At 45.6% G+C, this 144,179-nt stretch overlaps 1 protein-coding gene across 2 annotated transcripts; it reads left to right on the top strand.

Moving 5' to 3' along the window:
• The first annotated feature begins 72,854 nt into the window (after positions 1-72,854).
• Positions 72,855-142,225, top strand: LOC147690128 (alpha-1-antitrypsin-like protein CM55-SI). 2 transcript variants are annotated; one of them, XM_086937728.1, is made up of 5 exons: positions 72,855-72,976; positions 104,108-104,941; positions 112,920-113,190; positions 130,600-130,747; positions 141,969-142,225. In XM_086937728.1, exons 2-5 carry the CDS (start codon positions 104,125-104,127, stop codon positions 142,158-142,160), a joined length of 1,428 nt encoding a protein of 475 aa, XP_086793854.1. In that variant the 5' UTR covers positions 72,855-72,976; positions 104,108-104,124; the 3' UTR covers positions 142,161-142,225. The 2 variants fall into 2 exon arrangements, with proteins under 2 accessions (XP_086793854.1, XP_086793855.1); XM_086937729.1 differs by lacking the exon at positions 72,855-72,976 and adding an exon at positions 73,751-73,914.
• The last annotated feature ends 1,954 nt before the right edge of the window (positions 142,226-144,179 follow it).

Here is a 144,179-nt window from a genome sequence, read left to right as displayed (position 1 = left end):
CCTTTGTCTTTGAGGAAGACAGAGAATCTGCTTGCCTTTAGGAAGGATCTCAAAACCTGGCTGTTTGGCCAATGATCTCTTCAAGTTTTTGTGCTCTGTGCCTGCTAGGTCTGATAGCGCCGGGACACTCTGCCTGAGTAGCTGAGCGCTTTATAAAACCCATCATAACATAACATAACATAACACCTTTTCCAGTCGAAAGCAGGAGGAAAACAGGAAACCTCCATGGAAGTAAATAGGATTGAACCCCATAAATTATATTCCTGCTTGTTTTCATTGATTCTGGCCCTGAATACTCATTTTTAATTTTTTTAAATATATCCTTTATTTGGTTCACAGGATAAAGAAAACATGAATTGTACAGTATTTCGCTGCACGAAAACAAAAAAAAATTGCATACATTGATCACGGAGCGAAACGTAAGGTACACTGTTACTTCACAATGAAATACAATGGCGGAATCATCGCTCAATCATGTCTTCCTCGTTATCATGTTGTAATGGAGAGGTTAGGATAATAAAAACAGGGAGATGTGGGGTTACCAAACTTGGAGGTGTATGGCGTGTGGTGTGATGGACATCTGATCACGTAGTGGGGGGGGGTCCGAGGGTGGTGTCGTGGTCGGTTCGTGTCCATCTCAGTAGGACAGAGAGGGCGATGCGGGACCAGCGGTGGGCGTGCTGCGCAAGTGGAGCGGGGGGCGGGGCGCGGGGCAGTGCTCGTCGCAACTATGTGACGGGAGTGCCGGCAACATGGCCAACATCAGCAGTGCCTGGTGTTGTGCACCTGTCTCAGTGTTCTCCGCTTGGGGAGGTATGTCCTGTGGGTTCTTCTAGTGTCTGGAATTCGCTGTGGAAGGAGTGTAGCATTTTGTCCCAAAGCGCCGCAATGGGGAATTTACGCAGCCCTGCTGTCTCCTCATTGTGAAGGGATATACTTTCCGCCTTTGCCCAGTTGTCCAGTGAGGTGCGCCAGTGCTCTGCCCTGGGTGGGTCTGCGCGCTTCCAGTGTTTAGTATTTAGCCTCTTTACTGTAATAAGGCCAAGATCCCAGAAGCGGGAGGGCACCCTGTTGTGTTTGGTTCTGTGGTAGAGGCCCAGTAGGCACGCCTCCCACGTGTGAGGAATCGGCATCGCCGTGCTCTGCTCCAGTAGCGGCAACACCGACTGCCAGTACGTTTTGATCCGTGGACACTGCCACAGCACGTGTAAGAGATCCGCTCCCTCTGTATCGCATCTCGGGCACCCTGCCGTTGAGCCTGGAAAGTATAGATTTATCCTGTCTGGGAAGAGGTATGCTCTGTGTAAGATATGAAACTGGATCTGTTTAAAGCGTGCGTTGCGGGGAATGTTCTTGGGGCCCGCCAGTATCACCGCCCATTCCTTGTCCATGGCCCTGAATACTCATAATGCCCAGTAATGTGAGAATGTCCCCAGTATGCTTCTCTCAAATCACTGGGCTTTCGTGGAATAAGGAACTGTATGGGCTGTTTACTTAACTTTCCCACTTGGAAAAAGTACTCGCACCTTCTTTGCATAGGAGTAACTTTGAGTGGATATAGCCCTTCGAAAACTATCTACAAAAATATATGAGCACATACAAACCTACTAGTGTGTGGACACTTACCTACTTCTTTAGGAATACATGTTTTTAATCCACCTGGACATCATTCCAAACAGGGAACTTAGGATGGTTCTAATCCATCATATTTGACTTTCTTTCAGCATCTGAGGTGGACTTCATGAAAATAAATGTAGACAAATCGTTATTCTGTGACTCCGGATGTGAAACCTAAGATAAAAAATTGCTTTTCTATGCACTCATATATTGCTCAGATTTACAAAGAGATGTGTAAATAGAGTGTCTGTAGCCTAGGCAAGTTACCTACTAATAAATATTAGAACTTTATGCCGGGCAGTGATCTTGGAAAAAGAAAGCTATAAACTCCTAAGCAGGATCAACTAATACACCAGTAAACCAGTAGATATTTAGGATTAGAAATGAATATCAAAGATTTTTCAACCATAAAATAGATAGGTGTTGAAAAACGTCTTTAAAGATTCTGTCTTGGGACATACTTACCTGATCAAAGTTCTGTAGTTGAGGTCTGCTGAAAGTTGACCTGGCATCCAGCTGAGAATTTCCACATATGGAAGCAGAGTAACAGGCTGGTACAGAAGAAGGGTAAGTGAGGTACATAGACAGAAAAATGTGGGATACCGGACAGGAGAACAGCAGGGCAGGCAGACAGCAGAAAAAAGGGGAAACAGGCAGGAGACATATGAGTTCAGGGGTAAAGCCCAAGCAAGGCCAGAGATAGATCAGAGTCTGAAAGTAGAAAGATACAAAAGTTCATCAATCCCAAAAGGTGGCTAAACGAAGGAAGGGATATGAACACAGGAAATGTGATTAGCTGTGGTGGAGGAGGCCGAATGAAAGGCAAGACAAGCCATGGACAAGACAGATCAGTGGATTTAGGGGACAACCACACTGTAAATTTGGCCCCTGAGAGAAAGGTTGTGAGTACCCATGTACTAGACTGAGCACTGCAATGACACTGCATCTATTTTGAAATATGGTACACCAGTCATCCTAGTCAACCAATTCTAGAGATGTGTTGGTGTCAAATTGGGATTTTGTAGCCTGTAAAGAACTGTTTCAAGAATTTGTAGTATTTATAGTATTGAATAATTTCTTAAAAAATATATCTGTCAAATCATGACAATTGAAAGTGAGACCCACCTTAAAAACCAGCCCTCATTGAATTTCCGCCCAATTATACAGTTATCTCCTGGTGTATTGAAACACAATGGGGTGCATTCACTAACTTAATTTCACATGAGTAAACCTACACAGTTAAGATAACTGTTTTACTTTACTACTTTTGGCTATTCACCATTTCGGAGTGTAAAGTTACTGAAAGGTGTACACGGATCTGCCCCACCTCCTGAAACAGTGTGTGGAGTCACTGAAAATGCAAGGTTACTTCGAGTTGTAGATCTCTTTATTCCAAGTGTTTCATGAAATCTGGAAAAGTTAATTAAACTTTAATAAACTATTTAAAATATTTGTAAATTGAATATTATTGTAAATTCATTTTATATGTATTTTAAATTTATATTAATGCTTAAAATGCTTCCTCACTTCAAACTACTTTAAAATTTTAAGGATAGTCAATTAAAATAATTTATTTTTAAAGATTTATATAAAAAAATCCATAAATCTAAAGTAAAAAATTTATGTTGATTTATCATGCATTAAAAGTTACTAAAAGTTATATCAAGAATGAATTAAAAATGAATTTGAATTTGAATTTGAATGAATGATTTTAATGTATTTTGGTTAAGAAAGTTATATTTAGTTTTAAATTCAAAAAGGTTACTAATATTTATATTATGTATGATTATATTTTCAACTTTAAAATATATATAATATATATATATGTAAAACACAGATAAAATATATTACATCATCCTACATCGTGTTTAAAACAAGTAAACATATTCAGAGCATGCTAGACAATGTTTCTCTAACATCATATAGTACTGAATAAAAAGCAAGAGAAAACCATAGTCAAAAACCTATCTCGGTCTGCCATGCCCTATATAGTCTAAATAAGTTCAGCAGACCATAATTTACCATTCTAAAGAGAGTAAAGTTAAGCCAATTCCCGTTCTGAAGGTTCCCATTATGATACTGCCAATCATTATTTAAAAACATATACGTGTGATTTCGGTGGTTTCCATTATTAAAATCATGCAAAGGGGAAATCAATCACTACAAACATTGTCATATAAAAAACAAGGAGAGAGGATGTGGCATAATAGCATCCTCTGATTCTTGGCAAATCACGTAATCTCCCCTGCCTACCAAAAATGAATGTTTCCTTCTGAAACGCAACTCATGCACATGTAAAGCACTCTGATACCTCATTTGTATTACATCTTAAGGGCCTGGAGCCCTCCTAGTAGTGCGTTGTACCCATGTTCTTGCACAATGGCTTAATCCACCTTCTACGTGGCTGGTAGTAGCCTTGGCAAATGAAGAGAAAGTGCTCTGTCGACTCAGGAATCATCAAGCAGAAGGAACAATTATGGAATGGCCATGTACCTTCTGCCTATTCAATTTTAATGTTTAGGGGCCAGATGTAGGTAACAAAATACCGGTCGGTAATGGCCGAAAATACAGAATTTTGGCCGTTACCGAACGGTATTTGGTGTTTGAGATGTAGGGGCGACAAAAACGTATGATTCAGTAAATTTACCGAATCTGTAAATTTACAGATTCAGCAAATTCACCGAATCGGTAAATTTACTGAATCGCTAAATTGACAGATTCGGTAAAATTACCAAATTGGTAAATTTACCGATTTGGTTAATAAGAAATGGTAAACATTACCATTGAGATGTAGGTAACCTCTAAAATACCGAATTTGCATGAAATTCGGTATTTAAGAGTCTGTATTTACCATGGATTCAAATCAGGTGGTAACTAGGTGCAGGCTATAAAAAAGTGCCCAAATGCAACAGTTTGACCAGAATGGCGGCATTCTATGTGATTGCGAGGCAGCTACGGCTACAAGCAGAAGGAGAGAGGGTTTGGAGAAGGGAGGAGCAGGTCTGCAGGCAGAGAATCACCCTATTCCAACTGACTGAGCCAGAGATCATACAAAGGTACAGGCTAGACCCCCAAACCATCCTGGAGCTGATCAGGGACTCCACCCACTTTTGGAGCACCCATCCCAAAGGGCGCACACCATCCCACCCCATGTGCAGGTGCTGTGTAGCCTACACCTGCTTGCCTCTGGGAGTTACCAGAGTGTGGTTGCTGCGGTAGGTGGGGTGTCCCAGAGCTGCCTGTCCCGTTTTTTTAGGAAATTCCTAGAGGCCATGATGCAGGGAATGCATTATTATATCAGCTTCCCTGCAACGCACGCAGAACTGCTCAGGACCAAGACAGACTTTTATCAAATGGTACATTTCCCCAACGTAATTGGCTGTATTGATGGCACCCACATACCAATATGTCCACCTGCTGCCACAGAGTACATTTATAGGAACAGGAAGTCCACCCACACCATAAATGTACAGGTAATCTGTGATGCAAAGTACATCATCACGGACATAGTGGCCAAGTTTCCTGGAAGTACCCATGACTCATACATCTTTCAAAACAGTGGGATCTACACACGCCTGACAGCGGGGGAATTTTGCAAAGGATACCAGCTAGGTAAAACACTGTGTGACACTCCCTTGATACATATTGCTGATGTATGTGTATGTATGGATGAGTAATGTCTTTTTCTGTTACAAATAGGGGATAGTGCATATGGGGTCCGGTCTTTCATCCTTACTCCCTACCTCAACCCTTTAACCCCCAGCCAGAGGAGTAACAACAGGGCACACAAATCTACCAGGAACATTTTTGAGCGCACCTTTAGGCTGTGGAAAAGCAGGTTCCTCTGCCTCCACAAAAGTGGAGGGGCACACCAGTATACACCAGTCACCTGCTGCAAGATGATTACAACCTGTGCAATGTTGCACAACCTTGCCATGAAGAAGGTCACCAAGGTAGAATTATCTGATTATGAGGACCATGATGACGAACAAGCACTCCCTGAACCCAACACTGCTGGAGTTGCGACACAAACAGATGGCAGACACAGACGGGAAGAGATCACACGCAACTACTTTTAAGTAAGTAAAAAGACACAGACAGGTGGAGTATGCACCCAAAGTAGTTCAATATGTGTCACTACGCAGGTGGTCAAAAGCACAAATGTGTAACACAAACGTTATCCAGGCAATAATGTTAGTCCTGGGTCACTTCCCCATTCACTGAACAAGTCATTTACGCACACGCCTACCAGTGCCAGATGTAAGTAGCTGGCTCTCTTCACTGTGCGTTCGGGGTGCTGGCTCACCATGGCACCTGCTGCTCCTCCGTGTCTCCACAACAAGGGGGCTTGTCATGCTGCTTCTACTGGTGCTTTCCTCACTTTCTGGTGCTTCCAGAGCAGCAGTTTGTGCTGTCTGAGAATTAATCAGCACCTCTACAGCACTTGTCAAACCAGCAATGCCACAATTGCTGTTGTGTGTGAGTCCATCCTGCATGTTAATGCATCTTCTGCATAGCAGGGAAGTGGCTGTGGCCAGGCGGTTAATAGCTTTATTTTGCTGCTGCACATGCTGCCTCCCCTTGCGCCTAGCTGCCATGTCCTGGTCCAGTTTGGTGCACAGAAGCTGCACCGATTGTGTCATCTCTTTGTTCACATCTACCAGTTCTCTAATGCCCTTCCCTATTCCTTCCATATGTGTGTTTAGTTTCCTCATCTGGTGTTGCACAGACAGGATGGCCTTCCCATGCATCCTCTGTATTTTGACCATGCTCCCCTCAAGGCCACGGAAGACACTGGGACCCTCAACATGTGCTGGTACAATGCTTTCTCTGTGCCTGAGGCTTCTGGTACCTGTACGGGCAACCTCTGCAGTGGACTGCTGTGTCGCAGGGCTACCCTCACCTGCCATGGTTTGTGTGTCATCCCCCTCCATGTCACCTGCTGATGACTCTATTTGAACTAGCGGGGTAACTACATGCCTCCTGCTCTTTTGTGTCAGAGGCAGTGATGCAGGCAGTTCAGGTGAGGACAGTAGCAGAGGGGATCCTGAACGTTCTGGGGACGCATGCAGTTGTGGAGCCATTTCTGTGTCTTGGGACGGTGGCTGTGTAGTTGGTGCACCTGTGTCCTCTGTGACATTCCCTGCACTTGGTCCTGGATCCTGGCTGTCATCCCTCTCTGGTGTCGTGCCTTCCGTCTCCCTGGTGTGCTTGCGAGATGTCTCGCCTGTGGACATATAAACGAACATTAGCTCAGTGCTACTGCCTCACAACCACTAAAAATAAATTTTTGGCACTTAGACACATGTTGCCTGCGCTTCATTATGTTTGACATTATTTGCCTGACTTTTTGCTTGCTGTGCTGAATGACATGGTCTTTCATTTACTGACTACATGTCCCATGATGCATTGCTCCTGTATACTGCAACCTCTATTGGACTGGGGTTAACTATGCCACATGGGGAAAAGGGAAGGCTGATGGGGTGGGGATGATTGCTGTGCATGCATCTTACTTTTTTTTGCAGCTCTGGCTGAGCTGTCTGCATCTCCCAGTCCACAGACGCTCTCAGGTTGAATGGTGGACCCCACCAGCTCCTCCAGGTCAGTCAGGGGGGTGCACGGTTCTTCCCTCCTCCAGTTTTGTTTGCCATTTGTGGATGTCTGAGAGTTTTTTCTTGGTCAGGCTCCTGAGGTCATACTACCTCTTCTTTAGGTCCTCTATGTCCCTTGAAGTCACTCCAACAGCATTAACCTTTGTTTGAATGTGCAACCAAATCTTTCTCTTGGCAGATTCAGGCACAGTCAGGGACAGCTTGCCAAATAAATTGTGGTGTTCCTTCACCAGCTCCTCCACAAGGACCTGTAGCTCCATGGAACTGAATTTCAGTTTCCTCTTCCTCTCTGGCTGCTCCTTTTCACTGCTGCTTGTCATTTTCACAATTTAAAACTGCAAAACTCTTTCTGTGGCTCCTGCACTCGGCTCAGCTCTAACTGCCTCTCCAGAACCTTCTAATTACTTGCAGCTGCCTGTGTAGCCACTTCCTGGTAGGGAGGGGGAGGGTGGTAGCACCTGATTGGCTGCCTGATTCAGTTTCAGTTTTACTTGCTTTCCGATTCGGTATTAAAAAGGCCCATAGGAATGAATGGGAAATACCGATTCGGTAAATATCGATTCGGTAAATACCGATTCGGTAATTTCCGAATAACAGATACCGAATTTTACAGAATCGGTAAAAAATACTGATTTTTTACCTACATAGCTTTTACCGATTCTAAAATACCGAATCGGTAAAATTCAGTATTTTAGAGTCAGTAAATTACAATTACCTACATCGGGCCCTAGGTTTTTAGCTTTAGAGAGTCTGATCCTATCCAGGTATGGCTCAAACATAGGTCCCCCTTTCCATCATTCTAGAGGCTAACCAATATTCTTTCCCAAAAAGATCCTTTATTTTGGTGGCAGTGGTCTTGCTGATTTAAGTTGGGGAGTGCCGTATACCATCCATTTTGATGGCTATACATAAATGCTTGATCTTCCAGAGCATGGGGTACATAAGGTTTTATCTATGGAAATTAATTTAGCTAATGTGTCCGTATAGTATGCCAGATCCATTGTAGTCCAAAGACATATCCTCTATAGGAGGGGTTTAAGAAGAGCCAACAGATCCACCTTTTTCATTGCCAGTGCAATGCGTAGGGGTAGGAAGGGAGTGCTTGACGGTAGGCCATGTACTGAATGAATAAACATATTTTCAGTTTGCACTAAAGGGGTCATATCGGCGTAACCCAAAATCTCTACTCTGTATATAGCCCCTACTACTGCAGTAGCCCTGTAGGCTTCCGTGGCTGAGGTAATCGCACCACTGTGGATGGCCATGTGTTTCCTTACCACGCAGATCCCCTTTGGTATGGTACAGCTCTGCTTTTTTCTATTTGGGAGGCCCATGACAAATTGTCAGCTAACCTTATGCCCAAATAATCAAATTGGTTCACTTTCTCCAGTGGGATCCCCTCCATCTCCACCCTAGGAGTAGTAAATGCCCGTTGTGAATACCAAAAGTCATATTATTTATTTTAATTATCTATTTAAACTTATAAGGCGCACAGCTACCCGCAATAGGTTTCCCGGCACCAAGGGACAGACTAAAGAAAGAATGAACTACCAAGCAAACTATCAATGAAGACTATAAAGAAGACTGCTCTGATCACTGCTGAAAAAGCCAGGTTTTTAAACCCCTATGGAAGCGAAGAAGATCCGTCTTAAAGTTAAACTTTCATCTCATTTTATCTTTGTGAATCTGGTTCGAATAAATACTTTTTTATTGTTCGTTCGACTTCAAAACTCCCTTGCCTCTACACTGTGCCAGCGGCCTCGGTCATTCGGAAGTGGAGGGGGTGCAAAGATAGAATGTTAGCACTAAGACAGGAATGTCATCAGCTGCACTTGACAAGTTCAGTTACACTGCACCATTCCCTGTCTGAAAATCTAATAATTCTCGGTTTTGTGGCTGCATGACTATGGCGATATCCATAGTTGGAGTCATAGTGCCCCTACTGAAATAGTTACATCACAACCTATCATGGAATGGATACTGAGCTGAGTTCCTGAGTCTAACTTTGGCTTAATTGAGGAATAGGCGCTCCCTCCAATAACTACTTTGCTTTTCAAAATGACACAGAATTTGATAGGTCATGGAATCTGCAAGAAAGAATCGCAGGTCAGGAGGAAAAAGCCACAAGACCTAAAAAAGAGGTCGGCAATTGAAGAGCAGCTAATGGAAAGAATGTCTAAATAAGAAGATCAATAAACTGCAACAGGAAATTTGGGCAATAAAACCATCAAGAGTTAAGTACACAACTGAATTGTGATGCAGAGACCAATGGTCCTGAGTCTCTTTATACACTAATGGCCTTATTCCACCATTGTGGTGGTCCTCCCAGGATATTATGAGTGTGACAGGACCCAAGTGTTTGCCAAGGATCCAGGATCCCGCAGCAGTAGCACAGCGGAAAGGGGCAGCAATACACTGGCAGTGCCGCTGCGACAACGGCAAGCATATTACGAGTTGCCTGTCCACCGCCCCTTTCATGGTGGCGGGCCCGTCATGAAAAGGGTGATGGAGAAACAATGGGCCCCCTGCTGCTCCTGGGCCTAGGTATGTATGTGGGGGGCACATGTTGTGCCGCACCGGCACTGCACCCCAGTTCTTGCATGGTGCGGCGTGCATAAAACACCATGCGGGAACATGCAGTAACCACTGTCACAGCGGCGGTCTGCTGTTAAAGTTCTTCCGTGAGCCTAGCATGGCAGCGTTCATGAGACAGCTGCAGCATTGCTTGCCTTACCTGGATTCAATTCTAAATCCAGTGGGCAGGTGCACCATGGCCTTGGCAGTCCTCCTGTGTACTGAGCAATGGGTGTTCCACAGGAGGACCACAAAAGTCGTAATAGGGCCCTAATTAAACAGGAAATAGGCAACAGGAAGGATCAAACAGGAAGTGTGTTGTAACTTATCCCTCTGTTCCGCCCTCCCCTCTGGTCCCCCTCCATTCCCCTCCCACTTGGTATGGCCCGTGCTGTCATCTGAAGGCAGCAGTAGAATGTTGGTGATTATGATCCTGCCAAGCTGGGGGCACCTTTGTTGTATTGAACCTAATAAACGTTCTGGAAATTAACCACATGTGGACAACTTTACTACATTTTTGGCGACAGAGGAAACGGAGCTGAGCCAGGGTCAGTGGGGTGCCTCTTCCCTGGAATGATTTTGAGCTTGGACGAGGAAGAAAATAAAAAGAGAGGGTGATTTATGACTCACCCGCTTGAAGAGCCGGTCGTTTCCTGAGGTGAAAGGAGGCTGGTCGCGTTTTGAACAGTGTGTAGAATGGTACACCGGAAAACTACCCGCGGGTGGAATTATTGAAATGAAGTGCCAAGGAGTTTGAGAGCTGTAGCAAGAGTGAGTTAAACGTATTCCTTGGACTTTTGGATGTGAGGTGCAGTGAATCTCAACGGAGAAATTATATGAGAAGGAGTTGGTAATTGTCATTACTTGATCTGAGAAAGGATTAAAGGAGACGTAAGTCCGATTTTTTTTCCTTTGGCGCACCTTTGAAATTGCTATAGTGAAGGAAAGCAAGACTCCGGCCGGAGTTCTAGTGGATCTGCACAAGTGATTGAGATGAGCCATTGAAGCTGTCCTAGGGGAAAGGTACGGAGCAGGAATTTAGTCAAAACCCCGACAGCGCATTTGAAACTGACCCGAGGCTGGGCTCCAAGCGACTGAAGCAATTGAAGGAGACGGCATTGGGAAGTGGTGTTTCCAAACACAAAGTTGAATCGGATGGCGAGTAGAGAACAGCCTCTGAGAGTTCAGGCATGTTCGTTGAGGAGTTTGAGATGAAAAGTACCCGAAGGCTGAACACAAGGCGGAAAGCACAGAGTTGGAGCAGGTGCTTGTGAGGAGCCTTTGAAACCGTCGGAGCAAACGGGAGCAGGACTGGGTGTCCGCGTCTGAAACTGATCTTTGGCAGCGTGTGTGAGCTGCGTGAGGAGATTCGAGAAGAACAGGGTGTTCAGCAAACCCCTGGTGCAGCATCTGAAATTGATCTGAGGCATCACGTAGTGAGTGTGATGCGTATCTCCTCAGTGCTTTAACGTAAGGTGGAGAAGGATTTGTGATTATTTTAGCCTCATGAAGTGAGTGAAGAAAAGTAGCAAGTTAATAACCACCATCCGGTGAAAATAAGGAAAAGTGTGAGCTGAGTCGAACGAAAAAAAATAATAATAATAACAGGACCCGTGTTCAGCGCACACGGGTATCGGCGTTAAGCTTCTTTGAGCAAACTCGGTAATCCGAGAAGGGAAGCCGGAGGCGGAACAGGAAACATACGCGTCTCCTCAGAACATAGCCGCTCTGAAAGAGCTAACGTTTTACGTAGCACGTCAAGGGGGCCATCTTGAGTGCAAGACACGTAATGCTGAGACCCTGTCACAGGATTGAAAGGTAAAGATATTTATGACCTTTAAGTGGTAGAGGAAAATAAGAAAAGGAGAGAAATAATAATTACATTAACAGTCAGTATTCGAGACCTTTACCACCAATGTATAGTACGTATAGCACTGCTAAACAAGTTGAAAATTGGTACTCAGTTAATGAGGTAGTGTAGGAACGCTTCTTCGTGGCTCTTCACGCGCAGTGGGGGCACTCGACAACATTCGTCAGAGTATTAATAGCGAGCAGGCCACTAAGACAGTTTCCTTCAAGTTAAATTCGGGGAAGAGTGTAAACTTTGCTGTCAGAGGAACATATTCAAACCTATAGAAGTATTAGATGTTCGTGAATATAAGAGGGAAATTTGTGAGAAACTAACATTTTGTGAAATAACTAAATGCGTAAATGAAACTTAAAAGAAAAACGGGAACATTATTACACAGATCGGGAGCAGGTACAAGGAAAATGAATAATAACAGAGAGAAGAGAGACATGAGAGGAGCAGACAGAAATGTAGGGGAAGAGACTTTGCAGGAATCTAATGAACACTGGCAGCAGGAAGGAAGTGCCAATCTACAAGTGAACAAAATGCACAGAGAAGAGGGAGATAACGTAATGGTGATGAACAAGAGTGAAGCTAAGCAGAGGCATACCATCATGATAGGGGGAGCATGTAAGAGCCTCATCGCTGTCTCAGGGTCACAGAGTACTGTGGTAGACAAGAACTTTAGTAAGAGTGAATTATCTATAACTCTAGGAAATGAATTAGAAGAAGAAGAAACGGGTGAATACAGCATCGTGAGTGGAGGAGGAGAGATAGAGTGGAGTCAACTGAAGAAAAGTAATAAGATTTATAATTTGGAAGAAGAGTTAGCTGTACTTAATGGGGAGGAACGTTGGAAATTAAGAACATTGCAAAATTTCAAAAGTTCTGAACCCAGGAGAGGGTTGGCTGTAAACTACAGGAGTCAATTTACCTTGCTGGAGATTTTGAGAGGGAAAACGCCTCCATCTAAGGTCATTGAAGCAGTGACTAAAGGGGTTTGGAAGTATAAGGGAAAAAAAGAAGCAGCCTTTGTCAAATTTGAGGAAAAACAGAATGCGTTGTTGGGAAACGTTGTGGGAGACAATGTAAGGAAAGAAATAAGGAAAATGATCAGTGAACAGTGTATTCTGGAAGTACCAGAATTAGTCTACGAGGAAATGCATATGGTTGAACAATCCACCATGGCTATGGAGGAGCTTTGTAAGTGTCAAGGTTACAAGCACCCTTACCTGTAGGCCACTTGTAGATGGATTCCGCAGAGACGTTATGGACCAACTTCCCCAAATTCTAGGCAATTCCTAGTGATTTATTATATTACACTGAGGTAATCATATAGAAATCAGGGAGGTAGGCCGGATCGTGGACGCTACCTGCTTCCTTAGTTGTCGACCTGCGAGGCAACAAAGGAAAGTTTTTTGTAATCTCTATTCCTGTATTTCTATTCTTAAATCATCTGCTCCACTGTTTTATAATTGAGTCTCTTTTATTATGTTAAGTGAAAGCCTACCTGCGACTGTTAAGGTTTAGGCGTCACATCCGTGTTGTCGTCGTGAAGGGTGAAGCAGAGTAGGGCGGTGTTGATGTGAATGGGTTGTCAAAGAAACGAAATACCTCTGGAAAATAAACAGTAGAGAATAAATTACTTCCTTTCTTATGTTTGCTTACTCCTTATCACTACTCCTAACTATTTATACTCCACTTACTCTCTGTATTTAGTTGTGCCGTTCTTCTCCTTCACTTCCTAGGTAAAACAATTATAAACAAGATACAATTTGCCAATAACGTTCATTAAAAACTATTGTCCCAAAAGTTTGCCTTGATACTTCTCAAAGCCTTATAAAATCTTCAAGTAATTTCTAAATCAGGAAGTCTCTATACAAGTTCTCTAAATGCGTTTTCAAAATAATGTCCAGGTAAGTTGTTCAAGTTTGAAAACCAATTGCTGCTTGCTTGCGTTGGGCGCCTGTTGATTCAAACAAAGAAGAGAAAGTTTTCACTTAGCTTTTACTTTCTGTGTTCTTTCTTTGCAGGTGCGCGATGCCGGGATGAAGATTTGCAGGTGCGCGATGCCGGGATGAAGACCTTCGGAATCACGAGGGCGTTGGCTGTTGTCTGCAGGCTCCAGGAGTTCCCCAAGACGATCCTCTGCTGGGCGGTGGCAAAAGGCAAAGCCCTGAACTACGTTGGTTGTGGCCTTTTATAGCTGTGCCACACCCAAGGATCTCTGACGCAACGCGCACCGTTCTTCTGCGTGCGCTTTTCTCAGCGTGCGCTAGCGTCCCAAAACACTCTGCCAATCGACTGTTTAAACGTAAAGCATTTACTCGCCAGCAACTGTACAACTTGTATATAAAAACACCCTTCTCTCCAGTTCCATTCTGCGCTTCCCTAATTAACAATAAAAACAGCACTTGACAAAACAACCAAAAGGGATGTAATAGAAGGATACAGTTTTCATTCAAAAGCATTATTCTCATGAAAGTAAAAACACAATTCACACACCTTTTTTCTTGACATTCTGGAGTGCTGGCTGCACGGGACAGGGGTGGGTTTCTTGATTGGGCAAAACTACTCCTGTGGGAGCCAGGTGTGTGTAACGTTAGTGGTTCATGACAGTAAGCCTATCCGAATAAAGGATGAGAAAGCTTGGAGCATAACGGCACTGGTCGAACCCAAATCTAGGCCAAGTGGAAAATATGTTGAGGACATGTACCTGGAAGTAGAGGTTGGCCAGGGCATGATCAAGTCTAAGAATAACAAGCAAGGAGAGTACTGGGATTGGTTATTTAGTGTAGAGTCGGAAATGGAAAGTGAAGATTCACTCAGAGACTTACCAGGTCAGCGCTCCAAAGGCCAGGAAGGAAGGTATAGGATGCTTACAGAAGGCTGGAAAGAATATGTGTTTGAAGACTTTGGGGACACAGCCACTTTCTTAGGTGGAACCTGTTTGAAGAAGTCAGGGGAAAGTCTAGTACCCGAAGAGGCATGTACAGAAGGTGGTACGAGTGGCTCAGGCACTGAGTGTAACAAGAGAAACTTTGCAGGACCCAATACTTTTGAGGTTGAGGAGAAGGAAGCTGGTCGCATAAGCAGGGTTAGAAGCAATGTAACTTGGTTCAGGAAATTTCCAAAAAAAAAAAAAAAAATCCCATGGTGGTTGTCACTCTCCGGGAGGGAGATGAGGTACCAGAGATGGGTGCTAATGGGGGGAGCTAAGCCCCGGTTTCAAAAATCACAAATCGTATATCATTAGTTAGTCCATTCATCCATCTCGAGGAAGAGACTGATTGGCGCCGAGGCCCACATGGTACAACCTACCGGGGTTCACAGCAACACCATGGAAGAAGGAGGAAGAGGTTATAGCCTAACGGATGTGGTTTAGCTAAGCGCAGAAAAAGACTTTGAGGATTGTAATCTTTTCAGTGACACCTTGGCCATTCCTCGAACAGACTTAAGCGACACAGGGGTAGTTACCTCTCACCCATCCTGTCAGGAATACCGGGAGGTCCGACTCTTGAACATTTGGTAGCATGTTTGTTAGACCTGGCACCTTGGCGTGAGTCTCCCTTCCACTTTTTGCTGATGTGCCTCCGATGTTTTGCTGGTTTTCCGATATCAGGGCACTGCGCCACGACTGACCCGTGCCGCAGTGCAAGTGCTCCCTACTGTAAATTGTACGTGCGATTGGTATCCATGATTGGTTCTTGGATCTAATGTTAGTCCCTAGTAACGCGCACTAGAGAGTGCCGGGGCTTGTAGATGCCAATACTGCTGGTGGGCCTGCAGCGCTGGTTGCGCCACCCACCGAAGCAGCCGTAAAGATGTGCCTGGGAACTGCGCCCGCAGAACCCGCGTGCGGTCTCGTACTGTCACGCTAGCTGGGCAAGTGCCCCCACTTGCCAGCCCCCGAACCTTCCCTTGACTACATATTAGTCACCCCTATGGTAGGCCTGCGGGCAGGGTGCGTTGTAGGTGTAAGGTAGGACAAGCCCTGATGTGTGTGGCATGTCCTAGTAGTGACGTACAACCAAAACCGTATTTCACTATTGAAGGCTACCTGCTCCATTAGGCCAGACTGAGCTGCTGGAGTTATTACACCCTATAATCCCAGCAGGCTCAAGGAGCATGGTAGCGAGTCATGTTTAGTATGCCTGAACTCAGGATGATAAAATATCTCTTGTAGTAAAGTTTATTTTAGTATCCTGGGTTTGCAAATGCTACTTTTAGAAAGTTAGCCTTTGCTTGCCTAACCATTTCAGCCCGCCTCTGCTGGTATGTGTATCTGACTGTCTGGGACGTGTGAGTGACAAGGCTGGGAGGATGACAGGTGGTGAATGCGCAGATTACACCTTAGTGGGAGGTAGGAGTGGCTCTTGACTCTGGATCTTGCTGTGCTCTGCCACCACAATGCTGGCTCCACCCTCCTGGGGAGCGTCGGATGACTCAACCGACACCTGGCCCAGGAAGGGCGAAGCCCCATCAACAAGGTACTCTGGCTGCCCCTGTCTGCACAATGCTGGCTCCACCTCCTGTGGGGCGTCTGATGCGCCTGCCCCTCACACTGAAAGCAGAAGCCGGAGTACACCCGCCAGGGTACTCAAGGACTGAGAGTGGCTATGCAAAGGCCCCCCTGGCCTGCGAGAACAAAAGAAATGCCATATAAAAGAAGGAGCCCTGCTCCTTGGAAATTAGATCCTGTTTGGGCTACAGAAGGAACTATGCCCGACGAGAAGGACCGGGAAGGACAAGGAAGAGTGCTGTCTCTTGCCTGTGTCTGGTGCCTTGCTGCCGAAGGAGAGGAAAAAGGAAAGACTACGAAAAGACTTTTGCTTTACAAAACTTTGTGCCGAACTCTGCTAAAAGATCTCCAAGGGCTTGAAACTGAACTTGCCCCCTGACCAGCGCCCCAGGACCAGTGGGCGCTACACCCTGAAGAAAGCAACTGCGTGTGCTGCTCCTCGTGGCAGTACCGACGGAGGAATCTCCTCCAAGGCGACGACATCCACCTGACCACAGTGACCGGGGCCCAGAGCAACAGCGAAAGCAAAGTGAGGACCAGCCGCCGCTGGCCCGAGCACCGTGACCGCAACTGCACCGGGAGCCCGAGAGCAAAGCGAAGGAGGACCCGTCCGGTCCGAGCTCTCGAATTGACTGCGCAGCGAGCAGCCAATCCACTTGCAAAGACGGACAGTCGCCCTGTGAGAGTCCCCTAGGTCGGTACCTTGCCCGACAGCCAGCTGTGAGCGCACAGCTGCACCGGCACTTGGCTGGGTACGTCCTGCACTTGAGGACCGTACTGCCACTTGCCGCCACCACGCAACCGCCGCCTCCAGGGTCGGAGCGGACGACGAGGAAAGGACCCTGCCGCCACAGAACACCGCTGCCCCGGATGACCCGTGAACTGCTCGGCTGAGAGCCGCAACGAACAGCGACCCCGGGAAGGCAACGCGACGTGGGACAGATCCCCTGGGAGCCGCCTGCTCCACAAGAACTTTTGTTGAACTAGGGCAGAAGGCCCGAAAGAACTCTTATTGCTAGAACAATCTGTGGCAACTTGAACTAAGTAATTTGGAACCGCTACTTGAAAGTCTGATAACTGTATTCATAAGCCTGCTTGAAGTCTATATAAAGATATATATATTTTTACAGAATACAGTCTGGTCTCATTGTGTGGGGGGTTGGTTGTGACGGTATACTATTGCAAGTGTTTAACCCTATGTGCCCCAAAGATTAGCCTACGACTGCTTAAGCCACACTACCTAGAGGGTAAGCAGAGGTTGTCTGGAAGGTAACCCTCAGCCCTGACGAGGAAGAGAGAGTCCCTGCTTGTCGCTAGTGTTGCACTGCGCCAACTAGAGCCTCCCCCTTCCTACATTGGACGCAGCGGTGGGGATTTTTCGAATTTACACTTGCAGTATCAATACCTTAGCTTCCGACCATTGCACAGTGATTTCAGTCCAGTTACTTAGCCACAGACTTTGCTTTTCGCTGAAAGAAGATTCCGAGTGTGATAACCATGCCGGGCACGAAGAGCCTGGATGGAGCGGAGTCCACGACCTCTGAGGTGTTGGAGGTGGAGTGGGACGCCGCAAAGCTGGACAAATACTCAAAGACGGAGCTGAAGTTTTTCTGTAAGAAACTCAAAGTTCCGCACGCTGGTTGCAAGAATAAGCCAGAATTCTACAAGGCCCTGAAAGCCTGGATAGAGTCCAGAAAGGCCCCGGAGGATCAAGATGCCCTCGCGGAGCAAGATGCGACTGAAGAGCAGAATGCACCTATGGATCTGGTGGATCTCGAAAGGCAAGACAGCGTGCACAGCTTTGGTAAAGGCCTGTCGCCAGAGGAGCTGGCAGACAGGAAGGAAACAAGGAATCACGAAAGAAAGCTGGCAGAATTGAAAATCCAACTGGAGTTGGAAACAAAAAGAATGGCGCTGGAAGAGCGAAAGCACCAAATGGATTATGAAGTGAAAATGAGGGAGATAAGTCTCAAGGAGAGAGACTTGGATCGTCCTCCCTCTGGTGGCAGCACATCGCCAGTGCAGGTAGAGTCAAGAGTGCACATCCCAAAGGACGTAGTTAAGGAGTTCTTTAAGGGGGATGACATAGGACAGTGGTTTAGGGCATACGAGGTAGCCATGTCCTCCCACCGGGTCCCTGACAAGGATTGGGGAGCGGGGTTGTGGGGAAGGTTCCTTAGCGAAGGGCGAGATACCTTGCTAGATTTGCCCGTTGAGAAACAGAGGTCCTATTCCCACATGAAAGAAGCTTTAATGCGCAGGTACGGGCTTACCCCTGAAATGTATAGACAAAAGTTTAGGGGTTGTACTAAGCGGCCTGGGAATACGTATGTGGAGTATGTGACTTATTTTTGCAGAGCACTGGATGGTTGGGTGAAGGGTAGCAAAGTGAATGATTTTCAAGGTCTCTTTGATTTAATTGCATGGGAGCACTTGTCTGATCACTGTTTTCCTGAGTTACGCCAACACCTGATCGATAGCAAGCTGTCCAACCCGAGGAAGCTTGCTGAGGAGGCGGACCGCTGGCTCAGCACCAGGGTCCACAAGAGTCCCGTGGGAGACTCCGCCAAGAGTGGGCAGGGTCCCCAGCAGAAGAGTGGGGGGGACAAGGGGGGAAAACAGAAAGGGTTCCATAAAGGCCCCCAAAGTAGTTCCCAGGGGAACCAGCAGCAAGGTTCTCAGCCTCCCCCACCCCCAAAGTAGAATGGGGCCCCGACAGGTAAGCCTGTTCCAAAGGGGCCCTTCAATTGTTACAAATGTGGCGAGCCTGGGCACATATCCAGTGACCCCAAGTGTCCCCTGTTTGGAAAACCCGCACCCACTGGTGCTCCACCCCGTCAAGTGACTAGTGTTCACTTAGGAGAAGAAGTGATGGTCCCGGGGGGTGGAGATCCCGTTCAGATGACCCTAGTCTCGCTAGGTGACAGTGAGATGATCCCTACGAACTACCTGCCCTCTAACACTAAGAAATATGGGCAGATGGTGATCATCAATGGCAAGGAAGCTGAGGCTCTTCGAGACACAGGAGCCAGTGTGACTGCAGTGAGGCAGCACCTGGTGTCTCAAGAGCAGGTTGTACCCCATGCCTACTGTAGGGTTATCAACGCTGATAATACTGAGAGTCAGTGTCCAATGGCTCAAGTTCCCTTCGAGTGGGGGGGGGTCTCTGGTACTCTGCAGGTCTGTGTAAGAAAAACCATGCCTGTTGACTGTTTGCTAGGGAATGACTTGGAGCACTCCCCTTGGAAAAAGGTGGAGAAAACGACTCACCTGCGGATGGTGGGTCTGCCTGACTGGGCGTGCGTGACCACCCGGTCAATGACAGCCAGTAGGGGTGATCAAGAGGTCCTGGGGCCTGAAGGAGAGGCCCAGGAACCGGCCTTAGGGAGAGGGCGCAGGGGGCGCGGGAAACCGGCCCCTGAGGTTCCCACGGTCCAGGAGGAAGCAGACCTTGAGGGGGATGCCCTGGAGCCTACAGGGGAACAGATCGCCGAACTGGGGGACCTGCCTGAGCTGACCCATTGGCAGCAAGAAGGAGGACCCTCCAGGGAGGAATTCTGCAAGGAGCAGAAAGAATGCCCCTCTCTCATAGGTATGCGGCAGCAGGCTGCAGACCAGGCCAATGGTGTTCAGGCCAAAACACATTACGTGTACTGGGAGAACGACCTCCTGTATTCAGAGCCTAAGGCTGCTGAACCTGGGTCAGCCCGTGTGCTGGTGGTACCCCAGTAGTTCAGAGCCTTCCTACTGGGTCTGGCTCATGATGTGCCTTTAGCAGGACATTTGGGGATGGACAAGACCTATGACAGGCTTGTCACCCACTTTTTCTGGCCCCAAATGCATAAGAGTTCAGACGCTCATTGCAGAACCTGTCCGACTTGCCAGGCAAGTGGGAAGACCAGAGGGAAGAAGAAGGCTCCCCTCCAACCCTTCCCTGTGGTCGGTACGCCATTCCAGCGAGTGGGTATTGACATTGTTGGGCCTCTGGACCCCAAGACAGCCATGGGCAACAGGTTCATCCTGGTCTTGGTGGACCATGCCACCCGGTACCCTGAAGCCATCCCTCTGAGGACAGTGACGGCCCCCGTGGTGGGACGTGCACTGATGGGAATTTTCTCACGAGTAGGATTCCCTCTAGAGGTGGTGAGCGACAGGGGGACCAATTTCATATCCAAGAATATGAAGTCCCTTTGGCAAGAGTGTGGCGTAACGTATAAGTTCACCACGCCTTACCATCCCCAAGGTAACGGGTTGGTTGAAAGATTCAACCGAACCCTGAAAGGCATGATCATGGGCCTAGAAGGTCCGATGAGGCGTAAGTGGGACGTCCTCTTACCATGCCTACTTTTTGCATATCGCGAGGTGCCACAGAAGTCCCTAGGGTTCAGCCCCTTTGAACTACTGTACGGCCACCCCGTGAGAGGACCACTGAGTTTGGTAAAGGAAGGCTGGGAGCAATCTCCCAGGAAACCTCCCCAGAATGTATATAGCTACATGCTGGCCTTCAGAAACCAGACCAGGCGCTTCAGACAACTTGCCGAGGCAAATCTGGAAGCCAGCCAGGAAGAGATGAAGCGGTGGTACGACCAGAATGCCACTCTGGTCGAGCTTCAGCCTGGACAAGAGGTGTATGTCCTGGCCCCAGTGGAGCCCTGTGCCCTTCAGGATAAGTGGACAGGCCCATTCGAGGTTGTGGAGCGCAAGAGCCCCGTGACATACTTGGTGGACATGAAGACGCCCAGGAACCCTTTGCGGGTCCTACATGTCAACCGCCTCAAGCCCCACTTGCGAAGGTCCGAAGTGGGCATGTTGTTGGCAACTGATGACGGAATGGAGGAGGAGTCGGAGCCTCTTCCTGACCTCTTGGTGGCCTGTGAGAAAGACGGGTCAGTGGATGGAGTTAACCTCTCACCCACCCTGACCGCCGAACAACAGGAAGACTGCCGCCAGTTGCTGGGGCAGTTTCCAGATCTGTTCTCCCTGGTTCCGAGTGTCACAGATTGGTGCGTCCATGATGTGGACACTGGAGACAGCTTACCTGTGAAGCATAAGGCTTACAGATTGACTGACAGGGTCCGGGCCTGCATCAAGGAGGAGGTCTCCAAGATGCTTGCCCTGGGGGTGATTGAGTCTTCCAGCAGTCCTTGGTCCAGCCCCGTGGTTTTGGTTCCGAAGGCTGCTGCGCCGGGAGCCACACCCGAACTCCGGTTCTGTGTGGACTACAGAGGACTCAATTCAGTCACGAAGACTGACGCGCACCCCATCCCCAGAGCTGATGAGCTCATTGATCGGCTAGGGGCTGCCCGGTTCCTCAGCACGTTTGATTTAACGTCTGGGTACTGGCAGATCGCCTTGACCGATGGGGCAAAGGAGAGGTCGGCATTCTCTACACCAGATGGGCATCTCCAGTTCCGGGTTATGCCATTTGGAATGAAGAATGCCCCTGCCACCTTTCAGAGATTGGTCAACCAGGTGTTGGCTGGGCTGGACGAGTTCAGTGCCGCCTACCTGGATGACATTGCGGTGTTCAGTGGCACCTGGCCAGAACACCTGCGACACCTCTGGGAAGTGTTGATGGCTCTGCGCAGAGCAGGCCTCACAATCAAGGCAAGCAAGTGCCAGATTGGGCAGGGTTCGGTGGTGTACTTGGGACACCAAGTTGGGAGTGGCAAGGTAGCACCCTTGCAACCCAAAATTGAGACCATCCTGGCTTGGGAACCCCCCAAGACCCAGACTGCAGTGAGAGCCTTCCTGGGGCTCACTGGGTATTACAGGAGGTTTGTCAAGGGCTATGGCACGATCGTGACCCCCTTGACAGAGCTGACTTCGAAGAAGCAGCCCAGGAATGTGATTTGGACTGACACCTGTCAGAAGGCTTTTGACACCCTGAAGACTGCCATGTGCACGGCGCCCGTGCTCCTGGCTCCTGATTTCTCCAAGGAATTCATAGTGCAAACAGACGCTTCAGAGCATGGTGTAGGGGCCGTTCTTTCACAGATGACTGAGGAGGGCTTTGACCAACCCGTAGCCTTCATAAGTAGGAGGTTACTTCCACGGGAAAGTAGGTGGAGTGCAATAGAGCGTGAAGCATTTGCTGTGGTCTGGGCGCTGAAGAAGCTAAGACCCTACTTGTTTGGGTCTCACTTCCGAGTTCAGACGGACCACAGGCCCCTCAGATGGTTGATGCAAATGAGGGGTGAGAACCCGAAACTGTTGAGGTGGTCCATTTCTCTACAGAGTATGGACTTTACGGTGGAACACCGCCCTGGCACAGATCACGCCAACGCTGACGGCCTGTCCAGATTTTTCCGCCTTAGTGATGTGGAACTCCCTGGGGAAGGGTAGTTCCCCCCACACTTCAGCTGGAGGGGACACATGTTAGACCTGGCACCTTGGCGTGAGTCTCCCTTCCACTTTTTGCTGATGTGCCTCCGATGTTTTGCTGGTTTTCCGATACTCAGGGCACTGCGCCACGACTGACCAGTGCCGCAGTGCAAGTGCTCCCTACTGTAAATTGTACGTGCGATTGGTATCCATGATTGGTTCTTGGATCTACTGTTAGTCCCTAGTAACGCGCACTAGAGAGTGCCGGGGCTTGTAGATGCCAATACTGCTGGTGGGCCTGCAGCGCTGGTTGTGCCACCCACCGAAGCAGCCGTAAAGATGTGCCTGGGAACTGCGCCCGCAGAACCCGCGTGCGGTCTCGTACTGTCACGCTAGCTGGGCAAGTGCCCCCACTTGCCAGCCCCCGAACCTTCCCTTGACTACATATTAGTCGCCCCTATGGTAGGCCTGCGGGCAGGGTGCGTTGTAGGTGTAAGGTAGGACAAGCCCTGATGTGTGTGGCATGTCCTAGTAGTGACTTACAACCAAAACCGTATTTCACTATTGAAGGCTACCTGCTCCATTAGGCCAGACTGAGCTGCTGGAGTTATTACACCCTATAATCCCAGCAGGCTCAAGGAGCATGGTAGCGAGTCATGTTTAGTATGCCTGAACTCAGGATGATAAAATATTTCTTGTAGTAAAGTTTATTTTAGTATCCTGGGTTTGCAAATGCTACTTTTAGAAAGTTAGCCTTTGCTTGCCTAACCATTTCAGCCCGCCTCTGCTGGTGTGTGTATCTGACTGTCTGGGACGTGTGAGTGACAGGGCTGGGAGGATGACAGGTGGTGAATGCGCAGATTACACCTTAGTGGGAGGTAGGAGTGGCTCTTGACTCTGGATCTTGCTGTGCTCTGCCACCACAATGCTGGCTCCACCCTCCTGGGGAGCGTCGGATGACTCAACCGACACCTGGCCCAGGAAGGGCGAAGCCCCATCAACAAGGTACTCTGGCTGCCCCTGTCCGCACAATGCTGGCTCCACCTCCTGTGGGGCGTCTGATGCGCCTGCCCCTCACACTGAAAGCAGAAGCCGGAGTACACCCGCCAGGGTACTCAAGGACTGAGAGTGGCTATGCAAAGGCCCCCCTGGCCTGCGAGAACAAAAGAAATGCCATATAAAAGAAGGAGCCCTGCTCCTTGGAAATTAGATCCTGTTTGGGCTACAGAAGGAACTCTGCCCGACGAGAAGGACCGGGAAGGACAAGGAAGAGTGCTGTCTCTTGCCTGTGTCTGGTGCCTTGCTGCCGAAGGAGAGGAAAAAGGAAAGACTACGAAAAGACTTTTGCTTTACAAAACTTTGTGCCGAGCTCTGCTAAAAGATCTCCAAGGGCTTGAAACTGAACTTGCCCCCTGACCAGCGCCCCAGGACCAGTGGGCGCTACACCCTGAAGAAAGCAACTGCGTGTGCTGCTCCTCGTGGCAGTACCGACGGAGGAATCTCCTCCAAGGCGACGACATCCACCTGACCACCGTGACCGGGGCCCAGAGCAACAGCAAAAGCAAAGTGAGGACCAGCCGCCGCTGGCTCGAGCACCGTGACCGCAACTGCACCGGGAGCCCGAGAGCAAAGCGAAGGAGGACCCGTCCGGTCCGAGCTCTCGAATTGACTGCGCAGCGAGCAGCCAATCCACTTGCAAAGACGGACAGTTGTGGAATTTTAGTTTACGATCTGAACATCATCTGCGCCAGCTTGTCACCTATGCGCTACGTGCATGGCAGCCATTTTAGATATCATGGTCTCCCTGCCCACGATCGATCGCCAGCGCGCCCCTGTGACCCAGCAAGCATCCTCCGCGCACCCTGGCTCCCCCTCCCTCCTCTTTATGAGCATGACCCTTCTGCATGACCCTGTCCTTGGGAGTCACGCCAGCGCCTGACCAACACCTCCTCTCCTCCCATGAATGCCCCTCTGTTGATAAACCTCCCCTCTGCGCTGGATTGTTCATGCGGCATGAATACCACTCCATTGATGACCCCTCACCCCGTGTCCGACTGTCCACACAGGTCCGAGGCCACTGCCTAAGCCGGGAGATATCATTTACTGCCCCTTATTGCACGAGGTCGCTCTCCTTCAAAGGACCCTCTATTGATCCAGGGCTCCCCACCCCCCTGTGACATAATCAGGCGCACACATCCTAAGACTCGACGAAACACTCAGCTGCGTGATGACTCTCTCTCTCTTATCAGCAGGTTGAGGACCTCCATTGTGAATGTATATGGGGGTGGGATTAACATGAGGATTACGGGGATGTCTTTTCCCATGTCTTACAAAGTTGTGATTGTATTAAAGGAAGGTCACATGCCATAAACCAGTGTATAAGAGGCCAGGCAGAGGTCAATGAGTGGCTGTTAGAGCACCTCGAGACGATACCTTGTTGTCTGATCTGATGTGTTCTGCTCCGTCGGAATAAACTTCTGTTTCCTGCCTTCTGGTCTCCGGCGCCTGCCTCATTGCTTGGTAATTTGAATGGTACAAGGGCGGTTAGCGCCGGGCAAATCTTGAGAAAGGTCCTAGCCCTACCTTTTTCCACAATTGGCGCCCAACGTGGGGCCCATCAGCGACACGTGGATCCAGTGGGAGAGGTCCCGATGACAGAGTGAACGACTGCAACGATCGGGAAGAGCTCATGTCCGATAGACCCTCGTCTGACAGCCGATCATCCGACCTTCACTAGTTCTGAACAGACCTCTCTCGAGTGATCTACGGTCCTGACTGGGAACCATCAGGAGTGCCGCGAACATCACGAAGGAGAGAGGACGATCGGGCGCTGGATCCAGAGGACAGGAAACCGTCCATGCGGTCCGGGTAAGGTCGTGTAAACACGACGAATTGAGGAAAATTGTTTTTGTTTGGATAATACTAGTATTACGCTTTGTTGAAACCTCTGGAGATTCGCTGTCTGCAAACGGGGAAAAACAAACAGGCTCTCTCTTTGCAAACAGTGAAGGATAGGTAACGCAGACTTTTGTCCCCATTGTAATCCGTCGTGCCTATCTTCCTCCCCCACTGTTTCCCGAACTGTCGTTCGTGGATTATTGTCTGGAGATTCTTTGTCTGCAAACAGGGAAGAACAAGGTCTCTCTTTGCAGGTAGAGAAAGAGTGGGTAGCGATAACTTTTCGTGCCCACTTATTCTCCCCACTGAATTGTTTGATTGGCCGATTGTTCGGTATTGGTTCGTTTGAGGTATTCACCGCCGCCAAACAACGGAGAATAGAAATATTCTGCCTAGTCTTTGCCCGCTGTGATAAGATAGGTAGTGCAGATTTTTGTCCCCGGTGTAAACCGTCATGCCTATCTTCTCCCCACTGGTTGGTAGCCTGTTTAGCCCGGACCGCTTATTAGAGATGAACCATCCAGCTCCACTGAAGGGCACCCCTAATAAGGACATGTTCACTAAGTATGGACTAGTCGCTATAGCTTACACTAGACTATGGCATAAATACACGAAAAAGAACCCTGAAAGTCAGTGGCCACTGATAGGTTCCTTTAGTGAAAATAAAATAAAAACATTAGAAATAGCGCTCCAGAAAAATAAGACCACGCCCACCATGCTCGACAGTATCGGCATGTGGCGCAAAGAAACGGAACAACGAAAGAAAAGAGAAGAAGCAAAAGTAGGGAAAGAATTACGAAAGGCAGCCCACCTAGCCGCAAAGCAACTAGAAGAGGAAATAAAAGAAAGAAACGAAGCTACACAAAACCAAGAATCGGGGTCAACAGGCCAATGTCCTGTTAGGACCCCCTCTGCGCTCTACCCTGAACTACCCTCCAAACAACGGGCAAATGATGAGTTATTGCTAGGTCCCCCAATCATCTACATGCCCCCTCCATATGCTCCCAGCCAACAAAACCTGCAAGCCCCGAGTGTGAGTGAAAGTGACCCTAGTGCTAGTGCACCGGCCCTCACGGCCTCCGCACCAGCCGCATTAACAACTTCATTAGGCGACCCCGAGGCTAGCAAACAATCATCAGCCAGGTTAAATAGGTTAAGCAAAGATGAGCGGGATGGGATCGACAAAATAGCAAAGACATTGGTAGAACGAAGGGAGAGCGAAGAATACACAATGAGCGTGTATAATTCACATGCCGACAGCCACAGACGGCATTTCATTCTGCGATTCAGCTTCCACACCCTGAACGCGTATGAAGATAGGTATCAGAGTAAGGGTCCCGCTAAACTAACAACACTGTATAGGAAGATTGATGTCGGAGATGGGACTGAACGTGAGGCGACGGAGCTCTTCATGCAAATACTTGAGGTCTTCCGCCACCTCGCAGAACAGAAACCAGAAACCAAGGTTACGGCCCCTGAAACAACCTCGGCAGAGGTAGCCAATACTATGATGCCTATCAGAGAAGCGGCACCTTACTGGATCCCGCCACGGGGCCAGGGAACGAGCGATGATATTAATAATGAACATGCAAAGGGAAGGGTTGTGTACAATTGGGTTTACCAACCATGGGACCGACAAGACATCCTAACCTTCAAGCAAACCTTGCCCGACTTAAGAAAGAACCCGACGGCATTTTATACTGAATTAGGCACAGCCTTGGGTTCGACAATAATGACTTTAGCAGATATTGACTTGTTCTTTGGGTTATGCCTGCCAGCTGATGTGTGGAAGCAAATCCGGAAAGTCGACCACACGGATCTGTTTGGACATACCTGGGACCAACTCGGTAAACTCGATAGACAGCGAGAGCCAGGGAGTAAACCAGTGAAGGACATACTGGAACTCCCAGACAAACTGGTCCAGAAGTTAAAAACCCTGGTCCCGGAAAGAAAAGTAGACTGGTCGATAGTCACGGCCTGTCGACAGAAACCCCAGGAGGATGTGTCAGAGTACTTCTCCCGATTCGAGACAGTGTTCTCCGACTACAGTGGCCAAGACATGACCACCGCAACCGGACAACACCTGTTTGTACAAAATTATGTAAAGGGACTAACGCAAGAAGTCTCCCAAAAACTGCAGACGAGTGAGAGTAGTTGGGGAGCCTCCAAACCCGCAGCCATCCTTCAGATGGCTCAGTATTACGAGCACCAAAAGAATGAGAATGATAGGGCGTCCGAGAAAAAGAAGAAAGATTTGAAGGAAAGGGTAATGATAGCCCAGATACAGGGTATAGCGCTAGGACGGGAACACCAAAGGGGGAACTACCAATCAACCACCCCCAGAGATCTACCTCCTAAAGATCACACCCCAGCACCCCACACTGGACGTAGAGACGTTAGCAATGACCAATGCGCCTTCTGCAAAGGGCTCGGTCATTGGAAATTTCAGTGTCCAGTTCTGACAGAAATGAACAGAAATAGGGAGTCCAGGGATGTGGCGGGTGGTCCGAGGAATAGAATACAGGGACGAGGGAGCCCCAACGACACCAATAATGACAGATCAGGGAGACTGAACACATTTGACCGTCCCCGACAGAACCAATATCAGCTATCCGAAGGTGAACATGCCCCCGACTTTGCATAGGACTGCCAGGGGCAAGGGAGGGATCCAGTCGAGCTCTGTGTTGACCAGCAAGGTCCTTATGTCACCGCTAAGGTCTTGGGTACAGAGTCTCCATTCTTGGTAGACACTGGGGCGACACGTAGTGTGTTATCAAAACGACTGATTCCAAGGGCACCCTTGTCTGGCTCACACATAACGTCGATAGGTTTCGATGGGACGCCCTCCACTAACCCCCTGTCCGTACCTATTACCTTTGACCTGGAAAACAACACTACTGACGCGACATTTCTCCTCTCCTCCAACTCCCCTGACGCCATTATGGGCATTGACTTACTGAAGCATTTTCGAGCTACCATTAGGTGTTCCCCAGATGGAATACGAGTCATCCTGTACGACAACCCAGACATGCCCAGATCCCGTCCCCCACGACACATGTGCTCTATAACTGACGCTGACCTATCCCTGCTTGACACCCTACCTTCGTACCTGTGGGCCAAAAATGACTCTGATGTGGGGCGAATGATGATTGACCCTATTCACATAACTGTACGACAGGACGCTATGCTCCCGAAACTCCCGCAGTATCGGATATCGCCAGAGGGTGAGAAGGCACTGGTAGCGATCATTCAGTCTCTGGTAGACGCAGGAGTGGTTGAAGAAGTGGTTAGCAACGTCTGCAACAGCCCAATCCTACCTATTGTTAAGAAGCAAGGTGAAGGAGATGAGAAAGCGTACCGCTTCATCATCGACTTGCGAGAGATTAACAAAGTGGTTGTACCCCAATATCCTGTGGTCTCTGATATCACCACCATTCTGACCCTCATCCCGTCCACTGCCACCACCTTCACTGTTATCGACCTTAAGAACGCGTTTTTCTCTATCCCCATCCATCCAGACAGCCGTTATCTCTTCGGCTTCACTTTAAAATCCCGTTCGTACCGATTCTGTAGAGCTCCCCAGGGGTACACTGAAAGTCCCAGCATTTACAGCCAGGCCCTCAAAAGACAGCTGGATGCCTTCCAGCTACCAGAGGGAGTGGTGTTGATCCAATATGTCGATGATATCCTTTTGGCGGCTGACACCACCCCGCTTGCAACGACAGCCACCGTTCAACTCCTACACTTTCTTGCAGAAAATGGCCATAAAGTCTCCAAAAAGAAGTTACAGTTCTGCCAGCCACAGGTGACTTACCTAGGCCATCTTCTGTCCAAAGAAGGGAGAAAACTTACACCCGACCGAATCCAAACCATCCTAGATACCCCCATCCCGAAAACACAAAAGCAGGTCCGCTCTTTGGTTGGCCTGACATCTTTTTGCAGACAGTGGTTGCCTAACTACAGCCTCATTGTGAAACCATTACTTGCCCTACTGACCAAGGATGCCCCCTCCCCGTTTCCTTGGACCGCTGAGTGTCAAGCCTCTTTTAAGGAATTACGGGATGCACTCTGCTCAGCGCCCGTCCTCGGAACGCCGGATTACTCCAAACCCTTCTCCCTCTTCACCCACGAAAGGGAGGGATGCGCATTGTCTGTCCTAACTCAATCAATTGGTCCTAAGCAGCGCCCTTGTGCCTACTTCTCCGCCACTCTTGATCCTGTAGCCAGAGCTTTGCCTGCCTGCCTTCGAGCAGTAGCCGCCGCTGCTGTCTCTATCCGTCAGAGCGAGGGAATTGTACTTTCCAACTCCCTCACAGTGCTAGTACCCCATGCAGTCGACACCCTCTTGAATCAGACAAAGACCCAGCACCTGACTAGCGCACGACTGACAGGGTATGAACTGACGCTACTTGCACCCCACATCACCCTAAAAAGATGCACGACTTTGAATCCTGCCACATTGTTACCCCTGCCTGAAAATGACCCTGACATTCCTCCCATCCACGACTGTGTGACCCTCACGGACGAACAAACTAGGAGTAGGATTGACCTCCGAGACACTGCTTTCCCTGACCCCGATGGAGAGCTATGGGTAGACGGCTCTTGCATCAAACTCCCAGATGGCACCACTTCAGCTGCCTATGCAGTAACGACAGCCCGAACAGTAGTTGAGACAGCCTGCATCACACAACGATCTGCCCAAGCAGCAGAGCTGATAGCCCTCACTCGAGCATGCATCATAGCCGCAGGGACCACCACGAACGTATATACGGACAGCCAGTATGCCTTCGGAGTGGTCCACCATTTTGGGCTCCTGTGGAGGGAGAGGGGATTCCTGACGTCCCACGGCACCCCGATCCTCCACGGAGATTTAGTCTCCGCCCTGATTGAAGCAGTTCTCCTCCCCAAATGATTAGCGGTGATAAAATGTCAGGCACACAAAAGGGTGACAGACTTAGTTGGACAAGGGAATGCATTGGCCGACATTACTGCACGAACCACAGCCGAGAATAGGACGGTGACACGCATGTACATGACCAGGTCACAAGCAGAAACATGGAGTGACACAAGGACAATGATCAGAGACATACAATCGGCCAGCACCCCTCACGAGCTGACTAAATGGGCAGGGGTGGGTTTGAAGGATGAGGAAGGTTGTTGGCGAACGAAGGATGCAAGCAAATGGATGCTGCCCGACTCATATCTGATTCCCATACTGACCATGGCCCACTCCCCCGCACACATAGGATCTGCACCCATGATCGAACTCATTTCCAAAGTCTGGCATAATGACAAAATCCCTGACTCGGCCAGACGCCTAGTTCAGCAGTGCCTTATCTGTCTGCAACACAACCCCGGGAAAGGGACTGTAGTGCCCCGGGGAGGGTTTGGGACCCCCAATCACCCCTTTGAGGTCCTTCAGATGGATTATATCCAACTAGAGAGATGCCAAAACCTGAAGTATGTACTAGTCATCGTATGTGCCTTCAGCAAATGGGTAGAAGCCTATCCAACCCGTGACAACACTGCCATGACTACTGCCAAAGTACTACTGAAGGAATTCTTCCCTCGCTATGGCCTTTGCCGAATTTTATGGAGCGACAATGGCCCCCACTTCATAGCTGAGGTTATCCAACTAATCCTGAAGGGGTTGGGGGTGAAGCAACGATTCCATGCGGTCTTCCACCCCCAATCCGCCGGTCTAGTGGAACGCCATAATGCCACACTGAAGCTGAAATTGTCAAAAATCGTGGCCACCACTGGACTTAACTGGCCGGATGCCCTCCCACTGGCTTTGTTATCAATGCGCTCCACTCCCACCAAGCACCATTTGACCCCCTACGAGGTTGTGTTCGGGCGGCCAATGAATCTCTGGACTGCTCCCAAACCGACCTCCATTCATGACGTCCCAGACGTCCTACTGTCTGATTATTTGTGCAAGTTAACTAAAACGTTGTCTGTCATTCATCAACAGGTGCAGCAGGCCATCCCCGATGCTTCCAGGGGCCCCGGCCACGACATCCAACCGGGAGATTTCGTATTGATACGAAATTTCCAGCGAACCAAGAGTCTGGAACCTCGGTGGACGGGCCCCTGGCAAGTGCTGATCACCACCCGAACGGCACTCCGAGTGGAGGGGAAGAAGCACTGGCTGCACGCGCATCATTGCCGGAAGGTCTCTGCAAACCTGGCCACGACAGAAAACGTCAGCACCCAAGAAGAGCTCCTGAGCAAAGACCGACCGATATTGGACTGTTATCCCGATACTGAGGCACTCGAACTTGCAAAATTCTCTGATCCCACTGTGCCATCCAGAGAAGGGTATTTCCTGCGTCGAAAGGAGGGAGCTTCGGCTAAGTAGGCCACGGACTAAGTTAAATCTCAGAACGGTGACCTACACACAATCAAGGGTCGCCGGGAGAGAAGCTAAACGAAGTCTGTGGTTCTGCCCACTACCGAGCCCCTTGAAGGTGATGGAAGCGCCAAATAAGAAGATGATGGAAGCGCCAGATAAGAAGATGATGGAAGCAACGGGAAATACCCAGTATAGAAATCCAAAGACTGACAACCTGCACAAATCAAAGACAATTGCACTCTTCATTGTCTTCCTCTTCTGCCTCCTCCTCATGACCTCCTTCTGGATTCTGGAGGAAAGCACACCGGCTCATGAGACATTGCTACCTACTGCACAGCCAACACCCCTGAAAGAGCATCACCTAATCTCTCTGTCGCCTCAGCTCCGAGAAAGGCGCAGGGAATTCTGGAACAATTCCTTCGTGCAACTGTTGCACCAACATAACCTTGCTGCAAATGCTACAAACTGTTGGATCTGTGGGTTGCTCCCGCATGCCACTGGACACTCCATCCCCTTCATCCCTTCACCCTTCTCAGTTCACGGCTCTTGCCTCGCCTGGTTGATCCTCATGCAAGAGAGCCACCGGGAGAACGCCACCTCCAGCCGGACAGTGTCACACTTCTACTCTGGGTTCTGGCTGAACAAAACAGGAAAGACCCCAGCTGCCCTGTGTCCTGCGCTCGCAGGCGCCACCTTCATCAAAGACATTCCAGCCAAAGAACGAGTCGAAGTACAGGTGCTCCACAATCCAGCCAGAACCACCTTCACTCATCTGCAAAAACAAACTACTGCCACTCTAACTGTGGCCCTGTCCGTTATCAATGTCACAGGTCTCGTGTGTCTCGAAGGCCATGGAACGCAGCTGGTGGGTCACAGCGCCTGCCGAATCACCAGAACATTGGACTCAGCTGACCCCCCTTCCTTTGTTGCTTCTCCGAACATGTACTTTGTGTGTGGCACCAAGGCTTACACCTGGCTCCCGAAAGGCTGGAAGGGCACCTGTTATATTGCCTTCGTTCTTCCACCCACATATGTAGCCCCTGCCAACCACCACCGGCAGAGGCGTGCAGACGACCTTGGGCAAGCCGACTCCACTGGAGCACAGTTCCTGGATGCAGCAAAGGGACTTGTTCCTCTGTGGGGCCCAATGGCAAACAGCCGTGCTATCCGACACCTGACCCAGGCAGTAGAAACAACGATCAACATCACGGCTGGCATCCTCGCCAACAACACTGCGGAGCTTCAGGCGGTCCGCCTCGTGACCCTCCAAAATCGTCTTGTCTTAGACGTGGTCCTGGCCGACCGAGGAGGAGCATGCCGCATCATCGGATCCAGCTGCTGCACCTACGTGCCTGACAACTCGCCTTCAGTCTACAAAGCCATTGAACACCTCCACAGACTGTCCTCAGAGGTTCACCAAGAACAGGAAGGATGGTCGCTTGGGAGCTGGTTTTGGGACACTTTGAAACAGTGGGGTTGGAAGCTGTTTTCCTTCGTGCTGGTACCTGTTGTGATATTATGTGGGTGTTGTCTAGGTATCCAATGTCTGCCACCCTTGTTCGGCCTTGTTTCCCACTGTATGTGCCCAAAGACTTTGGACTTCCGAAATGAGCACATGAGCCCCCTCTATGAAGTAGAGATACGTGGTCTTATGGGGAAAAATCCGAACTGACAAGTTGGCGAGATATGTTAAAAGGGAGGACTGTGGAATTTTAGTTTACGATCTGAACATCATCTGCGCCAGCTTGTCACCTATGCGCTACGTGCATGGCAGCCATTTTAGATATCATGGTCTCCCTGCCCACGATCGATCGCCAGCGCGCCCCTGTGACCCAGCAAGCATCCTCCGCGCACCCTGGCTCCCCCTCCCTCCTCTTTATGAGCATGACCCTTCTGCATGACCCTGTCCTTGGGAGTCACGCCAGCGCCTGACCAACACCTCCTCTCCTCCCATGAATGCCCCTCTGTTGATAAACCTCCCCTCTGCGCTGGATTGTTCATGCGGCATGAATACCACTCCATTGATGACCCCTCACCCCGTGTCCGACTGTCCACACAGGTCCGAGGCCACTGCCTAAGCCGGGAGATATCATTTACTGCCCCTTCTTGCACGAGGTCGCTCTCCTTCAAAGGACCCTCTATTGATCCAGGGCTCCCCACCCCCCTGTGACATAATCAGGCGCACACATCCTAAGACTCGACGAAACACTCAGCTGCGTGATGACTCTCTCTCTCTTATCAGCAGGTTGAGGACCTCCATTGTGAATGTATATGGGGGTGGGATTAACATGAGGATTACGGGGATGTCTTTTCCCATGTCTTACAAAGTTGTGATTGTATTAAAGGAAGGTCACATGCCATAAACCAGTGTATAAGAGGCCAGGCCTCTGAGTGGCTGTTAGAGCACCTCGAGACGATACCTTGTTGTCTGATCTGATGTGTTCTGCTCCGTCGGAATAAACTTCTGTTTCCTGCCTTCTGGTCTCCGGCGCCTGCCTCATTGCTTGGTAATTTGAATGGTACAAGGGCGGTTAGCGCCGGGCAAATCTTGAGAAAGGTCCTAGCCCTACCTTTTTCCACACAGTCGCCCTGTGAGAGTCCCTCAGGTCGGTACCTTGCCCGACAGCCAGCTGTGAGCGTACAGCTGCACCGGCACTTGGCTGGGTACGTCCTGCACTTGAGGACCGTACTGCCACTTGCCGCCACCACGCAACCGCCGCCTCCAGGGTCGGAGCGGACGACGAGGAAAGGACCCTGCCGCCACAGAACACCGCTGCCCCGGATGACCCGTGAACTGCTCGGCTGAGAGCCGCAACGAACAGCGACCCCGGGAAGGCAACGCGACGTGGGACAGATTCCCTGGGAGCCGCCTGCTCCACAAGAACTTTTGTTGAACTAGGGCAGAAGGCCCGAAAGAACTCTTATTGCTAGAACAATCTGTGGCAACTTGAACTAAGTAATTTGGAACCGCTACTTGAAAGTCTGATAACTGTATTCATAAGCCTGCTTGAAGTCTATATAAAGATATATATATTTTTACAGAATACAGTCTGGTCTCATTGTGTGGTGGGTTGGTTGTGACGGTATACTATTGCAAGTGTTTAACCCTATGTGCCCCAATTATTAGCCTACGACTGCTTAAGCCACACTACCTAGAGGGTAAGCAGAGGTTGTCTGGAAGGTAACCCTCAGCCCTGACGAGGAAGAGAGAGTCCCTGCTTGTCGCTAGTGTTGCACTGCGCCAACTAGAGCCTCCCCCTTCCTACAATGTTGTCTAACAGTTCCCTGTAAATAAATTTTAGGGGTTGCCGGGTATGGTCGGGCAGTTGGGGTGTTCAGTCCTGACTTCACCCTTTTGCAATTATATGACCAGGAGGGGGGAAAGGGGCTCTATAGTCTTTTTACGGTTGTTAGGAATTTAGGGGGGGGGGAGTAGGCAGATAAGATATGGCTCCAGGAACCCTCCACCCTACACTGGTTTCTCCCTCCTTGTCCTGGTGTAGATAGTTTGCATGTATCAGGGGGGCTCTCTTCGAGCTTGGGCGGAGGCCTTGAGCGTTTTCCTTCAGGCCGTTCCAGGCGCTGAACCTAGGCTAGGGTCTTCCAGGCAAGACCCAGGGTTGTGCTCCTTAACGCATAGGTTGTTATTTCCCTACCCCTCACGTGTTCACCTGCTTTTCTCTTTCTCACCTCTTTCTTCTCTCCTCCCCGCTCTTCTTTCTCTCCTACCCCCCTCCCACCTTGCTGTCCCCTGCCTTCCACCCCTCCTCCTCATGTTCTCCCTAGGGAGGATGATGTGTTGTAACTTATCCCTCTGTTCCGCCGTCCCCTCTGGTCCCCCTCCGTTCCCCTCCCACTTGGTATGGCCCGTGCTGTCATCTGAAGGCAGCAGTAGAATGTTGGTGATTATGATCCTGCCAAGCTGGGGGCACCTTTGTTGTATTGAACCTAATAAACGTTCTGGAAATTAACCACGTGTGGACAACTTTACTACAAAGTGTTTCTAGGTTGGATTAGGAAAAAGAAACAATGGTGAAGGGTTCCTGTCATCTTGGTTTAGTTCTTAACTCCTTTAATTCTCCTCAAATGTCCACATGCCTCTAATCTGTGAAGCACTGGTTTGGTAATTGCTTTGGCATGATGAGGACGTCTTCAGAATCTAGAGAATGCTCCTGTGCTGCACATGCAAAAGAAACAATTGATGGACGGAATGCTGGATAATGCAAACTTTCCCCCCAGTCAAAAGGATCTGGTTTCAACCCATCATTCTATTCCTCACCACACCACCCCAGTTTGGATCCAGCCACAGGCAAATCAGTCTTGACCCTATTCCCTGGAAGAGAAACAAGCATCCTGGGAACGGTTTCAGGACATCATCCTTCATCAGCCAGGCGAGCTTTAATCCAGTGAGCACGGGACCCACGTCTATGCATACCGTTGACACTTAGGGCCACATATGCAAAAGAAAATATTGATGGACGGAATGCTGGACAATGCAAACATTCACCCCAGTCACAAGGATCTGGGTTTAATCCTTCATTCTTTTGCTCAGCACAATATCCCAGTTTCCATCCAGCCATAGGCAAATCAGTCTTGACCCTGTTCCTTTTGGGAACAGTCCAGCCCGAACTGCCAAGCCAGGTCCTCCCTGGACCTGAAACAAGCATCCTGGCACTGGTTTCTGGGCATCACCCTTCATCAGCCAGGCTAACTTGAATCCAGTGGTGTAGGGAGCACGGAACCCGTGTCTGGGCATAACCTTCCCACTTAGGGCAACATATGCAAAATAAACAATTGATGAACAGAATGCTGGCCAATGCAAACATTCACCACTAGTCGCATGTATCTGGGTTTAATTCATCATTCTTTTGATCACCACACCACCCCAGTTTGGATCCAGCAGTATGCAAATCAGTCTTGACCCTGTTCCTTGTGGGAACATCCAGCCCGAGCTGCCAAGCCAGGTCCTCCCTGGACTGGAAACAAGCATCCTGGGACCTGTTTCAGGGCATCACCCTTCATCAGCCAGGCTAGCTTGAATCCAGCAGATCAAGGTAACTGCCAGACCCTGGGCAGGGAGAGGCACCTGCGACCACACCTTAAACAGAAAGGAGAGGTCGGCAGAGACACCGAGCCAGTGGGCATCTTCTTGAAGGTAGGAGCTTGGCGCATTGAGAAAGCAAGACATGTGTTAAACCTGTGCTCACACTTTGTGCATCTGCTCCAAAGGCCCGCCGTCATCTTATTTGCTAAAAGCATGACAGGTGGCCACACAGACACCATTCAAACAATCAAGTTGTTATCTCCCAAGCCCAACCACAAATTGGATAATAAAAGTGGGTGCAACTGGAAAAACCCTCAGCTGTAAGCGTTCTAATATAAAAGGCATATATAAACGCTATATATACTACATTTAAATTGAATAGTATGTTGCAGCAAGGCCATAAACAATAAAGTCCTCTTTCCAGATGGGGCTGTAGCAAATGTTATTGACTATTTTGCTGCAGACCCGACCTTGTTCTAAATCGAAGTACTGAAAACTCTAAAACCCTTTTCTAGCAACATCTTGTAACCCTTAGTTAGAGCCAAGTATTTTGGAATGGTAAATCCTGCGCTTTTTTACTTTCTAGTTGATTAAAAAAAATATTTTTTCAATGATGTCTTTCAATAAATGTATACATGCACCTTTCATCATTTCAAAAAATTATATTTAAGGTACTGGTTGTAAAGGATATAAACAGTACCTAAATGTTATCATGTTTATCCAGCAAATTCATTTCTTTGTTATACTTTCTTTCCTTCACACTTGTATTTTTCGTTTTATTAATCCACTTATTGAACTGAGAAGCGTCTTTTGCCATCCAATGTTCAGCAATGATAGCGCGTGCAATCATCATAGAAATAAAAAGCCATGGCCTCTGAATTTTCAATGTTATAGAGCAATTTCCAGAACATCCCAGTAGCATTTGCATTGAGTCTGGAGCTATAGCTAATCAAGGCACCTTGTTGATATAGGTTGATATTGAATTCCACAATTGTTGCAGATATTTACATGGTTAAAACATGTGATTCCATGTCCATGTACCAAATGCTCAAATATCTAGGGTAATGATTCCAAATATTTGCATCTGTTTATGTAGGAATTTTCGAATTGTGTAACGTCATCAAGTAAACCATTGATACTAGAAAGATATCTTGCCCCTTGTCCAATACCTGCATATTTTGCTTTTGTTGAAAACAAAATCTCTACAATGCCATGAGATTTCTCAATCTCTTTATTTAGTAGATCGGGTAGCATTGTAATCATTTGTGTATAGGAAAACCTAAACTACTGCCCCTGGGTTCCTAGTATATTGGCTATTTGATCCCATTGGAAGAATATATATATATAACTGCATGTTAGACTTGGCGCTCTTTACAGGGTTACACCCAAACCTTTTTTTTCTGAATTTAATTTTGTTGTTGTTCACTCCCTAACATATGGTAAAATTGAATTACATCTGACTGGCATATTACATTTTCTTATAACTCCCTAGTAAAGTAGTATACTATGTACCTAGGGTGGTAGTCGGCCTGTGGCACTTATTGGGACAACCACTTAATTTGTTAAGTAGCCCCTTAAATCATGTTTCAGGCATGCTACTGCAGCCTGCCAGCAGTTTTAAACTACCAATTCAACTTGGCACTATAACCCCCTTTCCCAAGTACAAAACTCCCTTTTATTACATATAAGTCACCCTTAAGGTAGGCCGCGGGTTCTGAAGAGTGGGCGGGGCCGCGTCAGTCAACGTACGTGCACAGCACTACCGAGGTAGTGCTCGCGACGGCCATTTGCTGACGTGCACACGCAAGGGGTTACCTTTAATATGCCCTGGTAGTGAAAAACTCCCAAATGTGTTTCTCACTGCTGTGAGACCTACCTCTCTATATGATAACATAGGATTAAACTCAATACATTTAATATGTAATAACCTTTTATTGAGAGCCAGAAGGAAAGCCATGTTTGGTATTTGAGGAATTGAAAAATACTCTGTAATGGTGAACTCAGATCTTAAGTCACAATTCTGAAAATAGCACTTTTAGAAAGTTGGCATTTTATTCTCCTAACCATTTGGTGCCTGCAACATGTGCTTTGGTTACATGACTAGGTGTGAATGGCATTTAGACTTTGTATATTCCCCCTATGCAGCCATTCAATAGGGGGATTACGGATACCTGGATGGGCCATCGCAGGCAGGATTAGGCGGAACTGGCACACCCCTACTCATATATCAATAGGCTGAGTGATGCTGTTACAAAGACAACTACACCCTAGCCTTTTCTGCCTTTGGCAAGCCATTGGCCAGCCTTTGGTGGCCAGGATATTTCAGACACATCTGTGGGTGGGAACCTCCAGAAGTGTCTTCCACTTAAAAGAAGGAATCAGGGTTTAAGGGGACCCTCAGAACAACTTACCAGTCCATTCCTGTATCTGTAGAAGGACAACCAGATGACTGCCTACTGCGTTGGCCTGCTGTGTACTTCAGAGAAATGGCTTTTATGCACCAAGAAGCACTGTTCTGTTGCCAGAAGCCTGCTCTGAGCCGCAGAGGTCTGCCCTACTGCTTGAGACTTTCTCTTCTCCTGGATAGCAGCACTTCCAGAAGTGACTCCAAAGGCTACTTGGCTGGCCTCCTGATCAGAGCTACAGGGACAGAAAAGTCTCTAATCCTTTTTGAACTGACACCTGGGACCTACCTGATCGAATCCTCTTTCTCCAAGTGGTGCGTCTCCAGTGCTAGTCTCTTGGAAGTATTGCTAAAGGTGCCCAGATGGCCCAAATCCAAAACCTGGGACTTATCCTATATTTTTTGGCTGTAAAGTGCTCTGAGAACTGAGAGGAGACATGAAGGTGAATTGCCATTAAGTCACCCTAAAGGAAGATTGTGGTTGTTTCTTGAGAAGTGTTCTCACCCTCCTCAGGCAACAACCCATTTTCTCACACTACTTATCTGCATGTAGCGTGTATTCAAGCATTTCAATGTGTGATATTGCACTGGTGTTGAACTAAGGGGTTCATTTTTTTAATATCAGATGTGTAGGTTCTTTTTTCATCTATGGTTGGGACAAAAAGATAATTCTCATTATAACTTCTTTCTAAGAGTTGAGTCAGATGTATTCTAATAATTGCCAGATAATGGTTTCATCAATCCGGAAGTGCTAATCCACCTTATCCTTAGGTCCACATGCAGGCCTAGCTTCCAAATACTCATTATTAACAGTTTTTGTCCCAAAAAAGAGCTAACTAGACTCTATAATTTTGTAGGGAAAAATTGTATAGCATAAAATGTCAACGTTGAGAAGAGAAACAAACATAGAGGTTATATATTCATCTTTTTTACGTCCGTCCTGTGAATTTAATTGGAAGAAGGTGCCATTTTTCTAATAAACCTTCATATTTCTGTTAACCCCTTCGATGCCGGTGACGGAACCATTCCGTCATCAGTCACGGTTGAGCTGTGCTGATGACGGAATGGTTCCGTCACGACCACACCCTGTTCATAAAGAAGCAGCACAGCAGGAAAATTCCTGTAGCAGCGATGTGGTTAATAAAGGCATGTTGTTAATCCCTTTGGCGCTTCGCACATTTTCGCCCACTGCGGGCAATTTAAATAGTGGGCGGGATTCGGACAGCCCCTGGCCGTCCACCGCACACGCCCACCGTGACGCATGATGGCCGGGGGCAGTCATGCACACCGAAGGGGTTAAACTCATAAAGATCTCATACATTTTAGAAATCCATATCACCAAAAATCACTCAGATCTTTATAACAAATACTTTGAAAGTGAATCAGTAATACTTTCTGCTTATCTTAAAACGAAAATACATCAGTTTTGATTTATGTATTTTATTGCCCATTTCCTCAGTAAATTCTTCTATTATATTTAATATAAAAACTGTATGTTATGCTGTTGAGCTTGTAGCGTCAGCAGCATATCATCCGCATATAATTTAATTATAGGTGCAGGATAGATTGACACTAAGTTAGATTATTTTCTGCAGTCAATGGCCAATGGTTCAATAAACATAGCAAAAATAATTGGTTATATGGGACAACCCTGTTGTGTTGCATAAGTAATGGTTATACATTTTACTAATTTATTTTTGACCATTAGACTGGCTGCAGAGTCCTTACATACTGAGATGGGAAATCCCTTCTTGTTAGCACTTTGGGCAAAAATGTGCATCTAACAAGCTTGAAAGCTTTTTCTGCGTTCTAATATGATAGCAGCAGGAATCTGCATCAGTAAACTATATTCAATTGCTTTTGTTTTAAAATGAGTATTGGTAAATACCTATCCGTGGAGGATAACATTATTTTGATCCCTATGAATTAGTATTGGGGCTTGAGCTATAATGTGCTAAGTTTAAGACTTTAGTAAAAATCTCATATTAGCTATTAAATAATGTGATAGGTCAATGGGAATTGGGATCTAGAGAGTTGTTTCACAATGCATATCGGAATGCTCTTATGAAGCGAATCAGGAATCATTCCACCTGCCAAAATATAAATAAACAGCTTGGTTAATGTTTTTTTGAGTTTCTTAATAAAGGTTATATACATCTTTGTGGGTAAATCATCCTCTGTTAAAAATGTACTAGGTGGTATGCTGCTCACTGCTGTCTCCAATTTCTCCTGAGTGAATTGTAGTAGTAACATTTGGTGAATCTTCTTTGATGAGTACTAGAATTCTTAATTTGTGTAAATATGGTCGGGTCTTTGCAGATTGGGTAATATTTAAAGACAAATATATATGTTTCAATGGACTTTTTACGATCTGGCATAGGTAATTGGATTATTATTGGTTCTTGTAATGATAAAATTGTATTTTGGTAAAAAACTGTTTAGTACACAACACCATTATTCTGCCTGCTAACTCTCCTACTACTTGTAGCTTCTAGCCCACTGTTTTAAAATTAGTTATCTATTTTTCTAAAAAATAAACACATAACTCTCTTTTTGCCTTTTTCCATTAGAGAAATTGTGCTCAATTCAATCAGGCAAAGGCAAATTTTCTAAATGTTAATTGTCCTTAATATTTATAAAAAAAATCCAATGTAATCATTGAATTGGATTTTTAGTTAACAATAAAATAGTGGTTTAAATATTTTTCCAGCTTGTCCCATTTCTGTGATAGCAATATCAGTATTTTAATCTATTTTATGGAAGTCTATATTGGACAGCTAGTCCTGCCACATTGAAAAATGCATTTAGGGCTGTGTTATTGTAGAGACAGAGTAACATGATTTTTCTACATGTCTCACTTTTAAATGCTATGCACCCTACCTTGTTATCTACAAGACTTACAGAGGGATGAGTTGCTAATAATTGAAAGTGAGTTTTTTATACCTATTAAAAAATAAGTTGCGCTGAAGGCTTTCTGCTGCAGCAGTTAAGCTACAATGGTAGGCCTGAAGCCATGTTTTCCTTTGTCACACTAGTGATTGGCACAATAAGCACTGCATTAAACAGGTGACATTCAGCTTTTTATTCTGCGGGTGCATTTCCACACACTATATTAAGCCTCAGAGAAAATGTAACTAAGCCAATCTGGGATTAGGCAATTTCGACATGTTTTAAAAGGTCAGAGCACATTGACTGGGAAAAAAAATTGAATGATTCTTTGCTTACTTGATTAACGATTAAGTTATCTTTAAAACCGATTTTGTCCATAGTCCTTTTGTCCGTATGCTCTTTCTTGTATGAACTCTACGCTGACTGATAACATGTCTAGTGTCTAGGGTTTTCTGCTTGCAATGAGTCCTGCCATACTTTGTAGTAATTAAACGGTTCGCTGACATAATATCGAAACCATAAATGTGATGCTACTAAAATTATGTGGCCTATTCCAATGGTGGTCGGTCAGACGACCGACAACCATCGCATTGGGAATGGGACCGTCCAACACGAATTACAATGGCACCGCCAGAACAACAGTCGGAAAACTGCTCAAAAGCAGCGAGGCCCTGGAAAAGGACGCAGGACAAGCCGCAGTGTTATTAAGCACTTTGTGCACATGGATGTGGTGACTGGCAAACGGTGCCTGAATGAGCGTGGGGGCACTATATGTGTCCCGAGGGCCACATTGCAGTGGCCAAGGGGAACTGGGGCCATGATTGGGTCCCACAAAGTCCCTTACCAACAGCCTGTCCATGGCAGTGGGAACGCCAAGAAAAGGCTGTCAGAAAGTGACATCGTAATCCCTTTGGTGGTGCCTGCACAGGCACTGACTTCATTGTAGGGATTACGGTCCGACTGACGCCCGGATGGGCTTCTTGAGCCTAACTACAAATGTTTTAAACTAGTATATGCGAGTACTGGTGTATATAAATGAGTATATGTGAGAGTGAGCAATTGGAAGAGTTCCTGTATAAATTAGTATAAGTTTCTTTAAGTGATTGCTTAAGAGAGTAAGTATGTGTAGGTTTCTGTAGAAGTAAGAGTGGTGGTGTGTGTATATGTGTATAACTGTATATGCAAGTAAATGGATGTTTGATACTTAGGGACCCATTAGGATGGCGGATGGATCGCCCCCGCCAGACCGGTGGTAGCCACTGTTGGCCTGGTGGGGGCGACCTGCCCGCCATCAATCCTGGAATGATCCCCCCCCCCATATTAGTATGGCTGGGGGTCCGCGGTGGACGGAAAGATCGTTTCCGCCCCGGTCGCCTTGCAACCGGGGTGGAAAAGGGTTTCTATGGTGGCGGTGTCTATCAGACACTGCCAGCCATTTCAGGATGGGACATTTTAGATGCATTGCCGCCACGGAAAGGCATGCAGAGTCTGCATTGGGGGCCCGATGCGGGCTCCCCATGGACTCCGGGGGGGGGGGGTGCACATGGAGGGTACCTATGGTAACCCCCAGCAGGTCCATGCACAGCATGGCAGGCACCGCACTGTTGTGCATGGAAGTGCACTGCATGCCTTCCTGCAATTGTGGCGGGCAGTGCTGAGTCCACCGCCCACCACAATGGTAGGAATGCTCGCATCCTAATGCCAGGCACGGGACCCCCGACCTCATGGCGGGCGGTCCCTGGTACTGTGAGGATGGCAGGCGGGCAAAGTCCGCCCGCCATCCTAATGGGGGCCTTTGTTTGCATGTGTAAAAATGTGTGTGAGTAACTCTATGGATGAGTGTTGGTGTGTAGTAGGATGTATAGGGGTATGTGTACATATGATGAGTGAGTACATGTATGAGTGACTATATAGGACTGTTGGTGAATGAGTGGATATGTGTGTAGATTTTGGAATTACTGAATAGGTGTGTTGTAAGCGGTATTGGTATGTTCATTGTTTTGAAAATATTAGTTTCTACTTTTTTGAGTGTGTGTATCAAAGGTTATATTAGGGTGAGAGGAGGTCTGCCACTCTATCACAAGGATGATGCCATCAGTGATGTCATTCGAGATGTCATGAGTGATGTCACTGACCATGCCATGAGTGATGTAATATGTGACGTCATCAGCAGTGCATTGCGGGCGCACGAGTTATAGTTAGGTGAACTAACTATAACAGGGGAATTTCTATGGTTTTGTATGAGTGAAATGTCCAATAACTATAACGCCCCTGAAACCTATGTTTTTTTTTGTGAATTTCAAAGGTTTTTTAAATGCTTGTTTCAAACTATGCCTACAGAGGTAGGACATGTGAAGAAAGAAGAAAACACGCAGAGAAAGAAAAAGAAGAAATGCAGAAAGAAGCAACAGAAGTCCTCAAAGACGAAGAAAAGTGCAGGAAGAAGGAAGGCATGCAGAAAGAACAAACAGAGGAGCACAAAGAGGCCATGTTGAAAAAGCATCCTGTACCCTCAACTTTTTCAGATGGGTCCTGGCGGTAACTGACTCTGACTAACCAGTTCTAGAGCCAGTGCTATGTTAAAAGACACTTAGAATACAGTGAAAACATACACTAGGGAACACTATGTTCTGGGGTACCCCTGTGATTACCATGGCCTCGTCTTCAAGACCCTAGTTCATAATAGGACAGGGGAATTAAAACTACCTCTTAAAACACACCATAGGGCGCATTTGTACACTGGTGTAGTGGCCATTTTAATTTGGGCATAAAGTCCCCTTGAATCCTGATTGTCCCTTGGGTCCAAGTATCCCATCAAGTATCTCCAGTTAGCTCCACAGAGCTGCATTGCAGAGAGGTGTAAAAAGGGGTGCGGCCTGGACCACCTCTCTGCAATGCAGTGCAGTGGCGCTTACTGGAAGCACCTGGTGGGCTAGTTGGCCCCCAGGGGCCCTCAGGATTGAAGGGGAATTATTTCCCCAACTTAAAATGCACCACAGGGCGTGTTTGCGCACGTCACCTCAGGCCCCATCCCCTCCCTTCATCGCTGTGTAAATGTGCCTTGTGGCCGTTTTAAGTTGGGAGATTAAGTTCCCATGAATCCTGAGGGTCCCTAGGGTCCAATTAGCCCACTAGGTACCTCCAGTAAGAGCCACAGAGCTGCGTTGCAGAGAGGTGTTAAAAGGAGCACGGCCTGGACCACCTCTCTGCAACGCAGCAGAGTGGCGCTTCCTGGAAGCACCTTGTGGGCTAGTTAGCCCTCAGGGGCCCTCAGGATTGAAGGGGAATAATGTTTTACCCAACTTAAAACGCGCCACAGGGCGTTGGCACACGTCACCTCAGGTCCCGTCCCCTCCCTTCACAACTTTGTAAAAAGGACCCTGTGGCCGTTTTAAGTTGGGAGATTAAGTCCCCCTGAATCCTGAGTGTCCCTAGGGTCAAACTAGCCCACTAGGTACATCCAGTAAACTCCACAGAGCTGCGTTGAAGAGAGGTGTAAAAAGGGGCGAAGTCTCTGAACACCTGTCTGCAACGCAGCTCCCTGGCACATACTGGAGGTACCTGGTGGGCTAGTTGGCCCTCAGGGACCCTTAGTATTGAAGGGGAATTAATTCCCCAACTTACAACTCGCCAGGGGGCATGTTTGCACAATGGTGAAGGAAGTGGGCGGGGATTGAGGAGACATGTCTGCAAACACGCCTTGTGGCGCTTTTAAGTTGGGGAATTAATTTCTCTTCCATCCTGAGGGTCCCTGGGGGCCAACTAGCGCACCAAGTACTTCCAGTATACGCAGCTCCTTGGTGCACTGGAGGTACCTGGTGGGCTAGTTGCCCCCCACGGTTCCTCAGGATTGAAGAGGAATTAATTCCCCAACTTAAAACGTGCCGCAGGGCGTGTTTGCACACATGTCACCTCGGGCCCTGCTCCCTCCCTTCACCACTGTGTAAACGCGCCCCTTGGCACTTTCTAAGTTGGGGGATTAACTCCCCTTGAATCCTGAGGGTCCCTGGGGTGCAACTAGCCCACCACGTGCCTCTATTAAGCTCCACAGAGCTGCAGTGCAGAGAGGTGTAAAAAGGGGCGTGGCCTCAGATTACCTCTCTGCAAAGCAGCTGTCTGGTGCATACTGGAGTTTCCTGGTGGGCTAGTTAGCCCCCAGTGACCCCCAGTATTCAATGGGAATTAGTTCCCCATCTGCAAATGTATTCAATGGGAATTAGTTCCCCATCTGCAAATGCGCCAGGGGGCGTGCTTGCAGAGTGCTGCAGGGAGGGGCCGAGGCCTCCTGCGCGATGCCGGTCTTTTTTTAATTTTATTTTTTAAGAAGGGAGGGATGTGTGGCCTCCCTTCTTTTCCTAATTTGTTGGCCCTAGGGACCTCATCCCCCAGGGCCTGACCCCAGTTTTATGTTTTAAAAAAATGGAAGGGGGCTGCGTGGCACCCCTCTCAAGGCCATATTCGGCCTGGGACACCATCCCACTGGGCAAGGCCATTTTTTAAATTTGATTTAAATATAGAGGGGCCGCGTGGCCCCCCTCCTCAGGCCATTTATGGACCCGGGGACCCATTCCCCGGGGCCGGTCTTTCCTTTTTTTTTATAATGGGTGAGGGGGCCGTGTGGCCCCCCTCCCGGGCCCCTTTGGCCCCAGGGTCCCCATCCCCCAGTGCCGGCCCTTTTGGTAGGGGACCATGGGTGGTCCCCTATCCCGCCCCACGGTCCTGTCTGCTCACTGCCTCCTGCGGGAGCCGGCATTGCTTTTCCACATGGGAAGCTGCTAAAATGCAGCTCCCCGTGTGGAAAAGTAATCTGCTTTGGTATTTGGAAGAGAGAGCAGGTTTCCTGCTCTCTCTTCCAAATACCAAAGCAGAGTTTGCCATGGCAGGGCGGGAGCCACGAGGCTCCTGCCCTGCCATAGCAAACAGAGGTGTCCTGGGGTGGGCAACCCGGGACACTGCAGGAGTCAACCCTGGGGGGTGGCTGTCTCCAGGGCCATCACAGGCACCAGGAGGGGGGCCGCACAGCCCCCCTCCCCACATTAGCTAAGGTCCAGGGATGTGGTAGTCCCCATGGCATGTGGGGGAGCTCGGGCCACCCACAAAGGTTAGATTTGGTCATTTTGTGGTGGTCCCCGAGGCTGGAGGGCCCCTTTGGGCCCCCCATTACAATATGAAGATTGCCCCCAGGACTTGGACTACCTGGGGGCTAAATATTAACGAAGCGCGGGAGTCCATGCTTCATTTTTTTTTTCACACCCGGATCCGCGGATTGTCCATGCATCCAGCGGATTAAAAAATATATATATATATTTTTGGCCTTGGGGGACCCCCCTGAGCAGACCTAGGGGGTCAGGGTGTTTCTACCCTGCCCCCTTTTCGTGTTTTGCGCGTTTGTTTTTCTCTTTTCTTGTGCACAAGATCGCTGCCAACATTTCCTGGTTTGGAGTGTTGACAGCCAATTAGCATGTAGCTCGTGATCAGGAGGATGCGCGGATCCTGCGTGCCTCTAGATATCGATATTTTTTTCATTTTCCCAGCAACTACTGAAAGGATTGACACCATTTTTTAAAAAAGGTCGCTTTCTGAACCAAGCACTACCTTTTTCCCAAATTTGGTGTAATTCCGTTCAGCAGTTCGGGCTGTAGCCATGTCTAAAGTTTCCTATGGGAAATAGCATGGGGAAAACACGTTTTGGGAACCCCCTTTTTCCTTGGCCCCACCTTGACGAATCACCCCAAAACTTTAAACATAGGAGCAGGCCGGAGCAGGCCACAAGTTTTGAAAATTTTGCAAAGATTCGTCAATTGGTGCCAAAGTTATTGGGAATAGAATGTTGCGATTTTCCTATGGTAACTAGGTCCTAACTGATATAGCAAATATTAAGGTGGCAATTCCAGAGCATCAGTGGATAGAGCACTTCTCCACTCTGTATGATGAGCTATCCTAAGGGTCACATAATAACACAGCTGTTGAGTCGGAGCAAGGCACTTTTTTCGGGGGCCAAGGAAAATTTCGAGTTAAATGAGGTAAATCTGGCCATTGCTGCAAGTACGGTGGGAAGGCAGCAGGGCCTGATGGTGTCCCTGTTGACATCTTTAAAGCCAATGTTTCCTTATAGGGCCCAATGTTGACAGAAGTGTTTAATGCTTGCATTTCAGCCGGCCTCGTCTCGACATGGCATGAGTCTATTCTAATGCCAATATTTTAAAAAGGGCACAGGTCTGAGCCGGCCTGCTATCGACTGATATCGCTGTTGGACTCAACAGTGAAAATTGTGGCTCGGGTCTTATTGAATAGACTCCAGGATTGGGCGGAGGACCGGTCTGTGATAAGTGATTTGCAGTTTGGTATTCGCAAGAAGTTAGGCACAATTGAGCAGGGCCTTAATTTCAATATTTTCTTGCATAAATACATTAAAGTAAAAAAGGGAACCCTGTATTTGGCCTTCGTCGATTTATCTTCGGCGTTTGATTGCATAAGACATAACAAATTATGGTTGATTTTAGAGAAGTTGGGTGTCGAACCAGTTTTATTTCCTTTTTAAGAGAGCTATATTTAGGAGCAAAGGCAAGGGTACGATTCGGGGCGGGTGGGGAATGTACTGGCCACTTTAATGTGAGATGTGGCGTGAGGCAAGGCTGCGTCCTTGCCCCTTTTCTTTTTACCTTATACATAAATGACCTTGTAAAGCAGTGCTTAATTTGTGCTGGTGCTTTGAGGGGCTTAGCACCGGCATTTATTTCTCGGGCCGGGTCTATTGACAAACTTACATGGTGGCAATGTGTGTTTCATGGATCACTGAAATAATATCGAGGGACAAAATATCGACTTGCCAAAATATCGTTGACAAAATATCGACAGTCAAAATATCGAGTTTGTATCTACAAACAGGTAAGTACAAAAATATCGAGTACAAAATATCGTTAACAATAATATAGATGTAAAAAATATCGACTTTATTAAAAACAGTGTTAAATTAAATTAATATTAAATTTTAATTACTAAAATATACTTAAAAATACTTAAATTAAATTATAATAATTAAATAATAAATGAAAATAATAAAAATACATTTTTAAAATCTTATTTGTTGACCCTGAACCCTAAAAATACCCCTTTACCCAAAAACCCAAAACTGACCCTGAACCCTAAAAATACCCCTTTACCCAAAAACCCAAAACTGACCCTGAACCCTAAAAATGCCCCTTTACCCAAAAACTGAAAACTGACCCTGAACCCTAAAAATACCCCTTTACCCAAAAACTGAAAACTGACCCTGAACCCTAAAAATACCCCTTTACCCATGAACTGAAACCTGACCCTGAACCCTAAAAATACCCCTTTACCCATGAACTGAAAACTGACCCTGAACCCTAAAAATACCCCTTTACCCATGAACTGAAAACTGACCCTGAACCCTAAAAATACCCCTTGACCCATGAACTGAAAACTGACCCTGAACCCTAAAAATACCCCTTTACCCATGAACTGAAAACTGACCCTGAACCCTAAAAATACCCCTTTACCCAAAAACTGAAAACTGACCCTGAACCCTAAAAATGCTCCTTTACCCAAAATTTATCAATATTATTTAATTACCAATTAATTATTAATTAACAATAACAATAAAGTAAATATATTAGAACATTAGCTGTAATTATTTTAATAATTAATATTATTTTTTCCAAATTAATTACTTAAAAATAACACAAAATTATATATATTAAAAATTTACTCTAATTAATGTAATTAACTAATTACAATTAATTAATTAACAATTATTTACTAATACAAAATATGTTCAAAATTATATTAATTAATTAACTAATTAATATTAATTAATTATCAATTAATTATTAATTAAAAATATTAACAAACATATATTAATTAATTAATTATTATTAAATTACTTCCCACCCTATTCCCCTATAAACCCACAACCCGCTACAGAATTACATTACGCAATTATTATAAAAACAAAATTCATTTAATAAAATATTTTATAACATTAATACACACTATTCACACATATTATTACATAAAAATACACTATAAAATATTATATATTATTAAAAAATCGATATTTTTGCTATCTATATTTTATACAGTCGATATTACTTCACTTACCTGAAAAACAATATTTTTGTAGTCGATATTATGTCCAGTCGATATTTTGTCCAGTCTATATTTAAAACTCGATATTATGTCCAGTCGATATTTTGGAGTCGATATTTTGTCTCTATACCGTGTTTCATGATGTCAGCACTTCACACTGTCTCCCGGTGAAGAGCCGATGTCACGCAGTAAATCCATGCTTGGGTTCAATCAGTATTGCAGTGTGGGTCACTGATTATTGGACTTGGTTCTGTGTGAGGCAGCGTAATGTTTTTTAAATTCCATGGGGCACGCCTTATCATGCCCGGGCAGTTTCTGGGTGTGTCCCTGTTGCAGCATAAGAGGTACATGAATCAGCGTAGCTCTACCAATGACCAGACAAAATACATTATTATCCCGCCCCGTCCCTCTTTGGCGTGGAATCGTCAAGTGTCCTGAGCCGGACTCGGACCATTGTGAATCAGTCACCTAACTTTTCACCCGCCCCAGCATTCTGTGCAGTCGCAGCACTGCGCTAGTCAGTCAGTTGAAGAAGCAAGCAGCATAACGTGTGGTTGCAGGCCTCTGAATCAGGTAATTAGAAGGCTGTAAATAATGCTGCTTTTATTTGAGCCTGGTATTGTGGTGTGTGGAAGATGGAGCTACGTGGGAGCTGAGCTGCTTTCTTTATAGTTCACTCAGTCTTCACCATTTCAGTTCAGCATGAGTCATAATGTGTGAGGTGACGTAGCGGGTCACACTCACACAGTAACATGAGTAATGGGTATTTGAATCGCTGGTGGTGGAATTTCTGTACAGCTAGTAGGATGGCTCGCGCTTTACTGTGCAGACGTAAACATGAGGAGTGAGCATTTTGTAGTTTTTTCAGCGAATGCTGCACATGGGGGAAGATGGGCATATAAATAACCGTCACGAAGGCTTACATTTTAATGCTTAAAAAGGTGGTTGGTGAGTAAGCTTATAAATGGCTATGTGCCTCTAGCACACACAGTACGGCCTGGTTATTTCCGTGCATTATCGCGAGAGTGTGGTGTTTATGAAAGTGATTTAACACACACAATAAAAAGTTTAAGTACCAAGGCCACGTCATAACATCGCTATCTATGAACGACTCAAGGCTTTTTTTGTGGAAGCGCGACCTCTATTTAATAAAATTAGATGCAGACAGGGAGCTTGAAATCGCTAATACTGACAATTTATATCCCGCAGATCAACACCCTATGTTCCTCTTCCAAGGCCCTGATTAGTTCCTAGTGGCTTGGGGCTTTGTAGGAAGACATTAGGATTTTTCTCAGTTTATTAGCAGTAAAGTTGAGAAAAATCCTAATTTTAAGACTTTCGGTAGTCACAGAAGGCATTTAGGAGTTCTAAAGTTAGGACTCCTAACTTTACTACTACTACTAAATTGAGAAAAATCCTAATTTTAAGATTTTCGGTATTCACAGCAGGCATTTAGGAGTTCTAAAATAAGGAGTTCTTACTTTACTACTACTAAATTAAGAAAAATCCTAACTTTAAGACTTTCGGTATTCACAGAAGGCATTTAGGAGTCCTAAAGTTAGGACTCCTAACTTCTGTGAATACCGAAAGTAGTAAGTGCCTTCTGTGAATACCAAAATGGTAGTAAGTTTAGGATTTTGTCTTAAGTTAGTTCAGTGAATCGGGGCCATTGTGTTGTAACTTATGGTCACCCGGCCGCGCTCAATCCAGGGTTTGGGAAAAGATATAAAGTGTGCATATATGCGACAAATTAGGGGTGCTATTGGCTGCACTATCGGCGGGATTGTAAATAATCTCCTGACAGATCTGAACATCTTACTCAAAACTTGACCTGTGTGCATGAGCAAATAAAGCGAGTGTTGTAATCTGTACCAAAGATGCTGAGAGGGCACAAGCCATTAGGCCGAAGATCACACAATTGGATGACTGCAATGTGAAGTTGAGACCTCATATACGAGCCCCTGCACTGGCCCCCACCTACCTTTGCAGCAGGTGCAGCTTAGTTTGAAGGGTGCCACGTGCTCAAGTGTTTTATTTTTAGGAAGTGGGCCTTCTTGTGAGAGAGCATTTAGTGGTTTGTTGATTTAATCACTATTAGCCTTTGGCACAGGCTTCAATGTGATTGGTTCATTGCATGCCCAGTGATAGCAGCAGGGAGCTGTCCGCCATGTTCACAAAATAAAGCATTTACCACATTAAAATCGCTACATGTCAAATCACATTTTTATGTGCATTTACTAAAGGAAAACAACATTGGGCTTGAGATTCGGGCACACCAAAGGAGTTTTAATCTCACAGCAAGGAGACTGCTAGCAGAAGCACGTTGGAAATCCAAATAATGTCTTACTTGCAATGACTACCTGCAAATTACTGCCACAGATTCCACACTCGTATGTCAAAAATCAAGCCGATTAATAAATTGTGTGCTACTTATTCCCATAGTGAGCATGCAGAAATATGTCTATGCTACAGGTCGGTTGACAGTTCAGACATACACTCGATTTCTGAAGTGCCTCTGTTAATTTTAATTTCAGTCAGACCAGATGTAAAGAAAATTGTGCAAAGCTGTATACTTCATTGGTGCAGCATTATGCTGCAAGATGGCAACGAAGTGTTCAGTCTTTCTCTTTCGTGAAGAGCTCCTATGCCTGTCACAAAGAAAATTATTTCTGCCTGTAACGTTCGCAATAATCTCCTTTCAGGACAACATGTTACCCTTTGAAGTCAGAAAACATGCCCAGTTGGTGGCTGAATTGAGGTGAACATCAAAAACCTGGAATCACTACTGGCTTCCCTGCTTAGCCAATTTGTGTGATCTTAGGCTGATATTTTCTTTCATTGACTCACCCTTTTACTCCTTGGTGTAAACAAGGAGAAAGCTAAAGCTGAGGACGTCTATTTTCCTCAGATAGTCTCAGATGTGTGTCCCATTTATACCTCTCCGCACCTCTTCCAGACAAAGATGAAGGTGCAACATGAACTTATTGCTTCTTAGCTGCCACAAGCAAATCCAGAGCAGCACATTAAAGATCTTGCCTTTCTTTCTTCTACTCTATTTTAATATCTTACACAAAGAAGCACAGTGAATATGTTTATTTTTTGCTCTCCATAGTGAAAGAAAAGCTAGAATCTCTTTCTTTATGTTTCCACTTTCTATGTGTTTCAAGCTACTGCAGCTTATTTTTTTTAAACTGACATATTGAAGTGTTTCTAATATCTGTTTGCAACACATACCCAGCCGGGTTTTTATGCATATAGTTTTGCAGCACTAGGGATTCTATTTGTATTCTTCATGTTTGCAAACATGCTCCCTCTATCATATGAAAGAGCTAAGCACCAAGGTTTTAAATGGTTTGCGGGAAAGGTGATGGTGTGATCAGGTATTACATGGGATAAAGACGTACACCCTGGTATACATGTTTGACCTTGTTCCTTTTTCATTCATCATTTTATCCAATTTATTCCAAAATTGTGCTTTGAATGCACTGTTGATTTCATTTTGAAAACATTTTTTGGTGAGCGGAGGGAACCTCCTATCAAAACCTTTCTTGCTGAAGGCTCTATTGCTGAAATTCAGATCGAGTATTACATCTGGCTTTTAGCGGTGCCAGTTGAGGACGTGGGTGGAGCAAATACAGTAAGTGGGTGGGGCCAGTGGAGGAGGTGGGTGGGGCCGTTTGAGTGGGTGTGTCCTCCTACAAAACCTGAGCACCTGCACCTAATATTTTACAAATTAAGCACTGTTGAAAAGGTTTTAGTTCACGAATGTAAGGACCTACCAGAGGCGGGTAAACGCCCCATTCCCGCATGGTTATACGCTGACGATGCGGTCCTAATGGGCCGTACACCATTGGGACTGCAAAGAGTGGTAACTAGTTTCACAAACTTTATGTCAGAACGGGGCCTTACTATTAATTCAACCAAAACTTTTACTATGAATTGTGGAGAAGGATGCATAAAGACAAGATCAATTTTTATTGATGGAAAACGGATTGAAAACACAAAGATATTTTCCCGCTTAGGTATTTTATTTGACCGTACGGGGTCATGGGTGTAGGAAGTAAAAACAAGGAGATTGTTGTATATAAAAAACATTATCTGCACTCTCAAATTTCAGTAGGAAATTAGGCAGACGTCCCACGGTGGAAATATTAAACATCTATGAAGCGAAATGTGTCAATGTAGCATCATATGGAGCTGGTATATGGGGGTATATGGATGTAAGCTCCCTTCAGGTAGCCAAAAACACATTTCTGAGATTTCTGCTAATGGTCCCCAATGGTATCTCCTCCTTTATATGCCACACGGAACTAGGTTTGACATATTTGGAAGACATTATAAAAATTCAACCTGTTCTGTTGTGGCATAGGATATGGACAACAGAGGTAACAACGTTTAGCCATGGGATCTTAGAAGATTGCATAGGCCTGGATGGGGTGGTATATATTGGATGGCAGTCTTATGTTAAACTGTTTTTATGTAATTTAGGCCATCGACAATTTTATGATGATCCACTCACCATGGCCAAGTTGTCCAGGAAAAATCTCAAGAATGAATGTCTGAGCTATCTGAGTGAACAGAGACTTTGTGCTGAAATTAGTAAAATCAAGGTACAAGCACATAATCTCTCACTAAAAACCTTTAAAATGCAGCCATACCTATGCCTGATAACGAATGACTACTATAGATTTTTATTGATGCGTTTCCGCTTAGGTACTCTGTATAGATCATTAAGTTTTCCAATTGTCAATGACTGGTCAAAACAGTTATGTAAATGCCCGTGCGATGACATTTCTGACCAGTCCTCTAAACATGTGATATTTTTTTGTACATTTTACAGCACTTGTGGCTCTCCAACAATTAGAAACTGAATTTGTCGAAGCCTCTGTCATTGCCTTTTTATAAAATATTTTTAAATGCAGGAAAACGATCGCGATGTGATAAATAAGTTAATGAAATTTGATTAGGTATGTGGTGCCATGTCTATCAGTGTACATATTAATATTCACTGTATATATTTTAACAATGTTTTTTAATATGTGCTTTTATGGTTATATATATGCAACCGAATAAAGTATTATTGAATTGAATTGAACTTAATAAATATATTAATTACACAATTTGCATATTTAGTTATCAACAAATAATAATTCATTTGTAATTAATTATTTCATAATTACCTTCCCGCCCTATACCCCTACAACCTCAAAAATCTTCACCTAAAATATAACTTAAAAAATATTTGCATAATTAATTATCAATTAAATATTTAACATTAATTAAACATCTATATTAATTAATTATACTTAATTAACTTCCATCCTGTACCGCTATAAACCTGACAACATGCTACAATACTATAAATTACTATTAACAATTACATTAAAATTATAAATACCTTAAAATTACAAACTATATTCAAAAACGTTTACAACTATATGATTGTAAACGATATTAACAACAACAATATTATTAAGAAAATTATATTACTTGCCTTGAAAAATCGATATTTTTGTCAATGATACTCCTGCATCACAATATTTCTGTGACACAATATTAAAAAAATCAATATTAGTGTCACTCGATATTTATGACTCATAATAAAAATCCCCCATCTATATATAACAGAGGAAATGTAATCGACCTATGCCAAAATGCATTACCAACCAGTTCTGGTGATGATTCTGTCCTAATAAAGATTTATGAGGTCAAAATGCTGACATACTGCTACAGGCCGCTTTTATCTTCAAAATAGGGGACAGATTTATCAATTTTTCACGTAACACCAGACAGCAAGACAACTTGCTCACTGCAATGCAATGTCATGCGCTGAGCTGCGTGAAAAGGAGAGGGCAAGAATGTGCCATATTTACCCATATATAGAGTATTCCTGCTCTTTGTCTACATTGGCACACAATATGCTGCCTAGTGCCAGCATAGGCACTATTGCACCACGATGAAAGGGTGACTGCTGTAGCACACTCAGATAGAGGAAACAAGGAGAAATAAAGATATTTCTTCTCATTGCACCTCCATTTTACCAGACTTTATAAATCTGAGAATTTGCTAATATTCATGGGTGGATGCGTGAGAACACCCATGCTCCAACCATGGAACTCTTTCCCTGGTTACAATAACACAAGATAGTGACTTGTACTGCTTTGCGTTACTCCAACTTTACTAAGCAATGTAGGGCCACTTGAGGTGGCATTGTGTTGCTTAGTAAATCAGATTTCGGTAGTGCATTGCCCTTGCAACACCATGTGTGACGCAAGGGCCACACAATACAATACATCTGGACCTAAGTGTATTAATAATATGACTGTACTGCAAGTTCTCATTTCTAAAATATTTTGGGTGTTTTAAGCAGTTTGATAACTAGGACCTGATTCATAAAGGAGAACCTACACTTTTGTGTAAGTTTACTATTGTTTTGCTATACAAATATTCCGATTTAATAGTAGGATTCTGAATGCAGAGAATATCTTTTTATGTGCATTGCTCTCTGCCCCGACTGCGGAATCTCCACAGTCAAAAACTTACTATTATCTTGTAGATTTATGAATAGCAATACATATTAAATGTACACACAACAGTGTAAGTTTACCTTTTGAATTAAGCCCCCAGTGCTTGTTCTATCACCACCTGTAAGTATCCGTGACCACTATGCAGTCAACACGTGCTGAATATTTGTAAAAAGCACAAAATCATCATCACTTTTCACTATCTTGTATCGATGTCGAAAAAATAGTTTTGAGCTTTAACTACAATTGCCTTCCTTTAATAAAAGTGGCTGTTGTATTGCACACATAGGTCTTACTAAAGATTTGCTCGATCGTTATTGCTGTGGTTGTACAATAATACAAGTGAATCCAAGTTTCTTCTAAAATGGCACAACTGAGAATTGAATATTTGTGCACACCCTTGCACTTTCAATTAGCCCTAAATCTATGCACTATTTCATCCATCCATGCACCCATTCTCTCGCATTCATTCACCAATATAATCCCTCATTTACCTATTCATCCAACTTTTATATTTTTTCTGTTGATCAACTCAACCATCTGAGAAACAATTATTTGTACCTTCCATTAACCCATATCAAGAGTTGCAGTCAGTGTGTATGTGTTACTTGCCTCTACATGGGAGCATAAGTATGCATTGTGTAGCGTCCTCCAAAGCCCGGAAGCATGCAAATGACCACACCACACACAGAGCTCTTCAGTGCATGTCTTTATTCTTCAGAGTGCGACCTTTAACTAACTGGAAACATTGTGTCATGAACTTTATTAGACACTCAAACGATTACATCATTCTTCTATGGAGGACATCAGGGACTAGAAGGGTCCCACTATTCATATTTACAAGACACTACATCTCCCCCTCCATTAAAAAAAGGTACAAATATTAAACATATTCACCATAGTTCCCCAATGAGTCATCGAGGTGCTTGGACTAGTTTTCCTGACCTAGTTGTGTGAGGTTGATAAAGAGGAGGAACAGGGTCTGCCTCAGGCCCTGGGGATGCAGAAGTAGGTGTAGGAGATGGAAACTCTATAAACTCTTGACTGTTGAACGGTTGGCCATTGTCGGACTAAAGGATGGAAGTGACACCCCATGTTGCAGAAATTGAGTTTATGGACCAATTACTTTGCCATTTGTGGTTGACAATAGGTCTTCCACCAAGGGAAATCGAGAGTACTCTTCAGCAACTACCATTAGATGATGTCCATTGTTAAGGGTCCCAAAGAAACCAATTGAAAATCTCTCCCACACCTGCTTCAGGAGATCAGACATAACCAATGAATGCAGCATTGTTTTGGGAGACAAGCAGTTGCACAAATGATCAGCCTTTAATTCTCTTTCTACTCTATTGTCAAGGCGAGGAAACCACACGCGGTCTCAAAGAGCTCTCTTGTTGGCCCTCATGGACTAGTTCAATCACTTGTTGATGCAGGCTCTCTAGAATAACAATTCTAGAACATCGGAATATAATGCCTTCTTGTGTGACAGAGAGTTCCTAGTTCACATTTTTAAACTTTTGGTATTCATCCGTAATTGAAGCGTGTTTCTTCCAGGATAGCTGGGCAATAATGTGTTTGAGAACATAGCTCTTGTTCTGTATTTGTAGCAGCAAGAATTTGATCCACTGAAAGTACTGCAGGCATGCTTGGCTTGACTATGAAGCTAGCATAGGCCTAAGCCACTTTAGATGTTGTACTGTGACACCGTACTGGCACTCATGAAAAGTTCACAGGATTTTTCTCTTTCCCTGGCCTATGCACAATAGTGTAATCATACTCTTTCAATTGCAACCCCCCACCTCTCGATGCAAGGGGGCATCTTGGCTTTTTGATTCCCAAAAATGGTAAGTAAATCTTGGTGATCAGTGACAAGGGTGAAGTGTTTATCGTATAGAAACATATGGAAGTGTTCACAAGCCACAGGTAGATTTTCTTTCCTAGGTTGGTAATTAGCAAGTCCGGTCTGCGACAGTTTCTGGCTCGCATAACTCACAAAGTGCCTTTCAGTGTTGTTGTGTCCACTGTGCTGGGCAAGGATCACACCCAACCCCACTGGGCTGGCATCTACTACAATTTCAGTGTGAAGTTTTGGATCAAAATTTGCCATTTCAGAAGCATTTTTAATTGCATGTTTGATTTCCCTAAAGCTTTAGTTTTAAAATCAGGTGACCACTAGAACACAGCATTCTTTTTTGTCAAGTCTTTCAATGGGGCAATGACTGTGACAAAATCATTAATATACATGGAACAGTAACTAGCAATGCCAAGGAAGCATTCCACCATGGTCACATCTTACGGTGGTGTAGTGGACGATAAGGCTCGTAATTTAGCTGGATCTGGAGTCATCACCTTTCCAGAGAAAATAAGCACAAGGAATTTGAGTTTTGTTTTGTGAAACTTACAATATTCTGTGTTCAAAGTGAGACTAGCCTTAGCCAGCAAGCAGTGCTCTTCTGCAAGTGCTTTGTCATGTTCCTTCATTGGATGGCACTAAAGTCCAGTATGTGATCACTATAATTAAAAGCATGTGTGACAGGCTGTATTGTGCGGTGAATAGCATCCTGCAAATGTTCTGCAGCTAACTATACCCCAAAACGTAATCTTTTATATCTGAACGAGCCAATATGGGTGGAAAAGGTGGTAATCTACTTGCAATTTTCCCCTAGTTCAAGTTAATGATGCCCCTTGTTCAGATTGAGACGAGAAAAGACTTTGGCACCATTCAACTGGGTTATAATTTTTGTAATGTGTGTACCAGGATGTTGTTCTCTCTCACTTGCCTTGTTAGCTGGTGCATGTCAACACAGATGTACATTGCACCCCCACAGTCCTTTTGGGGCAATACCACTATGGGTGAAACCCATGGTGTTGGACCAGTAAAGAGTTCAATTATATCATGTTTTAAAAGTGTTTCCAGTTCTTTCTCGGTACAAAAGGGGGTGGTAATGGACGGAGCATCTGAACCAATCAAACACTCTCACCCAGTCAAAAGATCTGGGTTTAATCCATCACCGTTCTTTAGCCCACTCTGCCACCCCAGTTCAGACATGGCTATATGCAAATCAGTCTGACCCTGTGCCTCATGGGAAAAGTCAAGCAAGAAATGCCAAGCCATGCCTTCCCTGGACCAGAAACAAAGCTTCAGAGGACCGGTTTCTGGCATTCCAGCCGTCTTCAGCCCGGCTTGCTTGAATCCAGTGGCAAAGTGAACAAGGGACACACGTCTGAGCATACCCAGCCACACTTATGGCGGCCAAAAACGGTACAAAAGGGGGTAGTAATGGACGGAGCATCTGAACCAATCAAACACTCACACCCAGTCAAAAGGTCTGGGTTTAATCCGTCACCGATCTTTAGCCCACTCTGCCACCCCAGTTCAGACATGGCTATATGCAAATCAGTCTGACCCTGTGCCTCATGGGAACAGTCCAGCCCGAACTGCCAAGCCATGCCTTCCCTGGACCGAAAACAAGCTTCCGAGGACCGGTTTCTGCCATTCCAGCTGTCTTCAGCCCGGCTTGATTGAATCCAGTGACAAAGTGAGCAAGGGACTCACGTCTCAGCATACCCTGCCACACTTATGGTGGCCAAAAGCGGCAAAAAAGGGGGTGGAAATGGACGGAGCATCTGAACCAATCAAACACTCACACCCAGTCAAAAGATCTGGGTTTAATCCATCACCGTTCTTTAGCCCATTCTGCCACCCCAGTTCAGACATGGCTATATGAAAGTCAGACTGACCCTGTGCCTCATGGGAACAGTCCAGCCCGAACTGCCAAGCCATGCCTTCCCTGGACCGGAAACAAGCTTCCGAGGACCGGTTTCTGGCATTCCAGCCGTCTTCAGCCCGGCTTGCTTGAATCCAGTGGCAAAGTAAGCAAGGGACTCACGTCTGATCATACCCTGCCACACTTATGGCGGCCAAAAGCGGTACAAAAGGGGGTGGTAATAGACGGAGCATCTGAACCAATCAAACACTCACACCCAGTCAAAAGATCTGGGTTTAATCCATCACTGTTCTTTAGCCCACTCTGCCACCCCAGTTCAGACATAGCTATATGCAAATCAGTCTGACCCTGTGCCTTATGGGAACAGTCCAGCCCGAACTGCCAAGCCATGCCTTCCCTGGACCGGAAACAAGCTTCAGAGGACCAGTTTCTGGCATTCCAGCCATCTTCAGCCCGACTTGCTTGAATCCAGTGGCAAAGTGAGCAAGGGACTCACGTCTGAGCATACCCTGCCACACTTATGGCGGCCAAAAGCGGTACGACAGGGGGTGGTAATGGACGGAGCATCTGAACCAATCAAACTCTCACACCCAGTCAAAGATCTGGGTTTAAACCATCACCGTTCTTTAGCCCACTCTGCCACCCCAGTTCAGACATGGCTATATGCAAATCAGTCTGACCCTGTGCCTCTTGGGAACAGTCCAGCCCGAACTGCCAAGCCATGCCTTCCCTGGACCGGAAACAAGCTTCCGAGGACCGGTTTCTGGCATTCCAGCCGTCTTCAGCCCGGCTTGCTTGAATCCAGTGGCAAAGTAAGCAAGGGACTCACGTCTGAGCATACCCTGCCACACTTATGGCGGCCAAAAGCGGTACAAAAGGGGGTGGTAATGGACGGAGCATCTCAACCAATCAAACACTCACACCCAGTCAAAAGGTCTGGGTTTAATCCATCACCGATATTTAGCCCACTCTGCCACCCCAGTTCAGACATGGCTATATGCAAATCAGTCTGACCCTGTGCCTCATGGGAACAGTCCACCCCGAACTGCCAAGCCATGCCTTCCCTGGACCGAAAACAAGCTTCTGAGGACCGGTTTCTGGCATTCCAGCCGTCTTCAGCCCGGCTTGCTTGAATCCAGTGGCAAAGTAGGCAGGGGACTCACGTCTGAGCATACCCTGCCACACTTATGGCGGCCAAAAGCGGTACAAAAGGGGGTGGTGATGGACGGAGCATCTGAACCAATCAAACACTCACACCCAGTCAAAAGATCTGGGTTTAATCCATCACTGTTCTTTAGCCCACTCTGCCACCCCAGTTCAGACATGGCTATATGCAAATCAGTCCGACCTGTGCCTCATGGGAACATCCCAGCCCGAACTGCCAAGCCATGTCTTCCCTGGACCGGAAACAAGCTTCCGAAGACCGGTTTCTGACATTCCAGCCGTCTTCAGCCCGGCTTGCTTGAATGCAGTGGCAAAGTGAGCAAGGGACTCACCTCTGAGCATACCCTGCCACACTTATGGCGGCCAAAAGCGGTACAAAAGGGGGTGGTAATGGACGGAGCATCTGAACCAATCAAACACTCACACCCAGTCAAAAGGTCTGGGTTTAATCCGTCACCGATCTTTAGCCCACTCTGCCACCCCAGTTCAGACATGGCTATATGCAAATCAGTCTGACCCTGTGCCTCATGGGAACAGTCCAGCCCGAACTGCCAAGCCATGCCTTCCCTGGACCGAAAACAAGCTTCTGAGGACCGGTTTCTTGCATTCCAGCCGTCTTCAGCCCGGCTTGCTTGAATCCAGTGGCAAAGTAGGCAGGGGACTCACGTCTGAGCATACCCTGCCACACTTATGGCGGCCAAAAGCGGTACAAAAGGGGGTGGTAATGGATGGAGCATCTGAACCAATCAAACACTCACACCCAGTGAAAAGATCTGGGTTTAATCCATCACTGTTCTTTAGCCCACTCTGCCACCCCAGTTCAGACATGGCTATATGCAAATCAGTCTGACCCTGTGCCTTATGGGCACAGTCCAGCCCGAACTACCAAGCCATGCCTTCCCTACCGGAAACAAGCTTCCAAGGACTGGTTTCTGGCATTCCAGCCATCTTCAGCCCGGCTTGCTTGAATCCAGTGGCAAAGTAAGCAAGGAACTCCTGTCTGAGCATACCCTGCCACACTTATGGCTGCCAATAGCGGTAAAAAAGGGGGTGGTAATGGACGGAGCATCTGAACCAATCAAACACTCACACCCAGTCAAAAGATCTGGGTTTAATCCATCACTGTTCTTTAGCCCACTCTGCCACCCCAGTTCAGACATGGCTATATGCAAATCAGTCTGACCCTGTGCCTCATGGGAACAGTCCAGCCCGAACTGCCAAGCCATGCCTTCCCTGGACCGGAAACAAGCTTCCGAGGACCGGTTTCTGGCATTCCAACCGTCTTCAGCCCGGCTTGCTTGAATCCAGTGGCAAAGTGAGCAAGGGACTCACGTCTGAGCCTACCCTGCCACACTTATTTCGGCCAAAAGCGGTACAAAAGGGGGTAGTAATGGACAGAGCATCTGAACCAATCAAACACTCACACCCAGTCAAAAGATCTGGGTTTAATCCATCACTGTTCTTTAGCCCACTCTGCCACCCCAGTTCAGACATGGCTATATGCAAATCAGTCCGACCTGTGCCTCATGGGAACAGTCCAGCCCGAATTGCCAAGCCATGTCTTCCCTGGACCGGAAACAAGCTTCCGAAGACCGGTTTCTGACATTCCAGCCGTCTTCAGCCCGGCTTGCTTGAATGCAGTGGCAAAGTGAGCAAGGGACTCACCTCTGAGCATACCCTGCCACACTTATGGCGGCCAAAAGCGGTACAAAAGGGGGTGGTAATGGACGGAGCATCTGAACCAATCAAACACTCACACCCAGTCAAAAGATCTGGGTTTAATCCATCACCGTTCTTTAGCCCACTCTGCCACCCCAGTTCAGACATGGCTATATGCAAATCAGTCTGACCCTGTGCCTCATGGGAACAGTCCAGCCGAACTGCCAAGCCATGCCTTCCCTGGACCGGAAACAAGCTTCTGAGGACCGGTTTCTGGCAATCCAGCTGTATTCAGCCCGGCTTGCTTGAATCCAGTGGCAAAGTGAGCAAGGGATCATGTCTGAGCATATCCTGCCACACTTATGGTGGCCAAAAGTGGGACAAAAGGGGGTGGTGATGGAGGGAGCATCTGAACCAATCAAACACTCACACCCAGTCAAAAGATCTGGGTTTAATCCATCACCGTTCTTTAGCCCACTCTGCCACCCCAGTTCAGACATGGCTATATGCAAATCAGTCTGACCCTGTGCCTTATGGGAACAGTCCAGCCCGAACTACCAAGCCATGCCTTCCCTACCGGAAACAAGCTCCCAAGGACTGGTTTCTGGCATTCCAGCCATCTTCAGGCCGGCTTGCTTGAATCCAGTGGCAAAGTAAGCAAGGGACTCACGTCTGAGCATACCCTGCCACACTTATGGTGGCCAAAAGCGGTACTAAAGGGGGTGGTAATGGAAGGAGCATCTGAACCAATCAAACACTCACACCCAGTGAAAAGATCTGGGTTTAATCCATCACTGTTCTTTAGCCCACTCTGCCACCCCAGTTCAGACATGGCTATATGCAAATCAGTCTGACCCTGTGCCTCATGGGAACAGTCCAGCCCGAACTGCCAAGCCATGCCTTCCCTGGACCGGAAACAAGCTTCCGAGGACCGGTTTCTGGCATTCCAGCCGTCTTCAGCCCGGCTTGCTTGAATCCAGTGGCAAAGTGAGCAAGGGACTCACGTCTGAGCATACCCTGCCACACTTATTTTGGTCAAAAGCGGTACAAAAGGGGGTGGTAATGGACGGAGCATCTGAACCAATCAAACACTGACACGCAGTCAAAAGATCTGGGTTTAATCTATCACTGTTCTTTAGCCCACTCTGCCACCCCGGTTCAGACATGTCTATATGCAAATCAGTCTGACCTGTGCCTCATGGGAACAGTCCAGCCCGAACTGCCAAGCCATGTCTTCCCTGGACTGGAAACTAGCTTCCGAGGACCGGTTTCTGGAATTCCAGCCGTCTTCAGCCCGGCTTGCTAGAAATCCAGTGGCAAAGTGAGAAAGGGACTAACGTCTGAGCATACCCTGCCACACTTATGGCCGCCAAAAGCGGTACAAAAGGGGGTAGTAATGGACGGAGCATCTGAACCAATCAAACACGCACACCCAATCAAAAGAACTGGGTTTAATCCATCACCGTTCTTTAGCCCACTCTGCCACCCCAGTTCAGACATGGCTATATGCAAATCAGTCTGACCATGTGCCTCATGGGAACAGTCCAGCCCGAACTGCCAAGCCATGCCTTCCCTGGACCGGAAACAAGCTTCTGAGGACCGGTTTCTGGCATTCCAGCCATGTTCAGCCCGGGTTGCTTGAATCCAGTGGCAAAGTAAGCAAGGGACTCACGTCTGAGCATACCCTGACACACTTATGGCGGCCAAAAGCGATGCAAAAGGGGGTGGTAATGGACGGAGCATCTGAACCAATCAAACACTCACACTTAGTCAAAAGATCTGGGTTTAATCCATCACTGTTCTTTAGCCCACTCTGCCACCCCAGTTCAGACATGGCTATATGCAAATCAGTCTGACTCTGTGCCTCATGGGAACAGTCCTGCCCGAACTGCCAAGCCATGCCTTCCCTGGACCGGAAACAAGCTTCCGAGGACCGGTTTCTGGCATTCCAGCCGTCTTCAGCCCGGCTTGCTTGAATCCAGTGGCAAAGTGAGCAAGGGACTCACGTCTGAGCATACCCTGCCACACTTATGGTGGCCAAAAGCGGTACAAAAGGGCGTGGTAATGGACGGAGCATCTGAACCAATTCAACACACAAACCCAGTCAAAAGAACTGGGTTTAATCCATCACCGTTCTTTAGCCCACTCTGCCACCCCAGTTCAGACATGGCTATATGCAAATCAGTCTGACCCTATGCCTCATGGGAACACTCCAGCCCGAACTGCCAAGCCATGCCTTCCCTGGACCGGAAACAAGCTTCTGAGGACCGGTTTCTGGCATTCCAGCCGTCTTCAGCCCGGCTTGCTTGAATCCAGTGGCAGAGAGAGCAAGGGACTCACGTCTGAGCATACCCTGCCACACTTATGGCCACCAAAAGTGGCACAAACGGGGGTGGTAATGGACGGAGCATCTGAACCAATCAAACATGCACACCCAGTCAAAAGATCTGGGTTTAATCCATCACCGTTCTTTTGCCCACTCTGCCACCCCAGTTCAGACATGGCTAAACGCAAATCAGTCTGACCCTGTGCCTCATGGGAACAGTCCAGCCCGAACTTTTAAAAATGCTGATTCATTATGCTCTCTCCAACTCCCTGATCCAGTGATTAGTTATCAGGATCTCTGCAATGATATCTCGGACTTTTTTCATAGCAAAATCTCGGACATTCATATCTCCCTAGAAGCCCAATGTCACTCTTTGGATAGTGATGTCCCTCCTGCCATAGCCAGTCTGGATACTCGGGGTGAAGGTCCTCCCGAACTACTCACGCAGTTTCCATTACTGTCTTTGGAAGGACTGATCCTCCTACTTGACAGGACCAAATCCTCCTCCCCTATGGATCCCCTACCGCTTAAGAAACTTAAAGAGTGTAGAAACAGCATTCTTTCGCCTATGCTGGAAATCATGAATAGGGCCATTGACCAGGGTTCCTTTCAACCATTGTGGAAGAAGTCTATTGTAAAGCCTCTTCTTAAAAAGCCGTCTTTGGATCCTGGCCTTCTTAAAAATTTTAGGCCTATTTCATTGCTCCCTGCCCCGGCAAAAATACTAGAAGCACACCTCAACACTCATCTTTCCACCTTTCTTGAGACCAATGAGTACCTTGATAACATGCAGCACGGTTTCAGAAAACATCATAGTACTGAATCCGCTCTCACTGTTGTGGTAGATAATATTCGCCGCAAAGTGGATAGTGGCCAAACTACAGTTCTGGTCTTATTGGACCTCACGGCCGCTTTTTATACCCTGTCTCCCGCCATCCTAACATCTCGGCTTAGGGAGGCAGGGGTCACTGGGCCGGCCCTGAGTCTCCTTAACTCCTTTCTCCATGGTAGAGAACAGAGAGTAATGCTTGGAAATTTCCTCTCCCCTGCTAAGTCATTGCAATGTGGGGTGCCACAGGGGTCGGCCTTGAGTCCGACCCTGTTTAATATCTATGTGGCCCCCCCTTGCTAGACTAGTAAGATTGCAAGGGATTGAGGTAGTGACTTACGCAGACGACACCCAGATTATGGTATCGCTGGCTCACTCCTCTGTCTGTACATCCACCTTTAGCTTTAGGTCATGCATGCAGCATGTGGCAGATTGGAGGATCATCAACTCCCTAAAGCTAAATGGCGATAAGACAGAGGTCTTGGTTTTTGGGAAAGACCAAGATGCTTGGTCGAGCGTGTGGTGGCCTTCATCTCTTGGCACCTGCCCCACTCCCTCCCAATCAGCCAGAAATCTTGGTGTTGTCTTTGACACCTCATTTTCTATGATGCTCCAAGTGAACAGGACTGTGGCCACGTGCTGGGGTGTCATTAGGATCCTAAACAGAATTTGTAATTATCTCTCCCTTCAGGCGCGCAAACAGATCGCAGTCGCTCTTGTTGGCTACAGGATCGACTATTGCAACTCTTTGTATGTGGAGCTCAACAAGGGCCTCATCCATCGATTGCAAATCGTGCAGAATGCTGCAGCGCGCTTTGTTCTGGCCCTTCCTATGGCATCATCGGCCACGACTGCTAGGAGAGACTTTCACTGGCTTCCTGTCCAGTATAGAATCTCTTTTAAGATCCTATGTCGGACATACAGAGCACTTATGGCTGGCCCCGATGACGCACTTGGTACCTTGCTTACTCGCTATGTTCCAACAAGATGTCTTCGATCGGCCGGCCTATTTCAACTTGTAGTGCCCCGTACTAGGCTGACCAGATGGGGAGCGGGAGCTTTTTCTGTAGCCGCTCCTCAGCTCTTGAACTCTCTTCCAATTGAGATCAAAACCTTACCCTCAATTGATTTGTTTAAAAAGGCTCTTAAAACTTGGTTGTTCATCAGAGCCTACCAATGAGAGAATGCTGTCTGATTCGGCGAGCTGTATTATTTGAAGTAGGCGCCTTGACGCCCATTGGGCTAAGTTTGCGCAGGACAAGATACATTTCATTCATTCATTCAACTGCCAAGCCATGCCTTTCCTGGACAGGAAACAAGCTTCTGAGGACCGGTTTCTGGCAATCCAGCCATCTTCAGCCCGGCTTGCTTGAATCCAGTGGCAAAGTGAGCAAGGGATCACATTTGAGCATACACTGCCACACTTATGGCGGCCAAAAGCGGCACAAAAGGGTGTGGCGATGGACGGAGCATCTGAACCAATCAAACACTCACACCCAGTCAAAAGATCTGGGTTTAATGCATCACCGTTCTTTAGCCCACTCTGCCACCCCAGTTCAGACATAGCTATATGCAAATCAGTCTGACCCTGTGCCTCATGGGAACAGTCCAGTCCGAACTGCCAAGCCGTGCCTTCCGTGGACTGGAAACAAGCTTCCGAGGACCGGTTTCTGGCATTCCAGCCATCTTCAGCCCGGCTTGCTTGAATCCAGTGGCAAAGTGAGCAAAGGACTCACATCTGAGCATACCCTGCCACACTTATGGTGGCCAAAAGCGGTACACAAGGGGGTGGTAATGGACGGAGCATCTGAACCGATCAAACATGCACACCCAGTCAAAAGATCTGGGTTTAATCCATCACCGTTCTTTAGCCCACTCTGCCACCCCAGTTCAGACATGGCTATATGCAAATCAGTCTGACCCTGTGCCTCATGGGATCAGTCCAGCCCGAAATGCCAAGCCATGTCTTCCCTGGACCGGAAACAAGCTTCAGAGGACCGGTTTCTGGTATTCCAGCCGTGTTCCGCCCGGCTTGCTTGAATCCAGTGGCAAAGTGAGCAAGGGACTCACGTCTGAGCATACCTTGCCACACTTATGGCGGCCAAAAGCGGTACAAAAGGGGGTGGCGGACAAAAGCGGTACAAAAGGGGGTGGTAATGGACGGAGCATCAGGGTATGCTCAGACGTGAGTCCCTTGCTCACTTTGCCACTGGATTCAAGCAAGCCGGGCGGAAGACGGCTGGAATGCCAGAAACCGGTCCTCGGAAGCTTGTTTCCGGTCCAGGGAAGACATGACTTGGCAGTTCGGGCTGAACTGTTCCCATGAGGCACAGGGTCATACTGATTTGCATATAGCCATGTCTGAACTGGGTTGGCAGAGTGGGCTAAAGAACGGTAATGGATTAAACCCAGATCTTTTGAATGGGTGTGAGTGTTTGATCGATTCAGATGCACTGTCCATCACCACCCCCTTTCGTACCGCTTTTGGCCGCCATAAGTGTGGCAGGGTCTGCTCAGACGTGTGTCCTTTGCTCACTTTGCCAATGGATTCAAGCAAGCCGGGCTGAAGACGGCTGAAATACCAGAAACCGGTCCTCGGAAGCTTGTTTCCAGTCCAGGGAAGGCACAGCTTGGCAGTTCTGACTGGACTGTTCCCATGAGGCACAGGGTCAGACTGATTTGCATATAGCCATGTCTGAACTGGGGTGGCAAAGTGGGCTAAAGAACTGGGATGCATTAAACTCAGATCTTTTGACTGGGTGTGAGTGTTTGATTGATTCAGATGCTCCGTCCATCACCACCCCCTTTTGTACCGCTTTTGGCCGCCATAAGTGTGGCAGGGTATGCTCAGACGTGAGTCCCTTGCTCACTTTGCCACTGGATTCAAGCAAGCCGGGCTGAAGACGGCTGGAATGCCAGAAACCAGTCCTCGGAAGCTTGTTTCCGGTCCAGGGAAGACATGGCTTGGCAGTTCGGGCTGGACTGTTCCCATGAGGCACATGGTCAGACTGATTTGCATATAGCCATGTCTGAACTGGGGTGGCAGAGTGGGCTAAAGAACGGTGATGGATTAAACCCAGATCTTTTGACTGGGTTTGAGTGTTTGATTGATTCAGATGCTCCGTCCATCACCAGCCCCTTCTGTACTGCTTTTGGCCGCTATAAGTGTGGCAGGGTATGCTCAGACGTGAGTCCCTTGCTCACTTTGCCACTGCATTCAAGCAAGCCGGGCTGAAGACGGCTGGAATGCCAGAAACCGGTCTTCGGAAGCTTGTTTCCGGTCCAGGGAAGACATGGCTTGGCAGTTCGGGCTGGACTGTTCCCATGAGGCACAGGTCAGACTGATTTGCATATAGCCATGTCTGAACTGGGGTGGCAGAGTTGGCTAAAGAACGGTGATGGATTAAACACAGATCTTTTGACTGGGTGTGAGTGTTTGATTGATTCAGATGCTCCGCCCATCACCACCCCCTTTTGTCCAGTTCTTTCTCAGCAGCTTCCTCAAATGAAAAGCAATTCAACAATGTGATTGCGCAACAGGGTTAATTACTTCATTGATGTGAAATTGCACATTCATGGTCTTAAACTTTCCTAGTTCATGAAATAATGATGGGAACTGACTTACTATGTCTGCATGTAAATTTCTGTTATAGTCGATGGAAATCCGACCCATATCTGCAGCAGTTCTGAAACATGCACTTGTACCTGTAAGAAGATGAATCGGTGCTTGAACCTACGTCTTCTTGTGTAACATGGCTGCTACAGATTATCCTTTACTTTGCAAAGGCGTGGAGGCATCCCACATGTATACCTATGGCTTTGAAAGTGACATGGCACAATTGGCAGGTCATTATACTCCTCTGTCGGCATGATGTTTATCGATGGACCCCTAACGATGAAAAAAGATATGGAACAGCCAATCACGTTTAATGTGTTCTTGGGGCAATCTTCAAAGGAAAGTGGCTGGTTCATGTGGTGATCTTGCTCAGGCTTGGATTCTTGTATACATGAGGCAAAAACCACAGGCTCACGTTGTTTATCAGTCAACACCATCATCTCACAGCCATCTTCTTCACTGTCGCTCAACAATGATGTTGAAGAACCTGTGGAAGATGAATTTGATGAAGATCGACTTTGTTTAGTTTCCACTTGTCTCAGTTGGTATTGTGGATATGGCTAGAGGATTTCTGGAACTTTCTGGCATCCATTTGTTCTTCTCGACATGACACAGTCATTTTCTCTATCCCTTTGCAAACCGTTATAAAATGTTTTTGTTTCCTGCAACTCATGCATGTTTGTCCAATGGCGGGACATTTAAATTCATGCAGACAGGAGAATCCACAAGTGAAACACAATTTAATTTCCCTTGGAGACACACTTTATAGCCCTTGACCTTGTGTTTCTGCTTACTTTTCATGTTCAATGCTGATTCACTCTGGGCTACTCCAGCTTCCACATCAGTAGCTTGTCGTTATGCACATTCTTCTGCTCTCGCAGCTATGAGCACTCTCTCCAGACTGAGTATCTTGTGTAGCCTATGTCATGTGAACGAGTCAGAAAGGCAACCATTGATGATTCTGAGACTTATGGCTTCTTCATCATTAAATTTATTGAACTCGCAATGTTTGGTGAGAGTCTTCAGTCTTTCAGCAAACTCATCTATTGTTTCTTCAGCTTGCTGTCTGGCTTGGTTGAAAAAGCACCTTTCATAGTTGACGATTGGATTGAACTTGATTCCTAATACTGCCTTAATCTGATGGTATGATATTTGTGGTATTTTCTTTATCACATCTTTCACACTTCTTTGACTATTCAACTATCTTTTTGTCATTTGATTCTTCTATCATGTTGATTAAATCGTCAAAAGTTTCGATCTGGGCAGTCCATCCACTGCCAATATTCTGTCTTTGGCGGTATCGAATGGAAGATGTGTTGTACAAAACATGGCAGCAACATAAACACCTGTGAGATCCTGCTGTCAAGAGCAGGGCTTGCTTTGGCGCTGTCAGCTGCCCTTTTGGACCTGCTCCGTTCGTACCATCTCTAAACCCAAGCTGCATCCTTGCATCAGTGTCATCACGGCTGAAGTGATGTCGTATTGCCTCTTTTTCCTTTTTGGCGGTGAGTAACTGTTTTGTCTCCTGTACATGGCTGTCACCACTCTCAACCTTCTACATTGTCCTTGATCTTCACTGCCCTTAGCTTTTCATGGCACCTGGATGATTCTGATTTTGGTGTGCTTTTCTTCTCCTTACTCTTGCGCCCTTCTTTGCTTCTCTGTACCTGGCTGCTGCATCCTTTAATGCTATCATACTGTAAGTATGCTGGCTCTGTGCTATGTTGCGGAGCAGTACCTCTTCTTTCGGCCTTATCAGCAGGTCCTGGACCAACTGTGACTGAAATTTCCGTAGGACCTTCCCCTTCTTTGATAGCTTTGTACTGGCTGGAGCAGCACTTTGACGCCACCTGCTACAACCCTTAACCATTTCACTTTTACTCAGGCATGAGTAAAATATACAATTAGTTTACTGGACCACAGCAGACTCTCAGGTCAAGCACTCTTGTTACTTCGGGTTGCAGATCCCCTAACTGGTCACCAGTCGTAGCGTCCTCCCCAGCCTGGTATCATGCAAATGACCACGCCACGCAGGGAGCTTTGTAGTGCACATCTTTCTTCTTCAGAGTGCAACTGTTAACTAACTGTACACTTTGCATCATGAACTTTATTAACCACACCCAGACACATCAGCTATACAGATTTACAGGACACTACAGATGGGTGTCCATATTCATGCTATCCTAGGTCTACTTATGCCGTTATGTGTGTTGTCTGTGTATGCCGATGTGCTTCTCCCTCTGTATGTGCTGTTTGTGTGTGTCTATGGATGCCTGTTTGTTCATGTGTGCCCGCTTGGCTATTTGTATGCTTGGTTGTTGTAGGCATGTTGCTGTGTGTTGCATGAGGTGTGTTAGTACATTGCAGCACCTACATGTGTGTTTATAAGTATGACGTGTGTATGTGTGCTTGGCTGTATTATATTTGACTCTGTTGTGTCTACCCATGTCAAAAGGTAAACAACATATATTTTATTTGCATGACTGTTTAAATAGGCCCTGCCCTCAATGTAAACATTTGAAATGAACATATGCTTACTTTTGACGTTTCTAACATGTCTGCATGGGTGCAGTTCAGGAAATTTGATGCAAAATGTAATTTTCTATAGCCACAGTGATTGCTTAACTTACTAAAACGTGGATGTCACTCACAATTCACCCAGAACACATCACTTACTTTCCAGGAATGCATTTGTTCTAGTCACATATTTGATCTAAGAGTTCACCAGGCCGGGGCTTGCAATCGCAAACAAAATAATGCAACATCAGCTCTCATGATTTCACCATTATTTATTCTGCTATTTGAGTTTCTGAATGCTTAGCTGACTTTTAGCCATAGATTGGCAGCAGTCTACTGCCGCAAATGGATTATCGAGTATAAAAGGATAATTTTCTCAGCCTCTTGACTATCTTCACAAGAGGGCTTCTGAGGTAAGCTTTATTTTTAAACTGGACCTATTAAACAGCTATATGCTCAAAGTTAGGGTACATCCATGCCTCTCTTTACATACTTATTTTAAAGAAAATCTTCAGTAAACAATGTTCCAAGTCCATATAAAAATATTGTGGTAGAACACCTACATAGCTTTAAGAAGTATTGCAGAAAGGATGTGGAGAAAAAGAGAGAGGGGGGCAGTAAATATGAAGATGGCCCAAAAAAGGGTGGGGTGGAGTGTAGGAAAGATTTAACAGAATGGAAATACCCTTCATTCACATTGAACTTATATGTTTGACATTCTTTCTCTGAAGAACTGCACCCTCCAAAGTTATCTCAATGTGGATTTCACAATATAGATAATTTGGAGCAAAATGTTTGCAGTGTAGCACATTAAGCAAATTATGATGGGAGTATATAATCTGTGGCGTTGTATTGTGTTGTATTTTGTGAAGCCTTTATATAGCACTTCATACCTTTGAAAGGGTTCCATGGTGCTTTTTTGGAGTGCCTGGATTAAAAATGTGTTGGTTGCGGATAAGCCGGTAAAGGAGGTGTTGATTGGGGTGCCTGAAATGTGGAGATGTGCACAAAATATGGTGCAGCGGGATTGCAGCACATAGCCTGAGGTGCAGCCATGCTCTGGGAACAGCCAGCATTTTAACCCTCTCTGTAATTGAAGATGTTACTAAATTATTATTATTTTGCTGCAGAGAGCCACATTTTGGTAACTATAACTTTGGAAGGAAGGATTGACCAGAATAAGGGTAGATCGAAGACCACGATGATCCATGCACATGTGTTTTGCACTTTGGTTTGAAATGCTCCTCAGCAAATGCAGAGACTGAAGGCAATATGAAATGTGAGTCTGGCAATGAAAGGATAAGGAGGTATCTTGCAGTAATTTCAGATTCACATGGAGGGATGCTCTGAGGTACGTACCATTGGCATAAGTTAGTAACGAGAGTACTACGCTTATGGTTCCTTCTACCCTTTGAGTAAAATCTAGATAAGAAAAACACAACACAGGCATCTAATTATGTACTAATTGCATTTACAGTAGACTTTATACTTTGAAAAAAATAGAGATTTATGACGGAAGAGCGATACATAATGTGTTCACAGCAATAAAAGAGTGAGTGATCCTAGACATGTGTGATGGGAATACAACTAAATATAAAAGTGGTGACATTAGTGTAATTCTATGCCTTGTAAGCTAAAGTTCTTCAAAATAGCTCTAACATATAATGGATCAAAACTGAGATAAAGGAGGGAAAGACAGATAAATGGAGATAAAGCTGGGCAGAAAAAGAAATGACATGCCCACATTTTTACGTCTGGCTTGACAGCGTTCTGGCTATATTTTTGTATGGATCAGCATGCTGGTGGATGAAAAAGAACAACATCACCGAACGGTCAGCCTTCCACACCAGTAACCTGAGAAGGATCTTGCACATTTTCTGGCCGCAAACTACCTCCAACCAGTCACTTGTAACCAGATGCAAGTAAGAGAGGACAGACACCATCATTATGAGAATAAGATGGAAAATGATAGGACACACCGTCATACAAAAATAAGACTCCATCAGCAGAACATCTCTCCACCAGCCCCCAGGAGGCACCTATAGGACAGGCAAGCCAAGGAACACTTAGAAGCGAATTGTGGAAACAGAATTGAAGACCCTGAACCATAGCTGGGGCACCATACAGAAACATGTCCAAGACAGGCAAAAATGGGTGTCCTTCGTTGCTGCCCTACATGTCAGTCGTCTTCTCGGGCAGTATGTAAGTCATAACTCAAAGGGTAAATAGTTGTGAAATTAATTTTTGTGCTGAGATTGGGAATGTTTACATTTGTACACATTTATCAGTGGGGCAGATTGGGGTGCACACTGAGATACTGCCTATGGAGAAATATGTCCTCAAACAAAGAATTCCAGTAGTTGCCTCTCTCTGCTTTCAAGCTGTTCTGTCTGGAGCTCTTTACCTTAGAGAAATTCTAAGTTTAATATGGGATATTAAACAGTCACTTAAAAATAGTCACCCAGCTCTGCTTTGAGCTAGCGCCCCTGTTCATGATATGAAATGTTTGCATTTTTTTTTTTTTTTTATTGAAGCCAGAATTTTAAACATGGACATACGATCAATGCATCATTAAACCATTTAAAAAAATCCTTTTGGACAAATACACAAAAAATTAATAATACAATAATAATACACACAGAAAGGATCAGAAAGTGCATTTACACAATAATAAAATAATACAATCCAAGACCACAATCCTACCTACATAAACATCATAAACACAGTCTCCCAGCCTTAATTTAATCAAAGAAAGCACCCCAAACCTTGTTACATTTCTTAATCCCACCCACCCGTAATGAGAAAATACGTTCACTTTTCTTAACTAATTTCATCTTATGACCCCATTCCAAAACAGAGGGAATCAGATCTGTTCGCCATTTTTGCAATAAAAGCGACCTAGCTACTGCCATTGCTAAATATAAGAACTTTATTATTGGATCCCTAAAAGGAAGATCAGGATCAAAGCCAAAAAGAATTAATGTATCATTCACAGGCATTTGGATGTCACATTCATACTCCAAATAGCTGAAAAGATCTATCCAAAATTTTGGAATTTTGAGACAACTCAACATAATATGAGACCAATTAGCTAATGGTTAATTCAGGCACCGAAACCAGTGAGAGGATTGGTTGGCGTACATTTTTGATAAAGAGTAAGGAGTTCGGTACAACAACCATTTGCTAAAAAACAACATCCTTTGCCAATTCGCCCCTCTCAATGTGCTAAAGTTAAGTTTATTAAAAGTTGACCAAATATGAGATGACATCTCTAGATCTTCATGATCTGACCTTTTTTTAATAGCCTTCGGCTCAAGATCCACTCCCTTGACTGAGGCTAGATATTTCTTCCAGGCGCCTGGCTTTTTATCCAATGTCCTCACTAGCAATTCATCATCCAACTGGCTCCATTCAACCAAATGAGAGACATCTATTTCTGCAAAAAAATGTATACAATATGCTATATGAATTTAGCAAAATGAAATCATTAAAAATCAATTGTGACAGTTCAACTACAGTTAGCCATGTCCCATTTCTCAAATAATCTGAAGCCTTTACGAATCCGGCCGCTGCCCATTTTGATGCAAGATGTGCTGATTGTTTAACCCCAGCCTGAGGCAGGATCCCTTCTAACAATGTAGCTGAATTAATTGCAGGAATAGATAGAGTATCTTCTGAACAAAGCATGTCCTTTTTTGAAAAAAAAACCAGTGAAGACACTTATAGCGAGCAAGTTTCCGGGATCTAAAAATCAACAAGGGAAACTGAATTTGACTGTCTTTAAACATTAAATTCATAAAACTATTAAAAAATAAGTTGGATTGTGGTAAAAATGTAAATCTAGATAAATATTGTGCAAAATACGCATGGTAATAATCCCTAAGATTTGGAAGAGCTAACCCACCGTTATCCAGATCTTCATATAAAGTGCTGAGTTCTATACGGGGTGTTTTCTTTGCCCATAGGAAATCTCTAAACATAGACTCTACCTGATTGAAAAGGGAGCCTGATAAAGGGCATGGAATAGTTGAGAAAAGAAAATTAAACAACGGAAGAACAGACATTTTACTTAAAGCCACTCGCCCCAGAATAGAAAGTGGGAGCAAGCTCCACAGAGAGAACAAACTCTGAAGCTTCCTAAGCAAAGGAGTAAAATTCAATTGATATAGAACGCTGATAGATTCAGTAAAAAATACCCCAGATATCTCTTTGGATTAGTGTTGACAGAGGTATGAATGTCAGGGTGCAGATCTAAAGCTACCCTCCCGCATTGCAGAACTTCGGTCTTTCTTTTATTAATACGGTAGCCGCCAAAAGGCCTCAACGCCTTCAAAAAGCTGAAAGATTTTGGCTTGGACCTCTATTTTGGGTTTCATTATGAGCATGATGTCATCCGCTTACAATTTCAATTTTGGCATTGATGGAACTGGGGGACAGATATCAGCACAGTTCCGAATTGCTATTGCCAATGGCTCGATGAAAAAAGCAAATAGGACTGGCGATAAAGGGCACCCTTGTCTTGTGCCTTGTTTAATTTTAACACCTTGGCTGATAATGTTTTTCCCCTCCTGTGCTAACATTCTTTGAATACCATTATATATGACGAGCTCAGCTCATCATAAGCACAGCTCAACCGTGCCTGATGACGAGCTGAGCTCGTCATGAGCAGCAAAGGGGTTAAGTGTCCCTGCCACAGTTGTATTATTAGCTACATTTGCTACAGCATCAGCATAAAGATTTCAGATCAAAGATATAATCTGCAACGGAATAGGGAAATGCTGCAAAATTGTAAACAATGTCTCCCATACTACAAGGTCAAAAGCCTTCTCGGCATCTAATAATAAAACTAAAGCTGGTATCCTCTGTGTGTTAGATTAATCCAACGCCTCTGCCAAAAAATTAGTATTTGTGACTAATTGTCTGCCTGCGATAAAACCATTTTGATCCGAATCGATCAGTTTTGCCTCATACTGATTAAACCTAAGTGACAAAAGTTTGGTGACAATTGTGTATTCGGACTTGAGCAGCGTTATTGGGCGATAGGAATTAGGATCCCTACTATTCTTGCCCTTTTTCACAAAGCTTACTATATTTCCCTGTCTAAAGGATTCTGGAACTACCCCTCCTTCTAACATAGAATTAACCAATTGAAGAAAAAAATCTGAAAATGAGCCAAAAAAACTTTATAAAATTCTGATAGATGCCCATCCGGACCACAGGCCTTACCATGAGGTAAATACTTAACAACATCCTCCAACTCTTTCATAGAGAAGGGGCTCGCCATAGATAATTTCTCTGTTTCCGAAAGTATCGGTGGTTGATTGGCATAGAGACATTTTTCTAATAATAGACCATCTACTGTCTGGAGCTTACCATAGATAGACTCATAGTGATTGAGCATTATTTCCCCAATTTTCACTGGGTCCTCTATACATGAGGTAGTCAAGGGGCAAGTTAATGCTTTAATTTGATTTGCTGCCACCTGCTCCCTAGCCTGCCACCCCAAGAGTCTGCCCGTGAAATTGCTCTACTCATATGTCTTCTGACAAGTCTGTTGATAAACAGTTTCACTTTGACTATAATAGGCAGAACTTAATTCACGGTTAGCCTGATCGAGCTGGCTTTTATTAGAGACAGAGGGGTTATGCAAAAAGTCCTCATGGAGTGCTTGAGTCTTATATTCCAAATTTCTCTTGTCCGCCCTAGCTTTTTTTTAAATAGCTGCATCTTTCTCAATAATTAATCCACGAATAAAAGCCTTGAGTGAGTCCCAGACTACGTGTTTTGAAGCAGACAGTTTTTTTCAATAAAAAATTCTTCGATCTCTGACCCCATAGTTTTTACTCAATCCTCATCATTAAAATATTGTTTATTTAATATCCACCGCTTCGGGAGTCTAACCCCAACCCCGAAGTCTATCTCCAGTGCAAACATTGCGTGATCGGAAAATCCATTATAAAAGAATTTTTGCTGGAAAAAATGTAAACACTGGGGGACCCAAAAAAAATCAATGCGAGCTGAAGAGCGAAACCGACCTGACCAACACGTGTACTTTACTTTCAGAGGAAACGCTGCTCGCCAGGGGTCACATGATCTAAAATTGCTCCATAGTTTTGCAAAACCTTAAACGGTTTCATCTGTCTTTTCCCTTGCACTGAGGAGTCTAATTGAGGATCCATAAGAATATTAAAATCCCTCCCTACAATTTCGTCACCAGGAACCAGAATCAAAGATTGACATACCTCCTCATAGGCTTTCGGACTATCTTCCACTGGCGCATAAAAGCTAATAAATGTTAACGATCTATATCTTTCTCTAAATGAGCATGTAACCCAAGGCCAGGGCCCAGGTTGATCTTTACCAAAATGAACATAATCAGCTTATAGATTTTTACTCAGAAATATAGCAGTCCCTCTACGAGAGGCCAAGGATGTAGAAAATCCCCTATAAGCTGCCCAAGATCTAAACATGGGGAATTCTGGAAGTTTTAAGGTGGGAATATGGGTTTCTTGCAAAAGAATTACTCCCGGATTTTCAGTTTTTAGCCACGTTTCAATTGCACGCATTTTTTTATGATTATTCAGACCGTTAACATTGAATGACACCACTTTCAATATTTGCTTATTAGTCATAAGTGAAACTAAATCGAAACTTTGACCCACCCACCTTCTTACTTGGAGTCATTTTAGCCAATAGATGCATATAATCCACACAAACTTGAGAAAAAACTGGCTTCATTTTCCCCCTTTTTATACTGTGACTCCCCCCGAAAACTGTGACCCCCACGAATACTGTGATCACACCCCCCGAATACTGTGACCCCCCCCATGTTTGCATTGTGGTAAATGTTGCACTACGGTATTGCTGTCCAAAAACGAAACAACAATACATGCTCACTGGAGTAACACAGTTAAAACTGTAACTGAATTGGGAACGTTCTCTTTGTCCTGGCTCAGATTTCCCAATAGTACAATGGAAATGCTTGAGTCTGCCACTTTTCATCCTAATACACTCATGAAATTCCTGGCTCCTGCATTAAGAGCAAAATATTTGACCAAGTTCGTCAATTCTCTAAATAAAACTTGTGCCAACCATGTTGGATGACAGCCTGAATGGGCAGATAAAGTTCCATCCCCACTTATGGGCACATTTCTTTTCAATCTCTGCTTTGTCCGTTCTCTTATTCCTTTCCACTCAATTGTCTTTGTTTTTATGTTCCATTCTCGTCCCTTCCTGTCTCCTTAACCTCTAGTTTTAATCCTATTGTCCCATCATTCACCCCTTTAATTACTTCTGTAAGTTCTTCGGTCCCTGTTACTCCATCTTCCTTTCTCCACTCCTTCATCCACTCTTTCTACAACCGCCGCCTCCTCGCCAGTTATTTGCCTCCACTTGTTTCCTTTCTTTCATCTTTCCTTCCTACACTCTTTCCATTGTTTTTCCTCCTCCTTTCTATTTAACCCTACCCCTCATTCTTCTTCCCTTCCTCCTCTCGGAACGTGTATTTCTTCATTTCTTCCTCCCTACTTCCTCCATATTTCCTTTTTTTCGTCTTCCCATTTCGCCTTTCTCATTTTATTCATTATCGACATACTGGCGTACAAGTAGTCATAAGGCGCAGAGTGTGGAGTATTGCATCTTGATGATGGTGGTGACCTGGCATCGTGGTTTGAGTGAGAGGATAGCACCTTTCAAACTATTTCATTTTGCTACACTTACATTATCCGATAAGTGCATATGTCTGACCACTTCTAAATGACTTTTTGTATCTATGCTCAGATATGGGTTTTCCGTTCATCATGAGAATACGGCGTTTGTCATGTTATACTTACGGTGTGTTTTCACTTGTATTATTTTGCTCAGGATATTGGCTGGCAGAGGACGGGGAGGTGCAGCTTCAGAGCACAGGAACAAGAGGATGCTTCCTTGGCTTGTCGCTCCTTTTATCCTTCTTCGGGCAGGCGTGGACCCACCTCCAATCCGCCTCCGGGGCGTGGCTAGCGGCATCAGTGTCTAGGACAACCCACTCTTGGGCGGGAAAAGGCGCGCCCCGGCTACGCCGCTTTGGGCATACCAGCCGAGACTCGCCTCCCGCCCAAAATGGCTTCCCGGGGGGATCGGGGTACTCCACCATACGTTCGGGGGGACCGAATGGTCGCCCCTTTCCATTCATCATGAGAATACGGCGTTTGTCATGTTATACTTACGGTGTGTTTTCACTTGTATTATTTTGCTCAGGATATTGGCTGGCAGAGGAGGTTTATTTTGCCCAGACTGCCTGCCTGCTTGTATTGAGCAATGGAAGCATGCTGCCCCGGAGGTTCAGTACTCCCTAAAGGCTTCCAGTGTTGTTCTGCAGTTGAAAGGTCACTTCACGATCTTGCAAATAATGTGTGCTACAATGATGCTGCTGTCGGAAGATATCCTCTGTCATAAATATGTTCCCCTAAACATAATCTACAAGGAATTCGACTCTTTGTAGTTAACAATAGATAATCCAAACCCAAAGGGATGTTATTTTTGTAAACAATGTTTGAACCCCATTGTTTATCTGAGAGGATATTTCTGTATAGGAAATTCTGGCATACACCTTCTAGTAGAACACTCCAAGGCAAGGTCTGGCTGCTCATTGTGGCGTGTGAATGAGTTCTCATCAGCCCATTTGTACAGCGCGTTTGCCAATAAGGGGCGGAAATGTTTAATATTTTACTTGAGTTGGTGGCGCAAGATTCAATACTGAGAACCTGAATGATTGTTGAGGGGCTGATGTATAGCACAGCTCATCATGGTAGTGGAGAACATTACCTATCCCACCCTGATGAACTGGGGTATCACCAAATTTAGAGATGACCGCTGGCCCAGATTTCATCTTTCTTTATATTGAAAGGAACTACTGGCAAAGTGTGTTTTAATGCATACAAATGTTTGGTGTAAGTCCTCATCAGTTTTATGGCTGTCCATCAAACTTTTGCAAAGTTTTTGTTTTTTTAGGAACAACTCCCAAATCGAGAGTTTCTTTCAAATAACAAAAAAATTAATGACCCTAGTCCCTGGGAGCTTTCTCCACATTTGTTGGGGTCATTTTTATCCTATTCCCCACCACCATGTTTTTCCTAGAGGTGGCAGACAGGAAAAAGAACGATATTACCCATCCTGAGAGAGTCTGATCCTATCCAGGTATGGCTTAAAAACAGGTGAGCATTTGAGTCAGATGAATTTTTCTGAAATGCTCTACCCCTTTACATCACTCCAGGGTCTAACCAATGTTGTTTCCCAAAAAAGATCCTTTATTTTGGTGGCAGTGGTCTTGCTCATTTTAGTTGGGGAGTGCCATAAACCCTCCATTTTGATGGCTACACATAAATGATTGATCTTCCTGGCATGGAGTATGTAAGGTTTTATCTATGGCAGTTAATTCAGCTAATGCATCCCGAGAGGGTGCCAGATCCGCTGTAGTCCAAAGGCATATCCTATATAGGAGGGGTTTCAGAAGAGCCGACAGATCCACCTTGTTCATTGCTAGGGCATTGCGTAGGGGTAGCAAGGGAGTGCTTGACGGTAGGTTGTGTACTGAATGAATAAACCTATTTTTAGTTTGCACTAAAGGGGTCAAATTGGCATAACCCCAAATCTCTGCTTTGTATATAGCTTCCACTACTGCAGTAGCCCTGTAGACTTCCGGGGCTAGGGTAATTGCCCCACTGTGGGTGCCCATGTGTTTCCTTACCACGCAGATCCCCTTTGGTGTAGTACAGCCCTGTGTTTTGCTATTTGTGGGGCCCATGACAAATTGTCAGCTAACCTAATGCCCAAATCATCAAATTGGTTCACTTTCTCCAGTGGGATCCCCTCCACCTCCATCCTACCCTGGAACGACAGATGAGGGTTCAGTGCTGTACATTTGGACTTGGTGGGATTAATTTCTAGCCCCTGCATCGTGCAAAAGGAGAGAAAGCGGTATAGAAGTGAATAGAGGCCCAGCAGGTTCTGGCAAGGAACAATTTATCATCTGCAAACATCTGAATTGGAGTACCTTTGTATGAAGATTTGGGTGCAGCTTGCCACAAGCACTCAGCCATTGGACCCCTCCATTTATATACTGAATTAATAGTGTAGGAGCTAGGACTCATTTATTCTTTACCCTGCAGTTCACTGGTTTAATTTTAGTGAGTTTGCCTCCCACGTTTCACTTGACTTGTGAACATGTATCCCGGTGCTGGATCCTCAGGATTCCCAGAAGATCTCCAGGAAAGCTGTTTTTCTCCAGGACCTTTCAAAGTCCCCAAGACCATTTAGGTGACAGGAAGAAGTCTATTGGTAAGCATGACAACCCCCGAGGTACCGAGGTCCTTCTTCCTCAGCAACTGCCTGCTCTCTGTCCCCTCGATTCCACACTCCGGAATCCAATGGAGATAGCAACCAGACGCCGGGGTAACTAGGATGCCATCGCCTAGAAAAATTGCTAAGATACAAAGATACAACACATCTTCCTTCCTAATAACAAAAGTAAAAACAATTGATTACAAAAAGTAAAAAAAAAAAAAAAGTCATCCATGTGATACAAAAGGCTGCTGGTGCACAAAGTCTAAGTGCAGATATAATCCTTCTACCAAACAGGTTTGGATCTGACACACACCATTTTCTTGCATTCCAGTATATTCCTAGAACTAGTGTGCTAAGAAATGGAAGACTGCTACTTCAACCATACATCGCGCTCCAAATCATTGCCTCTAGTCACACTCTTCACATTCCACCTTTTTCCATCATTCAACCGCACATTATTGCCCTTCGCCTTTGTAACTTGCTTGGGTTTGGACCATCTTGATAAACCTGTTCTCTGACTGCCACTAAGATGTGTAATTACCCAGTCACCAATTCTAAAACTGTGTGCACAGCTCTTGATTCTGTCATTATGTCCGCTTGTGTTTTTATCTTGATATCCTTGCTCCCTGCACACTAGATTATCCCTATTCACTCTTGTGAAACTTGAATTGCACATCCAGGCCGGTGTCACTTTCGTACACGTGACACGGCCCGTAAGAAGACTAAAAGGAGTTTCCTTTGTGGCCGTGTGGGGTGTTTTCCTATAACTCCAAAACATCTCCTTCACTGTGGTTTTACATTCCTCCCCACACGTTTCGGCCAACTGTACACACTCCTTTAACACAAGGTTGAATCTTGCCACAAGACCTTTATCTTTGGTATTGTAAACTGCTATGGTGAGATGTGTGACACCTGATTTAACCAAGTATCTTTCAATCTCGCCGGCGACAAACTGTGGTCCATTGTCCGTTAAGATCCAATCAGGATACCCCCCCTGTGAAATACGTCTTCACAAAAGTAAATCACTTTGGAAGATCTGATCTCACAAATACAGCCTCAGGCCATTTCGTAAAATGATTCTCCAGGACCATGGCATATGTGTTGTCAATGCCCCTAGCATTAAAGGGACCACAAATATCAAGCACAACTTTTTCCCAGGGTTTGCTTCCATCACGGTGGATGATATAGCTGTTTCTTGTGAATTGTGAGATTCATCAATGCACTTGCCTGCCACACAATTACGCAGAGCATCTTTCTATCTCCTTATCCATGCCAGGCCACCAAAAGTCTCACCAGGCTCTCTTCTTCATACCAGACATTATGCTGTGTCCCTCATGCAACAACTTCAAAAGTCTACCACGTTACCCCAAAGGTACCATCAATTTGTCTCTCCTCCTAATCAATCAATCAATCAGGGGGTATGTAAAGCGTGCTACTCACCCGTGAGGGTCTCAAGGCGCGGGGGTGCTGCTCCGGTTCAGTCAAAAAGCCGGGTCTTGAGGTTCTTCCTGAACTAGTGCAGGGACTGGGAGCTCGTTCAAGGTTTTGGCTACGATGCAGGAGAAGGCTCCTGCACCTGCTCTGCTTCTGCGATGGACAGATCTCTGCCAGGGAGCAGAGGTTCCTCTTGGGTATGTGGAAGGAGACTCTATTGTTGAGGTATTTGGGTCTGATGTTGTGGAGGGATTTGTAGGCGTGGGTGAGAAGTTTGAAGGTGACTTTCTTCTCGACAGGGTGCCAGTGGAAGTCTTGTAAGTGTTGGGTCATGAGTTCATGTCGCGGTGTCACGAGGACAAGTCTGGCTGTGGTGTTCTGGATGGTTTGTGTAGAAGAGTTCTGTTGATTCTAGCATAGAGGGCATTGTCGTAGTCCAGCCTGCTGGTAATGACCGCATGAGTGACAGTCCTCCTGCATTCATGGGGGATCCATTTGAAGGTCCTAATGACACCATCCACAATAGATATTTCTGACATCACCATCCTGTAGTCTGTGAGTTCTCTTTTTACCCACTGTTGTTGTTGTGTATTGCTTGTCAAACTTTACGCAATTTGTTGCATCATATCATCCTCCACCATTGCCCGTTTCCACTCATCTTCGCTCACAGCCCCTTTACACGATTCCTCTTCATTGTCCACAAGTGACTACTCCTTATCATCGTGCACCAAGTCCTCTTCATGCGGTAAGGGCAAGCGAGATAGACAATTAGCATTTATGTTATTGTGCCCTGGTACATATTTCAGCTGAAAACCATACTCTTGCAAACTGTATAACCATTTCGCAATCCATGGCATTGCTTTGCCTGCCTTATACACGAAAAACTTAGGGGTCTAGAAGCTAAACCAGAAGAGTGTTTGCTAATGTAAAACCTATGTCTAATTAGTACTATAGGAATACAAAGAGTAACAGACCAAATCGCCAAAAAATGAAACACCTGTAACCGTGAGTCACCCCAGTTGTTTTGGATTCCCATCAAAGTCTTACAAGATCAATATTATCATTTGGTAATCCCTGGCGGGTATTGTGTCTCCTGACCATTGAGATCACATGCATACCCTCTCGGATGGTTCGGGGTAGCGACCACAATCACACAGGTATCACAAATGCTGTTGATTCAGTGGGAAAAGTGCAGTGCAAAAAGAAAGAGTGGTGATTTAAAATAGGATAGGGAACTAACAGAAAAACTTTTAATAGGCGTTGGCCCCTTCCTGATTAAAAACAAGAACAGACTGGCAAAATTATCGCATTGATAACAAATATCTGCGAGGAGACCAACATGTTTCAGCCTCTGAGGGAGTTACCTCAGGCTTTCTTCAGGGTCTCTGTTCTGAGTTGTGCTACTGCCTGTATAAGTGTCTAAATGAGTGTGAAAAATTATACAAAAAATACAAATTGGGTACTGATCAACACGGACTGAATGACGACATCCCCTGGTTCAGTCTTTCATAAACTCCCCGTCAGGCAATCTTGACCAGCCACTGAATAATTACGGGGTCCTTTTGTATATCATTTGAACTACCCGTGTGTTGAGTATGACGTCATCGAGTAGTTCGAGCCTCAGTATGAGATTACGTCGTTGTATCTCTTGCTGTTTGGCTGGGAACTTCTTTCCTAACCATTCAAGTAAGAATGACGCACACTGTTCTGTGCCTCCCCCTGACTCAGTCACAGCTCGAGACAACGACGGACAGGTAAGACGAGAGCTCCGCTATCATTCCGGGCGGGCCACGTCTGACACTGATCTGAATATCACCTATAACCTTGTCAACGCAACATTGCTCGAGTCTTTTTGACTCACGGCGGGTGGGTGCGACGAGGTGCACTGACACGGGAGCGCTTCTTGGTGTATGACAGTATACTCTACGTTCAGAGCATGTTTGACTTCATGTAGTGTGCACGAGAGTAGATCTATCCCTGATCCCTCCGTAATCATAATCATGAGGTCGGTTTCTGTTCCCGTAGAGCGGGGTCTCACATATCCTGAGCCAGGTCCAGGAAGAGGTGAGGTCCACTCCCCGGAAGCACTGGGTGAGTATCGTAGAATGACAGAGTTCTTGACTTCTTGCACTGTTATCGTCAGACCAGAGTTGCTGGAAGTGTTTCACTTGTATGTTTGTCCCCCGACTACAGTAACCAAGTACCTGCTTCCGAAGAGGAGTACGCACAGAAGAAGGAACACTATATCCTTTTCTGGCTCTTTTCACTTGTGTGTTTTTTTGTATAATTTTTCACACTCATTTAGACACTTATACAGGCAGTAGCACAACTCAGAACAGAGACCCTGAAGAAAGCCTGAGGTAACTCCCTCAGAGGCTGAAACATGTTGGTCTCCTCGCAGATATTTGTTATCAATGCGATAATTTTGCCAGTCTGTTCTTGTTTTTAATCAGGAAGGGGCCAACGCCTATTAAAAGCTTTTCTGTTAGTTCCCTATCCTATTTTAAATCACCACTCTTTCTTTTTGCACTGCACTTTTCCCACTGAATCAACAGCATTTGTGATACCTGTGTGATTGTGGTCGCTACCCCGAACCATCCGAGAGGGTATGCATGTGATCTCAATGGTCAGGAGACACAATACCCGCCAGGGATTACCAAATGATAATATTGATCTTGTAAGACTTTGATGGGAATCCAAAACAACTGGGGTGACTCACGGTTAAAGGGGTTTCATTTTTTGGCGATTTGGTCTGTTACTCTTTGTATTCCTATAGTACTAATTAGACATAGGTTTTACATTAGCAAACACTCTTCTGGTTTAGCTTCTAGACCCCTAAGTTTTTCGTGTATAAGTTAGTCCTTTGGGGGACAATACTTAGGCATTGGTCTTTAAATGTCCCTCTAGCCCTCCCCTACTGTTTGTTTTGTCATTGCTTTGCCTGCACCTTTGGTGGTAAACATGTTGATAAGGGGTCTACTTTGAGTTCTAAGTTTGAATGTCTGACACTCTACCAACAGGCTAGAGCTTTTTTTTCTTTGATTAATGAATATGTTGCATCTGCACCACTTGAGGGTGCGTGAGGCAAAAGCTACAATACGCTCAATGCCCTCTTTTTTCTACATGAGCACAGCACCTAAACCATATGTGCTGGCATCCAACAGCCCTATAGATTCATCACGTGGATCGTATAGTTTGAGAACCACAGCCTGCACTATGTCTGCCTAAAAGCCCTCAAACGCATGTTGGCATTCATCCAACCATTCAAATGGTGTCCCCTTTTTCATCAGAATTCTTAAATTGTACACCTTGTTCGCAAAATGCTGAACAAACTTTGAGTAATATTTAGCCAACCCAAGGAAGGAATGCAACAGATGGCGCAGGAGCTCTCTCAATTGCCTTCAGTAAATTTTTCTTGGGCTTGACTCCGCCCCTTGATAACGTGTGCCCTAGATCAGCGTTTTCCAGACTGTGGTCTGTGGACCCCATGGGGGTCCAAGTGCCTGTCGTCGTAGTGAAAAATGAAACGTCCTTGCGTCCTGACAGCACACAAGAGCTGTGAATGCTGGCGCAGGGGGGGGAGAGACAACCACAATACAATTGGGAGGCGGGGGCAGCGAATGGGGAGTGGGCAGTCAGGGGGGCGGTCCGCAGGGGGCACAGCGGCTCGGGAAACGAGTGGAACAGAAGGCAAAAGGGCCACAAAAACAAGGAAAAAACGAGTGGCATAGAAGGCAGAAGGGCACAAAAAACGAGTGGAACAGAGGGCAGAAGGGTACAAAAAACGAGTGGAACAGAGGGCAGAAGGGCACAAAAACGAGGGGAAAACAAGTGGAACAGAGAGCAGAAAGGCACAAAAAACGAGTGGAACAGAGGGCAGAAAGGCACAAAAACTAGTTGAACAGAGGGCAGAAGGGCACCAAAAACTAGGGAAAAACAAGTGGAACAGAGGGCAGAAAGGCACAAAAAACGAGGGAAAAACGAGTCTCACAGAGGGCAGAAAGGCACAAAAAAGTAATGGAACAGAGGGCAGAAAGGCACAAAAAACGGGGGAAAAATGAGTGGAACAGCGAGGCAGAAAGGGACAAAAAACGAGTGGAACAGAGGGCAGAAAGGCACAAAAACGAGTGGAACTGAGGGCAGAAAGGCACAAAAAACAAGGAAAAAACTAGTGGAACAGAGGGCAAAAAGGCACAAAAAATAGTGGAACAGAGGACAGAAAGGCACAAAAAACTAGTGGAACAGAGGGCAGAAGGGCACCAAAAACGAGGGAAAAACGAGTCTCACAGAGGGCAGAAAGGCACAAAAAAGTGGTAGAACAGAGGGCAGAAAGGCACAAAAAACGGGGGAAAAATGAGTGGAGCAACGAGGCAGAAAGGGACAAAAAAGCGAGTGGAACAGAGGGCAGAAAGGCACAAAAACGAGTGGAACTGAGGGCAGAAAGGCACAAAAAACAAGGGAAAAACTAGTGGAACAGAGGGCAAAAAGGCACAAAAAATAGTGGAACAGAGGGCAGAAAGGCACAAAAAATGAGGGGAACAGAGTGCAGAAAGGCACAAAAAATGAGGAAAAAATGAGTGAAACAGGGCAAAAGGGGCATAAAAACGAGGGGAAAACGAGTGGCACAGAGGGCAGAAAGGCACAAAAAACAAGTGACACAGAGGCAGAATACAAAATACAGAAATATAGGGGCAGCTAAGAACAGAAGGCTGAACAGGCAGAGAGGCACGGGGGCAGCAAGGGGAACAGAAGGGAAAACCGAGCAGAGACGCGGGGCAGGGAAGGGTACAGAAGGAAAGACCGGGCAGAGAGAGCACGGGGGCAGTGAGGGGAACAGAGGGAAGAAAAAGGGGCACGGACCACGTACAGGCAGCGGGGGAACACAGACAACAACAGTCACAGAAACAACAATGAAAAGACAGGCAATACAATACAAGTAATAAAGGGTTGAAAGGCACATCTGTATAGGTTACCTTTACTTAGCAGGCAGGTAAAAATAGATAGAGCCAGGATCAACAGTAGGATTTTCGTGATGCTGTCTGATTGCTCACTTCCTACAAGCCCTTGGGTGAATTATGTGTGCTGTCAAGCTTTCATATTCAGACATATCAAGCTCTTTTTCTGTGTAGCCTTTGCAGTTTGTTGGTGGCAAGGGACGGGGCAGTGGGCATCCTGTTAGGAGAGGGTCATGTCAAGTGTCATACAAGGCCTCTCTGAAATATGCCCTAACTGCACTGCTCACCCCTTGGTGGTAAAATGTTGTTCTGCTGTCTGTGACTAAAGATTATGTCTACCAGGGGTTTATGGTAATTGGCACAGCATTGTTTCATGCTCTCGCTGAAACAATATGCCTCCTGTGCAGATACTTCCCTGCCATCTCTTGCACTTCCATGATGAACTCCTAATATAGACCTCGAATTTGCTCTGTACACTGGACTCAGCGCTTTGTGCACTATCTTGTTAGAATTTTCACAATCTTTGTTGCTCCTTGGGGCATGTCTTTATTATAAAATGCTTCATAATTGTATAATATTTTAGACTTTCTTCAACTGTGAATAGGTCCAAATGCTAATAATTCACAATCATTCAACTTGTTGCTGTAAGGAAGGATCACCACTCCAAGGCTCTGGAATGAGAATGTAGAAGTGCTGCTATGGCTGAGAGCAGGAGACTTAAATGAGGCACTGCTGTATGCATACATGTTCATGCCAATAGACCCAATTCAGGCTGTACCCCTCTTGAAATTGCCTCTGCTTCACAAGGCATTTTTAGAAAGAAATTTAAATTGTACAAATTGCTTGGGAGTCCCAGGCTTCCAGTAGTGATTCAGTGGGGGTCCTCAGGAGTCAAAAGTTTGGTAACCACTGCCCTAGATAATCTATTTGTTTAACTCCAAACTTGCATTTCTCAGCACACACAGTCAAACTGACCTCTTTCAACCTCCTCTGGACCTCATTCAACACAGCATCATGGTTGCTCAAATTATTGCCGAAACCAAAATGTCATCCTGAAATACCCTTACATTTGCAATACCCCTCAGGATGCTACTCATGAGTCTTTGAAAAAATGGAGAAACGGATGCCAAACCAATTGGCATGCGTAGAAACTGAAACGCTCCTTCAGGTGTTATAAAGAGGTCAGGTGTTTGGAATCGGGATGTAATTTCACCTGGTGATATGCATTGGAATGATCGATACAGTAAAATTACAGGCCATTCTTTATGCTAGTCACCATCTCACTGATACGTGGTAGGGGATGGCGATCAACCCAGATGTTATGGTTCAAGTCCCTCAAGTCCACACACATGCGCAACTTGCAGTTAAGTTTTTCTGTGCTATGGAACTGAGTAATTCTGATGCCTCTATTGGTTCAATAACCTTGGCCTCACACAACCTATCCAATTCTTCTTTAAGTTGTGTGCGCAGAACAAATGGTACATGTCTGACATTATGGACAACAGGAACACTCCCACCCTTTAATACTATGCAGTGTTCAAACTTATTCAGACATCCCAGCTTGTCGCTAAATAACTCAGGATACTTCACATGCCAGATTGCTTTTGCAATATCCTGGGTCAACCTGACTTGGCTAGGGTAATTGGGATCCAGAATTATACCCAAATTCCTTTGTTATCTCCAACCCAATAGAGCTCTGCCTAGTTCCACCAAAAACACTTTCCAATGTGTGCGTCTTCCCATGTACAATAAATGACACATAAATTACCCCAAAAACTGCAATTTTGTACCACAATACCCTTCAGGTTCAACATCTGGTGGTGACAACTCACACTTGCATGTGGTTTCCCATGTTCTCTTGTAAATTACTGTGTAAGAAGACCATGAATTTGCCCGTAATGATACATCAACTTTGATTCTTTGACAGTGCACACTTGGGTGGTTGATACCCCCCTGATATTCCATTCACGTTATTGCCACAAATGACCAAAACCTCAATGTTGTTATCTTGTTCACCTTCTGAATACTCTTTATTTTCATACTCCCTTATTAAATTTACCTATTGTTTACGAGCCTCATTACTACTCGACTTGCACATTCTGGAAAAATTACCCAGTTTTTTGCATTTGAAATAATTGACCTTAGCGGCAGGGTATCTATTGGTTTCAGCAGTGTGTCTGAAATGTCCACACCCGTAGCATACGCATCTGTTTTTGTTTGTTTGTGCTTTTACCATAAATGGTTTAACTCAATTAGGAGTCTTTACCTCATCTGCAACCTTTTTGACTTTGTGAACCACATTTACATTGATTGGATCTGCTCTCTCCCTCCCCTGTTTACTGCTAAGCTGCTTAACATAATGAGGGGTGTTTTCTACCCTCCTTTCAATGTTGATAGTCTTTTGAAAGGATGGATCCTTCAATTCAAGCAATCTTTCCTGAATCTTAACATTGTTAGTCCAGTTGATGAACTGATCTCTAGTCTAATTATCTCTTCATGCAAATCTCAAACTTTGCATGTGGCAGTTAAGGTTCTTAAAACCGCTACATACTGTTCTACACTTTCACCTACTAACTGTGCCCTTGAAAAAAACTCTTGCATCTCCACAACTATGCTAGTTTTTTTACCATAATTGTGCCCCAACTCCTTTAAGATACAACAGGACCCTCCGTATGCTGTCCCTAGGGACCAGGTCCAAAAAGGCCAGTTAGAGATGGTCCTGCTTCAAGACAATGTTTTACCAGCACATCGTCGTGAAGCAAAATACGTGGTCCACTGTACTAGCCCTGAGCCTGAATCCCACCTTGGTATCTGAGAGGGCGTGGTTGTCAGTAATCCATGAGTGGAGTCTTGGCAGTCATGTCGGCAAAAGATCTTTTGCCTATTGTCGATGAAGCTGTATAGCCCAATTCTGGAACCATGGTGGTGCTGCACCACAATGGTGGTATATTCTCCTCTATCATAATGACATTACCCAGCATGTTTAAATAACGGGACTCAGATTTCTGGTTGGGATAGGAACTAATCACCTGGAATGCCATCAGGGCAAAGAGCTTTTTCCCTGCTCATCTAATGAAGGGAATGTGCAGTTTCGGCAATCTTGAATTTCAGGGTGCTGCCTCATTGTAGAGAGTAGTACTGGATACTGCAGAGCATTCACTAAAGGGCGAAATGTCACTAGACCTCTTGCTAGGTAGAACAGAGAAGTGAGCAACCCATTCATCTGGTTGGACCACTGACTCTAAGTGATTGTTGATTGTACTATTTCTGATAGTTTCAAGTTTCCAAAATGAGTTTGAGTTTGCTTTGTCAATGGATTCTGTGAGGTCGTACCATTGGGCTATCTCCCAGGTACTCTTGCATTTTCCAGGTGTTGCCTTGTATTGTCTCCTTCCCGTGACAATGTCCCTGAACTCAACAGCATCGCATACAGCTGCCTTAGCGGCTCTGCACTCGCCTGAGAACCATTTTGGGCGGTCTCCAAAGATGGTTCTTCTTTTCCCCTCCCGCATGATGTAGGATTTCAGGAGGTCCTTGAGATCACAGTGAAGGCTAAAAAAATCTATCAGCCCTATATCAACCTTTTCGTATTGGCCAAATATCTCCACCAATCAAAGGTAAACTTTGGATAGGGTTGCAGTGTTCCCTTCGATTGAGGCCCATTTGACGTTTCTTCTATTTCTAGCTGTAACAATTGTGGAGGGACAAGTCCTTAAGTGAACATTTATTGGAAAGTGGACTGGCTTGGAATTGGCCATATAGTTCATCATGTTACTATCTATTCTGATTATGACCTCCATGTCAATCAAGCAGGGCCATAATCTGCTGTCTAAAAAAATGCAATCTATATGGCTTCTGCACAAACCTCTTTTGAAGGTTGAATGGCAGAAATCAGCTGGATTATTGCCATTCATTGACCTTAACCTGTGTGTTATCATTAAATCTGTTCTGCAACCTTTCATTATTTTTGATGTAAGGGTATGGTAACATGGGTTCCCACCCAAGGTTCATACACTGCTCTTGCCATGGCTGTGACCGCTTTCCCTATCTGGACTGCTGTATTGCAGTTCCTAGCAATTACCTTAGCCCAATCACCAGGCAATTTATCAAGCGAATTATATAGTTGGTCAACGGAGTCTTCATGAATACTATCCCCAGAAGATCCCTGCTGTCACATGAGATTCTTTTAGTTTTCTTAAACAGCTACATCTGTTATCCATATAAATACCCCTCCAAATGCCCTGCCTGCTGCTGTGGGTGTTACGAAAGGGGATGATGGACGGAGCGCTTGAGCAAATCAAACACTCACCCCCAGTCAACTGATCTGGGTTTAATCCATCATCAATCTTTAGCTCATTCCACCACCCCAGTTCAGACATGACCAAATGCAAATAAGTCTGACCCTGTGCCTCATGGGAACAGTCCAGCCCAACTGCCAAATCATGTCTTCCCTGGACCGAAAACAAGCATCCTGGTACCGGTTTCGGGTTCATAACCTTCATGGTCTGTGAGTACGACAGTGGTTGGGAAAAGTCACTGACACTGCTGTTTGGGGGAGATTGAGTTTCAGTCTAATTTGTGATTGTGATCCTATGTCTGATTTATACATATGCTTCAGAGCTATAGGCCCTTTGACAAGCTTATCATTTGCAAGGTAGAGCCCTATGTGATCGTACACATGATGTGTACCAGTGTATCCGAAGGTACTCAATATGTCCTCTCTAATGATGGATCTACATCCTCATACTTTCATAAACCAGTAGATGGTTTTATGAACAATTGAAACCTGTGATTCCCTTGTGCCTGGTGCAAATTAGGAGATGTTGACCATATATATATATACTAGCAGCCCGCCTCAGCTTTGCCTGGGGCAGAAAGGGGCTGGAGGCAGTACACCCGCTCCCGCCCCGACCCACTCCCGCACCGACTCCATCCCGCCCGACTCCCTCGCGCCCCCTTACCGCCCTGACTCACTCGCGAACCCCTCCCGCCCGAATCACTCGCGCCCCACTCCCGCCCCAACTCACTCGCGCTCCGACATTTTCATTTACTGCTGCCTCCTTCCTGCCTCCCCCTGCATCACACAGTCTCACTTTCCCTTTCCTTACCTGTGCTGCCACTCCTCACTGCACAGCCGCTCGTCACTGCACCGCCCTCCTCCTTCGTCATCACGCACGTCGCGTAGCGGCCAGCGCTAGGTCCCGGCCAGCGCTACTTTCAGGGGACTACTTTGTTTACAAACTTAATTTTTTTATTGTACTTATTTTTTTTAATTTACATAGCCTATGTCCAGCTACACACCCTGACATCTTCATAGATGTATCGGGTGTGTAGATTGGCGCTGTGGTTCCCGAGATTACCTGGCCAAAAGGTGCAAGTTCTCTCTTTATAATAGTAGTATAGATATAATGGTGCAAGATGTGGATCTCCAGTGCCCGGGGCATTGAATCTAAATTTACACTGGGGGTTCTATTGGAGGCAGGCACATACGGATTACTTGAACAAGCAGGCCTTTTATGTTGGTGTTTTGAAAGCTTGGCTTTTCCACCCCTGACCGGTGTTGGCAAAGAGTTGTTCTGTTCCATTGATGGTTGGTTCAAGCCCCTATCTATGTATTGCCTGGGCAGCAATTTTGTAGAAGGAGTTCCAGCCATCCACTGACTATCTGGCACCCCCTGATATAGTATTCCTACTGCTGAGGCCCAGGTTGAAGGGTGAAGGGCTATTACTCTTCTCAGCTTGACAAGTAAATCAAAGTCAAAACAGGGAGAGTGACATTATACATTGTATCATTTAGGGCTTTTGTTAACTTGCCAATTCAATCCTTTAGTGTCTGAATGTCCACTTTTAGTGAATTTAGATACAATTTTATGTTTTCTTTATCGGGATCAGGTGAATATTTGGAGAAAGCAAGGGGTTGCATAAGTTTGGGTACAGAGTCTACACGGGACCTCAAGATATCAAACCTAATTGTGCATTCTATGTCTGCTATGAAAACTGTAGTGGACTTCGCCTTTACCATTGGTTGTACTGGTGGTTGATTATGTGGACTGGGGGCTGTGTCTGCATGAGGCTGGACCTCAGCCCAAGTGCGGTTCCGGGCCCAGGTAACATCTGTTTAGTGAAAAAGGATTTAATATCACCATGTCATTGTTCTCCCTGGTTTTCTCAGATAAAAGACCCTCAACCTCTTCAGTTATCACCTTGATTTTGTCCATTGTGCAGTTTTCAGCTAAGTGTCTGAGCAGCTTCTTAACTTTCCCTAAGTCTGTGAATTTATCATTGGCCTTACGCTTGCCCATGTTATCAGGCTGTAGTTCTTAGGGGTTATTAGAATACCTGTAATGGCCTGATACTCCTTGGGGGATGTGAGAAAGGGGGATAAATGCCACAAAACAAAAAGGAACTAGCCTTCACCAGCCACTTAATCTGCATGAGTTGCTAGATTAAGCATGACAATGTTAATACATTGGTTGCAACCTGATTATGTTATTCAACAGAAAAAGCCACATTAAAAGTGCCCAATATTATCATACAATTGTTTGTAGAGATGATCATAACATCTGAGCTTTGATACCTCTCTTTTTGTCAATAAGCGGCCAATTGCTCAATTACTTGATCACACCCATAGGAACAAGAGTCAGCATTAGATATTCAAGGCGCCCATAAAGACTCACTGAGTCAAGCAATAATCAGATCTAAACTGCTCACGCAGTGGCCACTCTCAGGGAGTCCTGGACCCTGGTGCCAAATTGACATCCAAAGAAGCAATACGTCATAATAAGGAGACAGATGGAGTCTGCCTATGGTTTCAATCCCATCAGGGTCTTATCTTGATTTAAAGCAGGGGATGGTCTATGCCCACTGAATGCCCCCAATCAACACAGAGGAGTTAACAAAATAGCAGAACCAGGTCAGTGCCATTAAAATCACACCGAAATGGCATCAAAGTTCTCATATCCTGTCTGACCTCGCTGGACACCCAAGTGTGGTGGTGCTTTTCTTTTAAACCTGACATTGCCTGTGCAATTGAACGCAAGAATGGGCGGGCCATGGGATGATTTTTAGTGCAAAGTTAAGCTGTCCCACCATTTTTTATAGCTGGTGCAAAGTGACCTTTTCCCTCAATCACTCCTGTAATGCTAAAGTGAAGGCCACCACTTACCCTTGTGGCAGTCGTGATACCCAGTTCACTGAATCCAATTCTAGGCCCAAAAATTCATTGTTTGTGGCCGACCCTACTGTCTTAACCTCAAATTGGCACATGAGTGCGCAAAAAGCTTTTAGAGCTCTGCCACACTCCTGTGAGCCTGGTGCACCTAAATGAATAAAATTGTCCAAGTGATGCAGCACCAATCAATGCCCAGTCACCTGCCTGAAAACCCATTGAAGGAAAAAAGCTGAATTTCTCATAGTAGGAGCAAGAGACGGAGCACCCCATTGGCATGCCCTTGTCCATGTAATTACTCCCCTCTAATTGAAAGGCTAACAAATGGAAATCCCATGGGTGCACCAGCAGTAGGTGGAACGCTGATTTTATGTCAGTCTTTGCTAGAAGCTAGAAATGTGCCTGGTCCCAGCCCCTGCAGCATTTCTATCACCTGATCCAAAGATGCGTGTTTCATGGTTCACAGGGCCCCATAAATAGCATCATTCAGTGGTTTGTCCCTGAGTGGGGACAAGTAATGGATTAAATGGAACTCTCACAATTCTTTTTTGGGTACAATCTCCAACAGTGAACAAACAAAACCTTCCATGTTAGAGTATCAAATGGGCCAGCTACCTTCTCCAATCCAGCGCCTTCTTGACTTCGGCTACCGCTACTGCCCTGTTGTACCTTACTGATTGCTAATTGCGGAAGAAAGAGACCCCTTTGTAGCCAGGTTCAAGAATCCTAATGTCATCCCTGAAGCCTTCCAAAAGAATCTGTACTGTGTTTGGGCAACTATATCTATTCAACCATGGTATCAATGTGGTTGTCCTTAGCTGGGAGTTAGCCTTGTGAGGAGTAAATACTCAATCTTGCTTTTTACCTTGATTTTTTAAAGCATTTGGATTCAGGGTGTGAGGAGAGGCCACAGAAGGAACAGGTGTGCTTGAATCTCATGAGCCCATGGGCCTGGTGCAGGTTTGCCTAATGAACTCCCAGCATGCCCCCTACTTCCCTAGCCCACCCATATTAGCCAGTGGTCCTGCTCAAAAGGACTGTCCTTGTTCATTCTTTTGACTTACAGTCTTCATGTGACACAACAATATGATGACGTCAATCTGATCCCAGGTACAGCCAGGGTCAGTTGCTTTTGCCCTCCTGAACTCCTTGTCATATTCTTCCCACCCCACTACCCCTTACTCATCAAGGGAACAGGTGATCCTATTCAGATAGCACGCCATCAGTGTGCCTAAGCCAGGGAAACGCTCCACCATGATTGCATGACAATTGGAGAACCCTTTTATCCAATTCACCAGCGTTTCCTCAATCTTATTCGTTGGAGACCATTTACCCCAATCTCTGGGCTGGGCCCACTCCCTAAGCTTTATTGCTTCTTCCTCCTCAACTTTATCAATTAATAAAGAAAACATATTCACATATTCCCCTTTCCAGATTTTTTCTTTTGCTTCTTGTGAATTGTATCTACCAAGATGGTCTCTGGAGGACCGTAAGTCTCCCAAGCCTAAACTTGGTAACACTTGCAACATACCTGCTTCTTTCGCATCCCAGTTCTTGGCGTATTCTACCTCCTTTGTTTCACTCCCTTTTTGCAGTTCAGGTCCACCCTTGTCTTTCATTGGACTGCTTTGCTCTGCACCACGGGTTGCCAGACTGCCTGTAGCTGCAGGACCTGCAGCTACTCTCTGTGTCCCCAACTGATTTGACCCTTCCACCTGTGCCATCAGTTACTTGGCCCTCTCTAAGGCACCCCCCTCGTCTAATAGGGCCCCACTGCCCGCTGAAGGGGTCCATGTCCATGCCTTAGCTAATCATGGAAGCACAGCTTCTAAACTGGTCACCAAGTCTGGGTGCCCAAGCCCAACACTTACATGCGGCCTCACCGGGAACCGAAACTGGTTGGGTTGGGACCCCTTCTGAGCAGACTCCTCCCACAGGCACTGCCACAACCAGTTGACTGGGGCCCCGTACCTCCTGGTGTACCCCTGCTGGAGTTGCCCCATTCACCCCTTCAGATGGGAGTCCTCTCTTGCTGGGGCGGAAGGCCCTGCCATCTCAATGCCTGGTGACCTAGGGGGCAAGGGCCCCCCACCCCCGCTTGGGTTTAGACTTTTTGGGTGCCGGAGGAAAAGCAGCTCTGGGAGTTACCCCTCTCACCTAGGCCTTTCCTCTGCTCCATCCTGTCCCTCAATTTGGTTCCTCAAGTCCGTCGATGACAGCCCCATATCCTCCATCCTACGCATCATCGCTTCCATCTATTCCTCCATCCGTGAGCGTTTTTCACCCCTCTTCACTTTAGGCACCATGACCACTACAAGTTTACCGCACACTAAAAACACAGTCAATAAAATGACCCTGTACCTGTGTACCTCACCTCTCAAACTGACTAAACCCCAAAACCAACTGGATACAACTGTCCCTCACAATTGGCCAGCCTAAAAGTGTAAAAAATGTGGCCCCAGCAAAACAACAGATGTTTGCCTCTCAGGCCAGAATATTGCCCCTCACCTGCCAGCACTCACTAGACGAAAGCTTTGGTGGCCCCTTAGCTGCTCACAACCTCAGCAACAGGCAATTCAGTAAATATCATAAGCAGCCGGAGGCACCACAGTAGTATCAATCATGCGGGGCAGGTGAGTATGCACTCGACACCGCATGGCTCCTGGCTGCTGTGCCAATCAGAAGAAAAATAAACTGCTGAATTCTCGATTTTCTCACCCCATCCACAGACCTTCAGGGAAGATAAAACACAAAATTAGGAAAGAGAGCGGGCAGAGCCACCACCGCAAAACAATCATGCAGGGCGGGTGAGTGTGCACACAAACTTGTGTGGCTCCTTCGCTGCTGCAATCTAATTAACCCCCAACAACAAACAGCTGATCCTCATTTCCTCTGGGACGAGGGGAAGCTGAATTCCCCAAATTATTTTTAAATTGAAAACTTTGGTGCATGGATGGAGTAGCTTGCAGGCAGGGCTGAGAAGCGGCGAGGAAAGAGGCCATCTCGCTGCTCCGTGGCCTCTTTTAAAGAGTTGCTCTCATGACCCGCTGCAGCCAGCAAGATCCAGCTTTGCCCCACCCCAGTGCCCCGGAAGCACTTGAAATGCTTCTGGGGCAGGTCCCTTGCCTACCAATCACGGGAGGGGTAAGTAGCTGGTGCCGGCCATGTCACCTGTGCCTTTACCCGCCTGCCCCTCAATGGCAGGTATCAGGGACCCACTAAACAGAACGGATAGAGGCGCACTCAGGTCATACAAGTTTTCTAAATATAGTTGTTCTCAATTTTTACATAAAGGGTGCTACACTACTATCATGTGTTGGCTACACATTCAGTGAAAACTCAATGGCTACAGGATACACCCTGCATGTAGTGTGCACTGTTTCTGCTGAACAATTTGTTATCAATCTTAATATCTTCATATACACTTAAACACAAAAGATTTACACACCATAACTCATAGATTCAAACAATAATTTTTATCTTAGGTAATCTCAACAAGTCATGAATCACAAAATAAATGTTTGTGTACTTCATTGTATAGATATACATATATACACTCATTACTATTGTCCTCTAGGGACAGTAAATCATTAATTTCAGAATTCAAATACAATTGGATCCAGCACATATCTAACTACATAAATTTTAAAACATATGGTTTGGAAATCGCAAATGGCGTGGTTACAAACAATCCAGAGCCCGATGCATTTTGGGGCTTCCACGTCCCTTCGTCAGGGGAAAAATCCTGTATCAGAAATACAAATTTTGCATACAATATATTTGCTTCTAAACATCACAGAGGTTTACAACTGGGAAAGGTCCTGTGTTCAACAATGATAAAGAACGTGGTATTCATAGATAAAAGGTGGACAGAATGCGAATAGTAAGATTTGGGTGTTTAAGAGTTGGTGCCTCTTTGAGTGCAAATAGAAAATAGGGTGAAAAATAAAAAATCAAATATGTAATTATGCATACCCCAAGAATAACCAATTACTTACACATGCTTGCACATGACTTAATATCAATGTGATACCAAACCGTGAGGAAGAATCACTCACTATTACAGAGATTGGCGTGTGCATACAATTTACCTCAACTGTGTGGTCCAATGCACAATTCTTTGCATAATATGCTGAGACAGGAACCAGCCCTGATAAAAATTAGAACCTAATGTAAACAAGAAATAATAAATAGCGTGCATGTTCTCAACTTCAGTGCCTCATATAACGTACTGCTTGTATACTCACATTGAAAAAACCCTGTTACAGTAGCATGTTCACCTTCAACCTTACATGAATCCCTTATTAAGCTCATAACATGCACAAGAAAACTGCATGGGAGCAACTGTACCATCTTATACGTCACAGCTGTGAAACATACTACATAGCTGATACTCTACTTCTACGCTGGATTCGCTGCTGTTCTTGGATAAACAAAACATTATAGATCCCAATGCGAAAAACCAAGTATTAAAAAACTGTACTAAACTCACCGCTAATATTGTCTATGGTCAAAGATCCAACCACTGCCTTCCGCTTAAATATTCCGGTTCTGGTTTCTCGTAAGGTCAATCTGCAAGTGTCACATAAATATAATGTAGTACCCTAACTCACCACCACTACGTAAGGAAATCAATGTTTAACCTTACTTTGGACTCACCTCCCTTCTAAGTACTCGACCGTTTATCCGCCCGTGACTTACATTTCGACAGTGCTTTAACAATATGCTTGTGCAGAAGAATATCTACATACAAACACGTGAAAGTATTTATAACCTGCATGGAAGTCCCATGTAAATTACCCTGGAGTAAACTGTGTTCCTTGAGCGTCCCATACTCCATACCTTAAAGTTTGATCCTATCGGTTTCCGTTAAACGGATAGTGAAGGACTGCCTAAAAGCAACTGTTCTCCATAGTGTACACAATGCAAATGTCGTGTTCATCTCCCGCTGAAGGATACCATTATACACCTGTTCTAGATACCAGAAGTATAACAACGGAGATTCTGCATAGTTGCATACTGGGAATTGTAGGACATGCTGCCATTGCCGGTAATACCAGGTAACTGCATACAACCCGATCAGATTAAACTTAATTAACCACCACAGTCTCACTCTTTAACTCACGACAAATCGTTTCTAAGGCCAAACAACAATGAATATTGAAAAATGAGGGTACTAACCCTGAACGTATCTATTAAACATACTCCAGTGCTTACAGTTATGCCTGGGAATATTAACTTTATTGAGACCCATGGATACGTACAAGCTGATCAAGTATCCCTGAGTTGTCTACCATAGAGTATGCTATTTGTCACATGGCGAATCATATCTAGCACCAAAAAGACTGTGGATCTTTGAGAGTGGGGGCCGGGACAACCACCATAGATGCAGCGTGCCCGAGTTCCCAGTTGGTGCCTTTTGCATGTGCCTCTGGTTTAAATACAGTCAGGGGTTTATCTTGATTTACAGCAGGGGATGGTCCATGCCCACTGAATGACCCCAATCAACACGGAGGAGTTAACAAAAAAGCTGTAACTGGTCAGATGTAGGAGAGACAATCTGGCTTCACAGGGCCAAAGTAGCCCTTGCCTCTGAGGCCAAGAGGGGGGCCCAGCCTATCCTACTCTTGGCTCCGATGGGTGCTGACACGCCTGCCCTTGGCCCATGCTCCGCCCAGGTACAGCTCACATGCATCCCACACTGCGGGCTTGCAGAGTGCTTTTATCAAGCCCCACCCCCTCAGAAAGTGGCAGTTACAGAGGGTGCTGGCACAATGAAAGTTGGGAGATGAAGTCCATTGAATTTGCATGTGTCCAGAGGGCTCAGGCACCCCAAGACTGCTGTGCCAAAATGTATTTACACTTTTAAAAGTTTAAATAAATTAATTAATTTTTTTTATGGGGTTATACTTTAGGGGCTGTTTTTTAAGTCCCTACCTCCATTATTTTCAATGGGAGCATGTTGCAGTACCTGTGGGTGGCCAGGTGTAGTGCTGGATGTTCTCCAGCTCTAACCTGGAGTACATGTACAGCTATTTTAGGTCATTCTTAGCTGTAGTAACAATAGAGGTGCAGTTTGTGATTAGAAATCGGCTTACACGTTTGTGGGTGGATGCATGTCCTCCCTAACCCCTGCTTATCCTCCATTAACCCCTTCCTTACTCCTCCTAAATGTGCTCCCATTTAGTGATAAGTGTTACCAATTTATCAACCCCTCCCCTTGTCCCTCCTGCTACTAGTACCAAAATGTATACCTACATGAGCAGAGATCTATACAATTAGCTTTGACATCTCCCACATAAGAGATAAAATAGGGAGAGGTGTAGATCTCTGCATGTAAGTCAGTGAATAACATTGTGTAGTACATTGGTGGAACTATTGTAGTACTACTAAACATACTATATAATACAGTTTGTGATTAAGCCCCATTGTATTTAAAGAAACAGTTGATGAATGGTAATGATTTCCTTGGTGACTTTAAACTTGTCATCCATTCACAATGGACTGTAACTAAAGATGATAGGAACAATTGCTAAGCAAAACTTTCCTCATTGTTAACATGTTTTCAATATTGAAAAAGTATATTTATAATTTAACCTCTCCACCCTTCATTTGAGGAACAGATGAGTTATTCATCAAGTCAAATTCATTTTCTAGAGTGCCTCAGATCAGATTTGGGTCAGGAGTCATCAACTCCCAGATTGTTTTGTGCGTAGGCCACCTCAGAACATTTGAAGGTTGTCATTATGAAGCTGGGGATTTAAAATATCCAAAAACAAGTTGTTTTAAATTAACTGAACATTATCAGTGTCTTAATATGGTAAAAGCACTTGTTCTTGGGGCCAGATATACAAAGGATTTTGAGGTTGCAAATGAATTGGGTCGTTTGCAACTTCAGAAAGCTTATTTAAATGTGCAAAGGCAAAATGTGATTTGCTAACTTGTTACCGAAATGCAATTTGCATAGGCGATTCACTATTTGGAAAGGACGTGTTTAGGGCATCCCTACCAAATACCAATTTCCAGTAGTATGTATTAATGTTTTCTGACCAAATTGTGGTAGTTAAACAATAATACTCTACCACCAATTGAAAGGCTGTGGTAACCCATTTTCAAATGGGAAAGGGGCCCCCTACAAGTGTAAACAGAACAATGTGTTTGCTGTGGCACTCACAATTTCTGCTGGCATTTGGGGGCAGGGGGTAGAAGTAAATAAAACTCTGACACTGAAACTAAGTGATGTCCCACAGTATAAAAGACATTTATCAGTTTTGAGTGATAAAACCTCCTCAGCTCCCTGCAATAAATCATCCCCTTTGTAGCAAGCAATGACATTTAAAGTGTATTCTTTTTTATTTTTATTTTTCTGCAGCCATATTTCTGATATTGGTTATTCCATATTTGTATTCACTGCAATTGTTTCATATGGCCATAAAAAACACTTTCCACTTAACTTCGAAAAAGTGTTGACGTATATTGGGAAACTTGTTACTAGATTCTTCTTTTAGTAATGACAAATAGTTATACAGGCGAAGGATAAAATAATATTGCTCCTCGAATGCATCTATGAGATTATAGTTTTAAAACATTGCATAATAAATGAAATATTTCTGAAAAACTCTTGTTATGTATCCCTAATATTGATAAATATTATTATTTTACAGGTGTCCCCCATATAAGCATGAGACCTTCCTTGTATCTCTGTGGGATAATCACCCTACTTATTGGTGGGATTCACTGTGATCATCACCAGGATCATGTTAGTGAAGCCAATCACACAACTGTGGATTCTCATGGGAAAGAACACCACCATGTGGAGCATCATGGCCATGGACACCATGGCCAAGAACATCATGATGATAAGCATAATGAGAAGAAACATCATGGAAAGGGGTATACTGATGGGGATCATCATGGGAAGAAACTAAATGAACACACGCTCTCCGGAGTAAAACACCATGAGCATGAGCAGCCTGAAGATGTAAACATATGTCAGAAAATTACATCTGCCACGACTGGTTTTGCATTTAATTTTTATAAACACCTTACTTCCAATGGAAAATCTGGCAATGTGTTTGTGTCTCCGATGAGCATCTCCACTGCTCTCAGCATGCTATCTCTTGGTGCCAGGTTTAAAACTCACAAGGAGATTATTGAAAGTATGGGGTTTAACCTTCGTGAACTCTCAGAGCAGGATGTACATGCTGGCTTCCACCACCTCATGCAGAGTTTGAACAAGTCCGACAATGAGCTGCACCTGAGCACAGGCAATGCCCTCTTCATACAAGAGGGTCTACCAATAGTGCCTCAGTTTTTACAAGGTGTCAAAAGTCAATATGATTCAGAAGTCGTGCCTTCCAATTTCAATAAGGGAGAGGAGGCAAAGAAGCAAATTAATGATTATGTTCTGGAGAAAACGCATGGAAAAATTGTTGAATTGCTTCCAAATATTGATCAAGGAACTGTTCTGGTTCTCGTCAATTATATTTTCTTTAAAGGTAAGATATTTTATTGCAGAAATTGTATATTCACATTGTAAACTTTAATGTGAAAAAAAAAAAATATATATATATATATATAACCTACTGGCAGTCGCCAGTAGGTAGTTATAGTACCTATAGGACCTATTATCCATAGGAAATCTGCAACATTCTATTCCCGATTGAACCTTTGCAAAATTTTCCAAACTGTTGGTCAGCTCTAGTCCGCTCCTATCCTGAAAGTTTCACAGTGATTTGTCAAGTGGGGGGCCGAGAAAAAAGAGGGGTCCCAAAACTTGTTTTACCCATGCAATTTCCCATAGGACTATTAGCCACAGCTACAGCTTGAACTGCTGAACGGGATGACACCAAATTTGGCAAAGAGGTAGCCCTCAGTTCAGACTTTTGCCTTTAGTTTAAATGGTGTCAATCTGTTCAGTAGTTCCTGAGAAAATTACAGTTAAAATCATTTATATATCTATGGGCGCGGTGGATCTGCAGAGTCTGCGCGCATTGTCATAGTACCATAAGCGCACCCTTCCAATCATGCTCTGAATGCTAGTTGGCTGTCAAGTGGTTGTCAACATTCGAAACCGGGAACTGTTGGCAGTCATTTTGTGCCTCGGTAGAAGCGAGGCTGAGGAAGTCAGTGGAATATGTGTGTAAAACGTAGAAAGGGGGCAGGGTAGAAGTAATTTTACCCTCTAGACCTTCTTCAGGGGTCCCAGAAGGATCCCCAGGACCCACAATTTCTTTTTTTTTTTAAAAGACCCGGCAGGTGCATGTAGGGTGCGCGGACTCTGCCGTAAAATAAATAAAATAAAACTGACCTTTTTTTGTAATTAGCCCCCGGGGGCTAAATACCGGGGGAGAAATTATTAAATCTAATGGGATCGTCACACCCGGGGCTAAAAAAAAGAAATGGTGGGGGGAGGGGTTCAAGTTCCCCAAAGCCACGGGGACCACCACCCCCGGGGCTTTATGTGTTGTGGGAGGGGGACTACATGGCCCACCTCCTGGAGCACTCGAGCACCCCGTCATCCCCCGAGGCTAAAAAAAAAATGGTTGGGGGCTGCAAGGTCTCCAAAGCCCTGGGGACCACCACTCCCTGGGGCTTTATGTACTGTGGGAAGGCCGGCTCCTGATTCCTTTTTCACATGGGGAGCTGCATGTTAGTAGCTCCCCATGTGGAAAAGCAATTCCGGCTACCAAGCGCATAGAAGTTGTGCAGCAAAGGCACTGGAGTTGTGCACCCTACAGATTATGAGTCATGCATCCAGTGCGTGCACACCAGGGCGCCGCACTGAGCGACGCGCTGGGGGCACGACTTTTAATTTTACCGTAAAAAATAACCCCTATCAGTAATTTCCAAGATCCCCGGGGACCCCATCCCCTGGGGCTTATATAAAATGTTGGGGACCGTGGGGGGAAACAAAATGCCCCCACGGTCCCACCAGCTCCGAACATCCTTCGGGAGTCGGCATTGCTTTTCCACATGGGGAGATGCTAACTTGCATATGGAAATGCAATCTGGTTTGGATTTTGAAAGTGAGAACAGATTTCACTGCTGTGTCTTTCCAAATCCAAACCTAGGTGCTCATTAGGATAGCGGACGGACCTGCGGCCGTCCCCCAGAGTAGGAGGGAACGTCCGCAGGGGCCACGGCGGTCCCTCCGTGCAGATTAGGATGTGACCGCCACCCTGGCGGGACCATCTCACAGGGAAAGCCAGGATGGGTTCCCCAGCGGTATACAGCGCCGGGACGCCCCTTTGCTGGGGCAGCTGTGCGCTTTACAAGTATACAACATTTAACATTTATGGGTGCGGTGGATCTGCAGAGTCTGCGTGCATTGTCATAGTACCATAAGTGCACCCTTCCAATCATGCGCTGAATGCTAGTTGGCTGTCAAGTGGTTGTCAACATTCGAAACCGGTAACTGTTGGCAGTCATTTTGTGCCTCGGTAGAAGCAAGGCTGAGGAAGTCAGTGGAATATGTGTGTAAAACATAGAAAGGGGGCAGGGTAGAAGTAATTTTACCCTCTAGACCTTCTTAGGGGGTCCCAGAAGGACCCCCAGGACCCACAATTTCTTTTTTTTTAAAAAAGACCCGGCAGGTGCATGTAGAGTGCGCGGACTCTGCCGTAAAATAAATAAAATAAAACTGACCTTTTTTTGTAATTAGCTCCCGGGGGCTAAATACCGGGGGGGAAATTATTAAATCTAATGGGATCGTCACACCCGGGGCTAAAAAAAATAAAAAATGGTGGGGAGAGGGGTTCAAGTTCCCCAAAGCCACGGGGACCACCACCCCCGGGGCTTTATGTGTTGTGAGAGGGGGACTACGTGGCCCACCTCCTGGAGCACTCGAGCACCCCGTCATCCCCCGGGGCTACAAAAAAAATGGTTGGGGGCTGCAAGGTCTCCAAAGCCCTGGGGACCACCACTCCCTTGGGCTTTATGTACTGAGGGAAGGCCGGCTCCTGATTCCTTTTTCACATGGGGAGCTGCATGTTAGTAGCTCCCCATGTGGAAAAGCAATTCCGGCTACCAAGCGCGTAGAAGTTGTGCAGCAAAGGCACTGGAGTTGCGCACCCTACAGATTATGAGTCATGCATCCAGTGCGTGCACACCAAGGCGCCGCACTGAGCGACGCGCTGGGGGCGCGACTTTTAATTTTACCGTAAAAAATAACCCCTATCAGTAATTTCCAAGATCCCTGGGGACCCCATCCCCTAGGGCTTATATAAAATGTTGGGGACCGTGGGGGGAAACAAAATGCCCCCACGGTCTCACCAGCTCCGAACATCCTTCGGGAGTCGGCATTGCTTTTCCACATGGGGAGATGCTAACTTGCATATGGAAATGCAATCTGCTTTGGATTTTGAAAGTGAGAACAGATTTCACTACTGTGTCTTTCCAAATCCAAACCTAGGTGCTCATTAGGATAGCGGACGGACCTGCGGCTGTCCCCCAGAGTAGGAGGGACCGTCCGCAGGGGCAGCGGCGGTCCCTCCGTGCAGATTAGGATGTGACCGCCACCCTGGCGGGACCATCTCACTGGGAAAGCCAGGATGGGTTCCCCAGCGGTATACAGCGCCGGGACGCCCCTTGACATTTAACATTTATTCTATCATAATTGTGCTGACTTTTCTCCTTTAGCGTGGAGTAAATTGTCCTTTCATTTAAAGTATAATTCTTCAAGCCATCCTTGAAAGAAACATGCACAAGTTTAAAAAATATTTTTATTGAGTCTTTTATACTCATCACATAGGTGAAATGCAAAATCTTTTTTTTCATTCATTTGTATCACGCATTTGACCACATTCCTTATGTTTACATTATGTAGGTGTTGCCCCATCATCTTTATTTAAATGTTTGGGCTTTTTTTCCCTTTCAGATCAAGTAGAATAGAAGTGCTATGACAAACACTCCCTCACTACTTCATCTTTCTTTTTTTATGTACACTTCATGTTATTATTACATTTTACAATCATATGTAAAAATTGAAAGCATTATTAATTAATATTTTAAGACACAATTATATAATTATTTTCAAAAAAAGTGCTTACGATGATAATCCTCCTGTTCTTCACAAGTGAACATTGGTAAAAGCACTACTCAGTATAAATACTTTTAACCCATTTTCACTTTAGAAGAAAAAGAGTATTCTCCTTTATCCCAAAGTATTTCCTTTTTTCGTCTATGGTTTATTTATACTACATTTTTCAATCCTTAAGAAATGCTTGCATACTAAAAAAAATGTATTTATTATTCTTTGAAATCCTCTGTTGAAAGTCATCCATCTCCACTTGAAGGATCATAAAGTTAAATGTAAATTAAAATATACATTAACAATATGATCCTTCTGTGGAAATGAAAGATGAACTCAAGATGATGGCATCGCTCCTACTCATTACTTTGCACGTAGTAATTCCTTAATTAACCTATATTTCTTGTAATGGTTCTTTCATCAACTCGTGTTATATTTCATTTAAACTTAATCATACCACATTCTATAAATATTTAAATATTTTTGCTTTCTTTTTTAAAAATATCAAACATATACCCATTCAGATAATTTACCTCTCATCGATATTCTTTCCTTCCTCCCTCAAAATTAATCCAACTCCTCTGGAAGGGACATAATGTTTTATGTATTTTTAAATATACATGAAGAATATGTTCCCTCTGAGGAAATGAAAGATATTCTCAAGATGCTTCTGCAGCCCTGAATCATTACCTTGCTCGTAGTTTCTTCATCCGTATTAATTCTCTGAAACAAAACTAATCATCCCACGGGTGTGGTTTATATACTTTTTAGCTACTTAACACTCTATGGGATCAAGTTATTGCTCCTCCCACTTTTAACTCACGTTTTTCAATTGACAGGTGTTCTCAACCGTACAGCCAAACCAATGGCAGGGCCTGTTGATAACACTCAAACACACACTGTGGTGGCATATCAATCAATCAATCAGGGAGGTATAGAGCGCCCTACTCACCTGTGAGGGTTTCCAGGCACTGGGGGAGTGTGTGGGGGGATTTGTGCAGCTTTGGTCATTCGAAAAGCCAAGTCTTATGGCTCTACCTGAATGCTTTCTGTGTGGGGCTTCATCTGATGCTGAGGGGGAGTTCATTCCAGGTCTTGGCCATGATGTAGGAGAAGGGTGTGCCTCCGATCTGGTTCTGTGGATACAGAGGATTTTGGCCAAGGCCTGGTAAGCGGTGTGCAGGTTTCTTTTGGGGGTGTAGAAGGAGATTGAGGTATTGAAGTCTGGTGTTGTGGAGGGCTTTATAGGTGTGTGTGAGCAGCTTGAAGGTCACTCTTTTTCGACGGGGAGCAAGTGGAGTGCTCGTTTATGCTGGGTAATGTGGTCTTGTCGTGGGATGCTGAGGATGAGTCTGGCATGCGGACTGTTCTGGACAGTCTGAAGTTTGTGGAGTAGAGATTTATTGATTCCGGCATAGAGGGCATCCCCGAAGTCCAGCCTGCTGTGATGAGTGCATGGGTGATGGTCTTCCTTGATTCGGGGGGGTGGGTCTATTTGAAGGTCTTGCTGAGTATGTGGAGGGTGGTGAAGCATGTGGAAGCTGCAGCATGGCCTATGGGTCTGTCACATGAAACATGTTTATCCACTTTAAATCTAAGTTGGGGATACTTACTGCTGTAGTAATACCATTTGTGGCCCACTGCATGTGATGATTTGAATTTTACTTGATTAGATGCATTTAAAATTGATAAACGTTTTCCTAGCATTGTGCTGATAACTTCACCTGGAATTGTTTGGTGGTTACTACTGATAATTGTGTCTTAGGGTGGTCATAGTGTAATGTTAATACATACCCCCAGCACAACCCCTACACTTCACAGACACCACTATACTACCCTAAAACAATACCCCCAGCATGATCCCCTACACTACATAAACACCACTGCACTACCATCAACCCTAAAGCACTACCCCTACAATAGACGAACACCACTGCACTATCCTAAACCCTAAAACACTACCCCCAGCACGACCCCCTAAACTACACAAACACCACTACACTACCCTAAACCCTAAATCTACCACCAAAACGATCCCCTACTCTACACAAACATCAATGCACTACCTTAAACCCTAAATCTACCCCCAGCACAACCCATTCACTACACAAATACCATTACACTACCCTAAACCCTAAAACACTACCCCAACACTTATACACACAGCACTTAATTTATATAGATAGTAACTCATAGTTAGTGTTATAAAATCACTATTACAAGTATACAGTTATCCATACAGTTACTTAGGCAATTACTGAGTCATATGTATACTTCTTTATATACAACAAATGTCACATACACTGCCTTTTATTTTTGTACTTTGTTGGACATGTACCATTGAGAGATATATTTGCTCATCACCACACCCATAAAGATATTAACTCATCCAAACAATTGTTATAACATATAGTCTTAACGTCATATACATACTGAATCAACTATTCACACATCTTTGGGCAGTCAGACACCCCCCACCGAACCACACACACATTCACTCTCCCATACAAATACTCAGTTAACTAATCAATAAGTAATATAGACTTTCACGTAGTTAGTAACCAACTGGTGCAACAGTTTACAGAACAACTGACCAAGTAATACAGATATTCACACAGTTTAGTCACTATCCAATATATTTAGTGTGACACTATAAATTATTCAAGTAAACAATCAATCACACTGCTACTAAATGCTCTAACCAGATATTTATATATCCACTGATTCTTCAATGCATATTGGTGTATTTATAATACATATTTAAATAACAAACCAAACCACATTCTCTGGATGATGTCATCAGTGATGTCATCAGTGATGTAATTTGAGATGTCATCAGTGATGTCATCAGTGATGTCACTGACCATGTCATGAATGATGTAATATGTGACATCATCACCACTGGATTGTGGGCGCGAGAGTTACAGTTAGTACTACTAACTATAACGGAGGAATTTCAATGGTTTTGTATGATTAAAATGTCCAGCTAAGTATAAGACCCCTAAAACCTACGGTTTTTTTCAGCGAATTTCTAAGGTTTTTTAAATGCTAATTCCTAACTATAACCTGCTTGAAACCTATGTTGTTTTCAGTGCATATAGACATAAATACATATATACTAAGCTAAAACTAATGTATTGAAATGTGAGAGAGCTAAACAACCCTAGGAAAACTCAGCACATCATGGCGCAAGCAAACTGCCATAACATTGACATACTCTTTTTACTGGTGATGCACCTTTGCTAAGTGAACACTAGTAAAGTTGTCCAAAAATGGGAAACATAAAGGTATTTCATGACATACTCATTACAAGCTTGTTGGGCAGCAATTGTGTTCAAGGTCCATTTCAGTGATTTCCAGTAGTACGAAATGTCCGATCCGACAAAAATTTCCATATGGCATAACATATTGCAAGTCAAAGAGGAGTTGCATGACTAAGTACAAGAATGAGCACAAAGGCTTAGATGCTTCATAAAGTCAACTAACTTCAGTTTGACTTGGGCTCTCCCTATAATGTAGTCTGTGGAAATGTGTTCCATTATTAGTCGTCCTTCTACAAAATCTTATATAAATTATAGCTCTTTTCCTTATGTTCTTGTTAATGAACGTCAGACGTGAATGAGGAAATGTACTGCCCTAGCTGTTCTAGAAAAACATAGGGCCTGATTCACAAAGGCAGAATTCACTAACATTGCTTTCACTGGTAATTTACCATATTTCAAAGGACAACTTCTAATCCCAGGAAACTTCTCAGTGGCCAGCTGACGATCCTGGCAACAGCAATTCTAAAGCCACAGATAAACTGTTCAAAATTATTACAGTACAAATGGAGGTGCAATTTATTATAAACATGTCATAACATTATTTATTCATTTATTAGATGATTTTTTGGCTACGGCAGCTTCTGTGTATGATGTAGCTCTGCTATTGTACCCTAAATATCTCCTTGATCTCGATTTCCTACTGCCTCTGACATTGAGACAAGAGACTAAAACTAAAGAGGCCAGTTATTTATATTTAGATGACTGCAATAGGCGGTCGTAACCGGGCTCTAGATGTTGCACTGCATAAAGTGAGCACTCTATGGGCTAATTTAAGACATGAGATCGGATCACAAAACCTTTTTGACTGGTACTATTTCATGTCCCTGGTGGTAAATCAAAACAATGCTTGCTGCAAATACTTCTAACATTGTATTATGAAAGCAGATCTCTGGAGGTGGTATTTGTTTCGCCGCATTTTATTATGTTGGTGATGTTTTCTATGCTTGTTTTTGCAGCTTTGTTTTCGTGTTGCATTATTGCAATTTTATATCGTTGTGTTGTACTCTTGTTGTCAACATGTTTTGTGATTGAACAAATGAGGACTAAATGCACGTCATAATACTGGTGGTGAAATTATACAGTGTTTGCACATCTTTACCTTAAACCTTAATCTCTTCTCAGGATCATGGACACAGCCATTTAATTCAAATTTTACGGCAGAAGAGGATTTTTTTGTGGATGAGAACACCACTGTAAGAGTACCTATGATGCGCCGCTACAGCACTTTCAGCTCCTATCGGGATGCAGATTTGGGCTGTACAATAGTGCAGCTCGACTACGCAGGAAATGCATCTGCAATGCTCATATTACCCAACAAAGGAAAGATGAAGCAGGTTGAGGATGCATTGTCAGTTGCAACATTGGAGAAATGGAAGAAGTCTCTTTCACCACAGTAAGCTTCAGCATTTTTAAATCGTCCTAATATTTAATTATTTGGAACTCAGAAGAGCTGAGACACAGGGACTATAGGTTTTGTAGTTTTTCAAAAGCTTACTTGCTGACAGCAGCGGAGCGTGGGTTGCCAGCGTGGGGCAAGGCAAGTATCCTTCCCCTTTTCTTTTAAAATGTTGCGCCCCTAAGAATGCCCCTAAGAATTTTGCAACTGGATCAACCATCCCTGTGGCCCCGCCCACGCTGCAGCACTGCTTGCTGATAATCATTATCAGGCCCAATTGAATAGTGCAGCAGTGATGGACCAAATTAAACAGAAGGTTTGAGTAAATCATGTAGGAAGGCACGGTACCCTTTTTGCATCAAAAATGCAGCTCCCTACAACATTTAGCCAATTTCACCATCTCTGGCCGATATTTTCGCAACATTAGGCTCCTTTTCCAACACAACCTTTATGGATAGTAAGGCAGGGTCACATATGTCCTGGGGAGTACAACACACTGTGGCTGTTTGGGGAGCAGAGAAGGAAGAGAATGCTCTGGGGCTCACAAAGACATCTGGTATGAAGTAATGAATTGGGACATGAGCAGGAAGGGCTGACGTCCAGCAGGGTATCTGGCAGCAAACCCCCGATGCTCGTAAGTCTGTGCCTGCCAGTGGGCCTCTGGATGCTGCCACCGATTCTGCGAGGCCCTTAGAGATTGTCTGCTGATCAGAAACACGTTCACTCATGAAATCAGCCACAGTGGTGTGCTGTGGAGATGGTGTTGGGTAAGACAAGAGAATGTATCGATGTCTGTGTCGAATCTCACCCTCACTCGCTGATATTCCTGGCGGTCACTCCTAGGAGGAGGAGGGCTCACAGGCAATGCAGCTACAGCCCAAGTCCCGTGGGAGTCTCAGGATTGGTGAAGAGGAGGCCTAGGAGAATCCCCATCAACAGACTTTTCCTGGAATGTCGTGTCTAGCACTATAAATGTATCTGTTGTGTCCTCAATCTCCACTAGGTGGGGTCACTCCTTGGGTAGGCATACTATCCTTTTTAGTCTACTCCTGCTCCTTCTCAGTGGTGGTGGTTTCCCTTGGTGCCGAGCTGAGTGTCTGAGGCCTTTGTTTTTCCCCAGTCCTGATGTTTCCCACTTTCTTCTTGGTTGTCTATTAAAAAGTCATGATGAGAGAACACTATGGGGTCCATTACGATATTACGATGTCGGGCAGATTCCCTACGCCAGGCTGGCGGTGACTACCGCCAGCCTGGCGGAGGAAATCCGCCCAACATCATCAGCCTAATTCCCCCCCGCCATATTAGGATGGCGGAGGGGACCGTGGCGGTGCGAAACACCGCCCGCCTGTTTTCCACCCCGGTCGCCTAGTGTCCGGGGCAGAAAACCTGTAACATGGTGGCAGTGTCTTTTAGACACCGCCCGCCATATTACAATGGGCTTTGCACAATGCATTTCCGTGGCGGTAATGCCGCCACGGAAAGGCATGTGGAGACTCCCTGCGGGGGCCCCTTGCGGGCCCCCTGGGAGTCCGTGGCTTGGGGGGTGCACATGGGGGGTACCTATGGTACCCCCCCGCATTTCAGTGTGCAACATGGCAGGCACCGCGCGGTGCCTGTCTTGTTGCGCTTTCCAAAGTACATTGTGCACTTTTACGATTGCGGCGGGTGGAGATTCCTGCTCCGCCCGCCACAATGGTAAACATACAGGATGCACCCGCCTGTGTGGCGGGCGCAACCTAATGCCATTGTCGGGACCCCCGCACTGTTAGCGGGCGGTCCACTTCTCCGTTAGGGTGGCGGGCGGCCAAAGCCCGCCCGCCATCCTAATGGACCCCTATGAGTGCATATATTCACTATTTCATGTACATTATTACAAACGGCACTGTTACAAAGATTCACATTGTCACATACTTATTTCCACAGTCACTAACAAGTTTAATATTACTGTGACAATTTTAACTGTATGTTTCTATGTTAGACCTGACATCATTGGCTTGAGTCTCTCCTCCATTTTTCTGTTTGCCTCTACTGTTTTACGATGTTTTGCTGGTATATGCTTTGGGCGCCGTGTCACTGCTGATCAGTGCCATAGCGCAAGTGCTCCCTATGTTAAAATGATGTGTCTATTGTATCCATGTTTGGCTTATTTGGTTTACTGTCAGTCCCTAGTCGAGTGCACAAGGAGTGCCGGGGCTTGTAAATGCAAATACCGCTCGTGGGCTTGCAGCACGTGTTGTGCCACCCACAGGAGCGGCCTTGTAAAAGAATGTCTACGGGTCGGTCATTGCGAGACCCACGTACAGTCTTGTACTGTCACGCAGGCTGCGCAAGTATACCTACTTGCCAGCCCCCCCACCTTCCCTTAACTTCATGTTAGTCACCCCTATGGTAGGCCCGTGGGCAGGGTGCATTGTAAGGATAAGGAAGGACACGCCTGACCAAGTTGGCATGTCCTGATAGTGAAGTACCGCCATCTTCGTGCTTCACTATTGCAAGGTAGCCTGCTCTCCATTGCTTAGAATGGGCCGCCGGGATTATTAATGCTATGATCCTAGCTGGCTCGGAGAGTACGGTGCAATGTCGAGTTTGGTATCCCTGAATTCGGGGTTTAATTACGCATCCGTTGGTGTGGATGGTTTTTGGACTCTGGGTTCGAAAATAGTACTTTTAGAAAGTGTCTATTTTCTTGTCTAACCATATCTGGTCTCTGCTGGTCTTGCGTGTGTGTGACAGGAGCTGGGTGGCTCCAAGAGGTCTGGATGAGTCAGTGTGGGATGAGTGGGACATTTACGTTGAGAGTAGGGGGAGAGTAGCTGTTGATAGCCTGCCTTGCCTGATACAATGCTGGCTCCACCTCCTGCCAAGCGACTGATGGCTCTGTACCTGCCATGGACGATCCTAGCCCCACCTCCTGCCAGGAGGGCGATAGCTCTGCTCCTGCCAGTATCAATGCTGGCTCCACCTCCTGCGGGGCGTCTGAGGACCCGGACCGGCTCAATGAATAGGCCAGGTGCTACTGCCTAGCTCCACCCACCACAGACCCAGGATGTTGGGAAATCCCCGGCATAGACAAAGGGATCAAAGACGAAAAGGGGTATAAGAGGAGGACCCCTGAACTAGGAAATCAGATCACTTCTGACAAGGAACCCTGTAACCAAGGACAAGAAGCCTGCTGATCTAAAGGACTGCCTACCCCTTCTGCCAGTGTGCTGTTGTTGGGGGAATCCTGCAGTGCTTCTTTATTTTTGCCAAGGAACCAGGAGAGAGGAACTGTGTGTGTTCTCTCACGCTTGCTAAGAAAATCTCCAAGGACTGGAAGAGTGCCAGTCTCCTGCTGAAGTCACAGGGCTAAAGGACTTCACCTGCTAAAAAGTGCTATTTGCTGGAAGTGTGAATCCAGCACCTCTGAAAGAACCAGCAACCACGACGATCGGACGCTGGGCCCGACTGACGCCAGCAGCAACGCCAGTGAGTAGGAGTACGGCTCTAACTCCAGAGGACCTCGTGTCTGCCCCGCTGCTGATCGCATCAACCGTGTGCCCTTCGACGCCGTGAGCGCTGCTCACTCTGTGCAACTGCATCATCGACAACGCCTGCTGAGGCCTGATCGACACCGAGACGCGACGCCGGATTGCTCGATGCCGCTGATCATCGTGTGCTTCATTTTCCTAAGGTACTGTGTTGTTGGGGGTCCATGTGACTCCAGGCCCGGCGCAGCGCTCCTCGCGGTCGACGCCGAACCTGTGGATTATCTTTGCCCCAGCATTGTGTAGCTCCCGTGTGAGTTACCCTGTTGCTAAGAACTGTGTTTCCAAGAAGAAGATTTGCTTGATACTAAAAGACTTTTGTGCTAAAGAAGAAACTACCTTTGAACTATCCTTTTTCCTTCCCGAACGTATTTATTCCGATTGTGTACAGTTTTGCCGTTATTTGGTCTTGTGCTAAGTCTTATATAAAAATACTTATTTTTATAATACTACTGTGTCGTGTCCATTTGTAGTGTATTCACTTTATTACTGTACGTGGTCATAATTGCTTAACACACAGCCTCTGAGATAAGCCTGTTCTGCTCTGCCAAGCTACCAAGGGGGTGAGCAGGGGTTATCGAAGGGTGTGATCCCCTTGCCCTGACTAGAAAAGGAGTGTCCCTATTTGTCAGGAGTGTATACCTCTGCCAACTAGAGACAGCCGGTTCTAACATTGGATGCAGCGGTGAGGATTTGGACCTTGCATTTATGACCCATGTACAGTGATTAGTGTGCGCTACGTAGTGAAAGCAGACCATAACGCAGTCACAATCTAATTCGGAAGGATCCTATTTTTGCTCTCCGCTTTCCTGAAACTTGATTTTCTGAACACTGCCAGTTTTAACCATGAGTGACAACGGAGTCACTGCCCCTGCTATCGTTGTTGTTGAAGAGTTCGAGAGGAGTAAGCTAAAGAGATACAAGAAAGATGAGCTGAAACACTTTTGCAACCAGTTTGAAGTTCCTACCACCGGCCTCTCGAGAAAAGATGATTTTTATAAAGCATTACAGGCCTGGTGGGAGTCCAGAAATCCCTCTGATGTGGTGGTGGTACCCACAGAGGAAGGGGATGAGGAGGTGCCAGTGAATGGACCTGTGCCCTCTCCCGGAAGCAGTGTTTCCTCCAAAGGTCTTTCCCCTGAAGAAAGAGAAGAAAGGGCGAAAGAGCGAGCTTACAACATGGAGATGGCAAGGCTAAAGATAAATGGGCAGTTGGAGTTAGAAAATGCAAGAGGTAGGAGAGAAGCTGATTTGGAGATCAAAAAGTTAGAGTTTGAACGAGAGAAGTTAGCTTTGGAGCGTGAAGCCAGGTTGAGGGAACTGGATATCCAAGCTAAAAAGTTAGAGTTGAATCCCTCTGGTGGCAGCATTCCATCCGAGCCTGCAGAAAGTAAGTTTTACTTCCCGAAAGATGTGATCAAAGATTACAATAAGAATGAAGATATTGGTCAATGGTTTAAAGCATATGAGTTAGCATTGTTGGCCCACCAGGTCCCTGAGAAGAATTGGGGAGCGGGGTTGTGGGGTCGCTTTGTGAATTAGGGAAGAGATACCCTGTTAGACATGCCTGTTGCAGATAGGATGTCGTATGCTCATATGAAAGATGCTTTGATGTTGCGATATGGTTTAACCCCCGAGCAGTACAGACAAGCTTTTAGAGAATGTAAGAAGTTGCCTGGTACGACGTGGGTTGAATATGTGTCTTATTTTTGCAGAGCCATGGATGGTTGGGTAAAGGGCAGCAAAGTGGAAAGTTATGAAGCTCTTTATGATTTGTTTGCGTGGGAGCACTTGTCTAATAACTGTTTTCCAGAGCTGCGCCAGCACCTGATTGATAGCAAGATATCTAACCCTAGAAAACTTGCTGAGGAGGCGGACCGCTGGGTCAGTACCAGGGTCCACAAGGGTCCAGTGGGAGACTCAGCCAAAGGTGGGCAGGGTCCCCAGCAGAAGAGTGGGGGGGACAAGGGTAAACAGAAGGAGTCTCAGAAAGGGCCCCAAAGTAATCCCCAAGGGAACCAAGGGAAAGGTTCCCAGCCTCCCCCTGAGAAGAAGCCAGGGGCCCCGACGGGTAAACCTGTTCATAGGGGCCCCCTAACCTGCTACGGTTGTGGGCAGGTGGGACACCGGTTTTATGACCCCCAGTGTCCCAAGAAGGATTCGAATGCACCGCCGCGTGCACCCCCTCGTCAGTTGGCAAGTGTAGCCTTGGGAGGGGAGGAGATGGTTGTCCATGGTGGGAGGGGTCCCGCAGAAATGTCCCTGGTCTCGCTAGGAGACATGCAAATGGTCCCTCCACCCCCTCTGCCTAGTAACACTAGTAAATATAGGCAGTGGGTGACCATTAATGGCCATAGAGTGGAAGCTCTCAGAGACACCGGAGCGAGTGTGACAGCTGTCAAGTGTCACTTGGTGTCCAGAGAGCAGGTGGTTCCCCACGCATTCTACCCCGTGATAGCTGCCGACAACTCCCAGAAAGAGTGTGAGGTAGCTCAGGTTTCCTTTGAATGGGGGGGAGTTTCAGGTATTCTTCAGGTTGCTGTGAGGCCCGCCATGCCTGTCGACTGTCTCCTGGGCAATGATTTGGAAGACTCCCCTTGGGATAAGGTGGAGCGAGCGGCGCACTTGAAAATGTTGGGTGTACCAGAGTGGGTGTGTGCAACCACTCGATCCATGACAGCAAGTAAGGGTGTTGATGGGGTCCCGGAGCCTGAAAGTACGGCCCAGGACCCAGCTGTGAAGAGAAGAGGCAGGAGGCGCGGGAAACCGGCCCCCGTTGTTCCCGTGGTCCAGGAGGAGGTAGACCCTGAGGGGGATGCCCTGGAGCCCACAGGGGAACACATTGCCGAACTGGGAGACCTGCCCGAGCTGACCCACTGGCAGCAGGATGGTGGTCCCTCCAGGGAGGAATTCTGTGCGGAACAGAAGGAGTGCCCTTCTCTTGTGGGCATGAGGCAGCAGGCCTCAGCCCAATCCTCAGGTGATCAGTCAGGGTCACATTTTGTGTACTGGGAGAACGACCTCCTGTATAGCGAGCCTAAGGCTGCTGAGCCTGGGTCAGCCCGTGTGCTGGTGGTACCCCAGCGCTTCAGAGCCTTCCTACTGGGTTTGGCTCATGACGTACCGTTAGCTGGACATCTGGGGCAGGACAAGACCTATGACAGGCTTGTCACCCATTTTTATTGGCCTCAGATGCGTAGGGATGTAGACATCCATTGCAAGACTTGTCGCACTTGCCAGGCAAGTGGGAAAAGCGGAAGGAAGCAGAAGGCTCCCCTCCAACCTTTTCCAGTGGTCAGCACCCCCTTTGACCGGGTGGGTATTGACATCGTTGGGCCCCTGGACCCCAAGACAGCCCTAGGCAACAGGTTCATCCTGGTCTTGGTGGACCATGCCACAAGGTACCCGGAAGCCATCCCTCTCAGGACAGTGACGGCCCCCGTGGTGGGACGGGCACTGATGGGTGTTTTCTCCCGGATGGGGTTCCCCAGAGAGGTGGTGTCCGACTGAGGCACCAACTTCATTTCGAACTATATGAAGTCTCTGTGGAAGGAGTGTGGGGTAACCTACAAGTTCACCACTCCTTACCACCCTCAAGGAAACAGGCTGGTTGAGAGATTCAACCGGACCCTAAAAGGCATGATTATGGGTCTTGAAGAACCAATGAGGCGGAAATGGGACGTCCTCCTGCCATGCCTGTTGTTTGCTTACCGTGAGGTGCCGCAGAAGGCTCTAGGGTTCAGCCCCTTTGAGCTCTTATACGGTCACCCGGTAAGAGGACCTTTGAGTCTGGTCAAGGAAGGCTGGGAGCAATCTCCCAGGAAACCTCCCCAGGATGTATACAGCTACATGCTGGCCTTTCGGAACCAGACTCGGCGCTTCAGAGAACTTGCTCAGGCAAATCTGGAGGCCAGCCAGGAGGAGATGAAGCGATGGTACGACCGGAATGCCACTCTGGTAGAGCTTCAACCTGGTCAGGAAGTGTGGGTCATGTCCCCTGTGGAACCTTGTGCGCTCAAGGACAGGTGGACTGGACCGTTTAAGGTCGTGGAGAAGAAGAGCGATGTCACCTACCTGGTGGACTTGAAATCTCCCAGGAACCCCTTGCGGGTCCTGCATGTCAACCGTTTGAAGCCCCACTTAGAAAGGTCCGAAGTGGGCATGCTCCTAGCTACAGATGATGGAACGGAGGAGGAGAGTGAGCCTCTTCCTGACCTCCTGTATGCTAAAGAGCAAGACGGGTCAGTGGATGGTGTGGTCCTCTCTGACACACTGACCCTTGAGCAGAAACAGGATTGTCGCCACCTGTTGGGACAATTCCCGGATCTGTTTTCCTTGGTTCCGGGTGTCACGCATTGGTGTGTCCATGACGTTGACACCGGAGACAGCCCTCCTGTGAAGCACAAGGCTTACAGGGTGACTGACAAGGTCCGAGCGTACATTAAGGAGGAGGTCTCCAAAATGTTCGCGTTAGGGGTGATTGAGTCCTCTAGCAGCCCTTGGGCCAGCCCAGTGGTCTTGGTCCCGAAGGCTGCAGCGCCTGGTGCTTCACCGGAACGCCGGTTCTGCGTGGACTACCGAGGGCTCAATTCAGTCACGAAGACTGACGCGCACCCCATCCCCAGAGCTGATGAGCTCATCGATCGGTTAGGGGCTGCCCGGTACCTTAGTACGTTTGACTTAACATCTGGGTACTGGCAGATCGCCTTGACTGATGGGGCAAAGGAGAGGTCAGCATTCTCCACACCAGATGGGCTATACCAGTTCCGGGTGATGCCCTTTGGGATGAAGAATGCCCCTGCCACCTTCCAGAGGTTGGTCAACCAGGTCTTGGCTGGACTGGAGGATTTCAGTGCCGCCTACCTGGACGACATCGCAGTGTTCAGCGCCAGCTGGGAGGAACACTTGCGCCACCTCCAGGAAGTGTTGTTGGCCCTGCGCGGAGCAGGCCTCACAATCAAAGCCAGTAAGTGCCAGATTGGGCAGGGTTCTGTGGTGTACTTGGGGCACCAAGTAGGGAGCGGTAAGGTGGCCCCCCTGCAACCCAAGATTGATACCATCCTGGCTTGGGCCCCGCCCAAAACCCAAACACAGGTGAGAGCCTTCTTAGGACTCACGGGTTATTACAGGAGGTTTGTCAAGGATTATGGCAACATTGTGCACCCCTTGACTTCGCTGACTTCCAGGAAGCAGCCACGAAACGTGATCTGGACTGATGCCTGTCAAACGGCCTTTGACACCCTGAAAACTGCAATGTGCACAGCACCTATACTCCAGGCACCCGACTTTTCAAAAGAATTCATTGTTCAGACGGACGCGTCAGAGCATGGCGTGGGGGCTGTTCTAGCTCAGGTGAATGAAGAGGGCCGAGACTTGCCTGTAGCCTTCATCAGTAGGAGGTTACTTCCCAGGGAAACGAGGTGGAGTGCGATAGAGAGAGAAGCATTTGCTGTGGTCTGGGCGCTGAAGAAGCTAAGACCCTACCTGTTTGGGACTCACTTCCGGGTTCAGACAGACCACAGGCCCCTCAGATGGTTGATGCAAATGAGGGGTGAGAATCCAAAACTGTTGAGGTGGTCCATTGCTCTACAGGGGATGGACTTTACGGTGGAACACCGCCCTGGTACAGATCACGCCAATGCTGATGGTCTGTCCAGATTTTTCCGCCTTAGTGCTGAGGACTCCCTAGGTCAAGGGTAGTTCTCCCCACATTTCAGCTGGAGGGGACACGTGTTAGACCTGACATCATTGGCTTGAGTCTCTCCTCCATTTTTCTGTTTGCCTCTACTGTTTTACGATGTTTTGCTGGTATATGCTTTGGGCGCCGTGTCACTGCTGATCAGTGCCATAGCGCAAGTGCTCCCTATGTTAAAATGATGCGTCTATTGTATCCATGTTTGGCTTATTTGCTTTACTGTCAGTCCCTAGTCGAGTGCACCAGGACTGCCGGGGCTTGTAAATGCAAATACCGCTCGTGGGCTTGCAGCACGTGTTGTGCCACCCACAGGAGCGGCCTTGTAAAAGAATGTGTACGGGTCGGTCATTGCGAGACCCACGTACAGTCTTGTACTGTCACGCAGGCTGCGCAAGTATACCTACTTGCCAGCCCCCCAACCTTCCCTTAACTTCATGTTAGTCACCCCTATGGTAGGCCCGTGGGCAGGGTGCATTGTAAGGATAAGGAAGGAGACGCCTGACCAAGTTGGCATGTCCTGATAGTGAAGTACCGCCATCTTCGTGCTTCACTATTGCAAGGTAGCCTGCTCTCCATTGCTTAGAATGGGCCGCCGGGTTTATTAATGCTATGATCCTAGCTGGCTCGGAGAGTACGGTGCAATGTCGAGTTTGGTATCCCTGAATTCGGGGTTTAATTACGCATCCGTTGGTGTGGATGGTTTTTGGACTCTGGGTTCGAAAATAGTACTTTTAGAAAGTGTCTATTTTCTTGTCTAACCATATCTGGTCTCTGCTGGTCTTGCGTGTGTGTGACAGGAGCTGGGTGGCTCCAAGAGGTCTGGATGAGTCAGTGTGGGATGAGTGGGACATTTACGTTGAGAGTAGGGGGAGAGTAGCTGTTGATAGCCTGCCTTGCCTGATACAATGCTGGCTCCACCTCCTGCCAAGTGACTGATGGCTCTGTACCTGCCATGGACGATCCTAGCCCCACCTCCTGCCAGGAGGGCGATAGCTCTGCTCCTGCCAGTATCAATGCTGGCTCCACCTCCTGCGGGGCGTCTGAGGACCCGGCCCGGCTCAATGAATAGGCCAGGTGCTACTGCCTAGCTCCACCCACCACAGACCCAGGATGTTGGGAAATCCCCGGCATAGACAAAGGGATCAAAGACGAAAAGGGGTATAAGAGGAGGACCCCTGAACTAGGAAATCAGATCACTTCTGACAAGGAACCCTGTAACCAAGGACAAGAAGCCTGCTGATCTAAAGGACTGCCTACCCCTTCTGCCAGTGTGCTGTTGTTGGGGGAATCCTGCAGTGCTTCTTTATTTTTGCCAAGGAACCAGGAGAGAGGAACTGTGTGTGTTCTCTCACGCTTGCTAAGAAAATCTCCAAGGACTGGAAGAGTGCCAGTCTCCTGCTGAAGTCACAGGGCTAAAGGACTTCACCTGCTAAAAAGTGCTATTTGCTGGAAGTGTGAATCCAGCACCTCTGAAAGAACCAGCAACCACGACGATCGGACGCTGGGCCCGACCGACGCCAGCAGCAATGCCAGTGAGTAGGAGTACGGCTCTAACTCCAGAGGACCTCGTGTCTGCCCCGCTGCTGATCGCATCAACCGTGTGCCCTTCGACGCCGTGAGCGCTGCTCACTCTGTGCAACTGCATCATCGACAACGCCTGCTGAGGCCTGATCGACACCGAGACGCGACGCCGGATTGCTCGACGCCGCTGATCATCGTGTGCTTCATTTTCCTAAGGTACTGTGTTGTTGGGGGTCCGTGTGACTCCAGGCCCGGCGCAGCGCTCCTCGCGGTCGACGCCGAACCTGTGCATTATCTTTGCCCCAGCGTTGTGTAGCTCCCGTGTGAGTTACCCTGTTGCTAAGAACTGTGTTTCCAAGAAGAAGATTTGCTTGATACTAAAAGACTTTTGTGCTAAAGAAGAAACTACCTTTCAACTATCCTTTTTCCTTCCCGAACGTATTTATTCCGATTGTGTACAGTTTTGCGGTTATTTGGTCTTGTGCTAAGTCTTATATAAAAATACTTATTTTTATAATACTACTGTGTCGTGTCCATTTGTAGTGTATTCACTTTATTACTGTACGTGGTCATAATTGCTTAACACACAGCCTCTGAGATAAGCCTGTTCTGCTCTGCCAAGCTACCAAGGGGGTGAGCAGGGGTTATCGAAGGGTGTGATCCCCTTGCCCTGACTAGAAAAGGAGTGTCCCTATTTGTCAGGAGTGTATACCTCTGCCAACTAGAGACAGCCGGTTCTAACATTCTACCTGAAGAAAAATGCTGCAAACATTCTCACTGTACAAAGGAGCTTTGTGTGCAATAAGGTTAGCAATGCTCTGTTGTGAGTCTCAGACTATTGTACACTTCCAATGACAAAATAACAAGAATAACCTGAAAATGCAAATGCGTGTCTAGTCATGATGCAGCTTGCTTTGTTTTGGAGGAGTTATTCACTGGTCTGATGATTTAGAGGACTGCTTGGATATTGCTGTATTGGCAGGTTGAGTTGTGTGTTGACTGCTGCACACCTGGCAGTTGCTTAATACTATAATTTGGAGACTTTGCTGCCCAATGCATGGTCTGTAATGTGATTTGCTTTGAGAGTTACATGCACCATGCACTATGTAATGAATATTTTGGATACTCTGAATTGTGTATCAACTATACCTCACGTGGGGCACTGTGGCTGAATGCGCCAAATGTCCTTTTCTATATATTGAGGAAAGTGCATGCCCTACACTGACCAGTGCTGAATTAAAAGCTTAAAATAAGCTTAAGCACGTTTTAATATCAGCTCCACTTTTCACTGAAAGTGACCGACCCCTTCCCTCCCTTTCCAGGATTCCACCCATGGCACTGATGTGCAATGACTTGGCCCCAGCAGTGCACAGTCCTCCCTGAGAAAAGGTCCTGTGAATGGCACTTCATGATTTATGTAAAATAATCACTGGCCAAAATACTCCAGCATGAAAAACATCTATTCGCTAAATCATGTTGGTAGTTGTCCTTGTTTATCATTCGTACTAGCTAAAAAATGGAATAGCACTTGAAAACTGTTTTTCTAATTGATTTTGTGAAGGATATTGATCTGCCATAAGCTTAATTTCATAGTTGTAGGACTTGGACGTAAATGAAAAAGAAAGTGGATCGACTGGCAGGTCGTTCTCAATCCCACAATGGTCATGTAGGTAGAATTGTAACTGACAGTCCCAACCCTTAAGGGCTAGACAGGATAAGTCCACTCTCACACTAGCCAAGAGTTGCAGGACCTCAGGGATAGTACTTGGGCATCTGGCAGCAGCCGCTAGCAGTGCCCTTACCAGGTCCAGGAGAACCAGGTCAGCGGAGATCTTGGATGAAAGTGGGCTTCTCACAGCTTTTTTCCCTGTAGCCTAACTGGAGGTCAGCTGCCAAAGTACCATTGGAGTCCTCTTATTAGTCCTGGGCAAAGGAGAGAGCAATTCCAGTCCTTAGAGTTTTTCTAACAGGTTACAACAGCGGGATTGGTCCTGCTGTCTTCCACAAGTCTAGTAGTGTTATGAAGAAGGTACCCAGGGGTGCCACAATTATGTCTTGCAGTTGCTTTTAGATGGGGATGACTCCGGGCCTTTCCCTAAACAATAGGGGAAAAAGTTCCCAGGGGTAACCCTACCCACTCTCTCAGCAGTTTCAGTTTACACTATTGCAAGCAGTCATAGAGTGCCCCTTTCTACCTATTCAAACCTTTCGTCACCTGTGCAGAGCTATTGTACCCATGCTAAAGGTGCTGTTAGGGAAATGAGCAAACTCTTCCCTGCGGTCAGTCACCACCACTTCTGGATTCTGAACTACATCGACCAGTGGTGGGGTAGGTATCCTCTGAACATATGCACAACCCCTAGCATTCCTCACAGGGGAAGGTCAACTTTTCCCCACACCCAAGGCCTTTGTTTCAGGTCTAGAAGATAATTCACACCTAATCAAGGAACTATTCAGCTCCTGGTTGAAAGGGGAAAGTTCAGGCAAATGGATTCCTTGAGGCTTTATAAAGGCTAAACGTTTTGTGAAATATTTGTTATAAATCTGATTTTACCGATGAATTGGAGTTGTAATAAATAGTTTAAAAAGACCAAGAATTTACTTTTTGTCCAGGTCGTAGCTAGAGATAACTGTATTACCTTTAATAACTTAAAAAAAGTATCCAATGCTTTCCTACAGATTGCTAACCCTCCTACAGCGAAAATAGCATTTATGGCATAGTAACTGTAATGCCATGTTTAACATTACATTTTCACATGTCCTATTTTAAATATCAAACACCTCGCTTTATGGGGATATAAGGCTTACTTAAGGGTCACTTACTGGTATTTAAAAGGAAGATTTAGGACTGTCAAAAGGGGTTATATTGCCAGGTCTATTTTGCAGTTCAGACCTGCATATCCCAGCTACTGGTGGCCGGCCTGCTGTCATGTACTGCATCCTATGAGTGACATTTAACTTAGAGTATATTTTTTTGCCATATATTAGGAACTGATAGGTAAGTTAAATATGCCAATTCAGAGTATAGCCAATGTCAACATGTTTTTAGAGTTCAGAGCACCTGCACTGGGGCTTGGCTAGCAGAGTTAAAATGCACAGGGACAAACCCAGCAGCATAGACCCTTAAAGTAGGGATGAATGTAAAAATAGGCATTTTCTTGCAAGGCCTATTCACAAATTGCATTTTGTCATATAAGTAGTAGGTTAATATATTTCTACATACTACAGGATGCTAGTCACTAACCTACGGGCAGAACACTCTTCCTCTCCCATATTTTCTGTGCAGAGGTTTCCATCGCAGTGGAAAAGAACCAACCACTAGTAAGACTACATTGTAGTAATAAATTGGAAGGAACAGGAGAAAATTTCTGAAAATGGGAAATACTCACTACAAAATGGGTATGGTTTAGGGAAAAGTAAGGAGGGGATTAGGGAGGGATAGGGTACTACAAACATACACCCACAAAAGCATAACACCATTACCATTCACAAACTACACTATGCATAGATATATTTGTTTGTTTAACATATTTTTAACAAATGCTAAAAGAATTAGGAGTAATTTAAAATTATTTTAAACAATGAAAATGTTACTGTGTTTTGGATAAAATGAACATATTTTCATTATTGTTTATTTCATACACATGCCATTTAATGAGTTAATGTACAGTAAGGATGTATTCTGTTATGTTTAGGTCTATAATAAGTATTTTAAATGAATTCATATTTACATAACATATTAAAACAGTTGTATTAATTTTGTTTCCTGGCTATATTAAACTTTAGTATTTTTCCCCTAAAATGATTTCCTGCTATCACCCTTCCTTGCCTGTCAGTAGTATTTGCTCTTTAGATCAGGAGCAGCTGGATTATGTTGAGGAGATAGCAGGATGGTGGTGGTCACCAGCTTGGTGATGTTTGCACTGCCATGCTGATGTTCCTGTTTGCACCTGGTGGTATTACTGAGTTGCCTGCTGGGAATTATGCCTGCAACTCACTCTGGACCTGGGGAATATCCAGGAATTCTCTCACAGAACCACACATTGTTTTAGTGTTGGCATGAGTATCCCCTCGATTCTCCATTATCTGGTGCCCCAAAAGCATTGGGATTTCAATTTGTAGATCCAATACGTCCCAACCTCCACCTGAGCTAAACAAAACGCAATGTGACATGTTAGCCAACTTTTTTATTCATAAAGTTGATAAAATCCACCAAGACATCGACTATGCTGCCAATGAACACGACTTCACTCCTGAAGCGACCCCCAATTGTTCAGCACATACGTCAGGTAATACCATAGGTATTACTGATTGCCCTTCCTTGGCTGATACATCTTTTGCCACACTAGATAGTTGGCCCCTGCTGAATCCTGACATGGTTCAAGGGCTACTAAAAACCATCAAATCGGGCTCTCCTAGAGACCCACTGCCATGTTCAATCTTAAAACAACTTAGCAGTAACGTTCTAACTACAATTACCGATCTTCTTAATACGTCGTTACTTGAACAAACCGTACCCAGTGAATGGAAGCATGCGATGATTCATCCACTCTTAAAGAAAGCTGGCGCAGACCCCAACCTGCCAGCTAACTTCCGCCCAATATCATTGCTACCCACCTTTGCTAAGTTACTAGAGAAGCATGTTCACCGTTGCCTTACAGATTTCATCACCACTCATGATCTGTTACCATCTCACCAGTCGGGATTTCGTGCAGGTTTTTCCACTGAGTCTACATTGCTAGGGGTGACCGAAAACATCCGTCGCATGGTGGATAAGGGCGAAACAGTAGCACTTGTGCTACTCGACCTCAGCGCGGCATTCAACACCGTGTCGCATGCGGTCCTCGCCCAGACTCTCCACTCCCTAGGCATTCGCGGGGCAGCTCTTAATTGGATCAGATCACTATTAGAAAATCGAACGTTTCAGGTATTTTCACAAACTGCCTGTTCTGATACAAGGACATTTAAACACGGAGTACCTCAGGGCTCCATTCTTAGCCCGTTGCTTTTTAATGTTTATATGAGTCCCCTGTCCAAGATTGTGGAAGACACTGGGCTTTTAATGTTTTCTTATGCTGATGACTCTCAGCTGCTTTTTTCGCTATCAGCAGCAGACGCTGACAATTCATCCTCCCTACAAATCGGACTTAGTAAAATCGCCGGTTGGATGCAGAAAAACTTCCTAAAACTTAACGGCAAGAAAACCGAGTTAATCGTGTTGGGTAAAAACAAAGATCTTTGGGGACCCCAACACTGGCCATCTGAAATGGGTACCCCCCCAACCCCTGTCGCGCATGCCCGCAACCTGGGAGTCATTATTGACGACTCACTCAGTCTACACCAGCAAGCAGTAAAAACTTCATCTACCTGCTTCGCCATACTGAAATGGCTCAAAAAGATCTGCTGGATGTTACCGGAAAACACCAAGAAAACAGTTGTCAACGCCCTGATCACATCCAGATTAGATTATGGCAATGCTCTGTACCTGGGGGCAAATAAAGCTACTGTCCGCAGGTTACAGTCAGTACAGAATGCAGCAGCCAGACTACTCTGGAAAATTCCCATCACTACTCCAACTACCAAATACATTAGGAAACTACACTGGTTAAAAATTGAAAATCGGGTCAAATTCAAATCCCTATGTTTCATGCACAGGATTTCCACCAATACCGCCCCAAAATACCTACAAAGCCTGATGCGCCCCTACCGTCCCTCCAGATCTCTTCGGTCCTCTACGGCAAATAATTTTGAAATCCCAAAGATCAAGTTGTCACGCATGGGTGGCAAGTCCTTTTCTTTTCTAGGACCCACACTTTGGAATTCAATGCCACACACATTGCGGTCTGAACCAAGCTACATCAAATTCAGGAAAGCCCTAAAAACATGGCTATTCAACATCTAATTTCCTGTAACCGCATTGACACTGGGATCTGTCGCGCCGGGAAACCCTTTGTTGGGTAGCTGTGCGCCATATAAATTCAAACAAATAAATAAATAAATAAATAGAACAATGCATGAAGAGTTGACAACAACATATGCAGGATTCCTCTTTTTCATGAATGACATGCACACCACAGTGAAAGCCATATTTTTGGTTACATTTGTGTCTGTCTGCCAAGCCCAATTGGAGCCGTCCTCCTCTCCCCGGAGACCAGGACTTTTCTAGTTTGGGATTGAGGAATCTTCCAGAGTTTTGCTCAGCTGTGGAAAGGGGCACATAGATCTGTGAGCTAGAATGCCCCACTTCCACCCTAGCATCATCTCTCTACCCGGACAGGCCATCTTAGAACTAGATGAAGTAATCTGCCATAGATGCGGACATGGTGGACTTTTGTATGTCAATCATGTTAGAGAACAAAGGCACAGTACCATCTCTTCAGTGGAATCCCTGTCTCCACCACCGCCTTGAAATTTGTAGCCAAGCAGCGGGTGGTGGGACTTTAACAGAGGACTATATCATTTTCACTTACTAAAATTGAGATCAGGTGCAAAATATCAGTAAATTATCATTAGATTTTCAGCATATTTGTGAGTAATAAAAAACATTTTCATATTGCAGTCACGTTTTTTGGCTACTTTATAGTCTTGTCAAAGAAGAACGCTATGATAAGGATTACGTGAAACAAAAAAGACAGATGTGCCATGTGTTTATTTTTCGTGCAGGGTTGTGAATTTGTATGTTCCAAAATTCTCAATCTCAGTGGCCACTGACCTGATGGAGACGCTGAGGGAAATGGGAATCAAAGAGGTTTTCTCGGATAATGCGGATCTCTCTGGAATTACTGGAAGTCGTGGCCTTAAAGTATCACAGGTAAGATTATAAAGTCATGTATAATTCACCAAAGAGTTGAAAGAATCTCTGTGCTACCTTTCCATAACGTAGCCTACAAGAGAATTTGCACCAAGCACAGAGGAAAACCCCTGTTGATTTTGCCAAGCACAGAGGAAAACCCCCTGTTTTTTGTTTTGCCAAATTCTGCTGGGCACATTCACTATAAACACGTATTGACAACAGTTTGACTTTTGCACACACAAACATGCACACACGCTGGCCCACACACACACACACTACATTAATGAGTATCAATGACCCCAGGCAATAATCATTCTCAATCCCCACTAACAGTTATCAGCCTCTATGGCCCATTAATAGTATAAAATATCAAGAGAATCAACCAATAATGTAGATCAAAGTCTAAGGAAGTAATGAGAATTAGTGTGCGAAGGCAGTAATGGTCATCAACAGCCCCAGTGAGTCATAGCCCCAGGTGATAATGCGCATCCATTGTCCTAGGCAGTGATAAACATTCAATTGCTTCAACAATGAACCTTAGAGACCCCTGCAGTAAGGAGCATCATTGGCTTACTAAAGCAATGATCGCCAATGGCCTCTTACAGTAATGATTATAAATGGTTCCTGGTAGTTTTTGTTCCCCAAAAACTTCTAGTGTTGGCTATTTGTGCATCCTTTGTACCGGTTTTTTTGTGCCATTATTGCAGCTCCAGAATTTCGGCTGATATCTTAATTTTATTATGTTTAGGTAGTATGGGGTCCAGAATGTCCTGTGTATTAACATGCATTTAATCTAAGGTAATGATGAAGTGATTTTATTTTTAAACAGAGAGCTCCAGATTCTCATTAATTGAAGTAACTCTGCAACTCTCAGTTTAAAAATAAAATCACACTATCATTGCATGCAAGATTTATTCATAGTGCAGTAATTTTTCCATTCAAGCTGCCCTTAGTAGGAGTTTTGTAGCATAGTGATATAGGAAAGTGTAAGTTTGGAAACTGCATGGCGTCCTTTTTATAGATTGGTGGTACATTTAACAATGGGTAGATCAGAGTATAAAGATGATAACTTAGCAAAGGGGGCTGAATGGTGTTGTGTAGGGATAATATATTCTAGAGGTTTTCAAAAGTTAGATCTTCTTATGAAAGCCAAGGTTTATAACCAAGGGAATGCCTTTTAATATCCACCTATTCCAATCAACAGTGCAGCCCTAAATTTAGATTTTTTTATTTCACCTAATTGGGGAAAAGTTGATATTTCTTAGTTTACATCTGGATTTTTTTTGTGATATCTTGGATAATTTTGGAGTATGCCAGAGTTATTTTATTAATAGTCATACGAGAATTCATTGAAGCTTTGTATGATAGAATTTTTAGTTGTTCACAATGGCAGGTGATCTGATTTAAATGAGGTAATAAAACGTGTTCTCTGTTTAAACAGGAAGGCTGACTGATAATCTTAAACATTTCTCAGGTTTATTCCTCCTTGTTCTTTGGGAAGTCCACATTTCATTTTTAAGGGAGTTTCATGGTCGTTTATTTTCCTAGAGAAAGGGATTTACTATTTTGGCCAATTTGAGGAACAATTAATTGGAAAGTAGAGAATGGATTGCGCTCATGAGATAATTTACCATAGGCGCTATCCTTATATTTATAGTATTCCCTCTTCCCCACCACATGGGATTTTGGGTGACCAACCTTCCATCTAATCAGATATTTCGTTTAGTGTTTTCTTGTCATTATGTTTAATGTATTCTTAGAAATTGTCATTGGAGTCAATGTCTAGATATTTTAAGAAAATGGATTGCTAGGTTAAGCCAGAATTGCCTAGAATTTTAAGATCACATAGGGGCCGATTCCGATCCTGGAAAAATCGCTCCGATTCGTCGTACGGAGCGATTTACCCGTAGTAATCGTAGATCCTCGAGGTCACTGTACGTGCGAGCTAGTACGATTCGAACACACAGCAGATCTCCGTCCGAATCTTACAAGGTCCATATGAATCAACAATCTGTACGAATCGCACACGAATGAGGTGGTAGGCGACGATCATAAGGATCGAAGCAGCATTTCCCGACCAGGCAAGAACGAATCAGGTTTTCAGCACTCCGCACGACTGTTTTTGTACGGCACTATTAAACACCCATAAACACACATCTCGACACGAACCGCGTACGTGACGCCCCCCCAGGTACGGTGCGTACACCCCAATACTGCAGGGGTACGGTGCGTACTCCCCGCGATCTCTGGGGTACAGTGCGCACCCCTGCGGAAATGGGGAGTACGCGCCGTACCCCTGCGATCACAGGGGTACGCAATGTACACCTGCAGTAATGGGATGTACGAAGCGTACCCCTGTGATCCTGGGGAGTACGGTGCGTACACCCCAGGATCGCAGGGGATTGCTGCATACACCCAATTACTGCGTGTGTACGTTGTGTACCCCTGCGATCGCAAGGGTACATCGCGTACTCCCCATTACAGCAGGGGTGCGCACTGTACCCCAGAGATCGCGGGGGTACGGTGCATAGGGGTACGGCGCATATGTGGGTGAGTGGCACTCCATATGAATCACGCATACAACGTTTTCCGTACGAATCGCGACCTAACACCCCTGGCCGGATCGTACTTGTCGGGTCAGACAGCATGTTTACGAATCGTACGGATCACTGTGAGGGTCCGTGTTGTACAGATTTAGCCTCGTACGATTCAGAATCATACGATTCGCATGCAAACGGCTCCAAATACAAATCGCCGTACGGAAATCTTTCCAGGATCGGAATCGGCCCCATAGTGTTCAAAGATCTCATCTCAGATGAATCCTTGTTTGAGGTGCAGCTAGACATGGTTGAGTAGGAGTCCTATGTTTCTGTTATGGTTTGTATGGATGTATTAGCGTTTTTTACAACTATAAGGGCACTGTTAGCATATGCTCCTGCTTTTACTGTGATGACTTTAAATTTCATATATAGCAGTAGTTTGATCAATAATAAGAACAAAGCAGACAAAAGGTGGCAGTAAAGTAGTCTGATATCACTCCCCTTGTTCTCCCGCTGCTATAGATAAGTGTGAAGACCCTACACCATCTTAATAAAGCTGTCTCCTAATTTAAATTTGTGTTGAACCCCCATTAGAAAATAGCGTGGAATCTTGCCAAAGGCTTTTTGATGTCTAGCACAAATGCCTCTGCTGGACGGTTTTCCTGTTTTGCCTCTTAAATGAATTGGCAGAAAAGTATTTTGTTATCACTGGAAAGGTGATTCTTCAGAAGGCCTACTTCTGTGGGTCCTATTAGCCTTGATAATATATTTTGTAGCCCATTTGCCAAGATCATAACTTACATTTTGCAATCTATGTTTATTAGTGATATAAACCTTTAATTTTTGGTATGCATTAAATCGTTACCTTCTTTGGGCAAGACCTCAATGAGAGGATGCCCATGATTCCTTCTATAGTTTTTATAAAATTGTAAGTGACTGCATAAGTATAGGGAGCCTTCCCTCTTTTTAACTTCCCTTGGTTTTATTAGTGCACTAAGTAATTGTCCCTCAAGTTCTGGTTAAATCGGAGGTTCAAATTGGATACATTTTGTTTTTAAACCTCTAGTTTTGTTGTCTGATTAGAGTTTGGTACAGAATGCTTTGAAGTTCTAAGGGGCGATTACAATGGCGGGCAGATCGCCCCCACCGGGCCCGCGGTAGTCACAGCCGGCCGGCGGGGGCGTTCCCTCCGCCATCGTGACAGCAAAGACCCCCCCGCCACATTATGATGGCTGGGGGGTCCGCTTTTCGACTGTCTGGAAGACAACGCCATCCATATTACGATGCAGGCCATGATCAGCCTTTCCATGGCTGCATTGCCGCCATGGAAAGGCTGGTGGTTCCTGTTGTTGGAGGCCCGTTGCGGGCCCCCGGGGTGTTGGGAGGGTGGGGGGTGCACATGGGGGGTACCTATGATACCCCCCTGCGTTTGCATGTACAATGTGGCAGGCACTGAGCGGTGCCTGTCCAATTGTGCATGTAAAAGCACAACATGTATATTTTACATTGCGTGGGTGCTGCCTCCAGCAACGCCCGACACAATGTAAAATATACAAAATGCACCCACCACAATGGCGGACACATAATAATTTGTATGGTGAGACCAGTGCAACTATGGCGGGCGGTCCCTTATGTAGTTGCGATGGGGGGCGGACTTTGCCTCCTGCCATTGTAATTGGCCCCTTAGTTACTGTTTCCAATTTAGGGGCACATTACGATGTTGGTTGGAAAGCCTCCGTCCGACAGTCAGAATCTTCATGACCGCCTTGGAGCCCTTCGAACCAACTCGGACGGTTTAAAGTCTGACTGCCCAATTACGATGTTCACGGTCGGAAAGTAAACCAGCCGATCATTCTGACTCGGTTCCGAGCGACTCACAGAGTATTCCTGTCTGTCGGGAACCGCACTGTAACCCCCTATATACAGCATTTACGCCGTCGGGATTACGATGTTGGTTTCCAACAGCCTTTCCGCATTGGCTGGTTCACCACGGAAAGGCCCATTGGAAAATGACTTTGGGGCCCCTTTACTATGGTTGGGGGTTGAGGGGGTGCCTAAGGTAACCCATGTGAAACACTACACTGTGTGGCGGGCATCAAGGGGTGCCTGCAACAGGGTGCAGTGTTTTCCACACACACTCTATTTCCCCATAGGAGCCTGTGTTATGGCCGGTTCTCGAGAGTAACATGAGCTCCCATAGGAAACAATGGGAATCCAACCGAATTGTGTTCGGAAGCTGCGTAATCGGGTGGTTGGAACCGTTGACCACAAGTCGGTCAGTCCCAAATATGAGATGGTGTCAGCCAGCATCGTAATGAGCCCCTTATTGTGGATTACACCATTTTCATATTTGATGGAGACAATATTTAATATGTTGTGTTTACAATTCAGATACAAAGCAGTATCTTCCCTACTCTTTGTGCTTCAAAGAGTTTAGTACCCTGTTGTTTGCTGACCCAGATTCCTGCTCTAGTACTTAGGACCTGATGTTTAGTTTGGGGGACAGAGTAGTGTCTCTTGGGTTGGCAGAGTACATTAGCTTGGCCACCCCGAAGATGTTTGGCCCTCCAACTTTAGAAATTACCTCTGGCCCTGTGGTCCTTTCTTTACATTAAAAGAAACCGCCATCATGGAAGTTCCTTTCAATATACAAACAGTTTGGTGAACAGCCACCATTGGATTTGAACGAAAAGTGGAAGTTTGTTTTAAAAACCAAAAAATGAATGATCCCCAAACCCTGGGAGATTTCTTTCATGATGTGGCAGCAACTATTTCTTTCTCCTGTGCCTCTTTGTCACAGGCAAAGAGGTGTTTCAGTTGCATAATATCGAAAAACAAATATCAATCACAAAAATATAGTTTTCCCATGCATATAAAGGTAAGTACAATAAAATTGAAAACAAATATTGTTTTAGACACCTTTAGAAAAAATATTCACAAAAATATTGTTTCTAATATGTATAGTGAAAAATAGTAAATATTAAATATTTTAACATAATGTAATTTAAATATGTTCAAACATTATTTGAAAATGTACATATAAATATACACTTATTTAGAAAAACAAACACACACATATATATATGTTTATACGTATGTTTATACAAATCTCACAAGGAGGGACAGGGGAGGTCTAGCATACAGGCCCCATGCAGTTATGCTGAAAAATAATACGCTGTTCATATTTGGGAAAGGGGGAAGAAACAGGAGGTAAGACAGAGGGGGCAAAAGACCTGGGTAGCAGGCTTGGAATGGTATGTTAGTTATGGACAGGTGCTAGGTAAAAGGATGCTTGATTGCATATGGATACCTCCAACCAGTAACCAGGAAGTGTTGGCAGCCATCTTGTGCTTGGTAGACCGAGACACAAGAAAGCAGAAAAACAAATGTGTAGAACACAAAAAGGGGGCAGGGTAGAAACACACAGACTCCCTAGGCATGCCCACTCTACAGGGCGCGTTTGCACAGTTTAAGATGGGGAATTATTTCCTGTTCACTCCAAAGGTACCCTAGAGGGAACTAGTCCAACAGGTATCTCCAGTATGGGCCATGGAGCTGCGCTGCAGAGTGTTGTAAAAAAGGGGCATGTCTTCTGAACACCTGACTGCAAAAATATAGTAAATCAGTGTAAAAAAAAATAATACATTTAAAAATTGTCATTTAAAAAACCTAGGAAATTCACTGAATAAACCATAGGTTTCAGGCCTTATATAGTTAGGAATTAGCATTTGAAAATCCTTTGAAATTCACTGAAAAAATCATAGGTTTCATGCCTTATATAGTTAGGAATTAGCATTTAAAAAGCCTTGCAAATTCAAATAAAAAACCATAGTTTTCAGGCCCTATATAGTTAGGAATTAGCATTTAAAAAACCTTTGAAATTCACTGAAAAAACCATAGGTTTCAGACCTTATATAGTTAAGAATTAGCATTTAAAAAACCTTTGAAATTCACTCAAAAAACTATAAGTTTTAGGGGTGTTATAGTTAGCAGGACAATTCACTTAATTGTAAATTAAGGATTACAAAATCAAATAAAGAACATTTTTTTTTTGGGGGAAAACCTTTATTGTAGCATTCAGTAAAAATACAAGTATGGGCCTACAACCGCGGGGACCGGCCGCTAGACAAATTAAAATCTCCGATATCACAGTATGACACAGCTCATCAGCCGACAACCCAGAGGTCCAGCAGCGATTCAGGATAAACTTGTATTAGAATGCACAACTGGGTTCCAGGATGAGACAGACGTGTCATTTTATATTTTATAAGAGAGGATCAGGTGCCACACAATCAAACAGAATGCGGGGGGACAGGGTAAGAAACAGGATATGCATGTAATAACCACTATAGTGGAGAATTGGCGCCAGAGCATATAGATCGGTACAAAAGAACTCACAATATACATTCCATGTTGCGCCAGTACTCGGAGCCTGCCCACCCAGGAATCAGGATATCATAAGAGCATAAGCACGAAATACAAGCACACAATAAGAATCTGAATGATTCGTAGCTATACTGATCCTCTAAGGAAGAGAGAGAAAGAAAGAAAGGCCATAGAAAATAAAAAAGGCAAAATAAAAAAAAAACTCCAGCCCCCCACGCTGCACCACCCCTGCAAATGGCTACAGCCTGACCCCACTAGCAGCGTGCCTGTCGCCCCTAATAACTAAAACCCCAAAGGTAGGAGAAAGAACGGAGGAGGGCATATCCATGTGGGCTCCCAGCCCCTTTAGACCCCCCGCCTGAAACAGCCACCCCCTATCACTAAAAGACAAGTTTAAGACAACAATGTAGAAGAAATTAGAGGGTACCGTGAGACACCGCCCAGCCTCTTAGAGCAAACAGTTGCAGGTCCAACACTTATGAAAGCCACGCCAACCCTTCCCGACCCAGTCGATCTTAACCTTGGCCCTTCCGAACAAGAACACAAACCCCTCCCAGCGAGACCCAAAGGCACACAAAGAAGCAATAAAGAAGAAGAGAGTCATCAGAAAGCAGCCAATGGCTACCAGCAGGCAGTGAGTCCACAGGAACTGTAGATGCAGACAAACTCTCTCTCCTAGTTGAACAGTCCCAATGTGTCTTGCACAGGAGTCGTAGCGTCGCCAGGAAAGGAGAAGATGACCACAAAATTAATGGAAACTCACAAACTAAAGTCTCCGGGAGGGGAACGCCTGACGTTATCTCCAAAGCCGGTTGTGGTGGAAGGTTCAGAAATACCATGACATTCTCAGGAATACCGTCTCTCAGGGCACCATCCGATGGTTCCAATACTTGTTTCCTGACGGGGTTCTCGCACGGAGTCAAAATGTCCGCGGTATGAATGGCTGTAGATTCCTGTTCCAACAATAAGGCTGGGCCTGGTTTCACCAGGAGCATCTCAGATAGGCGCGTGTCCAATTTGCTCAACAAAGTATCCACATGTGAGCGAAATGCCCAAAGTTCTGCCAGTATTGACCTCAGCGATGGCTCATGCACCGTTCGATCCATATTCTCATACCCAAAATCAGTCACAATCACCTACCCGGGTGAATCTGGCATCCTCAGGCGGACAGGCAGGACCATGAACGTGCAAATGTGAGGGGTGACCAGTCTTTGTCTGCAGCCACGGTCAACCCAGTTAGGGCCGCAGGCCAGAGACCCCGAACCACCGAACCCCGGCGGGCGCAAACCGGGTCCGCGGGACGGGGGCCCCCACCCGCAGCCGGCAGCAAGCTGACTCATCCCTCGGTCGATGCTGAGCAATGAAAACGATCGCTGCCAATTTTGGGGTGAATTAAAGCCTCCACTCCGGTCGACTGGACCCAGCCCGATTCTCCTGGCCGATGTTGTTGCACTACAGCCCGGCTGTGAAAGTACTCCAGGCCCCGGCTTCACCGCTGGAGTAGGCCGCAAACTTCAACTCGATGGAACTTCGTCAAACAAGCCGATAAAAGTTTCCGGATTTCACCATCGGAGTGCGGAACAGTTCATGCACACAGAGACTAGGCGTAAAGTCAGGATAATGTACAGGATATCGTGGCGGGTTACGGAGGTCGGCGGAGCCGGGAGCCTAAGCAGCCATCTTGCTTGCTGACGTAGCTCCTCCCCAATAAAGAACATTTTAATTTGAAAATGTAGACAATCACAGTAACTCAAGAACTCACCCCCCCCACACCAGCCTCGTCTCTTCCTAATTGATTAGATATGGGTTTAACGAGGAAACTGGGATATCACTCTCCGGATAATGGTCAAATGTGTCAAATAGGCAAAGATTGTTATCATTAAGAAGATATACATTTAAAGCAATATATAACATTCAATTAACCATGATTAACCACCTAATGAACATTCTATTAAGCTGTTAACGTAGTAGAAAAATGAGGATAATGTAATAGAAGAAAGGCAGTGGTGTCTGGTGAGTAGACATAGCGCTGCTTGGGTTCCTAAGCACTTTTAGTTAGTCCTAACCTTAAGATTGTTATACCTCAACTTTCAAACATATTAACTTTTATCCCTCCACACAAGGCATGGGAGAAAATGTGTGGCAGAAGTGAAACAGTTAAGATGTTTTTTAATCCCTCTTAGTTTAATGATGAATGTAGAATTCTGTTTTGCACATGTGTGGTATTTATTGAATCATAATTGAGGGTGCAAACAGTCACCCATGCATCTAGAAGAAAAGTATACGAAAAAAGGGGAGAAAAAGAAAGTCTTAGGTAAGGGGAACCCACTGGTAGGAGAAAAAACCTTTGTCCTCTGATGCCCTCACACACCCCGAGGGGTGTCATGCTTCATCATCGGGCGGTTGCTCCTCGTAGGGCCGGCGCTGCAATTCCCTACGGTACCCCGAAGGGTCACTTTATCGGAGATCTTTTATAGGACTGCCGGATGGTGCATGAGGGTGTGTGGGGGGCAGGTTCAGTGAGGGTAAGAAGGAAAAGAAAGTGCGTGCAAATATGATTCATAAGATAAAAAGGGTCAACCTGCAGCGATATTGTAACTGTTGTACCCTTAGCAGTCCAAAAACCGCTAAAATAAAATATTGCCCCAAAGGCACACTATGCCCGGGTGACAAAAGGTCATAGGCCGACATGTTTCGCGCTTGTCTCGCCCACACAGGGTCATTTGCGCTTCTTCAGGACCAGAAAAATTCAAATAAGTTAAGTGCACGTGAATGGTGTTAGTAAGATAAAATACCCTCTGTCTCAATCAGGGTGGAGCGGCAATCTGTTTACCCTCGGTGTGGCAACAGCTGTATGGTGGATACCACTCGTGATTGATACCTAGAAAAGAAAAAACAAGATAACCCACAAATATGGGCACCAGAACAACATGATGCCTCATGATATGCCACAGCTGTGTGCATATTGGTTAAGTAAAGGAAAAGAAATAAAGTTGCTAAGCACACGAGACCAGCCCATCATGTTAGTCTAGTCCCATCCCTTATGAGCGCCCCACTCAGTAACTGCCAGCCACATACTACCTACTCAAGGTCCCGCCAGGGTGCTCAGGCTAGTAACGCACAAGGATGATAATGCACCAAAATGATAATGCCCGGGGTTTGCTTACCTAGCTCCACTGGGACAAACCATCAAAATGCTGGCGCAATAAACGCCCATAAGTGGCAGGGAAGGTATTGTGCGGGCTGCTTCCGCTGCACCGACCCCTTCATTACGTATGCCGGTGGTGAATAGCCGGAAATGAAATAGATGAAGTTAAAAGGGTACTAGGCAGCCGGAAAAGGACGCCGCCATGTACCCTTTTAACTTCATCTATTTCATTTCCGGCTATTCACCACCGGCATACGGTGTGAATAGTTTACAAATTCGGTGTGAATAATTACAAATTCTCTCATTTAGTAAATAAGAGGACTTGTGAATGCTAAAGCCCTTTTTTAAATATACTAAACCCATTTAATTTTAAAAGGTTTGCTGAATCTATAAATTGTTTAGGAATTGGTATTTTGAAGGCGTGTGTTGAGTGCTTCCCATTCAAACATTGATTCCTTATGGCATACATAATGTTCTGAGATCAAAATCTGGTTGCAAATCCTTAATATTTTGCCATCTACACTAGGTAAATTCAAACAGAAATACAAACTTAAATATAGCAACAAGAAGATCAACAATAACACTGACATGAATAGTGATAATAATACAAATAATAATAAGCATAGTATAATAATACTAATACTACTACTAATAATAATATTATTAATAATAATTTAATGCAATAATACTAGTGGATTGCTTTAAACAGCTCTTCTTACCACGGTTTTGATCATTATAAGCATTGTAAACTTAATATCTATGTACTAACACACACACACTAATGTTACTCAGTTAATTACCTTCAGAAGGGTGAAAGTTTTAGTTTGCCATCTCAAATGAGTTATTTCGACCTGCACGTCACATCAGATGTAGTAATCTTGATTTCACACTGCATCATTTTAATGCTTGATTATGTGCAGATGTTACATGGCTTTCAGTTTTGATTTCAGGGGACAAGCAGTTTCTCCATGATTGTATTGTTTCAAGATGTAATGTCACAACATTTAGCACATGTTTCAAGGAAGAATATTTAATACCCAGTTAAACTGTGAGATTAAACAAAGCCTGTGAAAACAAATCAATTTAAAACTACCACATTTCAGTCATAAACAATGTCATATAGTCTTTGTTATTGACTGTAATGTTTTTCTCACTTTACTTCCAGGCTGTTCACAAGGCAGCGCTATCCATGGACGAACAAGGCACAGAAGCAGCAGGGGCCACAGCCATTGGTTTTATGCCCATATCATTTGTGTTTCCAACAAAATTCAACTGCCCCTTTTTTGTATTGATTCGTCACCATATAACTAATAGCATTCTTTTCCTCGGAAAAATTGTCGACCCAACTATTATGTGATGAACAATTAACCATGCATATTTCCGCTCATTCGAATTTTCCGAATAAATTTGAAATACACAGAATGGTCTCTTTGCTTTCCTAATTAGGTGGAAATAATAAGTAATTGTTACTTGTGAGAGACTGTTTACCGCTCCCTTCATAGTCAGGTTGAATAATTTATTCAAGGTAGAGATACATGTATATGTATACGTGTATAAATGTATATACTTGCCTTTATGAGATTATGGTAGTCAATATCCTGCACTTGAAACATAATCTCGATGATTATTTCTCAATTAGGGGTCTGATTTTGATGTTGGTCGGAGTTGCCACGGACCAACAACATTTCTGTATGAGAACTGACAGACCATGGGTCGGTGGTTCCGCACACCTCATTACGATGCAACTGCAGATGGTGCTGTCGCATACTCCCATTTCTCAATGGAAGCTTGTGCGGCAGGCAGAAACCCCCCCCCCCCGCAGCACAAGCTCCCATTGAGAAATGGAAGTATGTGTAAAAATCCCTGCACCGTGTGGCATGCACCGTAAGGTGCCTTCCACACGGTGCCGGGATTTTCAGAGTGGGGCCATAGGTACCTTTCAGGGCCACCACTGAAAGTCGCAAAGAAATCAGGGTCCTGCAAGGGGCCCATAAAAACACTTTCTAACAGCAGTGCCATGTTGGAAATGAACGAAATGAAATGAAATGAAAACCAGTTTTATTAAGCGCTAACAGCTGCCCTGAGGCGTCCAGGCCCTAAGACTACAACCAAAGCCTTCAGAAAAAAGAGCAGGGAGGACCCTATTGATTAAAAAGGAAAGTTTTGAGCTGTTTGCGAAAGCTCAAGAGGTTGGAGTCAGCTCTAAGATGGAGGGGTAGAGCGTTCCATAGTTTTGGGGCTTTATAAGCAAAGGATCGACCTCCAGCCCTCGCTCTATAAATCCTCGGGACTTGGGCTAAGAAAGCAAGTGAGGAGCGGAGGACTTTGGTGGGTTGGTATGGTGATACCAAAGAGTGGCTGATTTCTGGGCCAGATTTCCAGTAAGCCTGATGTGGAATGCACATAGACTTAAACTTGACTCTCTCTCTAATGGGGAGCTAAATGCAAAGCTCTTAAGCCAGATTTTATTGAGGTTCTGCGAGGGGTGCCAAGCAATGTGCGAGCTGCACAGTTTTGGGTGCGCTGCAGTTTTTGTAAAGTGTACTCTGGTGCCCCCAGGTACAGGGCATTGTTGAAATCAAGGCGAGATTGAATTAAGCTCTGTATAACTATCTGCCTGGCCTCAAAGGGAAGAAGCGGCAGGATTCTTTTAACCATCCTCAGGAGGCCAAAACAGGTCGCTGAGACTTTGGTTGCCTGCGTGTTGATGATTTGTCCATCCACACCCCAAGGCTTTTGATGTTGTCTCTTGGGGTGGGGGCTGTGCCCATGCTCAGAGGCCATAACAACTCTAAGGTGAAGGAGTTGGGGGGCCTAGGAGCATAAACTCCGTTTTATCATAATTGAGCTTCAGACAGGGCTTTGTCATCCAACTCTTGACCTGTTCCAGGCATGTTGTTAAGTTGGACTGCGTTAGTGGGCTGCTCTTTTGCACAAGAGAGACCAATAGCTGGGTATCGTCCGCATAGGTAATGATGTTAATACCATGCGGACGCACAATCCCAGCCAGCGGTCTCATGTAGGCATTAAAGAGCGCAGGGCCAACATGGAACTGATGTTGGAAAATGCCATCATAATCTCGATGGCGCAAACGCCATCCATTAGGGATTATGAGGCCTGTTTGACTGGTGGACGGGAATCTTGAGCCTGTCGTAACCAAATCAGATTTCCCAGCAGAGTTGGACTCTGACCCGCATCATCCTAATATGTTGGTCAGAATTCAAACCTACGATGTTGGTCGGAAAGCCTCCAATCAGTGGTTGGAGGCTTTCTGACCAACATTGAAATCAGGCCCAAAATGTTGTACAATAGAATAGGTATGTAAAACGAGTAGCATGAAGGAAATGTTGCAAACTTATTATTTTATAAGATTTTT

Source organism: Lissotriton vulgaris, chromosome 9 (assembly GCF_964263255.1).
Source record: "Lissotriton vulgaris chromosome 9, aLisVul1.2, whole genome shotgun sequence".
Taxonomy (NCBI): Eukaryota; Metazoa; Chordata; class Amphibia; order Caudata; family Salamandridae; genus Lissotriton; species Lissotriton vulgaris.
The sequence above is the reverse complement of the archived record's forward strand: the minus strand, read 5'-3'. Positions and strand labels throughout refer to the sequence as shown.

Excerpts from the sequence above, each read along its gene's own strand:
- LOC147690128 (XM_086937728.1), top strand. The coding sequence starts at position 104,125 with ATGAGACCTTCCTTGTATCTCTGTGGGATAATCACCCTACTTATTGGT. Across the intron at positions 104,942-112,919 it reads CAATTATATTTTCTTTAAAG|GATCATGGACACAGCCATTT; the intron begins GTAAGATATTTT and ends ATCTCTTCTCAG. Across the intron at positions 113,191-130,599 it reads AAGAAGTCTCTTTCACCACA|GGTTGTGAATTTGTATGTTC; the intron begins GTAAGCTTCAGC and ends TTTTTCGTGCAG.